Source organism: Saimiri boliviensis, chromosome 14 (genome assembly GCF_048565385.1).
Source record: "Saimiri boliviensis isolate mSaiBol1 chromosome 14, mSaiBol1.pri, whole genome shotgun sequence".
Lineage (NCBI taxonomy): Eukaryota > Metazoa > Chordata > Mammalia > Primates > Cebidae > Saimiri > Saimiri boliviensis.
Window position 1 is genome coordinate 3,729,153 of NC_133462.1, and position 102,743 is coordinate 3,831,895.

Consider the following 102,743-nt stretch of genomic DNA (forward strand, 5'->3'; position numbering starts at 1 on the left):
CTGTTCTAGGCACTGAGGACAAGTAGTGCACAGAAGACAAAAATCCCTGCCCTCGTGGAGCTTATTTCCAGTTAAGGGGTCAGAAAAAAAAACAAAATAAAACCCAAAATAAAACAGAAACAACAACCACCCTGCTTCCTTCCGCACTCCTTCCCACCCGGCAGTCCAGTTGATCTCCTAACTTGGGGCAGCCTGCTCTTCGTCCCCTGTAGCTGGAGCACTACGCCTCCCAGCATGCCGTGGGGCACCCCTCCAGCCTGTAGACTCCATTTCCCAGCGTTCCCGGGAGCAGGCCCTCATCTGGCGATTTTCATTGGGCGCCTCGGAGCTGCGGACTTCCCATCGTGCATGGGGGCACAGCGACTCTTGAAAGTGGCCTGGGGCAGCTTCCGCTTATGGACTCCACTTCCCAGCGCTCCCCGCGACCTGCCCAGCACACCCGGGGGCAGCGCCGTGACGTCAGCGCGCCGGGCGGGGTCCAGGACATCCCTGGGGCGGTGCAAGGCCAGCGGCAGTTCCCGGCGGCCCCCGGGGCGGGCGGGCGGCGGCGGCGGTGGCAGTTGGGGCTCGGCGCTCGCTCGCTCGCTGGGCGGGCGGGCGGCGCGATGTCCGGAGAGGATGGCCCGGCGGCTGGCCCGGGGGCGGCGGCGGCGGCCGCCCGGGAGCGGCGGCGGGAGCAGCTGCGGCAGTGGGGGGCGCGGGCGGGCGCCGAGCCGGGCCCCGGGGAGCGCCGCGCCCGCACCGTCCGCTTCGAGCGCGCCGCCGAGTTCCTGGCGGCCTGTGCGGGCGGCGACCTGGACGAGGCGCGTCTGATGCTGCGCGCCGCCGACCCCGGCCCCGGCGCCGAGCTGGATCCCGCCGCGCCGCCGCCCGCCCGCGCCGTGCTGGACTCCACCAACGCCGACGGCATCAGCGCCCTGCACCAGGTCAGCGCCCTCCGCCCGGCGTCTCCCGGGGCCGGGCCCGCCGTCCCTCCCTCCCGGGTTCCGAGCCGCCGTTCCTGGCCCTGGGCTTCGCCGCCCTGTGCTGACCACCCCGCCCCAGCCCCGCTCACCATTCCTCTTCCGATTTGGGGCCGCTTTAACTGGCCCTGGCTTTGCCAGCCTGCGCTGACCCCACACCCTCCTCCCAGTCCTCCTTACCATCCCCCCTCGACCTCACCTCTGAAGATTTCGAGCCTCTCCAGCCTGTCCTGGGCTTTGCCTCCCTCCCTGCCCTCTCCTGAACCTAAGCCAGCTCCCACGGCTCAGCCTGGTCCATCTGTCTGGTCCTGGCCGTTGCCACTCTGCGCTGCCCTCTTCTCGCCCCCGAGTGCCCTTGCTGTGCCGCCGCCTCTCCTCTGCCCCCTGACTGACACTGCCGTCTCTCTCCCGAGTCCGGACCACTTTTAGCTCTGCTGGTCTCTGCGGCGCCGCTGGCCCACTGTTTCCTCTTTCCACGCAGGCACCGCGTTCACCGACCTGCATCCTCACAGGCTTGTGCTGCTTTCCGCCGGCAGCCTGGGGCCTGGGCCACCTCTCCGGCTAGGCCCAGATTCTTCCCTGTCACCTCCTTCATGTTCCATCTTCCTCCACTCCCTCCTCCCCTTGGTCTGTGCTGTCTGTTGCTGCCCAGGGATGCTCTTCCTTCTCCGCGCTGCACCACGTGGTGTCCTTGGAGGATGCTCCCCTTATCTGGGTCCTCTCTTCCCTACCCCAGCCCCCACTGCTGTCTTAACTCGCTCGGTTCCCTTTTCCTTCTTCTCCTGGGGCCTGTTCCATCTCGATTCTTAGGATGGCCTTCTCTGAGTGATGTCTTTCCCTCGAGTGCTCACCTCACCCTGTCGTAGGCCTGCATCATCACTTTCTGGACCACCCCAAAGTACCCCTTTCGCTGGCTTTGGCCACCTCTCCATCCTCTGGCTTTCTTTTCCAGGACACTCCCTCCTCCTGTGGATTTGGGTCACCTCTCCTTTTATTTGGGCAGCCCCCCCACTCCCCCTTGTCCCTGTAGACCCCTATAGTGAGTCTCTGTGTTCGATCTCCCAGCCCCTCATCATGGCATCTTCCAGGGACCCCAAAGCTCTGCCAGTCCTCCTCTTCCATGTCCGGCCCCCCATGTCTGCTTCATGACAGCATGTTTGCTGCCTCCAGGGATCTTGGGCCCCAGAGCCGGGACCACCTGTTATTCCCAGGGTTCTCTCATTCCCAGCACAGGATGGCAAAGCCCAGGGCTGGTTAACGTGGCTGTGGTTCTGGGTGCTTTTATTTGTCCTCTCTACTCCACAGTGGGGTCACTAGGGACCCCATCCTTAGGGCTCCTCCCGCCTAGTCTCCCAATACTGGGTCTAACCCCCACCTCCTGTTGAGCAGATTCTTTATCTGGTGACACGCCTCCGTTTCCTGGAGCCACCTCTCTCTCCTTGCCAGAATCCCTAAGGTGTGCTTACTGATGGAGCCAGAGAGGATCCTGGGAGGGGGAGCTTGGCAGGGGGTGGGTGGGAAGGGCAGGATGCCCGGTTGTTAATGGCCACCCTCCAATGCCCTCTCCCGGAGCCTGAGCAGCTCTGACGCCGCAGTCTCGTGCATTTCACTGGTCCTGGGGCTGCTGCTGCTTTATGCTTCCCAAAAAGAGTAGCAGTTTGGAAAAACGAAATCAGAATAAGTTGGTCCTGAGTTCTAATTTCGGCTCTTCAGCTTTGTAGCCCTGAATTTGTATAGGTTCTCTGTGCGTCGATTTCACCTGTGAGATGGGTCAGTAGTGAGCCCGTCCCTGGCAGGGCTGTGGTGAGGAGGGAGGGTGTCTGTGTGGAACACTCCCTTTGTGAGAATGATGCATCCTGGGTGTTCACCGGGCCGTGGCCGCCTCTACCTCCTTTCTCTTTCTCCATCCTTCTTTTCTTAAAGAGGCCCCGGTGCTATCTGGGACATATTCCTCCACCCAGAGCAGGGTCCCAATTCCCTAAAGCCCTGTTCAGGGCCTCTGGGTTTGAGTCTTTGGCAAGCCTAGGAGAGGGCCTCAGGCTTCCCTGTCGTCCTTCCTCGCCCACCATCCCATGCTCCTGGGTCTCCTGCACCTTCCCTGCAGGGGTTCCTGGCTCTGGTCTTCAGACTGAGCCCCCTTCTCCTGCATCTCCATAGGCCCCAGGCCACCTCCTTGGCCTGGACCCTGAGAGAGGCTGCCCTAGCCCTGCCCTCCAGGCTGCCTTCCGGGTGGATTCTCCCCCCATTCTGGGGTGACCGCTTGGCAAACTCACTCTTCAGGGCATCACAGGAGGTCTGGAGGATTGGGGTGGCCTAGGGTTCAGGGGGGGATGGCCCCTTCTCAGGCCACATGGCCAGCAAGCAGGGGAGCTGGGTTTGGGTCAGGTCTGGGTGTGGGGTGACCACCTTATGCTGTTTGCCCAGGACAGCCTAATTTAAGTGCTGAAACCCTCAGTCCCAGGAAAACGGGGACAGTTGGTCACTGTCTCTGGGTGACTCTTGATTGAGTCCTGGCCACTTTGTCCATCTGGGGCTGTGTTTCTCATTCTGCGTCCTTCTTGGGGCAGGTCCCCAAGCACCAGCCCCCTGCTGTGGCTGTTCCTGAGTTCTCAGGGTACCCCAGGTGGGTTTATTAACCATTTGGTGAGGCTGACACACTCCCCCCATTCCTGCCCCCGAGTTGCCTTAGTGGCTAGGGGGTTGGGGGCTAGAGTAGGAGGGGCTGTGTACAGGATCCTTAGGGCTCAACAGAGAAGTGCTGGGGGCCTGGGCTTCTAGGTCTCAGGGGGGAGGGGCTGGGCCTGGACTCCTGGCTCTCAGGGAGGAGAGACTGGGGCCTGGACTCCTGGGTCTGAGGGAAGAGGGGCTGGGCCTGGATCCCTGGGTCTCAGGGAGGAGGGGCTGGGGCCTGGACTGCAGGGTCTGAGGGAGGAGGGGCTGGGCCTGGAACCCTGGGTCTGAATGGGGAGGGGCTGTAGACCTGGACTCCTGCATCCGAGGGCAGAAGGGCTGGGGCCTGGACTTCTGGGTTGAATGGAGGAGGGACTGGGCCTAGATTCCTGAGTCCCTGGTGCCCAGGCCTCAGGCATCTTTCACAAGGATGCCTGCACTGGGCAGGTCCTTGAAAGGGAAAGGCCCATCTCTCTCCTTGCCCCCCTCCTCCATCACCATGACAACCGTAGTGGAAATAAACGAGTGGAGTTCATCCCGTTCCCAGGGCACGTGCGGCCCCCCTTGCAGCCCGAGTTTCCATGACCTCATGCTCTTGGCCCTCGGAGCTCCCTCCCCCCGCCTCCAGATGGGCAGCTGTGGAGAGGTGAGGGACTTGGGGGGGCTCATTTGCCCCTGGATCTAGGAGTTTAGCTTCACTGCTCCCTCAGCTCCAGTTCGGGTCCCAGGCCCTCCCAGTGTCCACAAGGCCTGGGGTTAGTTCCTCCTCTGGCCCCTGGACTTTGGCTTTTGTCTTCCCAAGTTTTTGACTCCTAACAGAAGAATGAGCAACGATGGCCCATATAAGCCCCTGGCTGCAGTGCCCTGTGCGGAGTGGGCCTCAGTGACCAGGAGTGAGACTGCCTTGGGCTCCAGGCACACAGGTGTGCCGCGGTCTCGCCCCTCTGGGAGTGCTGTCCAGGCCTCTGAGTCTGTCCCAGCACACAGGGTGACCTTCCCGCATCCCTTCGTTCCTGCAGAGTATCTGCTGGGGTTGTTTCTAGGCTTGACCCTTGGAAGGACCTGGCTAGGTCTAAGGCAGAGGGGCTGGGGGCCTGGACTCCTGGCTCTGAGGGAGGAGGGGCTGGAACTTCTTCCTTACTCTGAGCACTGGAAGCGCCACCCTGTGGGTGGTAACGGGGGTTTTGCTGTGTCTAACAAGTACCATGTGGGATTCCCACACCCAGATGAGAAGCCCCAACCCTTCCTGTTCACTTCCTGTTTGCAGGTAGCCAGGAGTCCTTTTGTGGTTTCCACTGAGCGCTGAAGGCCTGGCTGACCAGACCATTGGGCATCTAGGGTGTCTGAAACAGCTGGTGGCCAGAGGCTGCTGGGTCGTTTTCCCCACTGTCACTAGCACCGTGTCCCTGGGTCTGTTTTTGTGGCTCCTCTGGAGCCCTGCCTTGCTGGGACGATGTGGCTGGGGGAGGTGCGGCTGACAGCTGTTTCCCGCCCCCAGGCCTGCATTGATGAGAACCTGGAGGTGGTGCGCTTCTTGGTGGAGCAGGGCGCCACTGTGAACCAGGCGGACAACGAGGGCTGGACGCCCCTGCACGTGGCTGCCTCCTGTGGCTACCTAGACATTGCCAGGTGAGGCAAGAGAGGGCCGGGCAGGACCTGGTCAGGGTGGGGGCCTGGACCCTCAGCCCTGACCAACCCCCACCCCCAGGTACCTCCTGAGCCACGGGGCCAACATCGCCGCCGTCAACAGTGACGGGGACCTGCCCCTGGACCTAGCCGAGTCGGACGCCATGGAGGGGCTGCTGAAGGCGGAGATCGCCCACCGAGGTGGGCTCTGGTGTGCTTCATATGGGGTGGGGGCCCCTCCTCACCTGTGGCCTCCAGGCTGAGAATTTTAGAGGCTGCCTGGGCTCTGAGGCTGACCCTGCTTCCCAGGAGTCTTTGTCTCTCTCTGAGCCTCAGTCTCCTCACCTGTGAAGTGAGGGCATAGGGACCTGCCTCCAGGATTGTTTGGAGCCCATCAGAGGCACAGGCTAAGAACTCAAGCTGCTACTAACTGGAATTATTATTTCACTCCCTGAGTAACTGAGGGAATTTGAAATGCCAGGGCGGGAGGGGCAGGCAGGTGGTCGGGGGGACTCGCCCGGAGTATGTTAGGTGGGATTGCTGGGACCTTGCCACAGGTCTTTCTGGGAGGGGATGTATTTACATGGCGGGGAGTGGAGGCATGCAGGGGCTGCCAGGGGCTGGTCTTCCTGTCCTCTGAGACTCATGGTACCCTGGGAGCCTTCATATGGGGTCCAAGAGCCCCTGAAACTGCCTGGCCAGTTCATTTTTCTAGGGAAGGGGTGTTGCTTCTGGCAGGTGTGTGATGACCACTAAGGATCCCTGGGCCCCCAGTGTGGCTTCTAAAGTGCAACTTTCTGAGCTTGCCTCCCAGCTCTGCCAGTGACTGGCTGACTCCAGGCATGTCCCTGAAGCTCGCTTCCCTTAGTTCCTGAAACAGGACTACAGGCCTTACCTCCTGGGGTGGCTGTCACGGTCTGGTTGGGTGTCAGTGGAAAGGTGTGAGCATAGTGCTGGCAGGCTCTAGAGGACCGTTTAGAAGGAAAGGGAGAGTGATGAAGAAGTGAGATACCAGCAGGCTTTCACATTTCTGACGTGGTGTCCCTACGGGGTCGCTGGCCAGGCTGAAAAAGGATAGGGTTCCATGTGTGTTCAGGGGATCGCGTGAGCCACATGGGAGGAGTAGCTAGTGGGACACATGGAGGCGGAGATGTGAAGTTTGGGAGCCTTTCTTTCGTTAAAATGGAAAGTGGCTGAAATCAACCCTGGAGCTGGAGTCTCTCCTCCCTCCCCCAACTTTGGGAAAGCAAATTTACAGAAAAGTTGAAACAATAGCCTATGAATACCCACATGACTTACACTAAGACTTGCCAGCCTTTCTTTTTTTTTAGATAGCTTTTTGAGATATAATTCACATACCCTACAATTCACCCAAAGTGCACACTTCAGTGGTTTTTAGTATACTCACACATTCACCACATTGACTGTAGAACATTCTCATCGTTCTCTTAGACATCACCCCACCCTCAGACAACCCTCTCTGCCCTTTGTCTCTTAGATTTGTTGTTTTGTACACTTCACATAAAGGGAATCATACAGTATAGAGTCATCAGTTTTTAACTTTTTTTTTTTTTTTTTTTTTGAGATGGAGTTTCGCTCTTGTTACCCAGGCTGGAGTGCAATGGCGCGATCTCGGCTCACCGCAACCTCCGCCTCCTGGGTTCAGGCAATTCTCCTGCCTCAGCCTCCTGAGTAGCTGGGATTACAGGCACGCGCCACCACGCCCAGCTAATTTTTTTGTATTTTTAGTAGAGACGGGGTTTCACCATGTTGACCAGGATGGTCTCGATCTCTCGACCTCATGATCCACCTGCCTCGGCCTCCCAAAGTGCTGGGATCACAGGCGTGAGCCACCGCGCCCAGCCGGTTTTTAACTTTTTGATACATTCGTGTTTTCTCTCTGTCCTTCCCTTGTGACCTCTTCCCAGGTTCAGACATAAACACATTTTTTCCTATCCTTTCTCTTTCTTCTTTTTTCTCTCCTCTTCCTTTCTTTCTTCCTCCCTTTTCATTCCGGAGCCTTTTTTTTTTTTTTTTTTTTGAAATGGAGTTTCGCTTTTTGACCAGTGTGGAGTGCAGTGTTGCAACCTCCGCCTCCCAGGTTCAAGTAATTCTCCTGCCTCAGCCTCTGGGTAGCTGAGATTACAGGCATGTGCCACCATGCCCAGCTAGTTTTGTAGTTTTAGTAAAGATGGGGTTTCATCATGGTGGCGAGGCTGGTCTTGAATTCCTGACCTCATGGTCCTCCTGCTTTGGCCTCCCAAAGTGCTGGGATTTATAGGCATGAGCCACCCCACTGGCCATTTTGAAACTATGTTGCAGACTTTGTAATTCTTTGCCTGCTGCACAATAGGCATCTCCTGCCACAAGGAAACCTCCTGCTGAAGCACAGTAGGTATGCAGCTCATTACCCCAGTTACCCCTGCATTAACCTTGACGCTACTTGATGTTACACACTGTGTAAACCTTGATGTTACACTGTTGCACACTGTGTAGACTTTGAGGCTACATTGTTGCACGCTGTGTAGACTTTGATGCTACACTGTTAACCCAGTGCACTAACCTTGATGCTACACTGTTGCCTGTGTTTCTCCTTGACATTCTTTGTAGCCTCTCCCTCTCTGGTTCAGGACCCAGCTGGGGAATCCAGATCCAAGTGATTTAGGCTCCCTCTGTCTGGATCAGTCTTCCTCCTCCCTTGGACCCTAGGGAGACAGGGAAAAGCTTCCAGGGGGTCCATGAACTTTCTGACATTGTGTTTTTCTGCAGAAATTGCTGATAAGTTGCAACAGTTTCTCAGAGGGACCCATGCTTCTTCCCTCCTGTGGGGTGAGGGGAAGCCTACATTGGTGAGGGATATTGGCCTGTAGGATCAGCCAGGAACGAAGGCCACTGGTAACCCTGGGAACACCCTCAGCTGCACTGCTGGGGGTCGAACTCCGTTGCCCCAAATCACAAAGCCTCTGCCTGTGACACCCCATGACACCCTGTGACACTCTGCCTCTACACAGGAGCCCCAGAGGGGCTGAACCCCAGCTCTCAGGAGGGTAGGGGCTTTTGCGCCCCCTGCAGGACACGCCTACATGATGCAGAATTCCCCCAGGTGCTAGCATCCAGACTGGTGCTGCCATAGTGTGGCCCCGGCAGCCTCTCACAGGCAGGGCAGGGCGAGAAGACAGACCAGTGACAGGCATGGCTGTCTTCTTCGCTTTTCTTGGCTTGCTTGCTGTTTTCCTTTCTGGGTCTGGGGCTCAGCGAGCATGTGATCTGCTCAGCCAGTCACTTAGTGGCCTGGAGCCGCCGCTTACTTCGTCACCACGAAGGCCTCTGGCCCCATCAACTCAGGTGCTGAGTCAGGTGTGACTCTGCAAGTACCAAAACACATTCCGCCTGGCCCTGGCCAGAAACGGCCATTTGAGGCCTGGAGCAGTGGCTCATACCTGGAATCCCAGCATTTTGGGAGGCCAAGACAGGAGGATCTCTTGAGCCCAGGAGTTTGAGACCAGCATGGGAAACCTAGTGAGACCCATCTCTAAAAACATAAACATTAGCCAGGTGTGGGGATATGCACTTGTGGTCCCAGCTACTCTGTGGTCAAAGGTGAGAAGATTGCTTGATCCTGGGAGGGGGAAGATGAAGTGAGCCACTGCTACTCCAGCCTGGGGGTCAGGCGAGATCCTGGCCCAACAAAATAAAACCAAAAAGGCCATTTACATACCCATATTCTTAGCGTCATTCACAGTAGTCCAGAGGTAGCCACCTAGTGCCCATCATTGAACGAAGGGAAAATCAACGTGTGGTCCATTCATACGCTGGGATATGATTCAACCTTAAAAAGGAGGGAAATGGCTGGGCGCGGTGGCTCAAGCCTGTAATCCCAGCACTTTGGGAGGCCGAGGCGGGTGGATCACGAGGTCGAGAGATCGAGACCATCCTGGTCAACATGGTGAAACCCCGTCTCTACTAAAAATACAAAAAATTAGCTGGGCATGGTGGCGTGTGTCTGTAATCCCAGCTACTCAGGAGGCTGAGGCAGGAGAACTGCCTGAACCCAGGAGGCGGAGGTTGCGGTGAGCCGAGATCGCGCCATTGCATCAAAAAAAAAAAAAAAAAAAAAAAAAAAGGGAGGGAATTAGGCCGGGCTCGGCGGCTCACGCCTGTAATCCCAGCACTTTGGGAGACCCAGGTGGGTGGATCACCTGAGGTCGGGAGTTTGAGACCAGCCTGACCAACACGGAGAAACCCTGTCTGTACTAAAAATGCAAAATTAGCCAGGTGTGGTGATGCATCCCTGTAATCCCAGCTACTTGGGAGGCTGAGGTTGCTGTGAGCCGAGATCATGCCATTGCACTGTAGCCTGGACAATGAAAGAGAAACTTGATCCCCCCCCCCCAAAAAAAAAGGAAAAAAAAGGAGGGTGATTCTGACACATGCTACAAAGTAAGTCATATAAGCTAGTCACAGAAGGACAAGTACTGTGTGATTCCACATCTGTGTGGTACTCAGAATAGTCAAAATAACAGACAGACAGGGGAATGGCAGTAGCCAGGGGCTCGGAGAAGGTGGGGAGAATAGGAAGTAGTTTAATGGGTACACTTTTTTTTTTTTTTTGGTGACAGAGTCTCCCTCTTGCCCAGGCTGGAGTGCAGTGGCACCATCTCGGCTTGCTACAGCCTCAGCCTCCTGAGTAGCTTGGACTGCAGGCACACACCACCATGCCTAGCTAATTTTTGTATTTTTAGCAGAGATGTGGTTTCACCATATTGGCCAGAACTCTTGACCTTGTGATCCATCCACCTTGACCTCCCAAAGTGCTGGAATTACAGGCATGAGCCACCGTGTCTGGCCCACTTTTTTCTTTTTAAATGATTTTTCTATTTTTTTGTAGAGTTAGGGTTTCACCATGTTGCTCAGGCTGGTCTGGAACTCTTGAGCTCAAGTGATGCACCCACCTTGGCCTTCCAAAGTGCTGGGATTACAGGGATGAGCCATTGTCCCCAGCCTAGGGTATACAGTTTTAATTTCGTGAGATGAAAACATTTTGGAGATTGGTTGCACAACAGTGTGACTACTTAATGCCACTGAGCTGTGGTTAAGATGGTAAATTTTAGGCCAGTTGCAGTGGCTCATGCCTGTAATCCCAGCACTTTGGGAGGCTGAGGCAGGCAGATCATCTGAGGTCAGGAGTTTGAGATCAGCCTGGGCAACACGATGAAACCTCATGTCTACTAAAAATACAAAAACGATCTGGGTGTAGTGACATGCACCTGTAGTCCCCGCCACTCAGGTGGCTATGGCAGGAGAATCACTTGAACCTGGGAGGCAGAGGTTGCAGTGAGTCAAGATCGTGGCCACAGAGCAAGAGCCATCTCGGAAAACAAACAAAAAAAAAAGATGGCAAATTTTATATTGTGTGTATCTTACCACATCCCCCCCACCCCCCAAGATGGAGTTTTGCTCTTGTCCGGGAACCTCCCAGGTAGCTGGGATTACAGGCACTCACCATCACGCCGAGCTAATTTTTGTATTTTTTTTCTTTTTCTCTTTCTTTTATTCTTTTTTTTTTCTTTTATTCACTATCCAGTAATGGCTATAAGCAAAATTTTTGTATTTTTAGTAGAGACAGAGTTTCACCATGTTGGCTAGGTTGGTCTTGAACCCCTGACGTCAGGTAATCCATCCACCTTGTCCTCCCGCAGTGCTGGGATTACTTACAGGTGTGAGCCACTGTACCTGGCCACATTATTATTATTTAAAGGCAATCTGTGGCCTTACATAGCTTAAGTCCTTGAGTTATGTGGGCTTCAGGCATAGTTTGATCCAAGCGCACAAGTGAAGTCCGGAGCATCTCTCTCTCATTCTGCTGAACTCTGCCTTGGCTTCACTCTTAGGCAGGTTATCTCCGTGAGGCACTTGGTGTGGGTCTTAACTGCAGGCCCATAACACAGCACCTCTTTCCCAGTGGGTGATGCTTACTGGGCAGCCTTGGTCACATGCCAGCTCCTGAGCCCATCAGGGTGACAGGAAGGCCTGGTGATGTGCCCACCTTGGAGCCAGGCTGTGGGCTCAGTCACACTGAAACCATGTGGGACAAAACGTGGGTGAGGAAGTCAAGATGAAGTCACAGAGGAAGGGAGATGGGTTTTTATAGGCCCAAGCATCGGGCAAGCTGCAGAGACAGGCCCCAGGGACACACAGCAGCACCATGTCCTGTGCAGAAGGCACCCTCTCTGGCCACTTTGCACAGGGGCATGGAACTGGCAGGAAGGAAACATGAAGTGTTTTTGAAACATTTGAAGCCAGCTCACTTGGAATCCTACGATCCGAGTCAGCTGTAAGAGGGGGTGTTGGAGACAGGCAGAATCAACCCTTGGGTAGCTCCAAGTGCTGACAAGGGCAGCGCATGGGAGCTCTTAACTTCTGCCTGATTACAGCCACTTTGGGAAATGCTGGGTCAGCATCGATCATAGCTGAAAGTCCCACCTTTGCCTTTTTCTAGTCATTCCACTCCTGGGCGGCCTGAGAGAGGCCTTCCCGCCCATGGACAAATGTTCATCATAGTGCTGTTTGCAGTAGTAAGAGGCTGGAGCCCACACCCAAGAGAGAATGATCAATCACTCATCTGTAAATGAGTGATTTAAGCAGGGGCAGTAACTTTCTCTGTACAGGGCTAGAAGGTGAATGTTCAGGTGTTGCAGGACATACCGCCCCTGCCTGGCACCACTGTTCCACCAGTACTGGGGAGGGGAAATGCCAGGGACAGTGTGTGAATGAATGGGAATGACTGTTAACGCTACACTTTTATTTGAAAAATAGCCTTCCAGAATGGGCAGATCCATAGAGACCGAAAGATTGGTGGGTACAAGGGGCTGGGGGGAGGGAAGTCTGAGAAGTGACTTCTTTTTTTCTTTTTTTTTTTTTTTTTTGAGACGGAGTTTCGCTCTTGTTACCCAGGCTGGAGTGCAATGGCGCGATCTCGGCTCACCGCAACCTCCGCCTCCTGGGTTCAGGCAATTCTCCTGCCTCAGCCTCCTGAGTAGCTGGGATTACAGGCACGCGCCACCATGCCCAGCTTATTTTTTTTGTATTTTTAGTAGAGACGGGGTTTCACCATGTTGACCAGGATGGTCTCGATCTCTTGACCTCGTGATCCACCCGTCTCGGCCTCCCAAAGTGCTGGGATTACAGGCTTGAGCCACCGCGCCCGGCCCCCTTTTTTTCTTTTTTAAAGACAGGGTCTCACTCTGCCTCCCAGGCTGGAGTGCAGTGGAGTGATAATGGCTCACTGCAGCCTTGAGAGTGATTCTCCCACCTCAGCCTCCCAAGTAGCTGAGACCGTAGGTGTGGGCCACCATGCTCAGCTAACTAACTTCAGTTTTGTAGACACAGGGTCTCCCTATCTTGCCCAGGCTGTTCTCAAGCTGGTGGGCTCAAGTGATCTCCCAGCCTGGCCTCCCAGAGTGCTGGAATGATAGGCGTGAGCCGTGGCACCTGTCTGGGAGGGGCTTCTTATTGGGTACAGTATTCATTTGGGATAATGAAAAAGCTCAGGAAGTAGATAGTGGTGATGGTTGCACAATATTGCAAGTATTCTACATGCCACCAAATTGTGCACTTTAAGAAAGGGAAATTGGTAAATTTTATCTTGTTTATTTTACCACCACCTCAGCAACAAAAGATGAAGGAAACAACAGGTGGCCAGCACCCACAAGCCAGAGCTTGCTGACCCCTGATCAAGGGCTCTGTCCGCAGACACAGACAAATCTCAGCAACATGTTGAGCACAAAAAGCAAATCGCAGAAGGATGTGCAGCAGACGTGGAAGGGCACTGGCTGTGGTTGAATAAAAAGCCAGTCACTCTCCCTTCCCCGCCCTGAATTGAGACCCATTCAGCTATAATAGGATTGAACAGTAGGTGACTCCTTTTAAGGAAATGACAGAGCCAGCCATGGTGGCTCATGCCTGTAATCCCAGCACTTTGGGAGGCCAAGGCAGGATGATCCCTTGAGCCCAGGAATATGAGGCTGTAGTGAATTGTGATTATACCACTGCATTCCAGCCTGGGCGACACAGTGTGAGACCCTGTCAAAAAAAAAAAAAAAAAAAAAAGGAACGATAGAGGGAGAAAAGGCAGATCCCTGAGTCCCCAGTATTCTCCACGACGCTCCACTCCAGACTGGCACATGAGCTGGGCTACTGCCGACCTGGCATTCCTGGAGTAGCTGCCACCGCCAGATGTCCCACCCAGCCAGGAGACCCTCAGATGTCCCATTCGAGTTTACACCTGAGTGCCCAGGGGCCACCAGGTGGCGCCAAACTGCAACCCTTACCTGGACAATTTGTCTTGCAGTGGGACAAGAACACACACATTTGATGGGATTGTGTTTCTTGGATCCCATTTCTAGCCCTGTGGCAGAAGTTTGCAATATATATATATGGTAAGGGCATAACAAAACGTTCAGATTTTTGGTCGTGGTTACCTGTGAGATTGGGGAACAGCACAGGGCCTTCTGTTGGCTCTGTGGGATTTTCATTTTGTAAGTGGGCTGCTGGTACATTGAGGTTCTTTGCCAGTGCTGTCAAATGGAAATCCAGCGTGAGTCACAAATGTAATTGAAAATTTTCAAGTAGGCACATTTTAAAAAGTAAAAAGAAGGCCAGGTGCGGTGGCTCATGCCTGTAATCCCTACACTTTGGGAGGCTGAGGCAAGCAGATCACTAGGTCAAGAGATTGAGACCATTCTGGCCAACATGGTGAAACCCCGTCTCTACTAAAAATACAAAAAATTAGCCAGGCATGGTGATGTGTGCCGTCAGTCCCAGCTACTTGGGAGGCTGAGGTAGGAGAATCACTTCAACTTGGGAGGCAGAGGTTTCAGTGAGCTGAGATCGAGCCATTGCACTCCAGCCTGGTAATAGAGTGAGACTCTGTCTCAAAAAAAATAAATAAATAAAAAATAAAATTAATTTTAATAATTTTTAAATTTAACCCAGTATATCGAAATTATTCTTTCTTTTTTTTTTTTTTTCCTTTTTTTTTTTTTTTTTTTGAGACGGAGTTTCGCTCTTGTTACCCAGGCTGGAGTGCAATGGCGCGATCTCGGCTCACCGCAACCTCCGCCTCCTGGGTTCAGGCAATTCTCCTGCCTCAGCCTCCTGAGTAGCTGGGATTACAGGCACACGCCACCATGCCCAGCTAATTTTTTGTATTTTTAGTAGAGACGGGGTTTCACCATGTTGACCAGGATGGTCTCGATCTCTCGACCTCGTGATCCACCCGCCTCGGCCTCCCAAAGTGCTGGGACGAAATTATTCTTTCAACATATAATCAGTACAGAAACAATTCGTGACTCACTTTTTCTTTTCTTTTTTTTTTTTTGAGACAGAGTTTCGCTCTTGTTGCCCAGGCTGGAGTGCAGTAGTAGGAGCTCGGCTTACTGCAGCCTCCACCTCCTGAGTTTAATCGATTCTCCTCCCTCTACTAAAAATATAGCAATTAGCTGGACATGGTGGTGGGTACCTGTATCCCATGTTATCTCAGTTACAAGGGAGGCTGAGGCAAGAGGATTGCATGAACCTGGGAGGTTCATTGAGGTTGCAGTGAGCCAAGGTTGCACCACTGCACTCCAGCCTGGGCAACAGAGTGAGGATCTGTCTCATTTAAACAAACAAACAAACAAACAAACAAAAAAACTACTTGAGGTCAGGAGTTTAAGACCAGCCTGGGCAAAATCTGGAGGCCCCCATCTCTACAAAAAATAAAAATAGTTAGCGGGGCTTAGTGGCATGTGCCTGTAGTTCTAGCTGCTTGGGAGGCTAAGCTGGAAGAATTGCTTGAACCCAGCAGATTGAGGCTGCAGTGAGCTATGATCATGCCACTGTACTCCTGCCTGGGTGACAGAGTGAGACCCTGACTCCTAAAGAAAAAAAAAGTTTGGCCAGACACAGTGGCTCATGCCTGTAATCTGAGCACTTTGGGAGGCTGAGGTGGGCGGTTTGCTTGAGCCCAGGAGTTTGAGACCAGCCTGAGCAAGATAGTGAGACTCCATCTCTATTTATTCTTTAAAAAAAAAAAAAAAAAAAAAAAAAAATTAGACCAGATGGAGTGGCTCATGCCTGTAATCCCAGCACTTTGGGAGGCCGAAGTGGGTGAATCACCTGAGGTCAGGAGTTTGAGACCAGCCTGACCAAGATGGTGAAACCCCATTTCTACTAAAAATACAAAAATTAGCTAGATGTGGTGGCGGGTGCCTGTAATCCCAGCTATTTGGGAGGCCGAGGCAGGAGAATCACTTGAACCCCAGAGGTGGAGGTTGCAGTGAAAGTCTGTCTAAAAAAAAAAAAAAAGTTTATAGTATGCAAAAGAATAAGCATCCTCAGTAGCTGCCAATAGATGACGATTTCTGCCTCAACAAGGGTATCTGTTTTGATCCAAAGTCAACTTATGTTTAATTTTGGTCATTACTTGTTTGTTGCATCTATAATGCAGTACAACAATTGAATTAAATGAAATTAACAAGTTAGGAAGCACGCTTTTCCCAGATTGCTATAGGTGTTAGCACGTTTGCAAACAGGGATCAAACACCTGGGTAGGAAAGAAGCTGTTGCCCTAATGGCACAAGTACTGCATGTACTTTTTGCTTGGTTTATTGTCATGAGTGAGAAAAGTAGTAATGGTAATAAAATGTATGACGATACTAGATTAAGATTATATTGGGGCGGGCACGGTGGCTCACGCCTGTAATGCCAACACTTTGGGAGGCTGAGGCAGGTAGACCACCTGAGGTCAGGAGTTTGACCAGCCTGCCCAACGTGGTGCAACCCTGCCTATACCAAAAATACCAAAATTAGCCAGCCGTGGTGACTTATGCGTGTAATCTCAGCTACTTAGGTGGATCTCTTGAATCTGGGAGGTGAAGGTTGCACTAAGATTGTACCACTGGACTCCAGCCTGGATGACAGAGTGAGACTCTACATCAAAAAAAAAAAAAAAAAAGAAAGAAAAAAAGAAATGGGTAGTGACAGGAAAAGTTAGATGTAATTGAACACTGGATTTGCTCAGTAAACTTTACCTTTTATATTAAAAATAATTAAAAGAAGGTGAATTTCTGGTTGAAGTGGAAAAGGCCTGTGATCTCCATTTTCCCAGTGCTTAGTGCTGACTCAAGAGACCCTGAGTGGGACCAGGACTGCATGGACCACAGCTGGGCCCGTCTAGGCCTCCTGAGTCTCACAGGGGAACGGGGGAGGAGAAGGAGTCAGCAAGTCACAGGGCTCAGCCCCGGCCAGCCCAGGGTATAACCCTGGGTCTTCCAGGTCATGGGGTGTGAGTCCTATCTAGTGCCTCTTATCCTCCTAGGTGTGGACGTGGAGGCAGCCAAGCGTGCGGAAGAGGAGTTGCTGCTTCATGACACAAGGTGCTGGCTGAATGGGGGCGCCATGCCAGAGGCGCGGCACCCTCGCACAGGTGCCTCTGCCCTGCACGTGGCCGCTGCCAAGGGCTACATTGAGGTGATGAGGTGAGTTGGGCCTGTCTGTCCATCTTGCTGTCTTATACCTTCCTGTGGATCTTGTCCCTTTCTTTTTAAATGTATGTACCTAAGGCTATGTATTTCGACCTAAGTACAGCCTTAGTTGTACCCACAAGTTTTGACGTGGCAGTCTTTTTTATTGTCATTCAGTGTAAAATATATCCCATTTTGTAATCTTTTCTTACTTCTTTATTTTGAGACAGGGTCTTGCTACGTCGCCCAGGCTGGAGTACAGTGGTGCATTTGTGGCTCACTGTAGCCTCAAACTCCTCAGCCTCAGGTGCTCTTCCTACCTCAGCCTCCTGAATAGTGGGGACTACAGGCACACACAGCCATGCCCCGCTAATTTTTGTAGAGATAGGGTTTTGACATGTTGCCTAGGCTTGTCTAGAACTCCTGGGCTGAAGTGATTCACCTACCTCGGCCTCCTAAAGTGCTGGGATTACAGGTGTGAGCCACTGTGCTCGGCATATTTTCCAAATGTTCAGGACTTCCTTAGTCATCATTGTGTTAGTATTTTCCTGGCTTAATTACACCATGGTCAGAGAATGGGTTCTATATGATTCTAGCTTTTGAAATTTGTTTTATCTTATACCCCAGTGTATGCAATTTGGAAAAGAATGGTGTCATCAAGTACAGTGTTCTCTGTAGGTTATTAGATCAACCTTGTAATCATGCTGTTTTATCTGTAGTGATATTTTAAATTCTTGCTGTGATTATGGACTTTGTGTGTTTCTTCTTGTAGTTCTGTCAGTTACGTTTTGTATATATTTTAAGACTAGATTATTTGGTGCATATATAGTTTATTAGTATTTATTTATTTTTGAGATGGAGTCTCGCTCTCTGTCACCTAGGTTGGAGTGCAGTGGTGTGATCATAGCTTACTGCAACCTTTGCCTCTTGAGTTCAAGCGATTCTCCTGCCTCAGCCTCCCCAATAGCTGTGACTATGAGCGTACGCCACCACACCTGGCTAACTTTTGTATTTTTAGTAGAGTCGTGGTTTTTCCATGTTGGCCAGGTGATCCTGACCTCAGGTGATCCACCAGCCTCTGTCTCCCAAAGTGCTGGGATTGCAGGTGGGAGCCGCTGCGCCCGGCCAAGGTGCAGGCGTAGTTGAAATTTTCTCCATACTCCCTTTTTGTCATCCTCAGCAGTCGTGGGTCTTACTTGCTCCTATTTGGCTGCCTTCCCCTTTCCATTACAGTTGTTGGTTCCAGTTCTCATCCTCAGGTTCCTCATTCTTTGTTCAGTTCCCTCCTCTCTCTTTTGTGATCTTACACTTTATTATTCAGCATAAAAATGAAGTTCACGTGAATTCCTCCCCTCTCTGCTCACCTCCGCGTTGACAGTTTTTCATCTGGTTTTCTCAGTGAGGTACATCAGATGACTGTAACAGCTCCAGGCTGCTCCCTTCTGCTTAGCACCTGCTGCTGAAGTAGAGCACCTGGGCCTCTGTGTCCGGCCTGAGTCCCAGCTCTGTCGCTCAGAGGCCGTGTTGGTCCTGTGTCCCTCCCTGAGATGATCCCTACCACAAGGGGACTGGAGATGCTGAGTGGTTGGGCCCAGTGACGTGCCCAGGCCTGGAGGCTGTGCCCTTTTCCTCCCAAGGCTTCCGCCCCTGAGTCCCGGGGGGCTGCTTCACCTCCTGCCATTGCACCTGCACCCCAGCCAGCAGGAAGAGGGAGGGTAAAAGCTCCCCTCCTTCTAAGAGAGCAGTCCTCAAGTGGCACTGCGCCACTTAACGCCATCGTCCTATGTGCCAGACCCAAGTCACATGACCTCTTCCCGCTGCAAGGGACAGTAGGAGGTTGGCCTTCAGCTGGGCGGCCTGTGTCTGGCCGGGCGACTGTGTCCAGCCGGTGGCCTGGGTGGGTAGCACTAAAGCACTTTGGACTTAGAAGTATTCGCGGGCTGTAATTTCATGACTGCTCCCTTGTAAGGGTGCATGTTTATACTCAGATCTATTGACTGCGTTTATTTATTTATTTTTATTTTTGAGACGGAATTTTGCTCTGTCGCCCAGACTGGAGTTCAGTGGCATAATCTCAGCTCACTACAACCTCTGCCTCCTGGGTTCAAGCGATTTTCCTGCCTCAGCCTCCCGAGTAGCTGGGATTGCAGGTGTGCACCACCACACCTGGCTAATTTTTGTATGTTTATTATTTTTTTAATTTTTGTATTTTTAATAGAGTCGGGGTTTTGCCATATTGGCCAAGCTGGTTTTGAACTCCTGACCTCAAGTGATCTGCCTGCTTTGGCCTCCCAAAGTGCTGGGATTACAGGTGTGAGCCACCGCGACTAGCCGGACTTCATTTTTAAAAGAATGTAAGCAGCATTCTCCTGGTCAGAGATCTGTTGCGGAGTAGAGGTGCATGTTGATTGGATGATACTGTGGGGCAGCCTCCCTGGCCTCTGTATCCCGGGTTGTGGGAACCAAAAATGTCTCTGGACGTGGCCAAATGTCCCCTGGGGGGCAGCATCGTCCCAGTTGAGAACTGCTGGCTTAAGATATACATAGGGTGGTGGGAGAAGCCAAATGTGATAAGGAGGGGCCTTGGGGTCAGGAGACATGGGGTGAGGGGGTGGTGGCTGCCGAAAAGGGACTCAGCGTGAGGTGATGCAGGGCACGGAACACCCCAGGCGGAGAGTGGCAGGTTCAGAGGCCTGTGGCAGGCAGGCGGGCAGTGGATGCCTGGGGACGGAGCGACGGGCCGGTACAGCTGCAGCAGGGTGAGCAGGCGAAGCGTGGGCAAGGTGAGGGGCGAGGTGGGTGGGGCCAGATGGAGGGACTTGTGCTTATAAGGCCTTTGTAGCCCATCCCAGGCTGTCCGTCTGTTCCACTCTGCGGAGCTCTTTCTCACTGACACAGAGCCTCATTCCAGTTCTCCAAAAATAGATGCATCCTACCCTCCGCGGAGCTTGGGAGTGGCCCGGACTTGTAACCTTGCCTTTGCCCTCCAACTGAATGGTTTAAGGTGGTTATTCTTTTCTGGCAGCAAACGGTCTTCAGGGATGGGTTTTCAGCCTGGACGCTAGTGACAGTGTGGGTCGGATCCTTCTCCTTGCGGGGCTGTTCCTGAGCACTGCTGGGTGTGGAGCTGCCTCCCTGGCCTCCACCCAGCCGATGCCACCAGCCCCTGCCCCAAGTTATGACGACAGAAATGTCTCCAGACCCGGCAGGGTCTCCTCTGGGGGACGGTGGACAGCATTGCCCTGGTTGGAAGTCACTGCTTTAAGCCAGCTGGGGTCCTAGAACAATGCTGCCCTGAGAAAGCCCTTTGGGGGTCCCATCCTTCTGACAGGTGTGGGGGCTGGCACAGGGTCCTACACCCACGTTCTCTGGGGCTGCCTCCTTACACCCTACTGCCTCCACCATGGAATCCCACAACCCGCACCAGGGGCAGGTTCCAGAGGCCACCTGCAGGGCCAGGGTTTAACATGTAGCCGCTGGTCCAGGGGGAGGGCAAGGCCTAGTGCAGAGGGGCCTCTCGTGGCAGGGGACACTGGGCGGCAGCTCTGTACCAGCCCGTCCAGGGGCGTTTTGGTCTCAAAGCCTGGGACCTCAGTTGCCGCCCCACCTCGGCCTCTGACCCGGAGCCTCCCTGGCCCCCAGGTTGCTCCTTCAGGCTGGCTACGATCCAGAGCTCCGGGATGGGGATGGCTGGACCCCCCTGCATGCGGCGGCACACTGGGGAGTGGAGGATGCCTGCCGCCTGCTGGCCGAGCATGGCGGGGGCATGGACTCGCTGACCCACGCGGTGAGGGCTGGGGCCGGGTCTGGTGGGGGGCAGGGCAGGGGGAGGGCCCAGCACCTCTTTCACTGTCTGCTCCTGTCCCTCCCCTCACTCAGGGGCAGCGTCCCTGTGACCTGGCGGATGAGGACGTGCTGAGCCTGTTGGAGGAACTGGCCCGGAAACAGGAGGACGTGAGTGTCAGGGCTGAGGAGCTCACTTAGAGGAGGCTGCGGAGGGCGCTCCGCCTGACTTCTGACATCCAGCACCCCAGCCACCTGCTCTTTCATGCTTGGTGACCCAGCTCCGTCCCCAGGGAAGGCCCTCGCCAGGCAGAATGGACACAGGGCTGCAGCGCTTCCTGCTGCCTGGTGGGGAGGCAGCGGAAGGACCCAGACAGGTCTGACACTTGTCTGACACTCAAAGTAACAGACCGGCTCAGTGTACCTCGTTGCCTCAGGGTAGCCTTTGGCAGCAGCCACATACAGGATTGTCCTAGACTCAGGCTGGCTGGTCACCTGCCAGGTGTCCCCCAGCCATCCCTGGGGCAGCCTTGCTGGGAAAACATAGTGTGAAGGGGTGAAGGGTGTGAGCCCTGGCCAGACTGCCTGGGTTGGAATCCCGGCTCTGCCGTGGATCTACCGTGAGTCCCAGCCAGCCGCTTACCCTCTCCAGGCCTCAGTTTCTTCCTCTGTCAAGTGGGAATGTATGGTATGCACCTGTATGAGGGCTTATTCGTGATGTGGATTGTTCTGTGAGGAGGCTCCGGGAAATATGCGCCACTGGAAAGCGCGAGAGCCATGCCTGCGTTCCGTGAGCTGTTAGGCAACAGGAAGCTCCCGAGGCCCAGCCTAGGGCTTTCGGTGTGTGGGCAGGGGAACAGAGATGGCTTTTGAAAGGTTGGCAGGAGCCAGGTGGAGGCTGATGGATATAGGAGAAGAAAGTCTCCCACAGGCTGGGGGGCAAGGGTGGGTGCCCTGAGGTGCCCAAGGAGGGGGGCGTAAGGCAGGGCAGACCCTGGAGGGCCATGAGTGCCAGGCTGAGGAACAGAGTGGCGTCTGCACTAAGGGCCATAGGGCCATAGGGAGTTTAATGGGTAGAGAAGGGTCAGCTCAGTCAGAAATGAGGGGAGCCCAGCCTGGGAGCATCCGGGGATACTTTCTGGAAGACAAGAGTACTTACTAGAGTACAAAGTTTGCTGGAGCTGGGCATGGTGGCTCTGGCCTGTAATCCCAGCACTTTGGGAGGCTGAGATGGGTGGATCATTTGAGGTCAGGAGTTCGAGACCAGCCTGGCCAACATGGTGAAACCCCACCTCTACTAAAAATATAAAAATTAGCCAGGTGTAGTGGCATGAGCATGTAATCCCAGCTACTTCGGAGGCTGAAGCAGGGGAATTGCTTGAACTTGGGAGGCAGAGGTTACAGTGAGCCAAGATCGTACTACTGCACTCCAGCCTGGGTGACAGAGCAAGACGCTGTCTCAAAAAGAAAAAAGAAAAAAAAAAAGTTTGCTAGAAGGGCAGGAATGAAGGGCCCTCCTAGCACTCCTGGTGGGAGGCACAAGGCCCACATGCAGAGGCCTGAAGGTGTGAAGACAGTGGTGAACTGTGCAGGGAAAGAGGAGGTGAACGCTGGCAGCCAGAGTGGGGCAGCTGAGGGCCCACCAGTGCCCTGGGTGTGCTGAGGGGTCAGGGTGAGGTCTGAACAGGTCGCCCCTGGGAGCTAGAAGGACTCCTCTGGGATGAGACTGGAGGCTTCTCATGGGTGGGGACCATGAGAACAAGATGGCAGTGCCTGCACGTGGTGGCCACGGGCGCCTGCTGAATGCAGGGCACCTCCTCTCCATGAGGGTGGCCATCTGTAGGAAAGCTGGTAAGCTCACAAGGCGGGCACTGAGCTCCTGCACAGCTGTTCCTGGTGGTGGTGCTGTGGGGGACATGTGCTCCACCTCTCCCCAGCAGCCCCTTCCTTCCTTCCCTCCTTGCAGCTTCGGAACCAAAAAGAAGCTTCCCAGAGCTGGGGCCAGGAGCCCCAAGTGCCCTCCAACAGCAAACACAGAAGGTACAGGGAGGGAGGAGTCTGGGTGTGGCCAGGTGGCCGGAGGCGTGGGCTTGCACCCCACGCCCTCTCCTTCCCCAACAGGAGCTCTGTGTGCCGTCTGAGCAGCCGAGAGAAGATCTCCCTTCAGGACCTGTCCAAGGAGCGCCGGCCTGGTGGGGCTGGGGGGCCCCCCATCCAGGATGAGGATGAAGGAGAAGAAGGTCCCACCGGTGAGGGCCTGAATCTGCCGCCTGGGTCTGAAGGAGGTGGGGGTCGGGTTCTCTGATTCTCAAGGCAACTGGCATTTTCTGTGACCTCCTGCACTGCAGAGCCACCCCCTGCAGAACCCAGAACGCTCAACGGCGTCTCCTCCCCGCCGCACCCTAGTCCTAAGAGCCCCGTGGTGAGTGGATGCACTGAGAGGTCCTGTGAGGCTGGGAGGGCTGGGGAGGTGGGAGTCCATAAAGCCGGTAAACCTGGGAACTGTGGGAGTAGGTAGGGTGAAGACTGTAGTTCCCAGAGTCCTCCTGGACAACTGGCTGCCTCTAAAAAGCCTAAAACTGTGCCTGCCCCAGGGGCTGCTGGGAATTGTAGTTTGTGGCAGTCCGTGGGGTTAACTCGTGAGGTATGAGAAGAGGGATCCTTTCTCCCTAACAGACCTTCTCACAGCTGCCCGAAGAGGCCCCCTTCTCCAGGCGCTTTGGCCTCCTGAAGACAGGGAGCTCTGGTGCCCTGGGTCCCCCAGAAAGGCGGTCAGCAGAGGGAGCCCCTGGAGCTGGGCTGCAGCGATCAGCTTCCTCCTCCTGGCTGGAAGGGACCTCTGCTCAGGTGAGTAGGGGGTGGGCCAGGGCCAGGCCCCTGCCCAGTTGAGGGGACCGCCCCTTCCTCCTCTTCTCCTCTCTGCACAGGCCAAGGAGCTCCGTCTTGCCAGAATTACCCCGACCACCTCCCAGAAGCTGCCGGAACCCTCTGCCCTGTGAGTCCTCAGGGCCTGGGCCCCTCGAGGGTGGGCGGCAGGTCTGGGTTCCAAACCTCTCTTCGTGATCCTGGGCGAGGCTGTGTGCTCCCTGGGGTCTGGTTCCTGCTCCCACCCCAGGGCCTGTGCCGTGTCCCCTGGGGGCCTCCCTCCCTCAGGTCGGTGTTGAAGTGTCACCTCTTCATCCCCTCAAGGCACACCCTGGCCACCTTGCTGCCACCACAGCGCCGTCTGCACACACACCCTCCTGGACCCAGTTCTCGAACTGCTTCTGTCCAGAGCCCTTTCTCCGTCTGACGGCATGGGTAGTGTGCTGGGCTTTTCATGGCTCTGTTGGTTTTGTGTATTTCTGCCCAGCTCTGACTCTTTCATGGCCCAGATAACTTGTGTCTTGTTCTCAGCTGCATTTCCAGTGGCGGCACACGATGCACTTGAGTAATGTTTGTTGAATTAATGAATTGATGCAGGTCTGAGGTCACCAAGCCTCCTCCTTGCCTGGAGAACTCCTCACCTCCCTCCAGGATTCTGGAACCTGAATCCCCAGTGAAGCCAAGTGTCCCCACAGCCTCCACGGCACCCCCAGCAGACTCCCGGGACAGACGGAGGTAAAGAGGCCAGGGCAGGAGGCTTCCACCCTGCCCCCGGCAGGGAGAAACGATGTCAAGCAGGAGTCCCCGAGCTTTGGGTGGGCTCCTGAGGGAGAGCTGGCCCCAGGCCTGCTGGGAGTTGAGTCTTCTGCCATAGAACTTGCCTCCCCGTGAGGGTGTCAGCCATGGGATGGGACAGGATCCCCAGGCCCCCTTCCTGAAGTTGGGGCCCTTCCCTCAGGTCCTACCAGATGCCCGTCCGGGATGAGGAGTCGGAATCCCAGCGAAAAGCTCGCTCCCGCCTCATGCGCCAGTCTCGGAGGTCCACACAGGTGTGGGGTGGGCTGGGGTCTGGACTCCTGGGTCTGAGGGAGGAGAGGCTGGGGTCTGGACTCCTGGGTCTGAGGGAGGAGGGGCTGGGGTCTGGACTCCTGGGTCTGAGGGAGGAGGGGCTGGGGCCTGGACTCCTGGGTCAGAGGGAGGAGGGGCTGGGGCCTGGACTCCTGGTTCTGAGGGAGGAGGGGCTGGGGTCTGCACTCCTGGGTCTGAGGGAGGAGGGGCTGGGGGTCTGGACTCCTGGGTCTGAGGGAGGAGGGGTTGGGGTCTGGACTCCTGGGTCTGAGGGAGGAGGGGCTGGGGCCTGGGGTCTGAGGAAAGGAGCTTGGCCTGACCCCAGCATCCCCTGACTGTCCCCTCTCCCTGCCAGGGTGTGACTCTGACAGACCTGAAGGAGGCAGAGAAGGCGGCAGGGAAGGCCCCAGAGCCAGGGAAGCCGGCGCCGAGCCTGGTGAGAGGGGTCAGCGAGGGCGCGTGGGGTGGTGCGAGACATTCTGGTGCTCTGACTGGCCTTTCCCCCCACGACAGGAACCTTCCCGGAGGCCCCGCGTCCCTGGAGTGGAGAACTCTGAGGGCCCTGCCCAGAGAGGTGAGGTCTGCTCTGGGGGAGGTCGTTCCCAGGGCACCGTCCAGTCTCTCCCGTAGTCTTCCTGCTTTCTGGGGGGCTTGAGCCGGGGATCCGGGCACTCAGGGGACTCCCTCCGGAGGTGCCTGGGCTGATTCCTGCCCCTCCGCCAGCAGAGGCGCCCGACGGGCAGGGTCCGGGACCGCAGGCGGCCAGGGAGCATCGCAAGGTCGGAAAGGAGTGGAGGGGGCCTGCGGAGGTGAGCGGGGCTCAGGTGGGGCCGAGCTGGTGCAGAGGGTGAGCCTGGGGGCGGGCAAAGCCCCTCCCACACCCGCTGAACCCCCTCCACCTGCCCGCAGGGGGAGGAGGCAGAGCCGGCTGACCGCAGCCCGGAGTCCAGGTAGGGTTGGGGTAGGAGGGGTGGGGCCTGCGTGCGAACCGGGGCGGCCACTGACCCGCGTTCCTTCCCTGCCCCAGCACCTTCGAGGGCCCCTCAGCCCGCAGGCAGCGCTCGCAGCGGGACCTCAACCCAGAACCTGAGCCAGAATCGGAGGAGCCGGATGGAGGGTTTAGAAAGGTGCGAGCCCACCCCTCCGTCGGAGCTCTTGCTGGGTGCCCACTTCCTGGCTTCCCCGCCCCCCCAGCGCCGCCCCCATCCTCCACTTGATCCTCTTCCACCTGACCCTCCTCCACCTGACCCTCCTCCACCTGACCCCCAGCTGTATGCAGAGCTGCGCAAGGAGAACGAACGGCTTCGCGAGGCCCTGACCGAGACCACGCTGCGGCTGGCACAGCTCAAGGTGGAGCTGGAGCGGGCCACGCAGGTAAGGGCGCCGAGGCCCGGGTCACCGGAACTGGCAGGGCCGCCTGGGCGTGGCTCGGACTGCTGGGAGGCAGAGCCTGGCCGGGAGGGGCCCGACAGGGCTGGGCTCCACCTGGAGGGCGGGGCCGAGATCTCGGAGGTGGAGTCTGAAAGGGGTGGGGCTGTGGGCTTGCTGGAGGCGGGGCCTGGCCCATGTGGCCGGCGGGTCTCCCTCGGGATCCTAACACCGCTTCCCTGGCTCATCTTTGTGCTTTCTGTGTCCTCACCAGAGGCAGGAACGCTTTGCTGAGAGGCCAGCTCTTCTGGAGCTAGAGAGATTCGTGAGTAGGGGCATTGGGACCGGGGGCCAGAGGCATCCCCAGCCTCACCTCACTAAATCTGGACCAAGAGAGCCACACTGCCTTTCCCAGCTGGCCCCCAGCCTTCCCCCACCCTCCTCAGCCTCTGTTTCTGAACTTCCCCGTTTATTCCAGGAGCGCAGGGCCCTGGAGCGCAAGGCCGCGGAGCTGGAGGAGGAGCTGAAGGTGTGGGCTCCTGGGGCCTGTGCGGGCTGTAGGCAGAGGGCCGAGGGCTGAGGGTGGGCAGCGGCGCGGTCTGCCAGGCTGCCCAGCTGACTCTTGCTGTTCCCTAGGCCCTGTCTGACCTCCGCGCTGACAACCAGCGCCTCAAAGACGAGAATGCAGCGTTGATCCGCGTCATCAGCAAACTCTCCAAGTGACGTGGAGGGACTTTCCCGCACCCGTATTTATACAGCTGCTTCTGCCACACGCACCCCTTCCCCCGTGTGAACACGAGTGACAGGGCTCCGGGGGAAGTCTCAGAGAAGCCATAGCCCCCCTGGGACCTCCGGACTGGGAGGGGAGCAGAGTCCCCAGGAGCCAAGGGGGCCACCCGAGGCCACGATGGAGGTGGGAGGCTGAGCCAGGTAGGGGGACGTTGCCAGAAGGGACCAGGGCCAGAGACGGGACCAGGAAGGAACTGAAGACCAAGAAGTGCAAGGATCAGTTGCCAGGACCAGAGTGGCTGCCTGGAGGTCCCCATCTCACGTGTGATGCCACCCCATTACCCCTCCCCTCCTGAGCAGGGATCCAAGAATGTGCCAAGAGTCCCGCTGGCCTCAGCCAGGTGGGCCTGTATATAGGGTCCATGTGCAATAGGGAGGGACGTCTTCTATTTTTGCTGCCCCCTCCCCGCCCACTGTCCGGGGCAGGGGGAGAAGGTATTTTCGAGATAAAGCACAGGCACCACAAATAAAAGTCGTGACGTTGCCACTCAAGGTCTGTGTGCCTAGCCAGAGGTCGGTCGCTGTTTCCTGCTTCTGTTCTGGGGGGCTGTGTGTCTCTGTGACCAAACCACTGGGCCATTTGGGTGGGCCGCTGAGGGATGGCAGGTGTTTGCTCACTAGTGTGGGAAAGGAGCTTCAGGAAGGGCTCCCCAGCTGGAGCAAAGGCTCCAAGGCGGAGCTGGCATGATTGCACGCAGGGGGCTGAGGGGAAGCTAACGGGGGAGGAAGGATCGGCTGGCCAGGGATATGGAGCCGGGGAGCTTGGGTTTTGCCATCAGCGTCTTTGAAACAAATTTATTAGTCAATTGCCAACATTTAACATTTGGAGTAATTTGTATATAAAAATCTGGAATTGGGGGGCAGGGACAAAAAATAAAATTCTGGAATTTTGGCTAGGTGTGGTGGCTCACACCTGTAATCCCAGCACTTTGGGAGGCTGAGGTGGGAGGATCACATAAGGTCAGGAGTTCCAGCCAGCCTTGCCAACGTGGTGAAATCCCATCTCTACTAAAAATACAAAAATTAGCTAAGTGTGGTGTTGTGTGCCTGTAGTCCCAGCTCCTTGGGAGGCTGAGGCAGGGGAATCTCTTGAACCAGGGAGGTGGAGATTGCAGTGAGTCGAGATCACGCCACTGCACCCCAGCCTGGGTGACAGAGCAAGACATTGTCTCAAAAAAAAAAAAAAAAAAAAAAAAAAAAAAAAAAAAAGCTGGGCATGGTAGCTCACCCCTGTAATCCCAGCACTTTGGGAGGCTGAGGCGGGTGAATCATGAGGTCAGGCAGGAGTTGGGAGACCAGACTGGCTCATATGGTGAAACCCCATCTCTACTAACAATACAAAAATCAGCTGGGTGTAGTGGTGCACACCTGTAATCCCAGGAGGTTGAGGCAGGAGAATTACTCGAACCTGGGAGGCGGAGATTGTAGTGAGCCGAATCACTTGAATCTGGGAGGCGGAGACCATAGGGAGCTGAGATTGTGCCACTGCACTCCAGCCTGGGCGACGGAGTGAGACTGTGTCTCCAAAAAAATAAGTAAGGGTAGGGCCCTGGGCAAGTGGTGGAGGAGCTGAAGGGTATTCTGGGCAGAAGCGGCCACATGAACCAAGCCTGGCAGCAGGAGGAGGAAAGCCGAGTCCTATGGTCAGAATCCGGAGCTGAGCGGGTGAGTCTTTGACTGCCAAGCTGGGTTTTATCTGGTGGGCCATAGGGAGCCAAGAGAGGCGTGTGGGTAGGATTTAGGTACGGGGCAGATACGGAAAGGACTCTGGAAGACCCGAAGAGGTTGGTTCCTGGAGGAACCAGGCAGGCGGTGGCAAAGTGGGGACTGAGAGTTCCCGCCTGCCCCAGAGGGTCTCTGATCCTTTCCCGTTTTGGAGGGCGCCATCTGGTGGCCCAGGTAGTCACAACTCGGGGACCAGGTGGAGGCTCAGAGGCCCACAGGAATTCTGGTGGGGTAGCTTGGCACTGGGTGTTCTGGGAAAGCAGAGCCAGGGGAAAAAAGGACCATTCTCCCCAAAGTCAGAGAATGTCCAGTCTGGAAAACGGTGGGATCCAGAGAAAAGCAGGCCTCGCCAGCCATCTGGATAACGGGGAAAGTGAGTTACAGGGCTTGCTAGAGGGAAAAGGGGCTAGTTGTCCTTGAGGGAGTAGGAAGTTTTCAGTTGGCTGCCGTCTCACCCAGGACAAAGAGTGGCCAGAAAGCCGGTGGCGTGCTTGGGAGGCAGCCAGTTTTACCTGGCAGGACTGCAGCAGGGGTTGGGGAACAGAGTGACTTCACTTTGTTGATGCCGGGAGACTAGCTTTGGGATGAGGGCAGGCTTCCCCACGGTGAGAGTGATCTGGGCCAGGAAGGCTGAATAGGAGTTCACCAGGCAGAGAATGGCTGCTTCGGCCAGCAGAGACAGCAAGTGCAAACCCCAGAGGGTGAAGGGGCTTGGGCGCGTTTGCAGAAGGGCAGGGCCGGAACGCAGGAAGGGATGAAGTGAGAACATCGGTGAGGTGGGAAGGGAGACACAGGGCCTCACACCCAGCAGCCGCAAGCCAGGGAAACCTGAAGACGGGGCAAGCTGGACGAGGCTGGAGGCTGGGAAGTCGGGAGGGAACCTGCTTTGGAAGCCTAGGGATGGAAAGGAGGGTTCAGCGAGAGAAACCAAAGAAGGCGGAACATCTTCCAGGTTCCTTGGGGCTGTGACTGGGGGGAGGGCCATGCTTCCGGGCCCCCTGGTAGCTGAGTAGAGGACAGCAGTTGACACCACCTGCTAAGTAAGGAAGCTGTTTATAGGCTGGGCGGCATATTACAACGCGCAGAGCTCCGCCGGCGCCCTCTCGCGGGTCCGCTAGGCTTTCCGTCGACTGTCTCCACGCCCTCCCCACTCCCAGCCAGTCCAGATCGGCTCCGCAGGGACTGCCGCAGGGAGTGTTCAGTCTGTCCACCCGGGTGGGGGAAGGCCAGATTGGCCGTCCTTCAGACGACGACTCACGCCGTTGGGGAGAGTCTGAAGAGTCCGTTCTCCCACTGGGCCTTGCCACTCTGTGAAGGGGCCAGGCAGGTCAAATGACCTCCATTTCCATCCCGCCTTCCACTTTCTTCTTTTGCTTCTCCATCACTGCCTCCAGCTCTGACACTTTCTCCTTGTCCTGGAGGGCGGGGTAGAAATCACTTTGTCTTGGTGTCCGAGCTCTCGGCTCCCCAATCTCACCCAGACCCGGAGACGAGCGGCCAGGCTCACCTCCAGCAGCGCGCGCTGCACGGTAACCTGGCTGTACACACGCGCCCCCTCCTCGGGGCTCACCGCTCGCAGCTCCTCCTTCTGCAGCGAGAAAAGCTGCGCCCCGGTCAGCACGCCCAGCGCGTCCACCGTCCTGAGCGAGGGGAGCGGGGGCGCAGTCAGGCGGGTCAGCGGATGCCCCAGCCCCGCCGACATTGTCGTGCCCACCCGGCGATGGTCCAGTCAGAACAGCATTCTAGCTCCAGCGGGGGCAGGTCCGACGCGTCCTAAACCCCACCCGCCAATCACGATGTGCCACCCAGGGGCGTGGCCTCGGCCTGCTTTCGAAGGCTGCGGGATTTCCCTAAGGAATCCCGTCGCAGTCTGAAAAAGCATGCCAATCACAGCCTGCCACTGGGTGTTGCTACAGACAGACCCTCACTTCAGGCCAATCCCGGCTCCCCGTGGTCTCCACGGCTGCCGCCGGCCCCCTACTCCCAGCCGATCGGAAAGCTCCGCTCCCAGCGTCCGTAGGTCCCTGCGCCGACTGGGCCCCGCCCCACTCACCCGGAGCTAAAGCCCTTTGCCTGCAGCCAGGCGCGGACCTCAGAGGCGTCTGAACGCGGGCTGAGCTGCGGTTCCGGGGCGCGGGGTCCTGGGATTGCGCGGCTCTGGCCCAAGCGGCCTTGGGCCAGGCGCGCCTGCAGTTCCTCGTTGACACTGAGCATCTGGGAGAATTTCTCTGCAGGAGGGAAACCCGGAGGGAGGGAGAACGGGCTCAGGGCGAGCGGTCCTGGGGCCAGAGCGCACAGGGGCGAGGGGGCTCCAGCGTCCCCAGGATGGGGTGGGGGTCCATTTGCTCTTTCTGAGCCCCCGTTTCCCTGCCTAGAGAGTGAGGATAAGGACAGCTCCCCACAGCTCGCGTCCCCACCACCCACCCTTCTCGCTGGGGTCCAGGTTGTTGAGGCTATCGCAGCTGTCCCAGCGGGGTCGAGCCGGAGCTGGAGCCGGGGCCGGGGCTGGGACTGGTGGCGGAGGAGGAGTGCTGTTCTGAAAGAAAGGAGAGCACCTGGATTAGGGAGAGGACTCAGAACCCAACCTCTCTCCCTCCTGGGGTGAACCCCCAGTCACCACCTGCACCAGCACCCTTGACAGCTGATCCCCACACCGCTTGTTCCCAGGACCTGGCCCCGGCCTCTCCTCCCTCAAGACCCTAGCGTCTGCGCTGGCTCACCAGGCTGCGAGCAGGGCTTTGGCTGCAGTGCAGCGGGGGTCCGGGGTGGGGTGTCAGGATGTTATAGGGCACATATCCCTCCTTCCCCGCTGGGTCTCGAACCTTCCACCACTTGCGCCTGTCATCCAGGACCTGGGTGCGGTAAAGAGCAGAGGGTTCAGCGCCTGCGTCTGCAGATGGGGCTGGCTAATTCCTGCCCCTCAGCCTCCCTCTCCTCTAACCTCCAGTAAGTCCCTCTGCTTGACTGACAGCTCACTGCTGTTGCGGGCCTGGAAGTCATAGTTACACAGGACCCACTTTCCTGGTGTCTCCGGCTCCAGCTGCAGGTCAGATTCTGACTCGGCGTCTTGGTGACTGAGGAGAAGCCAGAGGGCTGGAGATAAGGAGGCAGCCAGCCCCAGTGCCCTGGGCTGCAGGGTGCTGGTGTGAGCTGGGATTAGAGCCAAGCAGGGGCAGCGCAGGGGCCAGGTTAATACTGTTAATAGGAATTTGAAATAGGAATAACAGCTCGGAGATGTGTTGCTCCTTCCCTTGCTTGGCATCCTGCTGTAGACATATGCAGCGGGTACTATCCCATCATCAATTCCATTTTACAGAGAAGAATGAGGCTCCGATAAACTCACTTGCCCCCATCACACAGCTAGAAACAGCTGTCATTTATTGAGCATCTAATAGGTACTGGGCTTATACATCACAACTCGTGAGCATAATAAAAACAGTAGCTGCCACTTCTGTAGCACTTACTATGTGCTTGGCACTGTTCTAAGTCTGTGATCTGTGACTTATATGTTAGCTGATTTGATCCTTATGACAACTGTCGGTAGAACCATGAATTTGGACTCCCCTCCCCCAAGTTTATTCCCCCCCACCCTAGAGACTCCGTTATCATGTCCATTTTCACAGAGGAAGAAGCTGAGGCACAGGGATGTGAAGGTCACAGAGTAAGAGAGTAGCATTGCCAGCATGGGACCAGGGCAGTCCGTGTCTGAACAATGCTGCAGCTGGACTTGAACTTGAACCTGGTCACAGCCTTTTGCAGTGAACTACTAGTTCCCACAACACCATAATCCCTTCGTGGAACTTCTCACTGTTCCAGGAAGAGATTACCATGATTTTCAGTAACTTGAAGCTCAGAGAAAGTGACTTGAAGCTGTGAACAGCGAGGCGGGGGGCGGGGGGGGGGGTGTTGTGCTATCAGGCAGCTGGAGGCGGGGGTGGGATTTCAGCTCTGACCCCCAATAAGAGGGACCTCAGCCTGGATCAGGCCTACCTGTGCAGGGGAGGGGGGGGTCTTCAGGGCCGCGGCACCCCCTGTGTGGGGCCGGCAGCTCCCAGCACGCTGTCCCTGCTGAGACCCTCTGCCTGGGCTCTCACCCAGACCCCCCTTTGTCTCCACCAGCCTCACTGCTTTGTTTTCATCTCCTCCCACGTTCCTTCCCTCCAATCTGCCCTCTACTTGCCCAAGACCTAGAGTTCCAGTCTACCTCCTGCCCTCCCCCCGGTCCCAGAGTCTGAGCCCCACCCTCCCATGCTTGGTAGAACAATGACTTGGAATGTTCTTTCCTCCCCCAGAGACCTAGGAGTTCAGGTCTCAAGCTTCAACCTTATTCTTCTAACCCTTAAAGCCTCCCAGTCTGACACCCAGCAGCGACTTAGACAACCAAGAGTTTAACTGTCCAGCCTTTACCCTTCTCGGGGGCCTAGGGATACTACCACTTCCTAACTTTCCAGAAACTTGCCCCCAAGCTCTTGAAGTCCCAAGCCTGCTCCTCTGGGTCTCTAGGATCCCAAGCCCCAGACTTGGGCTCTTCTTCAAAACCCAAAGGTCCAATTCCCCAGCCTCTGCCCTTCAATATCCAGGGCTCTGTCCTCATAGGTACCCAGGCATGGAGCTTCCCAGGCCCAGGGAAACCAAACGGCCTTCTTCCAGCCTTTTGGGGATCCAGGGATCCAAACTCTCAGACATTACCCACTCCCAGCCTCTTTTCTCCCTTAGGCCCGGGAAGCCGGGCCTCCACTCCCTCCTCCCTTGGCCCCAGAAATCTGGGTCCCGCCCCCTCCCTCCCTGCTCCTCCCCATCTCCCGGCCCCGGCCCGCCCCCTCACCATCTCACCCACCTGAGAAGAGCCAGGAAGACAGAAGGAAAAACACAGAAAAAAGGGGGGCAGGGTCAGCCCCGGGAGCCCCCGGGGCGCACCCCTCCTGGACCCCTTTCCCCGCCCTGGGGCGGACACTCACCCATTGACAGCGACCTGGGGAGAGCTTTGCTGCAGGAAGTTAAGAGTTGGGTGAGGCGGGGCCCGGTGGATCGGCCACGCCCCCGGACTTCCCGGCTTCTGCCCTGCTGGGTCGCTTGGGGGAGCTGGCGGCTCCCCTAGAAGCCTCAGCCTCACCTGCCGGCGCCTCCGCTCGTGCTGTAGCTGTTTCTCAACTGGGTCCTCCCAGGCACGGCCCTGCGGGTCAGTGGCCGGCGGCTCCCAGCCGCTGTAGAACTCGGGTCTGTACGGAGGTCCCTGTTCAGGGGGCAGCTCCAGCCTGCGGCCAGGGACAGGGCCGAGAGCTCAGGAATCGTCTACAGAGCTAACCCCCAACTTAGCTCTGTCATTAACTTCACTGTTTTCCCCTAAAGCTCGCTGTCTCCCAAAGATTCTAGCCCAGCCACTTTTCACCAAGTCCTGCCGGTACCTCTAAGCCCAACTCAGCAGCAATTTATACTGCTAGGTTGGGAGCGATGGCTCACGCCTATAATCCCAGCACTTTGGGAGGCCAAGAGCCAAGATGGGAGGATCGCTTGAGACCAGGAGTGCGAGACCAGCCTGGGCAAGGAACAGGGACCCTGTCTCTATCTATCTATCTGGGGGAAAAAAAAAAAAAAGGCCTTATTCAGCCTCTAAATCTCACCTGATCACAAATCAGGTTTTCCTTAAGCTCGGTTTCTGCTCCTTTCCCTAAGACAGACCCAGTGCACAGACTCTGTCCCATCGCCAAAGTTATAGACCAAACCTTCCAGAAACTCCGCCCGTGCCCCTCAGACCCTCTATTCTTTTAAGCCCCACCTTTTCTTCCAATCTGATTGGTCTGGTGGTCTTAAGTCTTTTCTTCACGTTAATTTCTGGCCTTTCCTCTAATTGAATTTTGACATTTGTCCTAAGCCCCGCCCCCACGCAACTAAGCTACGCCTCTAGCCCTTCCCTTCCCTTCCCTCCTAGTCCTATTTCCCAATCATCATGGCACCTATCTCCCAGCGCCTTCTGCTCCTCCAATCACCATGCCCCCGTCTTCCGCCCCTTCTGCTCCTCCAATCACCACGCCCCCCCGCCTCCCAGCGGGGGTCCCTGGGTCCTCACCCAGGGCGGGTCCACGCGTCCCCCAGCGAGATCCAGAGCTCGTTTTCACGTGGAGTGACGTTGTCCCGCAGCAGCGCCACGGCCTCCGACGTCAGGTGCGGCCGCCGCACGCGGCTCGCGAACTCGGGACCCCCCGACGTGTTCACAATCTGTCAGGGGAGCAGGAGGAGGCAGGCCGTGCCGTCACACGTCCTGCAAGCCGAAACCGATTCCTCCCGTTGCAGGGGAGCCCGAGGGCCTGGCGCGGGTCTCACCATCTGCAGAGGCCCGAACAGGAAGTGCAGCAGCTCCGGGGAGGAGGGGTCTGCGATGTTGCCGCGCAGCCGGGCCTGGGGCGTGGGGAGGGAGGTGGTTGGCGTGGGTGCGGGGACAGGCCAGGTGCGCCGTGCCCGCGCCCCCGGCCCGGGGGCAGACGCGTCCTCACCAGCAGGCTGAAGGCGTACTTGATCTTCTGCAGCACGTCGGTGTACTCGGCCTCCGAGGGCGGCTTGGCCCGCAGCGTCAGCAGGCCCTCTGCGGGGGGCAGACGGGCGCGGCGATGCGGACGCGGGGCCAGCACCAGGCAGGCAGAGAGAGAGGTGGACACCCGTTAGATGGCGGTGAGGTCAGCCCTGGCAATTTGGCGGGAGGGGAGACCCTGGGGAGATGGGGGACATTTGAAAGTTATTGTGGGGGGGTTCAGATCTCAGGCGGGGGCGTCCCTTACCCCCAGCCTCCCGGCGCCGGGTCCTGCGGCCGCGTTCCCGGTGCTCCAGCACCCTGGCCGCCTCCGCCGACTTCTGCAGCTTCTGTACAAAGCTCTCCACGTCGTCAAAGACGTGATTCAGGATGTCCTGGGGGACAGAGGGGGACGCTCGGGCTCCCGAGTTCCACAACCATTTCCGTCGAAGCCCTGAACCTGCGCACCTAGACACGCCCCCGACCAGACCACGCCCCAAACAGCTGGTCACGCCCCACAACCAAGCCCCACCGCCGATCACAGCCCCGCCTCCATAACGCAGAAGTCTGACCAGATTGACAGAGAACGCAAGTCCCGCAGCCGGCCCCGCCCTTCCACGTCCTAGCCCCGCCTCCAGCTGTCAGGCCCCGCCCCCAGATGCCTTCCCGCGCGGCTCACCACTTCCCGCTCCGCCTGCAGACCCGCCAGGTCAGGACCCCGGGGACCTAGGTCCGGGGAGGCCGGGTCAGCGCTGCTCGAGGTCCCCGCAGGGCCAGGCCTCTGCGCCTCCTCCACCTCGGGAATAGGCTCCCCCCGGAGTCGTCCGCGGGCCGTGCCGCGCTCCACGGTGTTGATCACTGCGCGAACAGACGGGCGGCGCTGCAGGGGCGGGGTCTCTGCGGCAGGCGAGCGGTCGCGCTGCAACTCCTCCTGCGTGGCCCTGCGGGGGGCGACGGGGACACCAAGGCTGGGTCCACTGAGGGATCCAGGGAGGGGGAAATTCGGGGTCCCGAACGAGACACACTGAGGCACAGAGGGAGCAAACAGGTGCAAAGAGTTGGGGAGAAATCCAACTGGGAAGGAGTAGCATCTCCAAAGTGAAACCGAGGGCCTAGACAGGGAACAGGGAAAAGAAGTGGCGTCCTGGAGAAGGGGCCACCTCGTCTGGGAGCTACAGACAAGACTCGACGAGGGTGTGCTTGACTCCATTCAACACTCTGGTTCTGTTCCCGGCTGGTGGTGTCAGCCCATTTCTCAGCCGAGACACGCCCAGGGAGGGGAAACCGGCTTCCCAGAGACCCCGCCAACTTCTTCCCTCTCACCTGAGCGCCGCCGCCCTGCGCTCTCCGCGTCCTGAGCGATAATTGTGCAGAGCCCCCTGGATGTCCTCTCGGATCAGCTCCGCCTGCCAATCACGCCGTCAGGCCACGCCTCCCCACGCCCCACCCACTTCCTACCCCGAGCCACGCCCCTGGCCGAGTTCTCAGCTCGCTCCTAGTCCACGAGCGGCCGTCGTCCCTGCCTGTGGATCCACGCACGTCCACGCCCTGGACCCACCCCTCTCCCTACACCTGTCCCTGTCCCAAGCCACGACCCAGTCCAGGTGGTTCCTCGCCCTATCATCGTTCCGGCTGCTCCCCTAAACCCTTCTTGTCCATGCCCTGTTCATGTCCTCAGACTATTAGCCCTTAGCCTCACTACGTCCCAGCCTCATGTTTCATCTTGACCCTGCGTCCAGTCTCCTCACTCCTTCCCAGGCTCCTTGCCCTTCCTTGCTCTGACCCCGCCTTTGCCCCAGGCCCCGCCGCTCCAGGAAGCCCCTCCCAGTTCCGCCCCGGCTCCAGGCTCCGCCCAGTTTCAGCTCCACCCCCCGAGCCGGCTCGAACCCGGTGCGCTCACCCCCAGGCGCAGGCCCTGGAAGAAGTGCACGTCGGGCTGCGCGCGCTCGGGCTCCTGGCACACGAGCAGCAGCAGCGAGCGGCTCCGGCCGGGTGGCAACACCGCGTCGCAGCGCACGATGGCGCCCAGCGGGTACGACTCCAGCTCCTCCTGGCGGGTGGGGGCGGGGGTTAAGCTGAGGCCCCGAACTGGTGATAGTACTGAATGGCGAAGGCAGTGTGGGCCAGCAGGGCAGGGCAACCTCGCGCGGTTAGGGGGTGAGGGATAACACCCTTGTTCAGTAGATGAGGCTATTAAGGCTCAAAAATGGGGCTGGGCTCCCTCGCCATTGTTCCCAGAGGAAGGATGTGTAGGAGCCAAACCCGCCGAAGTCCCTGCCCCAGAAACTCCTCCCACCCACATGCCTCCTGGCACCTTGGAGGCCGGGTCAAGCAGCGTGACGTGGTCGGGGGACACACGCAGCAGCATCTCTTGTGCCCAGACTCGGCCCTGGCTGTCCATGACAGCCAGCTTCCTGGAGGCATCCTCCACGGTGTGCACACCATCTTCCTCACCCAGGCAGAACGTCACCAGATGCTGGTATGGACCACGGAGAAAGCAGTGAGGCCCAAGATTATGCCAGGTGGGCTCAGAATGCCCCCGGAATAATCAGACTTCCAGCCCGAGATTAACCACACCTCCTCCAGGAAGCCTTCCCTGATCATCTGCTCCACAAATCAGCTCCTCCTCCCAGTGCCCTTTGTTTCCCTTTCATCAGCGTGACTAGCACCTGGATCTGGCTTTTCGAACACCGGAGGCAGGGAAGGAGTCTGGATTATAGCTCGCTGCTTCTAACTGCCTCCTCGGGTCTCCTGCTGTGCCCCCTGCCACCTCCATTAGAGCACCAGGCGCCTCCTGGGTTCCTCTGCACGTTGTCTACCCCCTCCTCATGCAGGGCCCCACTATCCAGCACAACAGCTGGCCCAGAGGAAAGGCTGGCAGATTTGAGTGGACCCGCGGTCCCTGACTTCATATCCATAACTGAGGCGAGGCAATGGAGGTCCATTCTGTGGATGAGCAAACTGACTTTCCACATGCTTTCTGCTTGGGGGCCCAACTGCTTTAATAAGCCCTGTCTCCTGAGGGCACCTTTGCCCAGAGATGACCTGGGGAAACAGACCCCAGACTCACATTGACTGGGTACTGGGATACATCGGCCATAACAACTGTGGAGTAACGTTTCCTCTGCTCTGCGGGGGGAGAAGGAGAATGAGCCAGGAGTCCAGCCCCAGCCCTCCTCCCTCAGACCCAGGAGTCCGGGCCCAGCCCCTCCTCCCTCAGACCCAGGAGTCCAGCCCCCGGCCCCTCCTCCCTCAGACCCAGGAGTCCAGCCCCAGCCTCTTCTCCCTCAGACCCAGGAGTCCAGACCCTGCAGCCCCTCCTCCCTCAGACCCAGGAGTCCAGACCCCCCAGCCCCTCCTCCCTCAGACCCAGGAGTCCAGATCCTGTTTCTTTGGACCCAGTTCTGTGCCCTGGGGTTCTCTTGCCCCGCTACTCACCATAGATAGTCTTCGCGCTTGGCTTCGGGGCAGCTTCTGGGCTGGTGAAGAAAAGAGAGGTGAGAGAGACTGTGGAATTGGTGGCATATTCTGTGGAAATGCAAAGCAGGGCAGCAGGGCTGTATTACAAGGGTGATGCAGAGCCATGGAAGGTTATTATTATTTTGAGCTCAGAGCCAGAGCTGGACTTGAAGACAGGTTAGGCGGTGGTGCTGGGTGGTAGGGGAGCATGGTCTTGACCGTGGCATAGTCCTGGATTCAAACCCTCTGTCTACTGCCTCCTTGCCATAAGACCTTGAGAAGAGGTCTTAATCTCTCCTGCCTCAGTTTCTCCTTCTGTAACATCCATCTAGCAAGGCTGTTGGGCAACTTCAGATGATGCAGGTGACATATTTCAAAGCCTCGATAACTGTTATTATCATTCTTAAGATGCTGCCAGGGCTTAGCACACAGAAGTTGCTCAATAAATGGGAATCGTTACAATAGCATTAGTGGTATCTGAAGTAGATAGGAATTATCTTCTTCCCCTCCCACTCCTCTGGGCCAGGCGCTTCCCAGCCACATCCTTCTCTGTCTCCTGTCCCCAATTTCTTCCTAAGGTTACCTTTCCCAAGCAGAATCTTGAATCCTCACGTTCATTTAAATAACAGAAGCTCAGAGATCAGGTGGGGTCAGGGGTACCGAAAAACCCTTTTTCAGCTGGTCGGGGTGGCTCACGCCTGTAATCCCAACATTTTGGGAGGCCGAGGCAGGAGGATCACCTGACATCAGGAGTTCGAGATCAGCCTGGCCAATATGGTGAAACCCCATCTCTACTAAAACTACAAAAATTAGGCATGGTGGCAGGTGCCTCTAGTCCCAGCTACTTGGGAGGCTGAGGCAAGACAATCATTTGAACCCTGGAGGTGGAGGTTGCAGTGAGCCGAGATCGTGCCACTGCACTCCAGCCTGGGTGACAGAGGAAGACTCTGAAAACAACAACAACAACAAAAACCAAAAATTAGCTGGGCAGGGTAGCACGTGCCTGTAATCTCAGCTATTAGGGGCACTGAGGCAGGAGAATCACTTGAACCTGGGATAAGGAGGTTCCAGTGAGCTGAGATTGTGCCACTGCACTCCAGCCTGGGCAACAAAGCAAGGCTCCGTCTCAAAAAAGAAGAAAGAAAAGAGAAACCCTTTTCCCCAAAGTCTTTTCCTCATCCTGCTCCTGCCAGTCTGATGTCACCACAATTTGATTACCTCTGGGCCAGAGAGCTCACTACCTACCATACAGATGTTTTGACTCATCTCTCTTAGATGGTGGTCGGCTAAGTCCTATAATACACTGTCCCCAGTCAATATTTCTTTCTTTCCTTCCTTCCCTACCTCCCCCCATCTCCCCCACCCCCCACTTTCTTTCTTTCTTTCCAGACTGTCTCACTCTGTCACCCAGGCTGGAGTGCAATGGCACGATCTGAGCTCACCGCAACCTCTGCCTCCCAGGTTCAAGGGATTCTTCCACCTCAACCTCCCGAGTAGCTGGGATTACAGGCATCTGCCATCATGCCCGGCTAATTTTTGTATTTTTAATAGAGACAGGGATTTTCACCATGTTGGTCAGGCTGGTCTTGAACTCCTGACCTCAGGTGATCTGCCCTTCTTGGCCTCCCAAAGTGCTGGGATTACAGGCATGAGCCGCCGTGCCTGGCTGCCTATCCGGCCAATTTTTCAAAATTGTCCTTGTTTCACAGAGGAGGGGCTGAGGCTCCAAGAGGTGATGTCCTTTGACTAGGGTTACATCAGCACTGAGTATGAGTGCCCAGCTGGAGCTCAGGCCTGTCTGCTCTACAGCGGGTGCTCCTGACCCCAGGCTGGGCAGGGAGGAGAGTGGCTCCGGCCTACTCCTGAGTGTCCGGGCTTGGGCCAGGCCCACAGGCTGTGCTGCAGGAAACAGGATCTGCGGGTGTGAGTGAGGAGGCAGGAACAGGGACAGGGGCAGACAGGAGGCGGGAGGCGGGCTGCGGCTGGGGGCCGGGGGCACTTACCTGGTGGTGGTGCTCATGGTGCTGGGAGGGGAAGCCTCTTCCCACCTGGAGGTGCCCTGGGAGCCAGCAAAGATGTGAGGGCCCAGACAGTGGGAGCCTCTAATTCCTACCCCAGCCTCCTCCCTCAAGCAGGTATCCAGGCCCCAGTCCCTCCTCCCTCAGATCTAGGAGTTCAGGCCCCCAGCCCCTCCTCCTTCAGACTTAGGGGTCCAGGGCTAGACCCTCCTCCCTCAGACCCAAGAGTCCAGGCCCCCAGCTCTCCCTCCATGAGCCCCAAGTATCCAGGCCCAGCCCCTCCTCCCTCAGACCCCCGGCCCCTTCTCTGCCAACCTGGGTCTCCTCACCGGCCTGCTCAGGCTCTGCCCTGCTCTCCACTGTCCTTTCCCTTCCAGGCTGCTGGCCCCTCCTCCTGCTCCCTCCCAGGGCCGTCCTGCCTCCGCCTCGCCTCCGCATACCTGAGCGTTCACCTGGCACCGCCTGGCTGGAGTGGCCCTGGGCGGGGCTGGCAGACAGATCTAGGAGGGGGCTGGGAGGGCCGCAGGGGATCCGGGAAACCTAACTGTCTGCCTTGTAACAGCAGAATACTAACAACACATTGTAACTTGATGTCAGGCTTGTTCACAGGTCAGAGTTGAAATCTCTGTCTTTTAAAACTTCCTGGAAATTCTAACAACGGGAGGAAGTTGGAGGTTGGATTTCTGCGTGACAGATGAGGAAGCTGAAGGCTAGAGAGGATGAGCAACTGGTCCATTTCAGCACTTGGGGAACCGGGATTTAAACCCGGAGCTGACCTGTCTCCAGGGCCAGTAGCACCCCCTGTTCTGTGGCCACCTCCTGTCCATGGTCACTGTCTCTGCCTGTGCCCTCAACCCCCACCCATCCCATTCCCTCTTCCTTTGGAAATTTCCCTCTATGATTCCCCCATTCTGATTAAAGCTGGGCAAGTGACTGGCCCAGCTCCGAGGACATCACAGAAATGAATAGGCTTCCCAGGCGTAAACACCTTCCTTTCTAAAATCAGTTTTTCAGAACTCCCTCCATGCCATAGAGCTTACTAGCAAAGCTATCCACATGATTTCTCCCCAGAGCTCCTGAGGGGAGTGTGTCTGGGTGGGAGGCTGCCTTCATTTCACAGATGAAGAAACAGAGGCAGAGAAGGGTTAAGAAACTTGAGTGGGTGCAGTGGCTCGTGCCTGTAATCCCAGCACTTTGGGAGGCTGAGGCAGGCAGATCACCTGAAGTCGTGAGTTCGAGACCAGCCATGCCAACATGGCTGCCAACATTAACTAACAATACAAAAATTAGCCAGGCGTGGTGGTGGGAGCCTGTAATTCCAGCTACTCAGGAGGCTGAGGCAGGAGAATCGCTTTAACCTGGGAAGCAGATGTTGCAGTGAGCTGACATCACACCACTGCACTCCAGCCTGGGCAACAGAGCAAGACTCCATCTCAAAAAACAAAAAAACAAAAAAACAAAAACCCAGCTTTCCCAAGGTTACCTCTGCAGTAAGTGGATGATGAGAACGTCAGACCCCAACACCCAGATCCCAGAGAGCAGAGAGCAGGGCAGGTGTGGGTTTGAATCCTGGCTTTGCTACTTAGTAATTCTCATGATACTTAGCGGTACTTGTATCCTCTTCTCAGTACATCATAAATGTGTTGGAGTGTGTGTGTGTGTGTACACGTGCATAACGCTCACCACATCCTATGGAATGGCTCCTATTATCCCCATTTTACAGATGAAGAAATAAAGACACAAACACGCTAATATATTCCCAGCCCCACGGCAAATACGTGGAGGAGACGGTGGAACTTAACGCTGTGCGGTTTAGAACTTTGCATGCTTTTGGCCAGGCATGGTTGTTCATGCCTGTAATCCAAGCACTTTGGAGGCCAAGGCGGATGGATCACCTGAGGTTGGGAGTTCAAGACCAGCCTGACCAACATGGTGAAACCCCATCTTAAAAAAAACAAAACAAAACAAAAAAAAAAAACCGGGCGCGGTGGCTCAAGCCTGTAATCCCAGAACTTTGGGAGGCCGAGGCGGGTGGATCACGAGGTCAAGAGATCGAGACCATCCTGGTCAACATGGTGAAACCCCATCTCTACTAAAAATACAAAAAATTACCTGGGCATGGTGGCGCGTGCCTGTAATCCCAGCTACTCAGGAGGCTGAGGCAGGAGAATTGCCTGAACCCAGGAGGCGGAGGTTGTGGTGAGCCGAGATCGCGCCATTGCACTCCAGCCTGGGTAACAAGAGCGAAACTCCGTCTCAGAAAAAAAAAAAAGAACTTTGCACGCTTTCATGCTACCCTCTGCTGCCACCTTAGGATCCTGCTATTTTCTAGCTGTGTGACCCTGGGCGTATTAATTCTCTGTGCCTCAGTCCTTCAACTGTAAAACGGGAATAACAATGTTGGAAGAATTTTTCTTTTTTCTTTTTTCTTGAGACAGAGTCTCTCTCTATTGCCCAGGCTGGAGTGCAGTGGTGCAGTCTCAGCTCACTGCAACCTCCGCCTTCTGGGTTCAAGCGATTCTCCTGCCTCAGCCTCCCGAGTTGCTGGGAGGCATACCACCACACCTGGCTAGTTTTTTAGCATTTTTAGTAGAGACAAGGTTACACCATATTGTTTGGTTTTGAACTCCTGACCTTGTGATCTGCCTGCCTCAGGCTCCCAAAGTGCTGGGATTATAGGTATGAGCCACCATACCCAGCCTTTTTCTTTTTTTTGAGATAGGGTCTCGTTCTGTGGCCCAGGTTAGAAGTCAGTGTCATAATCACAGCTCACGGCAGCCTTGACCTACTGGGGCCATCCTCCCATCTCAGACCTGCATCCACCCTCCCGGCCATAGGCAAGGACCCTAGAGGGCACTACCATGCTGGCCTGATTCTTTTTTTGGGTTGAGATAGAGTCTCCCCATATTGCCCAGGCTGGTCTCCAGCTCCTGGGCTCAAATCATCCTCCTGCCTCGCCCTCCCAAAGTGCTGGACCACAGGCGTGCATCACGGTGCCCAGCTTCCTGGGAGGATCAAGTGAGGTTGTACGGAGTTGGCCATGCAGTACCTGGCACAGAGGAAACGCAAGGCCTGCGTTAGCGCTGGCAGAGATGGTGGGCGTTCTTCCCGTGTGTGCCGCAAGGGAGGCCATGACGGGGAGGCTGCTGAGGGTCAGGACAGACTGTGTGGAGGAGGAGGGCAGGCCAGGGGTCACCCTGAAGGGCGAGCTTGAGAGCCCGTGTCAAATCCTAGAGGATGAGGGGTGTTCCCGGCCATGAAACTGCCTGAGTGAAGGAGGGAGAGCGGCTGGGGTGGGCGGGCGTCTGCTAGGTCGCGGTCCCCAGCAGGTGGTCCTCGTGTGTACAGCAGGGCAGGTGAGGGTTGGAAGAAGCGCCCTTATGCTTTTCTTTTCTTTTTTTTTTTTTTTGAGACGGAGTTTCGCTCTTGTTACCCAGGCTGGAGTGCAATGGCGCGATCTCGGCTCACCGCAACCTCCGCCTCCTGGGTTCAGGCAATTCTCCTGCCTCAGCCTCCGCCTCCTGAGTAGCTGGGATTACAGGCACACGCCACCATGCCCAGCTAATTTTTTGTATTTTTCGTAGAGACGGGGTTTCACCATGTTGACCAGGATGGTCTCCATCTCTTGACCTTGTGATCCACCCGCCTCGGCCTCCCAAAGTGCTGGGATTACAGGCTTGAGCCACCGCGCCCGGCCTCTTTTCTTTCATTTTTTTTTTTTTTTTTTTTTTTCAAAGACAGAGTCCTACTCTGTTGCCCAGGCTGGAGTGCAGTGGCACAATCTCGGCTCACTGCAACCTCCACCTCCCAAGTAGCTGGAATTATAGGCACCTGCCACCCTGCCCGGCTAATTTTTTATATTTTTCGTGGGGATGGGGTTTCACCGTGTGGCCAGGCTGGTGTCGATCTCCTGACCTCCCAGAGTGCTGGGATTACAGGTGTGAGCCTCCTCGCCCAGCTATGCTTCTCTTCTCTTGGCTTCTGTAATTCTGTGTTCTCATCACATTCATGCCACAAGTATTTTCTATGCTCGACCTTACCTGGGTTGGGGTTTGAGGCAGGGAGCAGATCCCTGCTCCACTGACAGAGGAGAAAACAGGGGCTCAAAGAGGGAAGTCAGTAGCCTAAGGTGACAGCGGCCCTATGTTGTGACACAGACGCAGATCTCACTGGGCCTGGGCTCATTTCTTGATGTGCAAGTGGAGAAAACCACCTCACAGACGCACTCGGTGTGAGTCCGAGGCCTCTTGGGTCTGGGGTAGGAGGGACTGGGAGCCTGGACACCTGGGTCTGAGGGAGGAGGGGCTGGGGTCTGGACTCCTGGGTCTGAGGGAGGAGGGGCTGGGGCCTGGACTCCTGGGTCTGAGGGAGGAGGGGCTGGGTCTGGACTCCTGGGTCTGAGGGAGGAGGGCTGGGGGTCTGGACTCCTGGGTCTGAGGGTTGGGGGGCACTGGAGGCCTAGACTCCTGGGTCTCAGGGAGGAGGGGCTGCGCCTATCTCCTTGCTTTGGGGGTGGTGTAGGCGGCCCTCCAGGCCGTGGTCTGGAGCAGCAGGTAAGACCGAAACCGGAGCCTCCACCCTAGTCCCAGGGACTCTTTCCTCCTTCTCTGGCCACAAAGGAGGCCCCTCCCTCTCTGTAACCCATAGCACATGGTTCCCAAATAGCAGTCACAGTGTCCACCCCAGCACAGTGTGACTCAGCTGGTCCAGGGCGGAGGCAGCAAAGCCCTGTCTTGGCAACCCACCAGGGAGACCCGTCACTGAGGAACCTCCCCCCGCCTGGCTATTCTGTCATGGCCCCTGTTCCTGGGTTTGCCTCTACGCCCAGTCTGGGATAGCTGTCATGGGGGCTGGACTTTCTTTCCTCTGACCTGGGAGGTCCCCGGAACGGAAAAGAATTCCCCACTGGGGCTTGAAGAGCTGAGACTCCTCCGAGTGTCAGGTTTGAAACCACCCCATCTCTTCTCTTATCCCCACCCCACCCCAACACATAGCCTCCAGTCTGTAGGATTTGCTAATAAATTCATATGACAGCTGGGTGCAGTGGCTCACACCTGTTACCCAGCATTTTGGGAGGTCGAGGCAGGTGGATCACTTGAGATCAGGAGTTCAAGACCAGCCTGGCCAACATGGTGAAACCCTGTCTCTACAAAAATATCCAGGTGTGGTGATGTGCGCCTGTAGTCCCGGCTACTAGGAAAGCTGAGGTAGGAGAATCGCTTGAAACCAGGAGGCAGAGGTTTCAGAGAGCCGAGATCATGCCACTGCACACCAGGCTGGGTGACTGAGTGAGATCTTGTTTCAAAAAAAAAAGGAATTTATTCATTCAATACCTAGCTCCTGAGACAAAATTGGTACCTCAAAAAAAAAAAAAAATTGGTGTCTCAAAAAAAAAAAAAAAATTCCTATTGACAAGGAGAAAGGTCAGATACCCTGGCAATGGGAGCTAAGGCACGTTCTTGAGAAGGGGGGAGGTTATAAATTACATGGGGACTGGGTCTCAGAGAGAGAAAGCTACTTACATATGAAATAATTAGGCTGAGTGTGGTGGCTCACACCCATAGTCCCAGTACTTTGGGAAGGTAAGGCAGGAGGATCACTTGAGCCTAGGAGTTTGAAACCAGCCTGAGCAACATAGGGAGATTCCATCTCTACTAAAAAAATTTAAAAATTAGCCAGGCATAGTGGCATGCACTTGTGGTCCTAGCTACTTGGGAGGCTGAGATGGGAGGATTGTTTGAGCCTGGGAGGGCAAGGCTGCAGTGAGCTCTGATTGCACCACTGCACTCCAGCCTCGGTGACAGAGTAAGATCTTGTTTCAAAAAAAAAGTAATTTATTCTTTCAATACCTAGCTCCTGAGACAAAATTGGTGCCTCACTCTAGACCCTGCTGGTATGCACAATCATAATTCATGGAGATATGTACACTAATGGAAGTATGATTCAGGGCAAGGTGTATCCCCAGAGAAAGCCCTAACCCGGCTTTATGGGTGATAGTATGAGGCAAAGGAGCCTTTTCTGGTTAAGGGATAAATGTATGGGGTTTTGGAGGATGAATAGGAGTTTGCCAAGGACAGTGAAGCAAAGATTGACATTCTAAGCATTGGGACTGTTCTATTCAAAATCCCAAAGTGATGTAGTAGCAAAGACTTAAGCACCTACTGTGTGCCAAGCATGTTTTAAGGTCTGCAGATACAGAGGAAGAGGAGACAGATGAAACGCCAGCCTTTGTGATACCGTCATCCTAGCGGGTGTGGTGGGAGATAAACAAGTAGACACCTACATGAATAAGACTTTCAGACTGTGGTAAACGCTATGGAGGAAATGAAACAGAGGTGAAGGGATGGAGTGACTAGGAGCAGGCAGGTGCGGCCACTTCAGGGAGGGTGGTCAGGGGAGGAGGTGGCATCTGAGCTTTGACCCGAATTTGGAGAATATGCCAGGAATGCGGAGAGGACTTCAGGCAGAGGAGATCTTGGGGAGGCTGGCGGGTTAAATCTGCAGGGGTGCGGCTGGCCGCAGGAAGTGAGGTGTGTGACAGTCACGCTGATGGTGACAGGCTGACAGCAGCTGCCGGGAGGGTGGCCGAGTGCTGACTCTAATGGGCTGGCCCAGGCCTCAGTTTCTAGGGTTCCCAGTCTGTTTGGGGAGGCCAGGAAAACGCAGGCGGCTCTAACTGCGATGAGAGAGTTCTCATCGGCAGTGTCCAGGAATCTCAGGCGGGTCCCCTTCCTAACTCAAAGGGGTTTGGGTGCGTTTTCCTAGGCGTTCCTGTGAGACCAGCCAGCCCTGGCGAGGGTGCGGGGAGAGGGAGGGTGGGTCTGGGAACCGGCCTGGCAGGAGGAGGAGGAGGCGGTGGAGGAGGGAGGCTGGCGGCGGGCGGGAGCTGTTTGTTCTCTGGGAGGGATCCCGGCAGGGCGGTTTGGGCAGCTCTGTCCTGAAACTGGAGGAGCCGGGCTCCTTCCCGGGTCTGTGGGGACTGGGTCAAGGGAGCGGTGACGGGGACAGGACCCCAGACAGACTTGACTTTGGATCCTGGGTTGGAGCCGGTGACTTCACTCTCCGCTCCCTGAACTGCAGGGTCTTCCTCTTTCTTTTGTTTTTCTTTTTAATTTTATTTTACTTTAGGTTCTGGGGTACATGTGCAGGTCATGCAGCGTTGTTGCATAGGTGCATACTATATCCGGCATTTCTCCCCCCCCCCCGTTATCCCTCCCCACCCTTCCCACCCCCCACTGTCTCTCCCCTAGCCGCCCCCCTAACTGCCCCCAGTGTGTGACGCTCCTCTCCCTGAATCCACGTGTTCTCATTGTTCAACACCCGCCTGTGAGTGAGGACATGTGGTGTTTGGTTTTTTGTTCTTATGTCAGTTTGCTGCGAATGATGGTTTCCAGATTCATCCAAGTCCTTACAAAGGACACGAACTCATCGTTTTTTATGGCTGTGTAATATTCCATATTGTATATGTGCCATATTTTCTTCTTTTTCTTCTTTTTTTTTTTTTTTTACTTTTCGTTTGTTCCTCAGCTGGAACACATTTTCTTTTCTTTTTTTTTTTTTTTTTTGAGACAGAGTTTCACTCTTGTTACCCAGGCTGGAGGCTGGAGTGCAATGGCGCGATCTCGGCTCACCGCAACCTCCGCCTCCTGGGTTCAGGCAATTCTCCTGCCTCAGCCTCCTGAGTAGCTGGGATTACAGGCACGCGCCACCATGCCCAGCTAATTTTTTGTATTTTTAGTAGAGACGGGGTTTCACCATGTTGACCAGGATGGTCTCGATCTCTTGACCTTGTGATCCACCCGCCTCGGCCTCCCAAAGAGCTGGGATTACATGCTTGAGCCACCGCGCCCGCCCTCACATTTTCTTTTTTGAGACTGAGTCTTGCTCCGCCACTAGGTCACTAAAGTGCAGTAGCACGATCTCGGCTCACCGCAACCTCCACCTCCTGGGTTCAGCCAGGAGGATTCTCCTGCCTCAGACTCCTTCGTAGCTGGGACTACAGGCACCTGCCACAATGCCCAGCTAATTTTTGTATTTTTAGTAGAGACGGGGTTTCACCATGTTGTCCAGGATGGTCTCGATCTCTTGACCTCGTGATCTGCCCACCTCGGCCTCTCAAAGTGTTGGGATTACAGGTGTGAGTCATTCCTCTTTTTTTGAGACAGAATCTCTCTCTCTCACCCAGGCTGGAGTGCAATAGTGGGATCGATCTCAGCTTACTGCAACCTCCGCCTCACGAGTTCAAGTGATTCTCCTGCCTCAGCTTCCTGAGTAGCTGGGACTACAGGTGCACGCCACCATGCCTGGCTAATTATTGTATTTTTAGTAGAGATGGGATTTCACTATGTTGGCCAGGCTGGTCTTGAACTCCTGACCTCGTGATCCGCCCACCTCAGCCTCCCAAAATGCTGGGATTCTAGGCATGAGCCACCGCGCCCGGCCAAGTGTCTTCCTCTTTCAAATGGGCATAAATCCTAGTACGTGTGTGAAGGCCTGGTAGGAGGGTTGGTGCAACGAGGCAAGGAGAGTGATTAGCCCAGGGCTTGGGGGCCGGCGCGGTGGCTCACGCCTGGAATCCCAGCACTTTGGGAGGCTGAGTTGGGCAGATCATGAGGTCAAGATATTGAGACCATCTTGGCCAACATGGAGAAACCCTGTCTCTACTAAGAATACAAAAAATTAGCCGGGCGTGGTGGTGGGCGCCTGTAATCCCAGCTACTCATGAGGCTGAGGCAGGAGAATCACTCGAACCTGGGAGGCAGAGGTTGCAGTGAGCTGAGATGGTACCACTGCACTCCAGCCTGGGTGACAAGAACAAAACTCCATCTCAAAAAATAAAAGTTAAAAAACCCGGAGAAATCATTCTAGTTACTACAGGCATGTAACAAATTATTGTAAAACCCAGTGGCTTCAGACAAGGACCATATTTATTTTGCTCAAGAATCTACTGTCTGCACAGGGCTTGGTGGCAGTTGCTTATCTGTGTGCCCTTTGGTGATGGCTTGGGAAGAAGCTGGAAGGTGCCAGCTGGAGTCTGGGACAGTTGGAGCTCCTTGGCCCCTATCATTATCTCAACAGAACTTTGGGGTAGCTACACTCATCTTACACTGCTAAGGGCTCTCAAGATGGGTGTAGGGAGAGAGAGTTGGGGGGAGAGGGAGAGAGAGAGGAGAGACAAGAAGAGAGAGGAAGAAAGGAGAGAGAAAGAGAGGAAGGCAGAGATGGGGAGAGAGATGAGATAGAGGGCGAAAGGGAAAGAGAAGTGAGAGGAAAAGAGAGGCGGAGAGAGAGAGAGGGAGAGAGAGGAACAGGGAGAAAGAAGAGTGAGAAAGGACAGAGAGAATGAATGAGAACCGGCTGCCATAAACCCTCTGATGCGGAAAGCAAAGGGCATTGTGGGAGAATCCTCTCAGCACCTGGGACAGCACCCAATGCTGATCAGGAACTTGTTAACAACGAGAAAAATGGTAAAGGGGTGGACAGCCCACGGGAGTCCAAATAGATGTTCTAACTCCCTTGGGTGTGTCTGGGAATCAGGTAGGAGGAGGTCCTCAGAGGACAAATTGGCACGCATTGTTCTCTTTGTGATAACAGTGTTAACAGCCAGCAACGTTCTGTCACTTACTACAGATTAAGTCCTTGTTATGGATGACTTAATGTCATCCTTCCAAATTCAATCACAGGGGGCCAGCCACAGTGGCTCACGTCTGTAATCCTAGCACTTTGGGAGGCTGAGGTGGGCAGATCACCTGAGGTCAGGCGTTTGAGAGCAGCCTGGCCAACATGGTGAAACGCCATCTCTACTAAAAATACAAAAATTAGCCAGGTGTGGTGGTGTGCTCCTGTAATCCCACCACTCGGAGGCTGAGGTAGGAGAATCGCTTGAACCCTGGAGGTGGAGTTTGCAGTGAGCTGAGATTGTGCCGCTGCACTCCAGCCTGGGCGACACAGCGAGACTCTATCTCAAGACAACAGCAGCAGCAAAAACCTACCACTTCCCAATCTCATCACCAGTCCCTGGAAACTACCGCTCTATTTTCTGTCTCTGTGAATTTGACTCCTCCAAGTGCCTTATAGAAGTGAAATCATACCGTATTTGTCATCATGTAACGGGTTTAATTTTTGTTTGAGGTGGTGAGAGCTTAAGGACTATAGGACTAAGGTCTTAAAATAGCTCTTTCTGCCTGAGTAACCTCCATCACGGCAGGACTCCTGTAAGAAGATGACAGTTCATATGAGGGGGAAGAAAACTCACTCCCAGTCAGAGCGACTTGGGTTGAATTCTTCCGTCTCCAGCGGCATCTCCTTCTGGGGCCTCAGACACTGTCGGGGGTAGGAGGTGGTGATCAGATATGCCTGCTCAGAGCAGTGTAAGGGAAAGCAGGTGCCCACAGGTGCATCCCGGTTTGGTGGGGGTAACAAACATGGACAGGTAAGTGCGGGAGTGTCGGAGATACTCAGTCAAAGAAAGGTAGTTCAGCTGGGCACTGTGGCTCATGCCTGTAATCCCAGCACTTTGGGAAGCCGAGGTAGGCGGATCACCTGAGGTCGGGAGTTCGAGACCAAGCTCACAAGTACGGAGAAACCCTGTCTCTACTAAAAATACAAAATTAGTCGGGTGTGGTGGCGCATGCCTGTAATCCTCACTATTCAGGAGGCTGAGGCAGGAGAATCACTCGAACCCGGGAGCTGGCAGGTGCAATGAGCCGAGATCGCACCATTGCACTCCAGCCTTGGCCACAAAAGGGAAATTCCATTAAAAAAAAAAAGTTCAGGCAGAGTTCAGGAAGACATCTCTGTACAGGCTCAGACATTGGGATGAGATTCTGAGAATCTGGGAATCAATCAGGCCCTCAGCCCCTCCTCCCTCAGGCCCAGAAGTCCTGACACCTAGCCTCTCCTCCCTTGGACCCAGAAGTCCAGGACTCCAGCTCCTCTTCCTTCAGACTCAGGAGTCCAGGCCCCAGTCCTCAACTCCCTCAGACCAGGAGTCCAGGACCAGAGGCGCCCCAGAAGCTTGGGTACTCACAGGCTACTAGATCCTTGTTTCTGAGCATGGAAATTCCCAAATTATCCCCCAAAGTCTATGAAGAAGGTAAGCACGCATTTCCAGATGAGGAAATAGGCTGACATATTTGAAAGACACACAGAGAGTCGCAGTCCTCAGTTAACAGTGGTGGGATTCGAACCTGGGTCATTCCAGAGCTGCGCAGCGCCTTAAACGAAACGGCAAGTGTGACGTCATTCGAACGAACCTCAGGCCCCGCCCTCGGGCACGGCCACGCCCACATGCTTCTGAAACCGCCACTCCCAGCTGTGACTGCGCTCAGGGCCCATGCGCATAGGTTCCGCCCCTGGGATCCCCGCCCCCTCTGCCCTTGCCACGCCCCTCGCAACCCAGTTCCGGAACCCGCGGACCCCAACGCGCCTGCGCTTTCTCGTGTGCGTGGCTGCGTCGCGCGTTCTTCCGGGAGCTGCCGGCGCGGCGGGTCTGCAGTCGGCTCGGCTCTGACCGCCGAGACCCGTCCCCGGCCCGGCATGAACCGCTACCTGCTGCCGCTGTCGGCGCTGGGCACCGTAGTAGGCGGCGCCGTGCTGCTCAAGTGAGTACATTCTAGCCCCGCGTGCGCGGTGACGGTGGGCCCCCAGCGCAGGGGAAGGGAGGGCGGCGGAGACCCCCGCCCCTCGCACCCGGGTCCAGCCCCCGCGGCTCCCGACCCGCGCTGCCTGCCGGGAGTGGGGCACACCTGCGCTCGGGCCGGCCGGGTCACGGCCCAAGGTCACGCGGAGGGAAGGGCTAGCCTGGGCCCTTGTAAATGTTGCTTTCCTTGCAGACTTTTAAACTCTTATTTATTATTTGTTTATTCATTTAGTTTTAGAGGCAGAATCTGGCTCTGTCACCCAGGCTGGAGTGCAGTGACGCTATCTCGGCAGCTTTGACCACCTGGATTCAGGTGATCCTCCCACCTTAGCGTCCCCAGGAGCTGAGACCACAGGCGTGCCACCACGCCCGGCTAATTTGTGTTTTTTTTTTTGTTTTTTTTTGTTTTTTTTTTTGAGACGGAGTCTTGCTCTGTCACCCAGGTTGGAGTCCAGTGGCGTGATCAACGGTCATTGCAACCTCCGACCCTCCCAGGTTAAAGCGATTCTCCTGCCTCAGCCCCCTGAATAGCTGGGACTACAGGCCTGTGCCACGACGCCTGGCTGATTTTTGTATTTTCACTACAGACGGCGTTTTACCATGTTGGCCAGGCTGATCTTCAACTCCTGACCTTGTGATTCGCCTGCCATGGCCTCCCAAAGTGCTGGGATTACAGGCGTGGGCCACCGCGCCCGGCCAGGGCCTTAAAGTTATTTAAAAATAAGCCAGGCCGGGCGCGGCGGCTCACACCTGTAATCTCAGCACTTTAGGAGGCCGAGGCGGGTGGATCACGAGGTCAAGAGATCGAGACCATCCTGGTCAACATGGTGAAACCCCGTCTCTACTAAAAATACAAAAAATTAGCTGGGCATGGTGGCGCGTGCCCGTAATCCCAGCTACTCAGGAGGCCGAGGCAGGAGAATTGCCTGAACCCAGGAGGCGGAGGTTGCGGTGAGCCGAGATCGCGCCATTGCACTCCAGCCTGGGTAACAAGAGCGAAACTCCGTCTCAAAAAAACAAAAAAAATAAAAATAAGCCTCAGTGGCTGGTGGCCACCGTATGTCCTGGAGTTTCTCTCTCCTGTGGGCTGTGCTGCTGATCTGCTCAGCCTCCTGTTGCTGGACATTGTGTGTTTCCAGCATTAGCCTCTGTGGGACATGGGTGTGGTGGGCAGAGTCATGGCTCCTGAGAGGTGGCCACGTCCCAGTCCTGCAATGCGTGACTGCATTACCTCGAGCGTCAGAGGGTCTTGCTGATGTGTTAGTGAAAGATCTTATGATTATCATGTAGGCTTTTTTTTTCTTTCTTTTGAAACAGGGTCTCTCTGGCGCCCAGGCTGGAATGCAGTCCTGCTGTCACAGCTCACTGCAGCCTCAACCTCCCTGGGCTCAGGTGATCCTCCTACCTCAGCCTCCCGAATAGCTGAGTCTGCGAATGTGCACCACTGTGCCCTGCTAATTATTTTTTTAGATGAAGTTTTGCTTTTGTTGCCCAGGCTGGAGTGCAGTGGCGCGGTCTCAGCTAACTGCAACTTCTACCTTCCGAGTTCAAGCAATTCTCCTGCCTCAGCCTCTCGAGTAACTGAGATTACAGGCACCCACCACCACGCCCAGCTAATTTTTGTATATTTAGTAGAGACAGGGTATATACCGTGTTGGCCAGGCTGGCCCTCAACTCCTGACCTGAGGTGATCCACTGGCTTTGGCCTCCCAAAGTGCTGGGATTACAGTCGTGAGCCACTGAACCTGGTCCAATTTTTGTATTTTTTTTTTTTTTTTTGAGACGGAGTTTCTCTCGTTACCCGGGCTGGAATGCAATGGCACAGTCTTGGCTCACCGCAACCTCCACCTCCTGGGTTCAGGCAATTCTCCTGCCTCAGCCTCCTGAGTAGCTGGGATTACAGGCACGTGCCACTGTGCCCAGCTAATTTTTTGTATTTTTAATAGAGACGGGGTTTCACTATGTTGACCAGGATGGTCTCGATCTCTCGACCTCGTGATCCACCCGCCTCGGCTTCCCAAAGTGTTGGGATTACAGGCTTGAGCCACCGCGCCTGGACTTCAGTTTTTGTATTTTTAGTAGAAATGGGCTGTCAGCATGCTGGCCATGGCTGGTCTCGAACTCCGGACCTCAAGCGATCCTCCCACCTCATCCTCCCAAAGTGCTGGGATTATAGGCGTGAGCCACCGTGCACGGCCTGCCTTGTAGTCTTACAGGGTCCTTATGTGAGGGAGCAGGAGGCTCAGTCAGAGGTCAGGTGGAAGCCAGAAGGAGAGGTTCCAGGGATGATCAATTTGAAGATGGAGGTGGGCCAAGAGTGGAGGGATGTCACAGCCTGTAGGAGCTGGAAATGGATTCTCCCCTAGAACCTCCAGCAGGGACGTGACTCTGCCAATTCTTTGATTTACTGCAGTGAGACCTGTTTTGGACTCTTGACCGGCAGAACTGTAGGAGAATGCATTTATGTGGTTTTAAGTCACTGAGTTTGTGGTAGTGCACACAGCAGCCATGGGAATCTCATGCAGTGGGCATTTTAATTTTTAAGATTCTTGAGGTGGAGTCTTACTCTGTCACTCAGGCTGGCGACATTTCAACTCCCTGCAGCCTCCGCTTTCTGGTTGTGCCTCAGCCTCCCGAGTAGCTGGGATTACAGGTGCCCTCCACCATGCCTGGCCAATTTTTGTATTTTTAGTAGAGACTGCGTCTCACTGTGTTTGCCAGGCTGGTCTTGAACTCCTGACCTCAAGTGATCTGCCTGCCTCTGACTCCCAGAGTGCTGGGATTACTTGTCTGGCTGGGAATCTCATGCAGTAGGCGTTTATAAAATAACCATGTCACTGGGTGCAGTGGCTCACACCTGTAATCCCAGCACTTTGGGAGGCTGAGGCAGGCAGATCACCTGAGGTCGGGAGTTCGAGACCAGCCTGACCAACTGTGTGATGTGATGACGTCTGTTTTTCAGCTGGGGGATGGGAGTGAGCTCATATAGGTTTGTCTGAGATCACTCAGTCAGGGGCACGTGGGGTGAGAGTTGGCAGACAGGACTGACTGTGCCCCTTCCCGCCCTCAGGGACAGTGTTGCCGGTGGGGTTTGCCCCAGCAAGGCCACCATTCCTGGGAAGACGGTCATTGTGACGGGTGCCAACACAGGCATAGGGAAGCAGACCGCCTTTGAACTGGCCAAAAGAGGTAAAATCTCCCCTGCTTTGGCTGTGGGAGAGAGATTTGCACACCCATGCAGCATGATTTACAGTCCAGCAACCCAGGCACCCACTCACAGATGAACAGAGAAACACAATGTGGCGTCTGCAGACAGTGGAACATGATTCAGCCTTCAAAAGGAAAGGCATTTTTTTTTTTTTTTTTGCAGCGGAGTTTTGCTCTTGTTGCCCAGGCTGGAATGCAGTGGCGTCACCTCGGCTCACCACAACCTCCGCCTCCCGGGTTCGAGTGATTTCTCCTGCCTCTGCCTCCCGAGTAGCTGGGACTGCAGACATGTGTCACCACGCCTGGCTAATTTTGTATTTTTAGTAGAGACAGGGTTTCTCCATGTTGATCAGGCTGGTCTCGAACTCCCGACTTCAGGTGATCCACTGGCCTCGGCCTCCCAAAGTGCAGGGATTACAGGTGTGAGCCACCGTGCCTGGCCGGAAGGGCATTCTAACAGATGAACTTGAGGACATGACACTAAGTGAAATAAGCCATTCCGCAGAAGAGCAAATACTGTATGATTCCATTTATATGAGCTACCTAGAGTTAAATTCATAGAGAAGTTTGAATGGTGCTTGCCAGGGGTGGGGAGGGGAGAATGGGGAGTTATTGTTTAATTGGTACAGAATTTTAGTTTGGGAAGATGAAAATGTTCTAGAGATGGGTAGTTGTATTGGTTGTATATTATGATTTTTTTTTTTTTTTTTTTTTGAGATGGAGTTTTGCTCTTGTTGCCCAGGCTGGAGTACAGTGGCACCATTTCAGCTTGCTGCAACCTCTGCCTCTCAGGTTCCCAAGTAGCTGGGATTATAGGCATGCACCACCACACCCAGCTAATTTTGTATTTTTAGTAGAGATGGGGTTTCTCCATGTTGGTTAGGCTGGTGTCAAACTCCTGACCTCAGGTGATCCACCTGCCTTGGCCTCCTGAAGTGCTGGGATTACAAGCCTGAGCCACCTCACCCGGCCACGAATGTTTTTACTACCAATGAACTGGATACATAAAAATGGTTAAGGTGGCTGATATCTATAATTCCAGCACTTTTGGAGGCTCAGGTGGGAGAATCACTTGAGGCCAGGAGTTCCAGACCAGTCTGGACAGCATAGCAAGACCCCATCTCTCTGCCCCCCAAAAACTCAGCCAGGCGTGCTGGCACAGGTGGTGCCTGTAGTCCCAGGTCACTTGAGCCCAGGACTTCAGGGATGAATGAGCTATGATGGTGCCACTGCACTCCATCCTGGGCAGCAGAGTGTGACTCTGATGCCAAAAAAAAAAAAAGCATGAAAACAGTAAATTTTAAGTGATGTGTGTGTTTTTTTTTTTTTGAGACGGAGTTTCACTCTTGTTACCCAGGCTGGAGTGCAATGGCGCGATCTCGGCTCACCGCAACCTCCGCCTCCCGGGTTCAGGCAATTCTCCTGCCTCAGCCTCCTGAGTAGCTGGGATTATAGGCACGTGCCACCATGCCCAGCTAATTTTTTGTATTTTTAGTAGAGATGGGGTTTCACCATGTTGACCAGGATGGTCTCGATCTCTCGACCTCGTGTTCCACCCGCCTCGGCCTCCCAAAGTGCTGGGATTACAGGCTTGAGCCACCGCGCCCGGAGTGATGTGTCATTTTACCACAACAAAAAAACACTGGAGGCCAGGTGCTGTGGGTTATTTGTAACTAAAGCAGTTTGGGAGGCTGAGGAGCTGATCACCTGAGGTCAGGAGTTTGAGACTAGCTTGGCTAACATGGTGAAACCCCTCTCTCTCTACTTAAAATACAAAAAAAAATTAGCTGGGTGAGGTGGCAGGCACCTGTAACCCCAGCTACTTAGAATGCTAAGGCAGGAGAATCACTTGAACCCTGGAGGTGGAGGTTGCAGTGAGCCGAGATCGCACCACTGCACTCCAGCCTGGACAAGAGAGAGAGAGACCCCGTCTCGAGAAAAAAAAAGGAAAAACAGCCCTCTTGCCTCAGCCTCCCAAAGTGCTGGGATGACAGGTGTGAGCCACCGTGTCCAGCCAGTTCAATGATGTTTAGTATAGTCACAGAGCGATGCAACCATCTTTAAGATCAACCCTAGAACATTTCTGTTACTCTAGAAAGAAACATTGCTTGCTTTACCTACCAAGCTGCAATTCCTTCTTCCCCCAGCCCTAGGAAACCAATAATCTATTTTCTTTTTCTGTGGATTTGTGTATTCTGGGCATTTCATATGCGTGAAATCATGTGAACAGAATTCCTGTAAATGGGATTGTCCACTATGTGGTCTTCTGGGTCTGGTTTCTCCTCCCGAGCAGAGTTTCTGAGATCTTCCTTGCTGTAGCCCGAGTCCGTGCCCCACTCCTTTTCACAGCTGTGTAATATTCCACCCCGTCTGGAGGGACCACGTTGTTATCCCTTTATCCATGGATGGACATTTGTTTCTCCCTTCTGGCTTCTGTGAAGACTGCCACATGAACATTGGTGCATGTGCTTTTGTGTAGACGTGTTTTGTGTAGAAATGTTTTGATTTCTCCGGGGTCAGTATCTAGGAGTGGGTTATTAATGTAAACCTTTTTCTCTCCTGGGTTTTCAGGAGGCAACGTCATCCTGGCTTGCCGAGACATGGAGAAGTGTGAGGCGGCGGCCAGGGCCATCCGCCGGGAGACCCTCAATCACCACGTGAATGCCCGGCACCTGGACCTGGCCTCCCTCAAGTCCATCCGAGAGTTTGCAGCGAAGATCAATGAAGGTAGGACAACGCTGGCCTTGTGCTACGAGGTCTGGGATGGGTGGCTCCCGGGGCAGGCTGAGGAGTGAGCGAACCAAGTAAGCTTTAGAGCTTAGTTTTGGTGAACTATGGTCCAGGGGCCAAATCCAGAGACTGCCCTTTTTTTTTTTTTTTTTTTTTTTTGGTACAGCCTGCAAGCTATGACTTTATTTTTATTTTTTATTTATTTTAAAAGATGGGATTTCACCATGATGGCCAGGCTGGTCTTGAACTCCTGACCTCAGGTGATCCACCTACCTCGGCCTCCTAAAGTGCTAGGATTACAGGTGTGAGCCACCGCGCCCGGCTATTTTTATTTTTGAGACAGAATCTTGTTCTGTCGCCCAGGCTGGAGTGCAATGGCATGATCTCAGCTCACTGCAACCTCTGCCTCCTGGGTTCAAGTGATTCTCCTGCCTCAGCCTTCCGAGTGGCTGGGATTACAGTTATGTGCCACCACGCGTAGCTAATTTTTTATATTTTTAGTAGAGATGGGATTTCACCGTGTTGGTCAGGACGGTCTCAAATTCCTGACCTCAGGTGGTCCTCCTGCTTTGGCCTCCCAAAGTGCTGGGATTTCAGGCATGAACCACCGTACCTGGTCTGAATAATGAGTTTTTTTTGAGACAGGGTCTGTCTCTGTCACCCAGGCTGGAGCTGCAGTCATGGCTCACTGCGGTCTCAACCTGCTGGGCTCAAGTGATCCTCCCACTTCAGCCTCCCAGGTAACTGGGTGTACAGGCTTATGCCACCACACACAGCTAATTTTTTTTTTTTTTGTAGAGCTGGGGTTTCACCATGCTGCTCAGACTGGTCTCAAACTCCTGGGCTCAAGTGATCCACCCAAATTGGCCTTCCAAATTGCTGGGATTACAGGCTTGAGCCATTGCACCCGGCTTTATTAAGTGCTTATGGATCAAGTGTCTTCCCCACCATGGTTAAAGAAATAAGCGTTTGTTATGGGACCTTTATAAAATACTGCAGCGTAAAATAGACAGAACTGGTTGGACACGGTGGCTCATGCTTGTAATCCCAGCATTTTGGAAGGCTGAGGTTGGTGGATCACTTGAGGTCAGGAGTTCAATACCAGTGACCGTATAGCTTTTCTATTCTTGTTTATCTTAAATAGGCTCAAGAATACATTAAACATTATTTATTATTTTATTTTTGAGATGGAGTTTGGCTGTTGTCCAGGCTAGAATGCAGTGGTGCGATCTCCGCTCACTGCAATGTCCACCTCTTGGGTTTAAGCAATTCTCCCACCTCAGCCTTCCGAGTAGCTGGGATCACAGGCACCCACCACCACGCGCAGCCAATTTTTGTATTTTTAGTAGAGATGGGGTTTCGCGGTGTTGGCCAGGCTGGTCGATTACAGGCGTGAGCACCGTGCGCGGCCGCTTTGTCTCTTTTCTCGTCTGGCACTGGAAAGGGCCAAGCTTTCTTGTTCAGAGTCAATGTGCCCCGCTCAGTAAACGGGCGCTCAGATAATGGACAAAGAATGGGGTGTTGTGGAACCTCATCATTTAGCAAATGTGATCTGAGACCTGACCCAGGTGCTGGAGGTGTGAGATGAACCAGAGCTGTCCTTGTGCCACTCAGCCATAGGGAGGCAGGCACTGGTGCTCACTCATTCACACGTATTGAGTCCCTGCTGTGCCCTTGGGGATCAAGAGGGAGCCGCGTTGTCGTGGATGTTGTTGTGGATGTTGTGGAGTAGGTGAGAGGCGCTGTGGTAAGATCACAAATGCCTCAGAGTCTCAGAGGTGGATGTAACGTTTTTATTTTTCTGGAGACAGAATCTCACTCTGTCACTGAGGGTGGAGTGCAGTGGTGCAGTCTTGGCTCACTGCAGCCTCTGCCTTCTGGGTTCAAGCGATTTTCCTGCCTCAGCCTCTGGAGTAGCTGCGATCAGAGGCGTGTGCTACCATGCCAGGCTAATTATGTATTTTTGGTAGAGACGCAGTTTCACCATGTTGGCCAGGCTGGTCTCAAAACTCCTGACCTCAGGTGATCCACCGTGCTCGGCCAGGTCTGTGAGATTTTAACTCACCTTCCTGGGGCACTTTGTTATGGAACCGGAGCCCAGTGGCACAGCGAGGAAGGCCCTGTGGTTGCTTGTCCGAGTGAGGTGGCAGGTTTGGGAATGAAACCAGCACCTGAGAACCTGCAGTGCTGGGGCTCCTGCCGGAAAGAGTCCCAAGTCTTCGGTGGGGGTGTGGAGGGTGTGTGTGTGTGTCCTGGGGCTGCTGGAACCATGCACCACAAACCCAGGGGCTTCCACCCTCGGAAGTGCATTCCCTCACCGTTCTGGAAGCCAGCAGTTGGAATCTGGGTGTCCCTGGGGCTGTGTTCCTGTGAGCTGGGCCGTAATCCTCCCAGCCTCTTCCACTTCCAGTGCAGTCACCCACCCTCATCTGGGAGCTGTGCCTCTCCTGTCCCCGCCGCCGTCCACAGGTGGCCTTCCCTCCGAGTGTGTCTGTTTTCCCTTCCTATAAGGACACCAGGCCAGGTGCTGTGGCTCACAGCTGTAATCCCAGCACATTGGGAGGCCGAGGTGGGCAGATCACCTGAGGTCAGGAATTTGAGACCAGCCTGACCAACATGGTGAAACCCCATGGCTACCAAAAATAAAAAAATTAGCTGGGTGTGGTGGCACGTGCCCATAATCTCAGCTATGAACGTCCTCCTCCCAGGTTCAAGTGATTCTCCTGCCTCAGCCTCCTGAGTAGCTGGGATTACAGGCACCGGTGACAAGAGGGAAACTCTGTCTCAAAAAACAAAACCAAGCCGGACACCAGTCATTGGATTAGGGCTCACCCTAATGACCTCATCCTGATGTGGCTACTTCTGCACAGACCGTTTCCAGCAGGGGGCCACCTTCATGGGCTCCGGAAGCACAGGAATGTTTCTGCTGTGCCTCAGGCTGGGGTCTGTGCTCACCTTGTGGTCTCCTTCCCCACGCCTCTCTTCCAGAGGAGGAGCGAGTCGACATTCTAGTCAACAACGCGGCCGTGATGCGGTGCCCCCACTGGACCACGGAGGACGGCTTTGAGATGCAGTTTGGCGTGAACCACCTGGGTGAGGCCTGGGCAGGGGGCTACACCGTGGGCTCAAACCATCCTCCTCCTCGTCCTCCCAAAGTGCTGCGATTATAGGCGTAAGCCACCGTGCCCGATCAAAGGTGACCTTTTTGCCATCCTTTAACCCAGGTCACTTTCTCTTGACAAACTTACTGCTGGACAAGCTGAAAGCCTCAGCCCCTTCACGGATCATCAACCTCTCGTCCTTGGCCCACATTGCTGGGCACATAGACTTTGATGACTTGAACTGGCAGACGAGGAAGTATGACCCCAAAGCCGCCTACAGCCAGAGCAAGCTGGCCATCGTCCTCTTCACCAAGGAGCTGAGCCGGCGGCTGCAAGGTACGGGGCGCTAGGCTCGGCCTCCCTCTTTACTTTGAGCCTAGAGCAGCCTTTCTGTGATCCTGGGCTGAGGGGAGGCCAAGCTGGGGCCCCAGAACAGAGTGGGCTAAAGTAGAGCACAGGGACCACCCTGCCCGCTTCTGGTGCCTGAAGCAGACATCACTAATCGATCGTTGTGATGATTGTTCATTCATCCCAGGCCGTCTAGTCTGCCTGCGTCAGTTCTTCCCTGCTGCTGTCCGGTAGGCAGCTTAGCCTTTTGGCTCCAGCCAGTGAGTCTCAACCAGGAGCACTTTTGGCCTGGGATTGTCAGTGCCTGGAGACACAGTAACCACAGGTGGGCCGGGGAGAGATTGCTCTGGGCATTTGGAGGGTAAAGGCCCAGATGCTGTTCAGTGTCCTGCAGCACACGGGACAGCCCCTCACCCTTCCCGGCCCACACTGTCCACATTGCCGAGGCTGAGACATCTGCCCTGCGCCCTTGCCTCTGAGAGATGGCCTGTGGACCAGCAGTGCCAACCCCACTGGGAGCTGGTCTGAGTAGCCGGATTTCAGATCCCAGCCCCACCCACCGATTCAGACTCCTGAGTGAGCCCAGTATTCTGGGTTATCAAGCCCTCCAGGAAAGCTCTGCTCCCAGGCGCCATGTGGCAGGGCTGCCCTGCAAGATAAGGCCACCTTACTAAGGTTTCAGCGCAAGAGGGACGATGGGGGTTTGAGTATAGGAAGCCCCAGAGCCGAGTGTGGGCTGCCACAGCCTTCCAGGTAAGGACCCCTCTCTCAGTCATCTCTTTTTTCCCCAGGCTCTGGCGTGACTGTCAATGCCCTGCACCCTGGGGTGGCCAGGACAGAGCTGGGCAGACACACAGGCATCCATGGCTCCACCTTCTCCAGCACCACGCTTGGTGAGTCCCCTCCCAGCCTAGGGTCTCTGCACGGAGCCCTCCACCCCTGCTTTCTCAGCCCAGGGCCCGGGACCCTCCCTCCGAGACGGTCCCTGGGGCCTCGTGCCTGCTCCTCCCCTGCATCGTCGAGGTGGAGAGGTGGAGTCCCTTTCCTAGGCTGATGTGGCCTGCCAGCCTCCAGCAGCCCCAGGAAGCAGGCAGAGGGCCGCCTGCCGATGAGAAAACCCTGTCTCAAAGGAAGAGGCCCTGAAACTGACTCCTGGAGTCGAGCTGTGCTCGGGTTAACTCCAGCTTCACCCCAGACCAGCCGCACCTCCGGCGGAAATGGTGTAACCCTCCCAACCCCCCACCAGCCTCTTTCTTCATCTGCAAAGTCAAGGCCCTAACAGGACTCACCTCACAGTCACTGGGAGGGTTAGACGAGGCCTTCCTGAAAAGGGTTAGCACCGTGACCCACCCAGAGAATAGACTGCATCGACAGTTCCAGCCTTTCCCTTCCCTTCTGCTTCCCTTCCCTGTTCCCTTCCCCTGCCTTTCCCTTCCCCGGTCGTCTCCTTCCCCTTCCCCTCCCCTTTCTGTTCCCTGGTACTTCCCTTCACCTTCCATCCACTCCCCCCTTCTGCTTCCCTTCCCCGGTGGTCCCCTTCACCTTCCATCCACTCTCCGTTCTGCTTCCCTTCCTGGTTCCCTTCCCCTTCTTCCCTCCCCCTTTCCCTTTCCCTTCCCCGGTGCTTCCCTTCCTCCTTCCCCCTTCCCGTCCACTCCCCTCTTCTCCTTCCCTCCCTTCCCTTCCCTTCCGGTTCACTTCCCTTCCCTTCTCTTCTGCTGCTTTTCGGGTTCCCTTGTTTCCTTCCCTTCCCTTCCCTGGTGTGAATAGGTGGTTGGCATCAAGAATGTTAACCTGCGGGGCGCAGTGGCTCACGCCTGTAATCCCAGCACTTTGGGAGGCCGAGGCGGGCGGATCACGAGGTCAAGAGATCGAGACCATCCTGGTCAACATGGTGAAACCCCGTCTCTACTAAAAATACAAAAAATTAGCTGGGCATGGTGGCGCGTGCCTGTAGTCCCAGCTACTCAGGAGGCTGAGACAGGAGAATTGCCTGAACCCAGGAGGCGGAGGTTGCGGTGAGCCGAGATCGCACCATTGCACTCCAGCCTGGGTAACAAGAGTGAAACTCCGTCTCAAAAAAAAAAAAAAGAATGTTAACCTGGCTGGGTGCAGTGGCTCATGCTTGTAATCCTAGCACTTTGAGAGGTTAAGGCAGGTGGATTACCTCAGGTCAGGAGTTCAAGACTAGCCTGGCTAACATGGTAAAACCCTGTCTCTACTAAAAATACTAAAATTAGCCGGGCATGGTGGTGTGCATCTAAAGTCGCAGCCATTTGGGAGGCTGAGGCAGGAGAATTGCTTGAACCCGGGAAGTGGAGGTTACAGTGAGCTGAGATTACGCCACTGCATGCCAGCCTGGGCAACACAGAGACTTCACATCTCGGAAAAAAAAGAAAAATTAACCTGGGGCTGGTGCTAAATGCATTTAAGAAGTTATTTAAGGAGAAATGAGGTAGGGTGACTACTGGGGCTAAGGAGGAGAGCTTTCATTTTCCTGCGCAAAGCCAGGAAGGCTTTTTGGGGAGGCAGCTTTTGGTATGATCCCTGGTCTGGAGGGATTTGCCTGGGCCGTGCCAGGGAAGGGAACTGCAGATGGAGGAAGCCAAGGGGAAAGGGCTGGAGGAGGGCGCTGTGGGACTCCAGGGGCCGGGAACTCCCTGACGGGGGGAGTGGGGCTTCCTGACTTCTGAGTGTGTATGGGCTGAATGCCCTGTGGGTCGATTGCAGGGCCCATCTTCTGGCTGCTGGTCAAGAGCCCCGAGCTGGCTGCCCAGCCCAGTACATACCTGGCCGTGGCGGAGGAACTGGCGGATGTTTCCGGAAAGTACTTTGATGGACTCAAACAGAAGGCCCCAGCCCCCGAGGCTGAGGATGAGGAGGTAGCCCGGCGGCTCTGGGCTGAAAGTGCCCGCCTGGTGGGCTTGTCCCATGTGTCCTCTGTGAGGGAGCAACCCCTTCCCAGATAACCTCTGGAGGACGTTTGAAAGCCAGGATGGAGCCACAAGACCGGGGACCGCTGTCCAGCACGCCCGCAGCTTCCTGGCATCACCTGAGCGGTGAGATGGAGGACCGCAGGCCTCCATGCCCACAGCATCCTCTAGGGGGCGGTGTCGGCACCGCCTGAGCCGGGAGACCCAGGACTGCCGGCTGCCCGGCCTGCAGGTGGGCACTGCCCTGGGCTCTGGCTGGTCCCGTGTGCACTGCTGCCAGCAGGGGAGCAGGGCCATCTGATACTTCCTAAACTGGGTACGGCTGAGGAGGAACTGTCTCTGTACGCTTGAGGGCGATGTCAGGGGAGTCAGCTGTGCCCTTGGGGGCAGGCTTCAAGGTGCTCCGTGAAGAGCATGGGCAAGGTGTCTGACACTCGCTGGATTCCTGGGTCCCTGTAGGACGTTGTGCACGCGGGGTCCTCTCTTGAGCCTTGGTTTCTCCAGTGGCGAGGTGCTCAGAATAGCTGCCGCCTCCTGTGATGCCATGTGGTGTGGTGAGCTGTTGCGTGGCTGTGCACAGCCCCTGCCAGAGGTGCTTGCTGAGGGCTTCCTGTGCCAGATCCCGGCCAGAGAGCAGCTGCCATCCGAGTTCAAGCTCTGCCTGGAATGGACTGGGAACTCCACCAGCTGCTGCCAAGGACCCGGGAGTGCCTGGGGTTCCCACCTTCCTGTCAGTTCTCATGGTAATGCATCCAAACTGCAGACTCTCAAACTTGCTCATTAAAAAAAAAAAAAAAAAAAAAAAAAAAAAAAAAAAGCAGCAGAGTTGTAGGTTTTGTTTTCTCCTCTGTGTGGGGGAATGTCCATGAGCTGAACCAAGACAACTCATGGATTTACTCCTTTTAGGGACACAAGACATCAACTTATCACTAGGGCAAGAGGCCATGCAGAAGTTCAGACGTTTCAGAGATGAAAACTCCTTTTACCCCTTTCACAGGCAATAGTCACTTAAGTCTGGGGATCTCAAGACTGCTGTGTTAGAAACTGGGCGGAGGTCAGGGTGAGCTCAAGGGGCTCTGGGCTTAGGTGCAGAACTGAAGGAGGCACCGAAAAGCTCAGTCATTGAGATACAAAACGTTTTTCAATATTTTTCTTCGGGATTGGGGAGGCCAAGGAAGCTGCTCCATATTCTCTAATACACGGAACAGCCGCCCAGCCCACAGCAGAACGATTCCGGCCCTGATGCACCAGCCCGGGGAAGGGAGGACTGGAGGGGAACTGAAAGACTTAGTGAAGCTGTAGAACAATAGAAATAGGGCTGGGCATGGTGGCTCATGCCTGTAATCCCAGCACTGTGGGAGGCTGAGGCAGGCGGATCACCTGAGGTCTGGAGTTCGAGACTAGCCTGGTCAAGAGGGTGAAATGCTGACTCTAGTGAAAATACAAAGATTAGCCGGGTGTGGTGGTGCATGCCTGTAATCCCAGCGGAGGCAGGAGAATCACTTGAAGTCAGGGGGCAGAGGTTGCAGTAAGCCACAATCGCGCCACTGCATTCCAGCCTGGGCGACAGCCAGACTCCGTCTCAAAAACGGCAAGAAAACCTGATCTCTGTGATGCTACAACTCCCTCTTGTCAGCTCTCTGTCTCGCCCGCTGGATGGCTGGCTGTGATGGTGCCAGCTGCCATGGTGGGCGGTCCTGTGGCGTAGCCAGGGAGGAACTGAGACTCTCATCTAACAACTGGGAGAAACTGAATCACACCAACAACTATGTGCGTGAGCTTGCTGTCTGCTCTTGCTTGGGAGCAAGGTACAGGCTCAGCCGAAGAGGAGGGGACCACTCTAGGGAGTGAATACCAGGAGTGGGGAATCAGACTACCCTAGGCCCCCAACAGGAGAGAGTGTGTGTGTAGTACGTATCTGTTACTGGGACACATGGAAAAGCAAGCTAGAGAAACACGCCCATCAGACCTGAGGGGCCCTGAGGGTAATGTCAAAGCCTCTGGTTCTCTAAATATGTGCGTAGGACTCACCCAAGCACTCTCCTTTTTAAAATTGTGATTAAAAAGTACAGAACACTGGCCAGGCGTGGTGGTGCATGCCTGTAATACCAGCTACTAGGTGAGCTGAGGCAAAATTGCTTGAACCCAGGGGGCAGAGGTTGCAATGAGCCAAGATCACACCACTGCACTCCAGCCTGAATAACTGAGCGAGACTCCTCAAAATAAATAGATAGATTCTGGGGGTCACACCTGTAAGATTCTGGTTCTCTAGGTCTTGGGAGGGGTCCAGGGCTCCACATTCCTGACATGCACTTTGAAACAAACACTGCAGCCAGGCTGCCTAAGCCCCACACAGCACTGCAAGCTGCCTTGACACCAGGTGCCATGTGGGGCTTAGGCAGCCTGGAGTACAGTACTGGCATGTTCCCGTGCCGGTTGGTAAACAGCTACTCCATCTGCTATTGCTAGGGACCCAGCAATCAAAGGGTTAATGTTTGCACCCAGCCCCTTTCTCCAGCATCCTGTGTCCTTCCGCCCCATGTAGTTTGTTTGTTTTCTTTTTTTTCTTTTTTTTGAGGGGGTCTTGCTCTGTGGCCAGGGTGGAGTGCAGTGGCGCGATCTCAGCTCACTGGAACCTCTGCCTCATAGGTACAAGTGAGTCTGCCTCAGCCTCCCGAGTAGCGGGGACTGCAGGCGTACTCTACCACGCCCAGCTAATTTTTGTATTTTTAGTAGAGACGGGGTTTCACCATGTTGGCCAGGCTGGTCTTGAACTCCTGACCCCAGGTGATCCACCCACTGAGGCCTCCCAAAGTGCTGGGATTACATGCATGAGGCACTGCTCCCAGCTGTAAGATGTTTTCAACGTCTTCCCCCCTCTTTGGTGGCACAGGGGCTGGCCCCATATATATATTCGATGGCAACTGACTGGGTCCCTGATACACCTGAGCACTCCAAAAACACCCAGTTACCTGGGATGGAAGATGGTGACGTGTGGCGCTCCTAGGGTTGAGTTTGATAAATGATCAAAGGAAGTGCTTTTTAGTAGAAAGCCAGCTTTCCTTTTTTTTTTTTTTTTTTTTTACCCCCCTGCCAGTAAACCTCAAACAGGAACCTATGGTTGGTGATGGATGTGCTTTCAGAAATGGGGGAGGGAGAGGGAGGCAGAGGTGAGGGAGTCATCAGCCACAGCTGTCTGCTGCATCACCAGAGCAGACAGTTTCACGGTGAGACCCTGCCTGGCATTGATTCAGAGGCAACAAAGCCCCCAAGGTGCCCGTGAAGGAACCAGGGGCATAAACGCAGCCCGTGAACTGCAAGGCAAAAGACGGGTCCAGCTGGCGGCTGCTGAGTCCTCAGGGTGTGTGGTGTCTGAGCACATCTCCAAACCACCCAAGTGGCACCCCAGGGCAACATTTACATCATCTTGATATGATTCTCTCAAGAGAAAAGTCTGGCAGCTTCTGCCACAGCAATGCTGGCTTGGAGTCTCACGGGAGAGGCCCTAAGAATATCATTTTCTCACTCTAAGCTGCTCTTATAGAAGTCATGACATTCTTCCTAAATGCCAACATCTGTGCATCCTTCCGACCTACACGTGTCACCAGGGCCGTCCTGTGATTTCAGAATGCTGAACAGTGTTCTGGCTTCAACCCACCAGATGTCAGGAGCACCCCAATTTCTGGCATTGAGTGACTGACTTGACCTTCACTGTCACATTTGATTCTTTTATGTGTCTTTTCTAAAAACCCTGGAACAAAATCTAGGCAAAACTATTCAGGATATAGGCATAGGCAAGGACGTCATGACCAAAACACCAAAAGCATTGGCAACAAAAGCCAAAACAGACAAATGGGACCTAATCAAACTCCACAGCTTCTGCACAGCAAAAGAAACAGTCATTAGAGTGAATAGGCAACTAATAGAATGGGAAAAAATTTTTGCAGTCTACCCATCTGACAAAGGGCTAATATCCAGAATCTACAAAGAACTAAAACAGATTTACAAGAAAAAAAAAAAAAAAGTCCATTCAAAAGTGGGCAAAGGATATGAACAGACACTTTACAAAAGAAGACATACATGAGGCTAACAAACATGAAAAAATGCTCATCATCACTGGTCCTTAGAGAAATGCAAATCAGCGCCGGGTGTGGTGGCTCAAGCCTGTAATCCCAGCACTTTGGGAGGCCGAGGCGGGTGGATCACGAGGTCGAGAGATCGAGACCATCCTGGTCAACATGGTGAAACCCCGTCTCTACTAAAAGTGCAAAAAATTAGCTGCCCATGGTGGCACGTGCCTGTAATCCCAGCTACTCAGGAGGCTGAGGCAGGAGAATTGCCTGAACCCAGGAGGCAGAGGTTGCGGTGAGCCGAGATTGCGCCATTGCACTCCAGCCTGGGTAACAAGAGCGAAACTCCGTCTCAAAAAAAAAAAAAAAAAAAAAGAAATGCAAATCAAAACTACAGTGAGATACTATCTCACGCCAGTTAGAATGGCGATCATTAAAAACTCTGGAGACAACAGATGCTGGAGAGGATGTGGAGAAATAGGAACACTTTTACACTGTTGGTGGGAGTGTAAATTAATTAGTTCAACCATTGTGGAAGACAGTGTGGCGATTCCTCAAGGACCTAGAAATAGAAATTCCATCTGACCCAGCAATCCCATTACTGGGTATATATCCAAAGGATTATCAATCATTCTACTACAAGGACACGTGCACACGAATGTTCACTGCAGCACTGTTCACAATAGCAAAGACCTGGAACCAACCCAAATGCCCGTCGATGATAGACTGGACAGGAAAAATGTGGCACATATACACCATGGAATATTATGCCATCAAAAACGAGTTCATGTCCTTTGTAGGGACATGGATGAACCTGGAAACCAACATTCTAAGCAAACTGACACAAGAACAGAAAATCAAACACCGCATGTTCTCACTCATAGGCAAGTGTTGAACAATGAGAACACATGGACACAGGGAGGGGAGCATCACACACTGGGCACACTGGGGTCTGTCGAGGGGAAATAGAGGAGGGACAGCGGAGGGTGGGGAGGTGGGGAGAGAGAGCATGGGGGAGAAATGCCAGATATAGGTGACGGGGAGGAAGGCAGCAAACCACACTGCCGTGTGTGCACCTATGCAACAATCCTGCATGTTCTTCACAGGTACCCCAAAACCTAAAATGCAATTAAAAGAAAAAGGACCCAGTGGCTCACACCTGTCATCACAGCACTTTGGGAGGATGAGGTAGGTGGACTGCTTGAGCCCAGGAGTTCAAGACCAGCCTGGGCAACACAGTGAAACCCATCTCTACAAAAAAATATATATATTTTTTTGAGATGGAGTTTCGATCTTGTTGCCCAGGCTGGAGTGCAATGGTACAGTCTCGGCTCACCGCAACCTCTGCCTTCCAGGTTCAAGTGATTCTCCTGCCTCAGACTCCAGAGTAGCTGGGATTACAGGCGCGTGCCACCATGCCTGGCTAATTTTGTTTTTTTTGTTTTTTTTTTTTTTCTACTTTTTTTTTTGGGACGGAGTTTCGCCCTTGTTACCCAGGCTGGAGTGCAATGGTGCTATCTCGGCTCACCGCCACCTCCGCCTCCTGGGTTCAGGCAATTCTCCTGCCTCAGCCTCCTGAGTAGCTGGGATTACAGGCACGCGCCACCATGCCCAGCTAATTTTTTGTATTTTTAGTAGAGACGGGGTTTCACCATGTTGACCAGGATGGTCTCGATCTCTCGACCTCGTGATCCACCCGCCTCGGCCTCCCAAAGTGCTGGGATTACAGGCTTGAGCCACCGCGCCCGGCCTTAATTTTGTGTTTTTAGTAGTGACGGGATTTCACCATGTTGGTCAGGCTGGTCTGGAACTCCTGACCTCAGACGATCTGCCCACCTTGGCCTTCCAAAGTGCTGGGATTACAGATGTGAGCCACCACGCCTGGCCCAAGACCCTGTTTTCAATCCTTTTAGGTGTATACCCAGAAGTGGAATTGCTGGACTTTTATGGCAACCCCACGTTTAACTTTTGGACGCGCTTCTAAACTGTTTTCCATTGCAGCAGCACCATGTCACATCCCCACCAGCAATGCAGGCACATTCCAATTTCTCTGCACACTCAGCAACGCTTGCTATTATCCATTTAAAAAATTACAGCCATCCTAGAAGGTGTAAACTCATATCTCACTGTGGTTCGGATGCACATTTTCCTAGCGACCACCAGGGACTTTACGGGAACTTGGGAGCACAGACCAGGCCCCAGTGGGCAGACGGGCGGTGCAGAGCCAGGCTGGCTGGCGGAGATAAGCGAGATTCCTTGGAGCTTGTGTGCAAGTCACTGTACTGAGGAGCCGGCTACGGCTCGATGAGTCTCAATTAGGAAAGGCTGGGGCTGGCGAAGGAAGGGAGGAGGGCATTCTTCGTCCTCATCACATCCTGAGCCTGTGCCCCTGACTCCCACCACTTCCCTCCCTGGCCACAGAGCTCAGAACAGGGCCGAGGAACCATGTCTCCATTCCTGACCGCCCTCTTCTGTCTTGGTGAGTCCTGAGGGTGGATCTGGGAACTGCTGAAGGGTCGGCATGGACTGCCAGACAAAGGATTTTTTTAAGAATTTGCAGCTGGGCGCGGTGGCTCATGCCCGTAATCCCAGCACTTTGGGAGGCTGAGGTGGGCGATCACAAGGTCAAGAGATCAAGACCATCCTGGCCAACATGGTGAAACCCGATCTTTAATAAAAAACACAAAAATTAGCTGGGCGTGGTGGCGTGGGCCTGCAGTCCTAGCTACTCGGGAGGCTGAGGCAGGAGAATCGCTTGAACCCGGGAGGCAGAGGTTGTAGTGAGCCAGGATCATGCCACTGCACTCCAGCCTGGCAACAAAGCGAGACTCCGTCTCAAAAAGAAAAACGAAAAAAGAATTTCTATCAGTAATGAATTTCAGGACAAAAAAAGGACCTATGAGAGCCCCTTCATTTGTTGGGTGGGGAAATGAGGGGCCAGCAAGGTGGCGTGTTTTGTCTGCGTTATTTCAGTTTATTCGTGGCTGGGTCAGTAAATGAACAGAGGTATCCTAGTGTTGGTCACAACTTTGTTCCACTACACTGCAGTTGCCCCTTTTTAAAAAAATGTGGGCCGGGCATGGTGGCTCATGCCTATAATTTCAACATTTTGAGGGGCTGAGGCAGGTGGATAACCAGAGGTCAAGAGTTCGAGACCAGCCTGGTTAACATGGGGAAACCCTGTCTGTACGAAAATACAAAAATTAGCCAGGCATGATAGCAGGTGCCTGTTATCCCAGCTACTCTGGAGGCTGAGGCAGGAGAATCACTTGAACTTGGGAGGCAGAAGTTGCAGTGTGCTGAGATCACGCCACTGCGCTCCAGCCTGCACAACAGAGACTTGGTCTCAAAAAAAAAAAAGGCCAGACGTGGTGGCTGTCACCAGTAATCCCAGCACTTTGGGAGGGTGAGGTGGGTGGATCATCTGAGCTCAGGAGTTCAAGACCAGCCTGACCAACACGGAGAAACCCTGTTTCTACTAAAAATACAAAATTAGCCAGACGTGGTGGTGCATACCTGTGGTCCTAGCTACTCTAGAGGCTGAGGCAGGAGAATCACTTGAAACCGGGATGCGGATGTTTTGGTGAGCTGAGAATGCGCCATTGCACTCCAGCCTGGGCAACAAGAGTGAAACTCGGTCTCAAAAAATAAAAATAAAAAATAAAATAAAAAAAAGTGCACTTGATATCAGGACAAGGTTATGGGCTGAATTTGTCAGTATTCCCTACAGTAGTGGAGTAAGAGTCTCTTGAAGGATGGGTGATGGGTCAGATGCATTTCTGCTGCCTGTTCCTCACTGTGTAAGCCAGACACAGTGGCTCACACCTGTAACCCCAATACTTTGGGAGGCAGAGGTGGGTGGATCGCTTGAGCCCTGGAGTTCGAGACCAGCCTGGGCAACATAGCGAGACCCCGGAACTACTAAAATTAGGCACATTGAATGCATTATTGCCTTATTTCTTCAGGAGAATTTGACCACTAACGGGACACTGTCTCCAAGAGGCTAAGCAAGGAGAGGGTTGTGTAACTGGAGATGAGAGGGTAAACTGTGACTATAAACAACCTCTCATTCATTATTCATACACAGATGTATTATTCTTTTAATTTTTATTTAATTTTATTTGACACAGGGTCTCACTTTTGTCACCAAGGCTGGAGTGCAGTGGCATGATCACGGTTTACCGCAACCTCAACCTCCCAGGCTCAAGCAATTCCCCCTCCCTCCATCTCCTGAACTCCAGCTGCACACCATCATGCCTGGCTAATTTTCGTAGTTACGAGGTCTCGCTATGTTGCCCAGGCTGGTCTTGAACTCCTGGGCTCAAGCGATCCACCCACCTCTGCCTCCCAAAGCGTTGGGGTTACAGATGTGAGCCACTGTGTCTGGTTTCATTTCTGCTTCAATAGCTTTTGGAATACAAGTGGTTTTGGTTACATGGATTGAATTACATAGTGAATTCTCAGATGTTAGTGCACCTGTCACCTGAGTAGTGTACACTGTACCTACTGTGTAGTTTTTTATCCATAGCCCCCCATCCGCCCTTCTCCTTCTGAGTCTCTAAAGTCCATCACAACACTCTGTATGCCTTTGCATACCCACAGCTTAGCTCCCACTGATAAGTGAGAATGTACAGATTTTGGTTTTCCACTCCTGCATTACTTCACTTAGAATAATACTGTCTAGCTCCATGCAATTTGCTGCAAAAGACATTATTTCATTCCTTTTAACAGCTGAGTAGTATTCCACACTCATTTATTCTTTTTTGACACGAAATCTTGATCTGTTGCCCAGGTTGGAGTGCAATGGTGTGAGGTTGGCTCACTGCAACCTCTGCCTCCTGGGTTCAAGTGATTCTCCTGCCACAGCCTTCCGAGTAGCTGGGATTACAGGCACCCTCCACTACACCCAGCTAATTTTTGTATTTTTAGTAGAGACGGGTTTTCACCATGTTAGTTAGGCTGGTCTGGAACTCCTGACGTCTCGGCCTCCCAAAGTGCTGGGATTACAGGTGTGAGCCACTGCGCCCGGCCCCTAATCTTTCTTACAGATTCAGGGGCACATGTGCCAGTGTGTTAATGTGGGTAAATTCCATGTCCAAGCGTTTGGCATACACATTATTTCACCAGCTAGGTAGTGAGTGTAGTACCTGACAGGCAATGCCTTTTTTTTTTTTTCTTTTGAGATGGAGTCTTGCTCCTTTGCCCAGGCTGAAGTGCAGTGGTGCAAAGTTGGCTTACTGCAATCTCTGCCTTCTGGTTTGGATGATTCTCCTGCCTCAGCCTCCGAAGTAGCTGAGATTACAGAATCCATCTCATCAGGCCAATTTTTTTTATTTTTAGTAGAGACGGGGTTTCACCATGTTGGCCAGGCTGGTCTTGAACTCCTGACCTCAGGTGATCTGCCTGCCTCAGCCTCCCAAAGTGCTGGGATTACAGGCGTGAGCCACCGCACCCCACCTCCTGATAGGCAGCTTCTTGCTCCTCTCCCTCCTCCCACCCTCTACCCTCAAGGAGGGCCCTGCCTGTCGTCTATCTATGTGTCCATGTGTTCTCGGTGTTCAGCTCCCACTTTTAAGTGAGAACATGCAGTATTTGGTTTTCCATTCCTGTGGGAACAGAACGTGGATGGAGCTGGAGGCCATTATCCTAGCTCCATCCATGTTCCTGCAAAGGACGTGATCTCATTCATTTTTATGGCTGTGTAATATTCCACAGTGTTTACATACCAAGTTATTTTTTCTTTCTTTTTTTAGTACTACAGCACTTTATAACAATAGAGAGTAGGTGAAGACACTACGTGCTAACACGAACACTATGATACACAACCTCGGGAGAAGTTGGCAGGGAGCAGATGGCAGAGGCCATAGGTTCACACTAAGAGCCTTTCGATGGACTGCTGAATGGACTGGATCTACTGTTTCAGCTGTGAGCCTTCTTTGGTGGTGACAGAACAGGCGATGACAGGCCTGCAGACCCCACAGGCTCTCCCCAGGGCCTGCTTGGAGCACAGAAACACGTAGGGCATGGTCTTGTCTCTACACAGCAGTGGGAGGTACAGAATGACGTCCAGTGGCTGGGTGCCTGCGGCCATCACAGTGAACACAGAGATGCCCCTGTGGGGGGTTTTGGTGGCCTCACTGCCCCTTTCCAAAGCTGCTCACAGTTCCATGACTGCTGAACGAGGTCTAGTAGTTTCTTGGTGAGGTGGGCACTGGCGACGGGATAGGCCAGGCGTCCCCAAACTACGGCCCCCTGAGGCCGTTTATCCGGCCCCCCACCGCACTTCAGGAAGGGGCACCTCTTTCATTGGTGGTCAGTGAGAGGAGCACAGTATGTGGGGGCCCTCCAACGGTCTGAGGGACAGTGAACTGGCCCCCTGTGTAAAAAGTCTGGGGACGCCTGGGATAGGCCTTCGAATTCACATTGGCCTCAGTCCCAGCTGCGGCTCTGCGGGCTGGGCACCCCACCAAGTTTTCTTTATCCAGTCCACTGCTCATGGGCAGCTAGGCTGACTCCACATCTTTGTTACTCTAAGTATTGCTGCTGTACATTTTGTAATCATATAGACAAGGGAAAAGTATTACTTTCCCAGTGACCCAATCATACATTTGATGAATTCTGGGGACTAACACATCCCATTAGTGTGGGGTTTTATTTATTATTATAACTATTATTTGAGACAGAGTCTCACTCTGTTGCCAGGCTGCAGTGCAGTGGTGAGATCTTGGCTCACCGCAACCCCTGACTCCTGGGTTGAAGCGATTCTCCTGCCTCAGCCTCCCTAGTAGCTGGGACTACACGTACGTGCTACTATGCCCATCTAATTTTTTAATTTTTTTTTTAGTAGAGAAGGACAGTGTTGGCCAGGATGGTCTTGATCTCTTGACCTTGTGATCCACCCGCCTCAGCCTCCCAAAGTGCTAGGATTACAGGTGTGAGCCATGGCGCCCGGCCAGTGTGGGGTTCTACTGCATATATTGCATATACAATAAAATAAAATACAGTGATACACGATATGCAATACTATTTGCAATACTTGTCTATACAATTGCATCCTATTGCATATGTGCTGGATATTGTTTAATACTGGGAGATGGAAGGGAGGAGATGATGGGACAGCAATGTCTGAGGTCACATTCCTCACACCCACTGAGGAAGTCAGTGTGCAATGCCTAACACTAATGAACCCACAGACAGTAGTATGTATACTTTTTTCTAGAACCATGAAGATGTAAAACAATGCCAGAAGGAACAAGAGAAATAGTAAAAAAAAAAAAACATATGCAGGGAAGGGGCAATGGTGGGAGCTAGACAGGATGGACAAGGAATCTCAGCTTAACTTCAAATGATCTACTTTTTGAGATGGGGCCTCACAACATTGTCCAGGCTGGAGTGCAGTGGGCACCATCTTGGCTCCCTGCAGGCTTGACCTCCTGGGCTCAAGGAATCCTCCCACCTCAGCCACCCCAGGTAGCTTGGACCACAGGCGCATAGCACCATGACTGGCTACTGATTTTTGTGTGTGTATGGTAGAAATCAGGTCTCACTATGTTGCCCAGGCTGGTCTCCAACCCCCGACCTTAGGCGCTTTGGCCTCCTTGGCCTCCCAAAGTGTTGGGATTACAGGTGCGAGCCACTGTGCCTGGCCTTAAAACAGTTGTACTGTGGTGAAATGAACAGAACTGACAGTCTGCTTTACCTGACATTTGGTACATTCAGTGTTGTGCAACACCACCCTCTATCTAACTGCAGAACATTACGACACCTCCGAGGAAACCCCACGCCCGTCAAGCAGTCACTTCTCGTCCTCGCTTTCCCCGACCACCCCCAGCCGCGTGTCTATTTTCTTCTCTGTCTTCTGTAGATTTACCCCTTCTGGATATTTCATGTAAATGACATCATAAACTATGTGGCTTTTTCTGACTGGCTTCTCTCACTGAAATTACATGCCTGTGTGTCTTTTGAAGAAATAAGTGATTAGGAGAGAATAAAGCCCACGCATGCAAATGTCTTGTCACTATGCCCAGCAGGCAGCAATGTCTATAAAAGTGAGTCCTGGCCTCTGGTCTCTCTCTTCTCTCCTCAGGGCTGTGTCTGGGGCATGCGCAAGCTCAGAGCGGTGAGTCCTTCCCTCCTGTGGGATCCACCAGCAGGTGGGGGAAGTGGGTTCCAGGTGAGGTCTGCAGGGAGGCTGACCCAGCCCTGCTCCTCCTCTTCCAGGACCACTCCCCAAGCCCTCCCTGCAGGCTGTGCCCAGCTCCCTGGTGCCCCTGGAGAAGGCAGTGACCCTCCGGTGCCAGGGACCTCCGGGTGTGGACCTGTACCGCCTGGAGAAGCTGAGTTCCAACAGCTACCGGGATCAGGCGGTCCTCCTCATCCCGGCCATGAAGCAAAGTGCCGCTGGACGTTACCGCTGCTCCTACCAGAACGGAAGCCGCTGGTCCCCGCCCAGCGACCAGTTGGAGCTCATTGCCACTGGTAAAGGACAGGGGATTGGAGCCTGGGACTGTATGGGCCTCCGTTCGGGGCACAAATATGGGGGACGTTAGGCCGGGTGCAGTGGCTTACGTGTCTAATCCCAGCAATTTGGGAGGCCGAGGCTGGGAGTTCGAAACCAGCCTGACCAATATGGAGAAACTCATCTCTAGTAAAAACACAAAATTAGCCGGGCATGGTGGCACACACCTGTAATCCCAGCTACTCGGGAGGCTGAGGCAGGAGAATCGCTTGAACCCAGGAGGTAGAGTTTACAGTGATCCGAGATTGCGCCATTGCAATCCAGCCTGGGCAACAAGAGTGAAACTCCGTCTCAAAGAAAAAAGGGGGGACACTGAGAATAGGGATTAGGCCCGGATTAGGGTGAGGCAAGCCAGGCCCTGGCCTAGCGGGTGGTGGTGCCACAACATTTGTGGATCAATGTGAATAATATTTTATTTTTTGGACACAGAGCCTTGCTGTGTCACCCAGACTGGAGTACAGTGGCCGATCTTTGCTCACTGCAGCCTCTACCTCCTGGGCTCAAGGGATCCTCCTGCCTCAGCCTTCCAAATAGCTGGGACTATAGCTCTGCACCACCATGCCCAGCTGATTTTTTTTTTTTTTGTAAAGATGGGGTCTCTTGACAGTTTTCACAAAAGGCATTAAAAAAAAAAAAAGGGGGGGGCCGGGCACGGTGGCTCACGCCTGTAATCCCAGCACTTTGGGAGGCCGAGGCGGGTGGATCACGAGGTCAAGAGATCGAGACCATCCTGGTCAACATGGTGAAACCCCGTCTCTACTAAAAATACAAAAATTAGCTGGGCATGGTGGCGCACACCTGTAGTCCCAGCTGCTCGGGAGGCTGAGGCAGAAGAATTGCTTGAACCCAGGAGGCGGAGGTTGCGGTGAGCTGAGATCACGCCATTGCACTCCAGCCTGGGTAACAAGAGCAAAACTCCGTCTCAAAAAAAAAATAAAAAATAAAAAAAAGGGCTGGGTGCGGTGGCTCACACCTGTAATCCCAGCACTTTGGGAGGCCAAGGTGAGTGGATCACCTGAGGTCAGGAGTTTGAGACCAGCCTGACCAATATGGTGAAACTCCGTTTCTACTAAAAATACAAAAATTAGCCGGGTGTGGTAGTGCCACCTGTAGTCTCAGCTACTTAGGAGGCTGAGACAGGAGAATTGCTTGAACCTGGGAGGCAGAGGTTGCAGAGATCACGCCACTGCACTCCAGCCTTGGTGACAGGGTGAGACTCTGTCTCAAAAACAACTACCACCACCACCAGCAAAACCTTTGTTTTGGATTAATTTTTAGACTGACAGAAAAGTTGCTAAAGATAATATGAATGGAAATATTTCACCTGGGATCCCTTCATGTTAACATCTTACATTTGTTACAACTAAAAAGTAAAGACAGCACTGGTACCAGTGGCTCACACTTGTAATCCCAGCACTTTGGGAGACTGAGGTGGGAGGATCACTTGAGCTCAGGGGTTCGAGACCAGCCTAGGCAACATAGTGAGACCCCATCTTTACAAAAAAATTAAAAATTAGTGGAGCATAGTAGCAAGCACCTATAATTTCAGCTACCCAGGAGGCTGAGGCAGGAAGATAGCTTGAGCCAGGGAAGTCGAGGCTGCAGGGAGCTGTGATCAAGCCACTGCACTCCAACCTGGTTGACAGAGTGAGACTCTGTATTTAAAAAAAAGAAAAACAAAAATGGATATATCCAAGGTATACAACTTGATTTTTTTTTTTTTTTTTTTTTTTTGAGACGGAGTTTCGCTCTTGTTACCCAGGTTGGAGTGCAATGGCGCGATCTCGGCTCACCCCAACCTCCGCCTCCTGGGTTCAGGCAATTCTCCTGCCTCAGCCTCCTGAGCAGCTGGGATTACAGGCACGCACCACCATGCCCAGCTAATTTTTTGTATTTTTAGGAGAGACAGGGTTTCACCTTGTTGACCAAGATGGTCTCGATTTCTTGACCTTGTGATCCACCCGCCTCGGCCTCCCAAAGTGGTGGGATTATAGGCTTGAGCCACTGCGCCCAGCTACAACTTGATGTTTTGATATACATATCCACTGTGATAGTTACCACCATCAAGGTCATCAACATACATCACCTCCCACAGTTTTTTTTTTTGGTGTGAGAACACTTATAATCTACCCTCTTAGCAAATTTCAAGTGTACACTGCAGTATCGTTATCTGGGGTTGGACAAATTATTTAACGCCATGGGCCTTAGTTTCATTTGTTTTTATTTTTTATTTTTTATTTTTTTTGAGACAGAGTTTTGCTCTTGTTACCCAGGCTGGAGTGCAATGGCGCGATCTCGGCTCACCGCAACCTCCACCTCCTGGGTTCAGGCAATTCTCCTGCCTCAGCCTCCTGAGTAGCTGGGATTACAGGCACGCACCACCATACCCAGCTAATTTTTTGTATTTTTAGTAGAGACGGGGTTTCACCATGTTGACCAGGTTGGTCTCGATCTCTCGACCTTGTGAGCCACCCACCTCGGCCTCCCAAAGTGCTGGGATTACAGGCTTGAGCCACTGCGCCCGGTCTTTATTTTTGTATTTTTTGAGACAGAGTTTCACTCTTGTTGCCCAGGCTGGAGTGCAATGGCGCAATCTCAGATCACTGTAAACTCTGACTCCCAGGTTCAAGTGATTCTCCTGCCTCAGCCTCCTGACTAGCTGGGACTACAGGCATGTGCCACCATGCCTGGCTAATTTTGTGTTTTTAGTAGAGATGGGGTTTCTTCATGTTGGTCAGGCTGGTCTCAAACTCCTGACCTCAGGTGATCTGCCCGCCTTGGCCTCCCAAAGTGCTGGGATTACAGGCATGAGCCATAGCACCCGGCCCCATCATCCCCATTTTAACAAAACAAGGCAGTGAGGCTCAGATACAGAGGGAGATTGGTCTCCAGGGCCACAAGCCCCTAAAGGCAGAACCAGGGTTTGCACCAGGCACTAGGATGTGGGCACAGCCTCACTCCGTAAACCACTCATGATTTGACCTCCCTCTGAGCTTGGGCAAGGGAGTGCACTCTCTGGGAGGGATACAGCCATAAAGCTCCCCAGCTGAGGCAGGCAGGGGCACCTCCCAGCCCCAGCTGAGATACTGGCCTTTAACACCAGACTTCCTTTTCTACCAGGAGTTTTTCCCAAGCCCTCGCTCTCAGCCCAGCCTGGCCCAGCGGTATCCCCAGGAGGGGATGTGACCCTACAGTGTCAGACCAAATATGGCTTTGACCAATTTGCTCTGTACAAGGAGGGAGACCCCGGACCCTACAAGAATCCTGAGAGATGGTACCGGGCCAGCTTCCCCATCACCACGGTGACCGCCGCCCACAGTGGGACCTACCGGTGCTACAGCTTCTCCAGAAGGGCCCCATACCTGTGGTCGGCCCCCAGTGATCCCCTGGAGCTTGTGGTCACAGGTAGGGGTGTTGCAGACCAAACCTTTCTTCCTCAACCTTTCTAGGTCCTGATGGCCATTCCAAGGGGAGGGGCCCTAGGTGCTAAGGAAATGAGAGGGCAGGAAGCCCCGGGCTGCAGGCAGCTGGGAGGATGTAGGTTTTCCTTTTTTTGATGGAGTCTCACTCTGTCACCCAGGCTGGAGTGCAGTGGTGCTATCTTAGCTCACTGCAAGCTCCACCTCCCAGGTTCAAGTGATTCTCCTGCCTCAGCCTCCCGAGTACCTGGGATTACAGGTGTGTGCCACCACACTCAGCTAATTTTTGTATTTTTAGTAGAGACGGGGTTTCACCATGTTGGCCAGGCTGGTCTTGAACTCCTGACCTCAGGTGATCTGCCTGCCCCAGCCTCCCAAAGTGCTGGGATTACAGGCATGAACCACTGTGCCTGGCCTCAATTCAATACATTTTAAGAAATTTTAAAATAAAAAAACAAAACAAAACAAAAAAAGAGTTTTTGGAGTTGTGTAACCACCACAATCCAATTTTAGCAACTTCCATCACCCTAAAAAGATCTTGCTCCGGTTTGTGGTCACTTCCTCTTCCCACTCCCAGCTCCAGGTAACCACCTGTCTGTTTTCTCTTTGTATAAAGTTGCCTTCTCTGGGCATTTCATATAAATGGAGTCATACACTACATGGTCTTTCGTGACCGGTTTCTTTCACTCAGCATAATGTTTTCAAGGTTCATTCATACTGTAAAGTGGATCAGTCTTTCATTCTTGTTTTTTAAATTTGTATTTGTAATGGGCAAATCACTGTATACATTTACAGGGTACAAAGTAACATGTTGATATATGTATTCACTGTGGAATGATTATATCAAGCTAACTGATATATCCACCTCAGCTACTTATCAATTCTTCTTTTTTGGGGATGGGGCCTCGGTCACCCAGGATGGAGTGCAGTGGTGTGATCTTGGTTCACTGCAACCTCTGCCTCCCAGGTTCCGTGATCCTCCCACCACAGCCTCCCTAGTAACTGGGATTACAGGTGTGCACCATCATGCCCAGCTATTTTTGTATTTTTTGTAGAGATGGAGTTTCACCATGTTGCCCAGACTGGTCTTGAAATCCTGGGCTCAACTGATCCTCCTGCCTCTGAAAGTGCTGGGATTACAGGCATGAGTCACTGCATCCGACCATCTTATAATTTTTTTTGTAGTAAGAATGTTTACTCTTTTAAGAATTTTGAAATATGCAATGCATTATTACTAATGATGGCTTCGACTTTTTTTTTTTTTTTGAGACAGAGTCTCGCTCTGCAGCCCAGGCTGGAATGCAATAGCATGATCTCTGCTCAATGCAGCCTCCATCTCCTGGGTTCAAGCGATTCTCCTGCCTCAGCCTCCAGAGTAGCTGAGACTACAGAGGCCAGCATGCCTGGCTAATTTTTGTATTTTTAGTAGAGATGGGATTTTACCATATTAGCCAGGATGGTCTCCAACTCCTGACCTTGTGATCTGCCTGCCTCTGCCTCCCAAAATGCTGGGATTACAGGTGTGAGCCCCGTGCCTGGCCTCAAACATCCACAGCAATCCACTGATGTAAGCTACTTTAGACTTACTTTTCAGGTGAGGAAACTAGGTTACAGAGATGTTTCATTATTTGTTGAGGACTCACACGACCAGAGCATTTTTCTCATTTTCTGATTTCCCAGGAACCTCTGTGACCCCCAGCCAGTTACCAACAGAACCACCTTCCTCTGCCAAAGGTAAGTTCTGCAGGATCCATTCTGGTGTGCAGGGTGTGAGGCATATGGACTCCTTCTCTTTCCTTTCTGCCTAGGTTTGTCTATTTAATTCACCTGTTTCTTTAAGAAATTTGCCTTGTTTTAAAACCCCTTCACTTCAGTTGGGCGCAGTGGCTCATGCTGGTAATCCCAGCACTTTGGGAGGCCAAGGTGGGCAGATCACGAGGTCAGGAGTTCAAGACCAGCCTGGCCAGCATGGTGAAACCCTGTCTCTACTAAAAATATAAAAAGTAGCCGGGTGTGGTGGCACACCCCTGTAATCCTAGCTACTTGGTAGGTTGAGACAGGAGATTGCTTGAACTTGGGAGACAGGAGGTTGCAGTGAGCCGAGATCATGCCATTGTACTCCAGCCTGAGCAACAAGAGCAAAACTCTGTCTCAAAAAAAGAAAAAAAAAGGAAGAAAAGGAAAAGAAAAGAGGTCCAGGCCGGGCGCGGCGGCTCACACCTGTAATCCCAGCGTGTTGGGAGGCCAAGGCGGGTGGATCACGAGGTCAGGCGTTGGAGACCAGCCTGGCCAATATGGCCAAATCCCGTCTCTACTAAAAATACAAAAATTAGCTGGGCGTGGTGGTGTGTGCCTGTAGTCCTCAGGAGGCTGAGGCAGGAGAATTGCTTGAACTTGGGAGGCAGAGGTTGCAGTGAGCCATGATTGTACCACTGCACTCCAGCCTGGGTGACAGAGCGAGACACTATCTCAAAAAAAAAAAAAGAAAAGAAAAGAAAAGAAATTTGTTTAATTGGTTCATGGTTCTGAAGGCCATATAGGAAGCAGAAGGCTAGCATCTGCTTTTGCGGAGGCCTCAGGATGCTTACAATCATGGCAGAAGGTGACGGGGGAGCAGGTGTCTCACATGCTGGGAGAAGGAGCAAGAGAGAGAAAACTGGGACTGAAGGACGTGCCACACTTTGCAATAGTCACGTCTTGTGAGAATTCACTCACTATTGTGAGGACAGCACCAAGCAAGTGAGGGATCCACCACCATGATTCAAATACCTCCCACTAGGCCCCATCTCCAACACTGGGGATCATAATCCAATATGAGGTTTGGCGGGAAGGTACATTCCAACTATCATATGACATGCACATACCTAACACACTGAGTTTAAATCAAAATCAAAACAAGGCTTAAGTTGCTTGTCAGCTTCAGAAACTTTTGGGCTGAGATGATGGGGTTTTCTATACAAAGGATCATGTTCATCTGCAAACAAAGATAGTTTGGTTTCCTCTCTTCCTATTTCAATACACTTTATTTCTTTCTGTTGCCTGATTACCCTGGTCAGAACTTCCAATACTCTGTTGAATAGGAGTGGTGAAAGAGGGCATCCTTGTCTTGTGCTGGTTTTCAAGGGAAATGCTGCCAGCTTTTGCCGATTCAGTATGAAATTGGCTGTGGGTTAATAAATGGTGCTGGGAGAACTGTCTAGTCATATGTAGAAAATTAAAACTGGACCCTTTTCTTCTACAAAAATTAACTCGAGATGGAATAAAGACTTAAATGTAAAACCCAAAACTATAAAAACCCTAGAAGAAAATCTAGGTAATACTATTCAGGACATAGGCATGGGCAAAGATTTCATAACAAAAATGTCAAAAGCAATTCCAACAAAAGCAAAAACTGGCCAATGGGATCTAACTAAAGAGCTTCTGCACAGTGAAAGAAACTATCATCAGAGTGAACAGACAACCTACAGAATGGGAGAAAGTTTCTGCAATCTATCCATCTGACAAAGGTCTAATATCAGAATCTACAAGGAACTTAAACAAATTTACAAGAAAAAACCCATTAAAGGCCGGGCGCGGTGGCTCAAGCCTGTAATCCCAGCACTTTGGGAGGCCGAGGCGGGTGAATCACGAGGTCGAGAGATCGAGACCATCCTGGTCAACATGGTGAAACCCCGTCTCTACTAAAAATACAAAAAACTAGCTGGGCGTGGTGGCGCGTGCCTGTAATCCCAGCTACTTAGGAGGCTGAGGCAGGAGAATTGCCTGAGCCCAGGAGGCGGAGGTTGCGGTGAGCCGAGATCGCACCATTGCACTCCAGCCTGGGTAACAAGAGTGAAACTCCGTCTCAAAAAAAAAAAAAAAAAGAAAAAAAAAAACCCATTAAAAAGTAGGCAAAGGACATGAACAGTTACTTCTCAAAAGAAGATGTCAGCCAACAAACATATTAAAAAAAAAGCTCAACATCACCAATCATTAGAGAAATGCAAATCAAAACCACATTGAGACACCATCTCACACCAGTCAGAATGCCAATTATTAAAAAGTCAAGAAACAACAGATGTTGGCGAGGCTGTGGAAAAACAGGAATGCATTCACACTGTTGTTGGGAATGTAAATTACTTCAATCATTGTAGAAGACAGTGTGTTGATTCCTCAAAGAACCAGATTTTTTCCCCCACATTCCTGGTGAATACAAGAATTTTTTTTTTTTTTTTTTTTTTTTTTTTTCAGTCGGAGTTTCGCTCTTGTTATCCAGGCTGGAGTGCAATGGCACGATCTCGGCTCACCACAACCTCCACCTCCTGGGTTCAAGCAATTCTCCTGCCTCAGCCTCCTGAGTAGCTGGGATTACAGGCACGTGCCACCATGCCCAGCTAATTTTTTGTATCTTTAGTAGAGACGGGGTTTCACCAGGTTGACCAGGATGGTCTTGATCTCTTGACCTCGTGATCCACCCGCCTCGGCCTCCCAAAGTGCTGGAATTACAGGCTTGAGCCACCGCGCCCGGCCATTTTTTTTTTTTTTTTTTAAGACAGAGTCTTACTCTGTCACCCAGGCTGGAGTGCAGTGGCTTCATCTTGGCTCACTGCAGCCTCTGTCTCCCAGGTTTAAGTGATTCTCCTGCTTCAGCCTCCTGAATAGCTAGGACTACAGGTGTATGCCACAACACCTGGGCTAATTTTTGTATTTTTAAGAGAGATGGGGTTTTACCATGTTGGCCAGGCTGGTCTCGAACTCCTGACCTCAGGTGATCTGCCCACCTTGGCCTCCCAAAGTGCTGTGATTACAGGTGTGAGCCAGTGTGCCCGGCCAGAAATACCATTTGACCCAGCAATCCTATTACTGGTTATATACTCAAAGGAATATAAATCATTGTACAGCCAGTGCTCGACTTACGACTATGATTGTTCTGACAGACCGGTCGTAACACGATTTGGTGGTAAGTTGAGTAGGCTATATGTACAGTACCGTGAAATGATTGATTGAATTTTTAGTAATATTTTACCTTCAGGATTCACCTACTTTCTCCAGAGATCAGACTGGTAAAATAAGTAGAGATACTGCTGGGCGCGGTCGCCCATGCCTGTAATCACAGCACTTTGGGAGACTGAAGAGGGTGGATCACGAGGTCAAGAGATTGAGACCATCCTGGTCAACATGGTGAAACCCCGTCTCTACTAAAAAGACAAAAAATTAGCTGGGCATGGTGGCGCGTGCCTGTAATCCCAGCTACTCAGGAGGCTGAGGCAGGAGAATCGCCTGAACCCAGGAGGCGGAGGTTGCGTTGAGCAGAGATCGCGCCATTGCACTCCAGCCTGGGTAACAAGAGGGAAACTCCGTCTCAAAAAAAAAAAAAAGTAGAGATATGATAAGGATGACTACCCTGGCATCTAGAGTTCTTCAATAGTGGCATTAATTTCTACTCTTCCTGTCGTATGCCCAGCTGGGCAACATTTGCGCTGCCAGACGCAGAGCAGTCATGGCTAGCGACTGTGGTCGTAAAGTCAAATGGCCGTAAGTTGCACAGGTTGTAAGTCAATCAATACCTGTATTATAAAGATATATGCATGCATATGTTCATTGCAGCACTATTCACAAAAGCAAAGACAGGGACTCAACCCAAGTGCCCATCAACAATAGACTGGATTAAAAAAAAGTGCTACATATGCACCACGGAATACTATGTAGCCATAAAAAGGAATGAGATCATGTCCTTTGCAGGGACATGGATGGAGCTGGAAGCCATTATCCTCAGCCAACAAAGGCAAGAACAGAAGACCAAACACTGAATGTTCTCACTTGTAAGCGGGAGCTGAACAACGGGAACACATGGACGCAGGGATGAGAACACTAGGATAAATAGCTAATGCGTGCAGGGCTTAATACCTAGGTGACGGGTTGATAGGTGCAGCAAACCACCATGGCACATGTTTACCTATGTAACAAACTTGGATGTCCTGCGCATGTATCTTGTAACTTAACATTTTAATTAAAAAAAAAAAAGAAAAAAGAAACAAGGCTTATTAATGCATCTCACGGGAAGAGAAGGAACAAAGACCAAGTAAAACCCACACTCTCATTATGCCAGAGAGCTGAGCATGAACTAGGTTTTGCTGAGCTGGTTCCGCCATAAACAGACTCCCAAGATGGTACCCACTGCAACAAGAGCTCCAGATCTATGAAGCTACAGGACGTCGGGTGGATATCCTGTGTTCAGAGACTAAAATGAGCTCATTCTTCCTCTGAGCTCAAGAAAGTGCTGGCCCACTTCTTCTTCGAAGTCAGATATAATTCACATACCGAAAAATTTACCAAGCCAAGGGGGGACTTCTGCCAAGACGGCCAAATAGGAACAGCTCCAGTCCGCAGTACCCAGTGAGAGTGACGCAGAAGGCGAGTGATCTCCGTATTTCCAACTGAGGTACCAGGTTCATCTCACTAGAACTGGCTGGACAGTGGGGGTAGCCCAAGGAGGGCTAACTGAAGCAGGGTGGGGTGTCACCTCACCCGGGAAGCCCAAGGGGCCAGCGATCTCCCTCTCCTAGCCAAGGGAAGCCATCACACTCTGGCACTGTCTCAGACAGTGCGCTTTTCCCACGGTCTTCACAACCTGCAGACCAGGAGATTCCCTCTGGTGCCTACAACACCAGTGCCCCAGGTTTCCAGCACAAAACTGGGCAGCCGCTTTAGCTGCAGCAGATGCCAGTGGCTCCTGGAACCAATGAGAACCGCTCATTCCCCTGAAAAACAGGGCTGAAGCCAGGGAGCCAAGCGATTTCGGTCGGCGGGTCCCACCCCCAGGAAGACCAGCAAGCTAACATCCACAGGCTTGAAATTCTCGCAGCAGTACATCAGTCTGAGCTCGACCACGGATGTTCGAGCTCGGAGGGGTGAGGGGTGTCCGCTATTACTGAGGCCCAGGTAGTGTAAACTCATCTGTGTAAATAAAGTCGCTGGAAATTTACACAGCAATTGGGCAGAGCCCAAGGCAGCTCAGCAAAGCCTCTGCAGGCAGACTGGACTAGACTGCCTTCTTGCTGGGCAGGGTATCACTGAAAAAAGGCAGCAGCCAGTCAGGGACTTATAAATAAAGCCCCCACCTTCCTGGGACAGAGCACCTGGGAAAAGGGGCGGTTGTGGGGTCCACTTCAGCAGACTTAAACGTCCCTGCCCAGCAGCTCTGCAGTGAGCAGCAGACCTCCTAGCACAGCTCTTGAGTTCCAGCAAGGGACAGACTGCCTGCTCAAGTGGCTCCCTGACCCCCATGTATCCTAAGAGACACCTCATACAGGAGAGCTCTGGCTGACATCTGGTGGGTGCCCTTCTGGAACGAAGCTACCAGAGGAAGGAACAGGCAGTAATATTTGCTGCTCTGCAGCCCCTGTGGGCGATTCCCAGGCAAACAGGGTCTGGAGTGGACCTCCAGCAGACCTGCAGCAGAGGGTCTGTTAGAAGGAAAACTAAAAAACAGAAAGAAATTGCTTTAACATCAACAGAAAGGATGTCCACTCAGAGACCCCATCCAAAAGTCACCAACTACAAAGACCAGAGGTAGATAAATCCATGAACATGGAAAGAAACCAGCAGAAAAAGGCTGAAATCACCAAAAACCAGAATGCCTCTTCTCCTCCAAGGGATCACATCTCCTCACCAGCAAAGAAACAAAACTGGATGGAGAATGAGTCTGATGAACTGACAGAAGCAGACTTCAGAAGGTGGTAATAACAAACTTCTCCAAGCTAAAGGAGCATGTCCTAACTCAATGCAAAAAAACTAAGAGCTTGAAAAAAGGTGAGATGAAATGCTAACTAGAATAACCAGCTTAGAGAAGAACAGACAACTTGATGAAACTGAAAAACACAGCACCAGAACTTTGTGAAGCATATACAAGTTTCAATAGCTGAATTGATCAAGCAGAAGAAAGGATATCAGAGATTGAAGATCAACTCAATGAAATGAAGTGAGGAGGCAAGATTAGAGAAAAAAGAGTGGAAAAAAAAAAAAAAACAACAACAAAAAGAGGGCCGGGCGCGGTGGCTCACGCCTGGAATCCCAGCACTTTGGGAGGCTGAGGTGGGTGGATCATGAGGTCAAGAGAACGAGACCATCCTGGTCAACATGGTGAAACGCCGTCTCTACTAAAAATACAAAAAATTAGCTGGGCCTGGTGGCGTGTGCCTGTAATCCCAGCTACTCAGGAGGCTGAGGCAGGAGAATTGCCTGAACTCAGAGGAGGTGGACGTTGCGGTGAGCCGAGATCGTGCCATTGCACTCCAGCCTGGGTAACAAGAGTGAAACTGTCTCCCCCACAAAAAAAAAAAAAAAAAAAAAAAAAAGAAAAAGAGTGAAAAGAAATAAAGCCTCCAAGAAATATGGGATTATGTGAAAAGACCTAATCTATGTTTTCAGATAGGTGTACCTGAATGTGCCGGGGAGATGAAACCAAGTTGGAAAACACTCTTCAGGATATAATCCAAGAGAACTTCCCCGAACTGGCAAGGCAGGCCAACATTCAAGTCCAGGAAATACAGAGACCACAAAGATATTCCTCAAGAAGAGCAACCACAAGGCACATAATTGTCAGATTCACCAGGGTTGAAATGAAGGAAATAATGCTAAGTGCAGCCAGAGAGAAAGGTCGAGTTACCCTCCAAGGGAAGCCCGTCAGACTCACAGCAGATCTCTCGGCAGAAACCCTACATGCCAGAAGAGAGTGAGGGCCAATATTCAACATCCTTAAAGGAAAGAACTTTCAACCCGGAATTTCACATCCAGCCAAACTAGGCTTCATAAGTGAAGGAGAAATAACATCCTTACAGACAAGCAATTGCTGAGAGATTTTTGTCACCACCAGACCCGCCTTACGAGAGCTCCCGAAGGCAGCGCTAAACATGGAAAGGAGCAACTAGTACCAGCCACTGCAGAAACAAATTGTAAAGAACACCGACACTGTGAAGAAACTGCACCAACTAATGGGCAAAACAACCAGCTAGCATCAAAACAGCAGGATCAAATTCACACATAATAATCTTTTTTTTTTTTTTTTTTGAGACGGAGTTTCGCTCGTTACCCAGGCTGGAGTGCAATGGCGCGATCTCGGCTCAACGCAACCTCCGCCTCCTGGGTTCAGGCAATTCTCCTGCCTCAGCCTCCTGAGTAGCTGGGATTACAGGCACGCGCTGCCATGCCCAGCTAATTTTTTGTATTTTTAGTAGAGATGGGGTTTCACTATGTTGACCAGGATGGTCTCATTCTCTTGACCTCGTGATCCAACCGCCTTGGCCTCCCAAAGTGCTGGGATTACAGGCTGAACCACCGCTCCCGGCACACATAATTTTAACCTTAAATGTAAATGGGCTAAATGCTCTGATCAAAAGAGACAACCTGGCAAACTGGATAAAAGTCAAGAGCCATCAGTGTGCTGTATTCAGGAGACCCATCTCACATGCAAAGACATATACAGAGTCAAAATAAAGGGACAAAGGAAGATTTACCAAGCAAATGGAGAGCAAAAAAAAGTACGGATTGCAATCCTAGTCTCTGATAAAAAGACTTTAAACCAACAAAGATAAAAAAAAGACAAAGGCATTTATAATGGTAAAAGGATCAATACAACAAGAAGAGCTGACTGTCCTAAATATATATGCACCCAATGCAGGAGCATCCAGATACATAAAGCAAGTTCTTAATGACCTACAAAGAGACTTAGACTCCCACACAATAATAGTGGGAGACTTTAACACTCCACTGTCAATATTAGACAGATTAACAAGACAGAAAATTAACAAGCATATCCAGGACTTGAACTGAGATCTGGACCAAGCAGACCTAATAGACATCTACAGAACTCTCCACCCCAAATCTACAGAATACACATTTTTCTCAGCACCACACTGCACTTACTCTAAAATTGACCACATAATTGGAAGTAAATCACTCCTCAGCAAATGCAAAAGAACAGAAAGTCTCTCAGACCACAGTGTAATCAAATTAGAACTCAGGATTAAGAAACTCACCCAGCCGGGCGTGGTGGCTCAAGCCTGTAATCCCAGCACTTTGGGAGGCCGAGGCGGGTGGATCACGAGGTCGAGAGATCGAGACCATCCTGGTCAACATGGTGAAACCCTGTCTCTACTAAAAGTGCAAAAAATTAGCTGGGCATGGTGGCACGTGCCTGTAATCCCAGCTACTCAGGAGGCTGAGGCAGGAGAATTGCCTGAGCCCAGGAGGCGGAGGTTGTGGTGAGCCGAGATCGCGCCATTGCACTCCAGCCTGGGTAACAAGGGCGAAACTCCGTCTCAAAAAAAAAAAAAAAAAAAAAAGAAACTCACTCAAGGGCCGGGCGCAGTGGCTCACAACTGTAATCCCAGCACTTTGGGAGGCCGAGGCGGGTGGATCATGATGTCAAGAGATGGAGACCATCAACTCCAAGGCACATAATCGTCAGATTCACCAGGGTTGAAATGAAGGAGAAAATACTAAGGGCAGCCAGAGGGAAAGGTCAGGTTACCCACAAAGGGAAGCCTATCAGATTTACAGCAGATCTCTCAGCAGAAACCCTACAAGCCAGAAGAGAGTGGGGACCAATATTTAACATCCTTAAAGAAAAGAACTTTCAACCAAGAATTTCACATCCAGCCAAACTAAGCTTCATAAGTGAAGGAAAAATAAAGTTTTTTGTGAATAAGCAAGCACTCAGAGATTTCATCACCACCAGGCCTGCTTTACAAGAGCTTCTGAAAGAACCACTACACATAGAAAGGAACAAACAGTATCAGCCTTTCTAAAAAATGCCAAAAAGAGCATCAGTATAAACAAGGGATGGAGAAAGATTTACCAACCAACCATAGTGCTAACATAAATAAATAAAAAGCAGAAGTTACAATTTTTGCCTCTGATAAAATAGTCGTTAAAGCAACAAAGATCAAAAGAAGCAAATAACGACATTATATAATGATAAAAGGATCAATGCAACAACAAGAAGAGCTAAAGATCCTAAATATATACGCACCCAATACAGGAATACCCAGACATACAAGATTAATAAAGAGACTTAGACTCCCACACAATAATAGTGGAAGACTTCAACATTAATATTAGACAGATCAATGAGACAGAAAATTAACAACGATATCAGGGACTTGAACTCAGATCTGGAACAAGTAAACGTAATTAACATTTACTTGTTAAAGAGATTTTCATATTAAATCAAATGCACAACATTCGTGTTTCCAAATGGATGTCACTATCAGAAAAAAAAAAGTAATTAACATTTATAGAACCCCACTTTAAATACACAAAATATACACTCTTATCAATACCACATCATATCAACTTAGAAGTTTAAACGAAATGTTGGTTGGCTCCTTGTTTGTTATTCTCTTCCCTCATTTTCTTTTATGTCTCCATTACTAAGGACAATTATAGGCATACCCATATTTAGATAGCATTCTAGCCCGGGCAACAAAGCAATACCCCCATCCTCACTCCTTCTTCCTCTTCTTTATTCTTTTTCTTATTAAAAACAACAACAACAAAAAAAAAAAACAACAAAAAAAACCCCTACATCCCCATTAAAAAAAAAAAAAAAAAAAGAGAGATGGAGACCATCCTGGTCAACATAGTGAAACCCCATCTCTACTAAAAATACAAAAATTAGCTGGGCATGGTGGCGCATGCCTGTAATCCCAGCTACTGAGGAGGCTGAGGCAGGAGAATTGCCTGAACCTAGGAGGCAGAGGTTGTGGTGAGGGGAGATCGCGCCATTGCACTCCAGCCTGGGTAATAAGAGTGAAACTCCGTCTCAAAGAAAAAAAAAAAGAAACTCACTCAAAACCGCACAACTACATAGAAACTGAACAACCTGCTCCTGAATTAATACTGGATAAATAACAAAATGAAGGCAGAAATAAAGATGTTCTTAGAAACCAATGAGAATGAAGACGCAACATACCAGAATCCCTGGGACACATTTAAAGCTGTGTCTGGAGGGAAATTTATAGCACTAAATGCCCACATGAGAATCGAGGAAAGATCTAAAATAGACACTCTACCATCACGATTAAAAGAGCTAGAGGAGCAAGATCAAACAAATTCAAAAGCTAGTAGAAGACAAATAACTAAGATCAGAGTAGAACTGAAGGAGATAGAGACACAATAAACTCTTCAAAAAATCAGTAAATCCAGGAGCTGGTTTTTTGAAAAGATCAACAAAACAGATAACCTCTAGCCAGACTATTTAAAAAGAAGAGAGAGAAGAATAAATAGATGCAATAAAAATGATAAAGGGGTTATCACCACTGAGTCCACAGAAATACAAACTACCAGCAGACATTACTACAAACATCTCTGTGCATATAAACCAGTAAATCTACAAGAAATGGATAAACTCCTGGACACTTACACCCTCCCAAGACTAAACCAGGAAGAAGCTGAATCCCTGAATAGATCAATAACAAAGTCTGAAGTTGAGGCAGCAATTAACAGCCTACCAACCAAAAAAAGTCAGGGACCAGACAGGTTCACAGCTGAATTCTACCAGAGGTACAAAGGGGAGCTGGTACATTTCCTTCTGAAACTATTCCAAACAATACAAAAAGAGGGAATCCTCCCTAACTCACTTAATGAGACCAACGTCCTCCTGATACCAAAACCTGGCAGACGCACAACTGAAAAAGAAATTTTCAGGCCAATATCCATGATGAACAATGATAAAAAAAACCTCAACAAATTACTGGCAAACCCAATCCAAACAGCACATCAAAAAGTTTATCTATCACAATCAAGTCGGCTTCATCCCTGGGATGCAAGGCTGTTTCAACATATGCACAACTATAAATGTAATCTATCACATAAACAGAACCAAAGACAAAAAGCACATGATTATCTCAATAGATGCAGAGAAGGTCTTTGACAAAATTCAACAACCCTTTATGCTAAAAACAAAAACTCTCAATAAACTAGGTATGGATGGAACGTATCTCAATAAGAGCTATTTATGACAAACCTATGGCCAATATCATACGGAATGGGCAAAAACTGGAAGCATTTCCTTTGAAAACTGGCACAAGACAAGGATGCCCTCTCTCACCCATGCTATTCAACGGAGTACTGAACGTTCCGGTCAGGGCAATCAGGCAAGAAAAAGAAATGAAGGGGATTCAATTAGGAAAGGAGGAAGTCAAATTGTCTCTATTTGCAGATGACATGATTGTATATTTAGAAGACCCCATCGTCTCAGCCCAAAATCTCCTTGAGCTGAGAAGCAAATTCAGCAAAGTCTCAGGATACAAAATCAATGTGCAAAAATTACAAGCATTCTTGTACACCAGTAAGAGACAGAGAGCCAAATCATGAGTGAACTCACATTCACAATTGCTACAAAGAGAGTAAAATACCTAGGAATACAACTAACAAGGGATGTGAAGGACTTCTTCAAGGAGAACCACAAACCACTGCTCACGGAAATGAGAGAGAACACAACCAGATAGAAAAACATTCCATGCTCATGGTTACGAAGAATCAATATTATGGGGAGGAAGGCAGCAAAGCACAACGCCATGCATGTACTTATGCAACAATCTTGCACGTCCTTCACTTGTACCCCCAAACCTAAAATGCAATAAAATATATGTGTTTTTTAAAAATTCAAGAAAAAAAAAGATGAATAGTTAACATTCACTGAGAGCCTCTTCTGCCAGGCACCTTCTAACTACTTTACGTGAATTATTTTTATCCTCCCAACCATGCTATGAGTAAAGTACAATTATATATTTTTAAAAAGGCCATAATGCTGAAAGTAATTTATAGATTCAATGCTACCCTCATCAAACTACCATTAACCTTCTTCACAGAATGGGGGAAAAAAAACACCTTAAAGTTCATCTGGAAGTAAAAGAGAGGCTGCATAGCTAAGACAATTCTAAACAAACAAACAAAACAAAGCTGGAGGCATCATGCTACCTGACTTCAAACTATACTACAAGGCTAAAGTAATCAAAACAGCATGGTACTGATACCAAAACAGAGACATAGACCAATGGAACAGAACAGAGGCCTCAGAAGTAACGCCACCCATCGACAACCATCTAATCTTTTTTTTTTTTTTTTTTTTGAGACGGAGTTTCCCTCTTGTTACCCAGTCTGGAGTGCAATGGCGCGATCTCGGCTCACCGCAACCTCCGCCTCCTGGGTTCAGGCAATTCTCCTGCCTCAGCCTCCTGAGTAGCTGGGATTACAGGCGCGTGCCACCATGCCCAGCTAATTTTTTGTATTTTTAGTAGAGACGGGGTTTCACCATGTTGATCAGGATGGTCTCGATCTCTTGACCTTGTGATCCACCTGCCTCGGCGTCCCAAAGTGCTGGGATTACAGGCTTGAGCCACCGCGCCCGGCCCAACCATCTAATCTTTGACAAACCTGACAAAAACAAGCAATAGGGAAAGAACTCCCTATTTAATAAACAGTGTTGGGAAAACTGGCTAGCCATATGCAGAAAGCTGAAACTGGATCTCTTCCTTACACCTTATATGAAAATAACTCCCAACGGATTAAAGATTTAAACGTAAGACCTAACACTGTAAAAATTCTAGAAGAAAACCTGGGCAACACCATTCAGGACACAGGCATAGGCAAGGACTTCATGAGTAAAACACCAAAAGCATTGGCAACAAAAGCCAAAATAGACAAATGGCATCTAATTAAATTTAAGAGCTTCTGCACAGCAAAAGAAACTATCATTAGAGTGAACTGGCAACCAACAGAATGGGAAAAAAAATTTGCAATCTACCCATGTGACAAAGGGCTAATAACCAAAATCTACAAAGAACTCAAACAAATTTACAAGAAAAAAGCAAACAGCCCCATCAAAAAGTGGGCAAAGGATATAAACAGACACTTTTTAAAAGAAGACTTTCATGGAGCCAACAAACATATGAAGAAAAATCTCATCATCACTGGTCATTAGAGAAATGCAAATCAAAACCACATTGAGATACCATCTGAAGCCGGTTAGAATGGCGATCATTAAAAAATCTGGAGACAACAGACACTGAGAGGATTTGCAGAAATAGGAACACTTTTACACTGTTCATGGCAGCGTAAATTAGTTCAACCATTGTGAAAGACAGTGTGGTGATTCGTCAAGGATGTAGAAACAGAAATACCATTTGACCCAGCAATTCCATTATTGGGTATATACCCAAAGGATTATAAAACATTATATTATAAAGACACATGCACATGTATGTTTAATGTGGCACTGTTTACAATAGCAAAGACTTGGAACCAACCCAAATGCCAATCAAAGATAGACTGGATAAGGAAAATGTGGCACATAGACACCATGGAATACTATGCAACCATAAACAAGGATGAGTTCCTGTCCTTTTCAGGGACATGGATCAAGCTGGAAAGCATCATTCTCAGTGGACTGACACAGGAACACAAAATCAAACACTGCATGTTCTTACTCCTAAGTGGGTGTTGAACAATGAGAACACATGGACACAGGGAGGGGAATATCATACACTGGGTGCATGTCGGGGGGTTCAGGGGGTAGGGGAGGGATAGCAAGGGGTGGAGGGATTGGGGAAGGATAACATTAGGAGAAATACCTCATGTAAATGACGGGGGGATGGATGCAGCAAACCACCAAGTCACATGTAGACCTATGTAACAAACCTGTACATTCTGCACATATACCCCAATACTGAAAGTAAAATAAAAAAATGTACCATGACAACTAGGATGGCTAGGATGAAAACAAAACAAATGAACAAGAAGTATTGGTGAGGATTTGTAAGAACCTTCCTGTGTTGCTGGTGGGAATATAAATTGGCGCACCTGCTTTGAAAAACAGTCTGGGCTGGGCGCGGTGGCTCACGCCTGTAATCCCAGCACTTTGGGAGGCCGAGGCGGGTGGATCACGAGGTCAAGAGATTGAGACCATCCTGGTCAACATGGTGAAACCCCGTCTCTACTAAAAACACACAAAAAAGTAGCTGGGCATGGTGGCACATGCCTGTAATCCCAGCTACTCAGGAGGCTGAGGCAGGAGAATTGCCTGAACCCAGGAGGCAGAGGCTGCGGTGAGCTGAGATCGTGCCATTGCACTCCAGCCTGGGTAACGAGAGCGAAACTCCGTCTCAAAAAAAAAAAAAAAAAAAAAAAAGAAAAGAAAAAGAAAAACAGTCTGGTAGTTCCTCAAAAAGTAAAACACAGAGTTACTATATGACCCAGTGATTCCATCACCCCTAGGTGTGCACCCAAGAGAACAGAAAACATATGTTCACACAAAACCTTGTATGTGAACGTTCACAGCAGCAATATTCATAATAGCAAGACGTGGAAAAAAACCCGAATGTCCATCAACTGATGAACAGATCTGCGTCTTACTAAGCCACTAATGGAAGATAAGTCTTATACCTTTTGAATTTGTCTGTCTCCAGCATCTGTGCAGTGTCTGTAAGAGAGAAAGGGGTTTCAGGGAGCCTAGATATTTCACAAGGGCAATGGAGGTATCCAGGGGATACAGGGAGCCTCGGGGAAGACCTAACGTTGTTTTGCTTTCTTATAATTCTCCTTAGCATTCCCAGAGGCCACCAGTAAACTGATCACCTCACTCACTCACAAAGTCTTCACAACCGGTGAGTATCCAGACATTGCATGCTCAGCAGAAAGGAGGAGTGTGAGAACAGAGCTTTCTGTTCCACTGTCTAAGCCTAGAGGCTTTTCATGAGTTCACCACACTGTCTCTTCCTAAGAAGGTCCTTGGTGTGAGGATGGAGCATGGGTGTCGAGTGGAGCTCTGGGGTTCAGAAGGAGGAGCATTTTGGGTAATGGAGCCATTTCTTCCTTCCCTCCTTCCTTCCTGGAGACCAAGACTCCCTCTGTCAACCATGCTGGAGTACAGTGGCCTGATCTCGGCTCACTGCAACCTCCATCTCCCGGGTTCAAGTGATTCTCCTTCAGTCTCACGAGGAGCCATCACACCCAGCTAATTTTCATATTTTTTCAGTAGAGATGGGGTTTCACCATATTGGCCAGTCTGGTCTCGAACTTCTGACCTCATGATCCACCCACCTTGGGCTTCCAAAGTGCTGGGATTACAGGTGTGAGCCACCGTGCCTGGCCAATGGGACCATTTCAAAGATAGCAGAGCAAGGCTGTGATGGGAAGACCGCTACTCATCCCTACACACTGCTCCCAGGATAAAGTCCTAGGCCTTCTGACTTGGCTGTGATCCAAGAATTTAATCTTGCTCCTCACTGTGTCCATACAGAGCCCACGCTCTAGCCGCACACAGACCGTAGGTGCCTGGACATAGCACAGCTAACCACTCCGGTCCTCCGCGGATACGCTTTCCTCACACTGCAGCTTTGCTTTTCCTGAGAAATGTCATTTCCTTCCAGACTAATAAACACTTTCACAGATTCCCTGACACTAGGCTAGCTACCTCCACTGGGCCCATGTGACTCTGGCTTTCATGAGGCACCTGATCGCAGAGGGTTCTAACCCTCCGATGGGATCCTTCCCTATCTTCAGTTTGGGACCTCCCAGTCACCCTCAGGGAGCAGTTCCAATCGTTCAGCTTGCTGTTCCATGAGCTTAGACATCCAGCCACTGCTGATCCCTCCAACTCTGGCTGCACACCTTCCATGAGGTCCCTGTGCTGTTCTCAGCCACACACAGTCACTTAAATCTCTTCTGGAGGCTTCCTATCCTCTCCTGACTGCACCCGAGCCACTTGCTCTTCCTTTCCTTCCATTTCCCCATGGCACCAATTCCTCAAGAAACCCTTGACCATCCAGGCTGCACTGGTGGTTTCCTCTGCTCTTGCTCAGTGTCTTGTGGGCTGCTTATTCCAGCAATTTTCACAGTATATTACAGTTATCACTTTGCCTGTCATCCCAGCACTTTGACAGGCCAAGGTGGGCGGATCACCTGAGGTCAGGAGTTCGAGACCAGCCTGGCCAGCATGGTGAAACCTATTCTTTACTAAAAATACAAAAATCTCGACTGAGGGTTAAGAATTGGGCATTAAGATCAGGTGGCTCATGCCTGTAATCCCAACACTTTGGGAGGCTGAGGTAGGCAGATCACCTGAGGTCAGGAGTTCAAGGCCAACCTGGCCAACATGCTGAAACCCCATCTCTACTAAAAAAGGTAAAAATTTGCTGGGCATGGTGGTGTGTGTGTGTAGTCTTGTCTACTTGAGAGGCTGAGGCAGGAGAGTTGCTTGAACCCAGGAGGCCAAAGTTGGAGTGAGACAAGATTGTGCCACCACACTCCAGCCTGGGCAACAGAGCAAGACTCCATCTCAAGAAAAAAAATACAAAAACTAGCAGTGTGTGGTGGCACGCACTTGTAATCCCACCGTACTGTGGAGGCTGAGTCAGAAGAATTGCCTGAACCTGGGAGGTGGAGGTTACAGTGAGCCAAGATCACACCACTACACTCCAGCCTGGACAACAGAGTGAGATTCTGTCTCCAAAAAAAAAAAAAAAAAAAAAAGGCCCGGCATGGTGGCTCATGCCGGAAATTACAGCACTTTGGGAGGCTAATGAGGGTGCATCACCTGAGGTCAGGAGAGACAAGCCTGGTCAACATGGTGAAACCCCGTCTCTACTAAAAATAAGAAAATTAGCTGGGCATGGTGGCGGGTGCCTGTAATCCTAGCTACTTGGGAGGTTAAGGCAGGAGAATTGCTTAAACCCAGGAGGTGGAGGCTGCAGTGAGCCAAGATCACACCACTACACTCCAGCCTGGGTGACAGAGCAAGATTCCAACTAAAAACCAAACCAAAACAAAACAAAAAAACATTACTCTACTTCTCTGTCTCCTCCAGTAGTCTGGGAACTGCAGATGGATGGTGTCTTGTTAATATTTGGGTTCCCAAGGCCCAGCACATGGCTGAGTACCTGGCTTGTCTCAGGAGATACTTGGGGAATAGAGAGCTGGTATGTTTGAGGTGCTCATTGTATGTCAAGCACCGTGCTTTATTTTGCTACCATTATCTTGACTATCACATCAACCTATAAGGGGTATCATTAATTTTATTGGACACCTAGGAAAACTGGCTCACAGATGCTGATAATAAGTGATAGCCTTGGGTTTCAACTCTGGACAGCCTGATTCTTTAGTTCACGCTTTTTTTTTTTTTTTTTTTTCCCTGAGATGTGGTCTTGCTCTGTTTCCCAGGCTGGAGTGCAGTGGAGCAATCCTGGCTCACTGCAGCCTCAACCCCCAGGGCTCAGGTGATCTTCCTGCCTCAGCCCCCACTGAGTAGCTGGGATTATAGGCATGTATCACCACACCACGCTAATTTTTGTGTTTTTTGTAGAGATAGGATTTTTCCAAGTTGTTTAGGCTGGTCTTGAACTCTTGGACTCAAGCCATCCTCCTGCCTCAGCCTCCCACAGTGCTGGGATTACAGGCGTGAGCCACTGTGCCCCGTCCATGCTCTTCCTAAATGATAAGGAATTCTGCTTCCCAAATGTGTGTTAAGGGTAGGGACAGTGACAGGGGAAGGAATATGGTTTTATTTCACACGTAGCCTTTTTTCGGTTCCCAGAGACTTCTAGGAATATCACCGCCAGTCCAAAGGAGTCAGGCTCTCCAGCTGGTGAGTCAGGCTCTCCAAACCTTCTCCCTTCTCACCCGTCTCTTCACCCAAAGCCAACTCCTTTATACAGGAACTGCAGCTCCGAGATCTTGGGTTCTAGTGTGTACAGTGAAGGCAGAATATCAGTGTATGGGGTTCAGAATTGGGCATTAAGATCAGCTGGGAAGGTTGAGATTTTCTCAAGGGTCAGAGAAAGAGACTCCATCTCTTGCCCACCCCTTATAACTGTCTTCTCTTTTGGAACGCATTGGATAAGGCAGCATCTGTGTCTGGGAAGGGGTTGTCTTTGAGCCCTGTGACAGCACATGAGGGAGAGGTGCTACTTAGAGAACTGGAGCAGGCGTCCCCAAACTACCGCCCGCGGGCCACATGTGGCCCCCTGAGGCCATTTATCTGGGCCCCCGCCCCACTTCAGGAAGGGGCACCTCTTTCATTGGTGGTCAGTGAGAGGAGCACAGTATGTGGCGGCCCTCCAACAGTCTGAGGGACAGTGAACTGGCCCCCTGTGTAAAAAGTGTGGGGACGCCTGAACTGGAGTCATTTGGCCCTGACTCCTAATGGGGAGAGGGGAACCCTCCAGGAAAGACAATGGCATCCCAGCTGGTAGAGAATAATAGGATCTCTGAAAAGCCCAAGATGCGGCTTGGAGGGGGTCCTGGAGGTGGGCTTCTTCACCTGCTCCTGCCTCTCCTCACTCCTCCAGGTCGCCAGTACTACACCAAGGGCAACCTGGTCCGGATATGCCTCGGAGCTGTGATCCTAATACTCCTGGCAGGGTTTCTGGCAGAGGACTGGCACAGCCGGAGGAAGCGCCCGCGGCACAGGGTCAGGGCTGTGCAGAGGCAGCTCCCACCCCTCCCACAGCCCCGGAAATCACACGGGAGTCAGGATGGAGGTCGACCAGATGTTCACAGCTACGGGTTCTGTTCATGACCAGTGAACCCCAGGCATGGTCATATCCAAGGGATGGATCATGGCGCGGGACACAACTCAAACACTGTGGCACACGTGAAGCATGGGATCAGGAGGGCTGAGGCTACCGCTTGGAAAGGAGGCCATGTTGCCTCCTCCTGGTGTTCCATCAAGGAGACGTTCAGCTATGTCTGTCTGGCTCTCTGTCCAAGGATGCCCTCCATCTGGGATGGAAGGAATCCGTGGAGACCTCAGACTCCTCCCTGCACACTGTGGATCACATGGTACCCTGGCTGGACGACATACTGGCCTCTTTCTTCAACCTTCTGTAATATGGGCTGTAGATGACTCTCTAACGTTCCCAGCTCTCATGGCTGACTCTGTTCCATCTTTTGTGCAGAATCATCCCATGCTTCCCCTTGGCCCTCTGTGCTCGTCTGGTTTTCCCCAGAAACCCTCACCCTAACTCCATCTTCCACTGCAGTCTAACATATCTCCTTTCATTTCTCAGAATGGGCCTTGCGGACAGTTTGGCTATGTCATTCATTTTCCTGAGTCTAAAACTAGCACGTTATTGCTTTCCTTCACTTTAGAAAACAAGATCAGCGGCTGGGCGTGGTGGCTCAAGCCTGTAATCCCAGCACTTTGGGAGGCCGAGGTGGGTGGATCACGAGGTCAAGAGATCGAGACCATCCTGGTCAACATGGTGAAACCCCGTCTCTACTAAAAATACAAAAAAATTAGCTGGGCATGGTGGCATGTGCCTGTAATCCCAGCTACTCAGGAGGCTGAGGCAGGAGAATTGCCTGAACCCAGGAGGCGGAGGTTGTGGTGAGCCGAGATCGCACCATTGCACTCCAGCCTGGGTAACAAAAGCAAAACTCCATCTCAAAAAAAAAAAAAAAAAAGAAAAAAGAAAACAAGATCAGCCTGTGCAACATGGTGAAACCCCATCTCTACCAAAAACAAAAACAAAACAAAAAACAAAATTAGCCAGGTGTGGCGACACATGCCTATAGTCCCAGCAACTCAGGGAGCTGAGGTGGGAGAATGGCTCGAGTCCGGGAGGCAGAGGTTGCAGTGAGCTGAGATCACACCACTGCATTTCAGCCTCAGTGACAGAGCCAGATCTTGTCTCAAAAAATAAAGTGATGGGCCGGGTGCGGTGGCTCAAGCCTGTAATCCCAGCACTTTGGGAGGCCGAGGTGGGTGGATCACGAGGTCAAGAGATCGAGACCATCCTGGTCAACATGGTGAAACCCTGTCTCTACTAAAAATACAAAAAAATTAGCTGGGCATGGCGGCGCATGCCTGTAATCCCAGCTACTCCGGAGGCTGAGGCAGGAGAATTGCCTGAACCCAGGAGGCGGAGGTTGCGGTGAGCCGAGATCACGCCATTGCACTCCAGCCTGGGTAACAAGAGCGAAACTCCGTCTCAAAAAAAAAAAAATTTAAAAATTTAAAAAAATAAAAATAAAAAAATAAAGTGATGAATATGCTAATTATCCCATCTGATCATAACACACAGTATACATGTATTGAATTATTGCTACCTACCCCATAAATAGGTACAATTATGTATAAATTTTTCAAATAAAAATAAAATAAGATAATGCACCATCTCCACCCCTCTCATAATTACTTTCTGAAGGAAATGTTAGGTCTTCTGAAAGTAGAGTTCTATACTTATTATAGCATTTAGGCATTTCTTGATCATCTAATGAGTGTAAAACTATACCAGTGGGCCTGGTACAGTGAATCATGTCTATCATCTTAGCACTTTAGGAGGGCAAGGCAGGAGGATCACTTAAGCCGAGGAGTTCAAGACCAGTCTGGGCAATATAGTAAGGCCCCATTCTCCACTAAAAATAAAGAAGATAAAAAGTTTTTTAAAAAAG

General features: G+C 52.4%; 4 protein-coding genes across 11 annotated transcripts; 3 read left to right on the top strand and 1 right to left on the bottom strand.

Moving 5' to 3' along the window:
- Nucleotides 1-512: 512 nt before the first annotated feature.
- PPP1R12C (protein phosphatase 1 regulatory subunit 12C) lies at nt 513-27,127 on the top strand. Of its 4 annotated transcripts, none has more exons than XM_074385926.1 (22): nt 513-926; nt 5,131-5,261; nt 5,341-5,459; nt 16,618-16,777; nt 20,405-20,549; nt 20,642-20,716; nt 22,512-22,585; nt 22,667-22,794; nt 22,894-22,967; nt 23,234-23,392; nt 23,473-23,540; nt 24,008-24,145; nt 24,369-24,459; nt 24,834-24,914; nt 24,992-25,052; nt 25,202-25,287; nt 25,388-25,428; nt 25,506-25,605; nt 25,748-25,852; nt 26,121-26,171; nt 26,325-26,375; nt 26,483-27,127. In XM_074385926.1, the coding sequence occupies exons 1-22, from the start codon at nt 606-608 to the stop codon at nt 26,567-26,569; spliced, it is 2,346 nt and encodes a 781-aa protein (XP_074242027.1). In that variant the 5' UTR covers nt 513-605; the 3' UTR covers nt 26,570-27,127. The 4 variants fall into 4 exon arrangements, with proteins under 4 accessions (XP_074242027.1, XP_074242028.1, XP_039322507.2 ...); XM_074385927.1 differs by having other exon boundaries at nt 25,205-25,287; XM_039466573.2 differs by having other exon boundaries at nt 517-926; nt 23,222-23,392.
- A 2,270-nt stretch (nt 27,128-29,397) lies between these two features.
- EPS8L1 (EPS8 signaling adaptor L1) lies at nt 29,398-40,756 on the bottom strand. Of its 3 annotated transcripts, none has more exons than XM_010332645.3 (20): nt 40,658-40,756; nt 40,328-40,383; nt 38,304-38,344; nt 37,936-37,994; nt 37,180-37,341; nt 36,766-36,915; nt 36,189-36,271; nt 35,545-35,806; nt 35,134-35,260; nt 34,852-34,940; nt 34,682-34,756; nt 34,428-34,576; nt 33,474-33,615; nt 33,319-33,347; nt 31,302-31,434; nt 31,081-31,212; nt 30,785-30,896; nt 30,414-30,588; nt 29,868-30,000; nt 29,398-29,775 (listed from the first exon to the last, which is right to left on the bottom strand). In XM_010332645.3, the coding sequence occupies exons 2-20, from the start codon at nt 40,342-40,344 to the stop codon at nt 29,689-29,691; spliced, it is 2,157 nt and encodes a 718-aa protein (XP_010330947.1). In that variant the 5' UTR covers nt 40,345-40,383; nt 40,658-40,756; the 3' UTR covers nt 29,398-29,688. The 3 variants fall into 3 exon arrangements, with proteins under 3 accessions (XP_010330947.1, XP_003944717.1, XP_010330948.1); XM_003944668.4 differs by having other exon boundaries at nt 40,672-40,725; XM_010332646.3 differs by lacking the exons at nt 29,398-29,775; nt 29,868-30,000 and adding an exon at nt 30,019-30,133.
- A 10,997-nt stretch (nt 40,757-51,753) lies between these two features.
- RDH13 (retinol dehydrogenase 13) lies at nt 51,754-66,888 on the top strand. Of its 3 annotated transcripts, none has more exons than XM_039466778.2 (7): nt 51,754-51,945; nt 55,054-55,172; nt 57,762-57,917; nt 60,909-61,013; nt 61,145-61,357; nt 62,161-62,262; nt 64,100-66,888. In XM_039466778.2, exons 1-7 carry the CDS (start codon nt 51,881-51,883, stop codon nt 64,336-64,338), a joined length of 999 nt encoding a protein of 332 aa, XP_039322712.1. In that variant the 5' UTR covers nt 51,754-51,880; the 3' UTR covers nt 64,339-66,888. The 3 variants fall into 3 exon arrangements, with proteins under 3 accessions (XP_039322712.1, XP_039322713.1, XP_074242065.1); XM_074385964.1 differs by lacking the exon at nt 51,754-51,945 and adding an exon at nt 52,072-52,296 and having other exon boundaries at nt 64,100-65,143; XM_039466779.2 differs by lacking the exon at nt 55,054-55,172 and having other exon boundaries at nt 51,757-51,945; nt 64,100-65,143.
- A 7,543-nt stretch (nt 66,889-74,431) lies between these two features.
- Nucleotides 74,432-102,448, top strand: GP6 (glycoprotein VI platelet). The gene is made up of 8 exons (XM_074385512.1): nt 74,432-74,560; nt 76,459-76,491; nt 76,619-76,850; nt 80,011-80,295; nt 81,990-82,043; nt 96,896-96,955; nt 99,883-99,933; nt 100,637-102,448. Exons 1-8 carry the CDS (start codon nt 74,432-74,434, stop codon nt 100,864-100,866), a joined length of 1,074 nt encoding a protein of 357 aa, XP_074241613.1. The 3' UTR covers nt 100,867-102,448.
- Nucleotides 102,449-102,743: the final 295 nt, after the last annotated feature.

What these genes read in the sequence shown, in the direction of transcription:
- PPP1R12C (XM_039466573.2), top strand. Translation starts at nt 606, where the DNA reads ATGTCCGGAGAGGATGGCCCGGCGGCTGGCCCGGGGGCGGCGGCGGCG. An exon ending in TGGCCCGGAAACAGGAGGAC is followed by an intron (nt 20,717 to 22,511) that starts GTGAGTGTCAGG and finishes CCCTCCTTGCAG; the next exon opens with CTTCGGAACCAAAAAGAAGC. An exon ending in CGGATGGAGGGTTTAGAAAG is followed by an intron (nt 25,606 to 25,747) that starts GTGCGAGCCCAC and finishes CCTGACCCCCAG; the next exon opens with CTGTATGCAGAGCTGCGCAA.
- EPS8L1 (XM_010332645.3), bottom strand. An exon ending in TATCCCAGTACCCAGTCAAT is followed by an intron (nt 37,342 to 37,935) that starts GTGAGTCTGGGG and finishes GGTCCATACCAG; the next exon opens with CATCTGGTGACGTTCTGCCT. An exon ending in TGCTTGACCCGGCCTCCAAG is followed by an intron (nt 36,916 to 37,179) that starts GTGCCAGGAGGC and finishes CCCACCCGCCAG; the next exon opens with GAGGAGCTGGAGTCGTACCC.
- RDH13 (XM_039466778.2), top strand. Translation starts at nt 51,881, where the DNA reads ATGAACCGCTACCTGCTGCCGCTGTCGGCGCTGGGCACCGTAGTAGGC. An exon ending in GGCGGCGCCGTGCTGCTCAA is followed by an intron (nt 51,946 to 55,053) that starts GTGAGTACATTC and finishes TCCCGCCCTCAG; the next exon opens with GGACAGTGTTGCCGGTGGGG. An exon ending in CTTCTCCAGCACCACGCTTG is followed by an intron (nt 62,263 to 64,099) that starts GTGAGTCCCCTC and finishes GGTCGATTGCAG; the next exon opens with GGCCCATCTTCTGGCTGCTG.
- GP6 (XM_074385512.1), top strand. Translation starts at nt 74,432, where the DNA reads ATGACGTCCAGTGGCTGGGTGCCTGCGGCCATCACAGTGAACACAGAG. An exon ending in TCACAAAGTCTTCACAACCG is followed by an intron (nt 96,956 to 99,882) that starts GTGAGTATCCAG and finishes TTCGGTTCCCAG; the next exon opens with AGACTTCTAGGAATATCACC. An exon ending in GGAGTCAGGCTCTCCAGCTG is followed by an intron (nt 99,934 to 100,636) that starts GTGAGTCAGGCT and finishes TCACTCCTCCAG; the next exon opens with GTCGCCAGTACTACACCAAG.